This window comes from Abramis brama (assembly GCF_963993115.1).
Source record: "Abramis brama genome assembly, chromosome: 22".
Classification (NCBI taxonomy): domain Eukaryota; kingdom Metazoa; phylum Chordata; class Actinopteri; order Cypriniformes; family Leuciscidae; genus Abramis; species Abramis brama.
Window position 1 is genome coordinate 26,212,711 of NC_139984.1, and position 144,179 is coordinate 26,356,889.

General features: G+C 37.1%; 10 protein-coding genes and 1 long non-coding RNA gene across 19 annotated transcripts in view; 6 read left to right on the top strand and 5 right to left on the bottom strand.

Moving 5' to 3' along the window:
- The first annotated feature begins 2,703 nt into the window (after positions 1 to 2,703).
- On the top strand, positions 2,704 to 6,018 carry igfbp6b (insulin-like growth factor binding protein 6b). The gene is made up of 4 exons (XM_084098752.1): positions 2,704 to 3,222; positions 4,045 to 4,079; positions 4,525 to 4,644; positions 5,473 to 6,018. Exons 1-4 carry the CDS (start codon positions 2,853 to 2,855, stop codon positions 5,584 to 5,586), a joined length of 639 nt encoding a protein of 212 aa, XP_083954878.1. The 5' UTR covers positions 2,704 to 2,852; the 3' UTR covers positions 5,587 to 6,018.
- Positions 6,019 to 9,742: 3,724 nt separating this feature from the next.
- On the top strand, positions 9,743 to 23,306 carry pip4k2ca (phosphatidylinositol-5-phosphate 4-kinase, type II, gamma a). Of its 2 annotated transcripts, XM_084098743.1 has the most exons (11): positions 9,745 to 10,152; positions 11,294 to 11,391; positions 11,634 to 11,730; positions 13,060 to 13,206; positions 15,395 to 15,541; positions 19,369 to 19,407; positions 19,494 to 19,607; positions 21,048 to 21,312; positions 21,438 to 21,541; positions 21,638 to 21,754; positions 22,242 to 23,306. In XM_084098743.1, the coding sequence occupies exons 1-10, from the start codon at positions 9,991 to 9,993 to the stop codon at positions 21,716 to 21,718; spliced, it is 1,254 nt and encodes a 417-aa protein (XP_083954869.1). In that variant the 5' UTR covers positions 9,745 to 9,990; the 3' UTR covers positions 21,719 to 21,754; positions 22,242 to 23,306. The 2 variants fall into 2 exon arrangements, with proteins under 2 accessions (XP_083954870.1, XP_083954869.1); XM_084098744.1 differs by having other exon boundaries at positions 9,743 to 10,152; positions 21,638 to 23,306.
- An 881-nt stretch (positions 23,307 to 24,187) lies between these two features.
- On the top strand, positions 24,188 to 28,339 carry ackr5 (atypical chemokine receptor 5). Its single transcript, XM_084098746.1, has 2 exons — positions 24,188 to 26,131; positions 26,697 to 28,339. Exon 2 carries the CDS (start codon positions 26,700 to 26,702, stop codon positions 27,774 to 27,776), a length of 1,077 nt encoding a protein of 358 aa, XP_083954872.1. The 5' UTR covers positions 24,188 to 26,131; positions 26,697 to 26,699; the 3' UTR covers positions 27,777 to 28,339.
- Positions 28,340 to 28,411: 72 nt separating this feature from the next.
- zbtb39 (zinc finger and BTB domain containing 39) lies at positions 28,412 to 37,028 on the bottom strand. Its single transcript, XM_084098732.1, has 3 exons — positions 36,766 to 37,028; positions 32,236 to 33,750; positions 28,412 to 31,135 (listed from the first exon to the last, which is right to left on the bottom strand). Exons 2-3 carry the CDS (start codon positions 33,715 to 33,717, stop codon positions 30,242 to 30,244), a joined length of 2,376 nt encoding a protein of 791 aa, XP_083954858.1. The 5' UTR covers positions 33,718 to 33,750; positions 36,766 to 37,028; the 3' UTR covers positions 28,412 to 30,241.
- Positions 37,029 to 38,029: 1,001 nt separating this feature from the next.
- Positions 38,030 to 61,082, bottom strand: agap2 (ArfGAP with GTPase domain, ankyrin repeat and PH domain 2). Of its 4 annotated transcripts, none has more exons than XM_084098958.1 (18): positions 60,734 to 61,082; positions 51,759 to 51,817; positions 51,085 to 51,172; positions 50,885 to 50,970; positions 47,897 to 48,038; positions 47,672 to 47,806; positions 47,478 to 47,593; positions 46,276 to 46,419; positions 45,732 to 45,812; positions 45,494 to 45,598; positions 44,012 to 44,183; positions 43,819 to 43,926; positions 42,916 to 43,053; positions 42,107 to 42,255; positions 40,905 to 40,995; positions 40,574 to 40,796; positions 40,216 to 40,483; positions 38,030 to 38,800 (listed from the first exon to the last, which is right to left on the bottom strand). In XM_084098958.1, exons 1-18 carry the CDS (start codon positions 60,894 to 60,896, stop codon positions 38,594 to 38,596), a joined length of 2,475 nt encoding a protein of 824 aa, XP_083955084.1. In that variant the 5' UTR covers positions 60,897 to 61,082; the 3' UTR covers positions 38,030 to 38,593. The 4 variants fall into 4 exon arrangements, with proteins under 4 accessions (XP_083955084.1, XP_083955083.1, XP_083955082.1 ...); XM_084098957.1 differs by having other exon boundaries at positions 44,012 to 44,195; XM_084098956.1 differs by lacking the exon at positions 60,734 to 61,082 and adding an exon at positions 55,400 to 56,435.
- A 1,894-nt stretch (positions 61,083 to 62,976) lies between these two features.
- tspan31 (tetraspanin 31) lies at positions 62,977 to 74,205 on the top strand. The gene is made up of 6 exons (XM_084099391.1): positions 62,977 to 63,195; positions 66,792 to 66,959; positions 67,091 to 67,171; positions 67,276 to 67,416; positions 69,597 to 69,707; positions 72,476 to 74,205. Exons 1-6 carry the CDS (start codon positions 63,133 to 63,135, stop codon positions 72,548 to 72,550), a joined length of 639 nt encoding a protein of 212 aa, XP_083955517.1. The 5' UTR covers positions 62,977 to 63,132; the 3' UTR covers positions 72,551 to 74,205.
- Positions 74,206 to 79,726: 5,521 nt separating this feature from the next.
- Positions 79,727 to 95,975, top strand: marchf9 (membrane-associated ring finger (C3HC4) 9). Its single transcript, XM_084099639.1, has 5 exons — positions 79,727 to 79,763; positions 80,961 to 82,543; positions 93,233 to 93,388; positions 93,519 to 93,711; positions 94,949 to 95,975. Exons 2-5 carry the CDS (start codon positions 82,199 to 82,201, stop codon positions 95,281 to 95,283), a joined length of 1,029 nt encoding a protein of 342 aa, XP_083955765.1. The 5' UTR covers positions 79,727 to 79,763; positions 80,961 to 82,198; the 3' UTR covers positions 95,284 to 95,975.
- On the top strand, positions 83,842 to 85,990 carry LOC311073693. Its single transcript, XR_014604192.1, has 3 exons — positions 83,842 to 83,955; positions 84,555 to 84,627; positions 85,443 to 85,990. It is a non-coding gene; the product is annotated as an uncharacterized lncRNA (long non-coding RNA).
- A 4,217-nt stretch (positions 95,976 to 100,192) lies between the features above and the next one.
- On the bottom strand, positions 100,193 to 123,665 carry hipk1a (homeodomain interacting protein kinase 1a). 5 transcript variants are annotated; one of them, XM_084098067.1, is made up of 17 exons: positions 123,393 to 123,665; positions 121,362 to 122,098; positions 116,707 to 117,080; positions 115,704 to 115,827; positions 114,918 to 115,037; positions 114,730 to 114,816; positions 114,307 to 114,488; positions 114,042 to 114,192; positions 111,720 to 111,924; positions 111,457 to 111,575; positions 109,538 to 109,684; positions 107,281 to 107,435; positions 105,725 to 105,856; positions 105,415 to 105,573; positions 104,217 to 104,383; positions 103,789 to 103,898; positions 100,193 to 102,973 (listed from the first exon to the last, which is right to left on the bottom strand). In XM_084098067.1, the coding sequence occupies exons 2-17, from the start codon at positions 122,094 to 122,096 to the stop codon at positions 102,584 to 102,586; spliced, it is 3,357 nt and encodes a 1,118-aa protein (XP_083954193.1). In that variant the 5' UTR covers positions 122,097 to 122,098; positions 123,393 to 123,665; the 3' UTR covers positions 100,193 to 102,583. The 5 variants fall into 5 exon arrangements, with proteins under 5 accessions (XP_083954193.1, XP_083954194.1, XP_083954192.1 ...); XM_084098068.1 differs by having other exon boundaries at positions 104,217 to 104,377; positions 107,281 to 107,438; XM_084098066.1 differs by having other exon boundaries at positions 107,281 to 107,438.
- A 1,110-nt stretch (positions 123,666 to 124,775) lies between these two features.
- Positions 124,776 to 132,299, bottom strand: ube2j2 (ubiquitin-conjugating enzyme E2, J2). Its single transcript, XM_084098203.1, has 7 exons — positions 132,090 to 132,299; positions 131,462 to 131,592; positions 129,212 to 129,252; positions 129,017 to 129,119; positions 128,368 to 128,506; positions 126,480 to 126,560; positions 124,776 to 126,380 (listed from the first exon to the last, which is right to left on the bottom strand). The coding sequence occupies exons 2-7, from the start codon at positions 131,590 to 131,592 to the stop codon at positions 126,096 to 126,098; spliced, it is 780 nt and encodes a 259-aa protein (XP_083954329.1). The 5' UTR covers positions 132,090 to 132,299; the 3' UTR covers positions 124,776 to 126,095.
- Positions 132,300 to 133,188: 889 nt separating this feature from the next.
- The window catches only part of acap3a (ArfGAP with coiled-coil, ankyrin repeat and PH domains 3a), a 78,508-nt gene continuing 67,517 nt past the window's right edge, over positions 133,189 to 144,179 (bottom strand). The window contains exons 18-26 of the mRNA XM_084098603.1: positions 143,947 to 144,164; positions 143,599 to 143,700; positions 142,582 to 142,674; positions 142,259 to 142,479; positions 142,004 to 142,113; positions 140,591 to 140,701; positions 139,256 to 139,317; positions 133,959 to 134,061; positions 133,189 to 133,857 (exon numbers count right to left, since the gene is read on the bottom strand). Of these exons, the coding sequence (XP_083954729.1) occupies positions 133,851 to 133,857; positions 133,959 to 134,061; positions 139,256 to 139,317; positions 140,591 to 140,701; positions 142,004 to 142,113; positions 142,259 to 142,479; positions 142,582 to 142,674; positions 143,599 to 143,700; positions 143,947 to 144,164 (1,027 nt within the window). The 3' untranslated portion in view covers positions 133,189 to 133,850. The remainder of the gene's footprint in view (positions 133,858 to 133,958; positions 134,062 to 139,255; positions 139,318 to 140,590; positions 140,702 to 142,003; positions 142,114 to 142,258; positions 142,480 to 142,581; positions 142,675 to 143,598; positions 143,701 to 143,946; positions 144,165 to 144,179) is intronic.

Below are 144,179 nucleotides of genomic sequence, written 5' to 3' on the forward strand. Positions count from 1 at the left end.
TCTTAGATATTTGACCATTGAATACAGTGATTGACCAATCAGAATCAAGTATTCCAGAGAGCAGCGTAATGAGGTAGCATTATGAAGTGTTGACACAACTATTTCCATTTTCTATTCACTATAAATACCTGTTTCCAGTCCTCTATAACGGTCTGGCATTTCATCACCTCAAATAGTTGAAAAGTGGGTTACAGAACATTTGGCACAATCTAAGGGCACCTTAATCATGACTCATAATGACTGCAGTAGAATACTGTAAGCGTATGGAGCATAACACCAGCAAGACAGGATGATGCATGCATCTTATTTTTGGTATAAGTTACATTGAGAAAATGCTGACAAACGGATGCAGCAAGGTTTAAAAAGAAACACTGCATTGGAAGCATCTACTGTAACTAAGTCTGACTTGTAGACAGAGATGAGGAGGAAAACCGTGTAATCTGGTGAATTTGGAAATGGAGAGACCCCATCGGTTTGGCACACATCTTGGAACATTCTCCGGCCAGAACATGTGGAAACAAAGAACGGGCCGTGCTGTGGTGCGGATGGGAATGTCAGACGGCAGGTGATTTTTGCATTCTTTGCCAAGAGTAGTCAACTCTAATAAGAGAACATCAGCCAGTCGACATCAATCCAAACAAGGAATGCTCCAAGCTTTTGTGATTTGCAGAAGTTGAATAACTAGTAGGCCTATCATATCGGGACCGTTCAATGCTATTCGTAACCGATAAAGAGAACTATTCCACAGCACAAACAGACTCATGTTTGTTTTAAAAAGAACTATGACCACACATGTCAATACCATAAGATAATCATCTAAATCCTGTTTGCCTTCTGCACTCATACCAGCCCATCTTTGACATCTTAACTTCCATCATGCTTCATGACAACAACAAATAAACACAGCTCTGTCCTTATGGGACCCCTGCAGTTGGGTGTAACCTAAAAGCAGCCATTTGCATGTAGAGACCCCATCAGACACATCTCTTTGGTGCATCCTGATGGTATAAATAGTTAGTATAAAGCCCCTTGGCAACTGTATGGAATTTTTATCGTCTTCTACGAAAGCACTCTGTGACATCTTTGCACTAAAAGACAACTCATAAACTCTCGATTAACGGTATCTGGGCCAAAGGACGAAAAAACTTTATGAAGTCCTCCAAAGAGATCAGATTTATCTGGTTGAGTGCTGATGGATTGCATTATTAGTTGCTGGCATTTACCGTCTTTTGTACATTCCAGTGAAAACACTGCCCCATTTATCCAGATGGTCCCTTCTCCAAAATAAACTATTAAGTGGCAGAATCTCCCTTGAATCACTCCAACATAAGGCAACGTTCTCGATGCAATGCAGGTGCTCATTCAATTAGGTCAACGCAGGTGCCTTTCTGAGTTCACATTCACTTAAAGTCGCGTAAAATTAAAATTCTATATATTTTCTAAATGAATGTTATTGATCTTATCCGCTTGCTAAGTCATGACATGAGGAATACTGTTTCCAGGTCCAAGCCTCTCGTTTCAGTTGAGAATACAATCTCAACAGCCGTTTATTCACTATTTATTCATATCACAAGTTTTAAAAACTGAGTGTACTACTGTCTCCAGGCTCACGCGTCCATTCATTTCAGATGAAACAAAGGACATGTGACATTTCGGCATTGAGATAAAGGTTAGGATCATGATTTTCTAGTAAGTTTTAAAGCACACCATGAGTGTATATTAGCTCTGTTTGTTCTTTGCTTTTGGCACCTGATAGAGAGTTTGGACCTGGAAACGGTGTCAGACTTAACAAGCAGATTGTGAACGTTTGATCCATGAAAATGTTTCTTTTTTTTTTCTTTTTTTTTCTTTTTGGCCATTTAATGTTTAATCAAAATGTTATAACCTCCCAGTAAAAATGGTAGATTTCTCTCTGGTGACGTATGCCAATCATTTACTCTGAATAAAACCCGCCCCAGCAAGATCACATTCATCACAAGCCAACAACCCATTCATTGAACCAAGTCCACGCCCTTCATTACGATAATACGGTGCAATATGGAAGAAAAGACCTGTTGCTAATTCAGTTTTATCACGACTTTAAAAATACCTTTTTCTACATCTGAAATATCATAAAACCATTCAAAAAGTTACTAATGCTACGATGCTACATTAAAAAGCTTGACTTCTAAGAAGTGGCTGAGCTTTTTAGCATTCTTAGAAGCAACAGGGTTAATGGAGCGACTCTCCCACGAGCAAATGACCGTAGTCGCATGTAATCACCAGAAAAATGGAATCTTCATTGTTACCATGGAAAAGATTACTAGAATGCTCTAGGATTTTCACAGATGATGCAGAAAAAGTAACCATCATAGCCAGAGTAAGTATCCTGGGCAAAGGAATGTTTCCAGATACAATAATGGGTGAGGGAAAGCTGGATCAGTGCTTGATGATTTCTAAAAGGAAAAATAATCTCTCTCTCTCTCTCTCTCTCTCTCTCTCTTTCTTTCCACCCCCCCCCCCCCCCCCACCCCACACACACACACACACACACACACACACACACATTCTCTCTCTCTCTCTCTCTCTCTCTCTCCCTCTCTCTCTCCCTCTCTCTCTCTCTCAGTCCCAGCCCCTGAAGGTGTCATAACTGTGCTCTCTCCCTCTCGCTCTCTATCACCGCCTTTCAGATCTTTAAAAGCCGCTGCTTGCCGTTTCTCACTCGTTCTCGGTTTGTATCCTCTGGCACTGCAGGGGACTCCCGGCTTGCAGCCTCACCAAGCAAAGCTGAAAAGCGAGCAAAGAAACAGAGAGGGGAAGAAAAAGAAACAGACTTCCAGAAATAGCATCAGCCACGTACGACAGAACCGAGCATGGAGAACCTGAGACCCAGACGCAAGATGTCTTTCCTTTCCAACTTGACACCCGTTGTCCTGTTGCTGATCGTCCACTGTGGGTCCTGGTCCCTGGCGGGTCGCTTGGGCCCCCACAAAAACTGCCTGACCTGTAAAGACGGGCACTCCTCGGGCGCGGGCCGGGCCTCCAGGGACCCGGCCGGGGCGGCCAGCGCGACCGTGTTGGCGTCGGGGGAGCCCTGTGGGGTGTACACCCTGAGCTGTGCCAGGGGGCTTCGCTGCGTGCCCCCTCCGCGTGAACACAGCCCCCTTCAGGCTCTGCTGCAGGGCAGAGGCTTCTGCGCCAAACAGAGCAAGATGAGTCCCACCGAGAAGCCCCGCCCCACAGGTAAGAGTTTCAGCCAACGGATGCCTTTGCGGTTCCTTCCTCCGCGTTCCCGGCGTGCTCTTTTTCAGCGGCGTCGCGCCGTGCCGCATGCGGTGAACGGTAATCTGCTTTAAGTGCCAAAGCAAGATAGCTCGAGGATGCATTTCAGGTTCCACGGATGTGCTGCAAGCCGCTGTGCTGCAGTGTCCATATCAGAGGCTTGGTAGGATGACAAAACTGTAACTGAACCAAGGACATGTGCATAAAGTGCCGGGAATAGCTGCTGGTTTGCATGTGATGGCTGTAAATTCCTGAAGGGTGTAAAGGCATTTCTGTGATTTGAGGCTTTCACACATCATAAATGCACACGATGAAGATCACTTGTAATTATGGTCATGGGTATGAATGTGAAAGGCTAGTATGCAAGTACAGATGTGTGTCTCTGTGTGTGTGTGTATTTGCAATTGTGCACGTATGTCATGCATATGGGCATCAGAACTATTGAGAAGAGCAACAGAGGAGATGAAGTGTGTGTGTGTGTGTGTGTGTGTGTGTGTGTCTTGAGTATATGTGAGTGTCACCCACATTCTGACAGTTTAATTTTATGTCTCCATCTACTGTTTACTTTAGGTCATTACAATTTAAGAGAGCCTATATTGTCAGTTCATGAGAATGATTTGAGGATCTATTCCCTAAAAATGTGGGGGGTTTATAGTTCAAGTATCCTGAATCAAGCAACATATACTCTAAAAAGTACAGCCAAATATATTAATTCAGTCAAAGCACTGTCTTTCTCTCAAAAATGCAGTCATTTTTCAGTACTGATGTCCCTTTTTCTCACAGGGTCACATCCTTCACACGGTGGTGAAATAGAAAAGGTGAGTCTATCCTTTGATTTTTGACTTCTATAATTAATGCTTACTATCTCAATTGAGCATGAAAAAGACCAACAAAAAATAAAATAAAAAATACCATACTGGAATAGGGTTAATTGTGTTTTATTATTTTAATAATTCATTCTAAGCACTGCAATATTGCATTTATAAATATATAAATGTGCAAGACAGGTCAGATTGTGGCTGTATAATTTAAATTGAACTTAAATGGTTTTAAAACATTCTGTAATCCTGAAAATCCAAATCCTTATTTTATGATTTTATTACACCAAACTCTTTTGTGTACCTCTGGGTTGTGTTATGGAAAAAAAATTATTGCCAAAATAGAATGGAATGATCAAAATGCCTCTTAGAATTATCCATAATACAAATCGAAAGGTATGATATGCGGTATTCCAATATGTAGTTTTCAACATTTCCTCACCAGGCTCCATGTCGTAAGCTGCTCAACACTGTCTTGCGAGGTCTTGAGCTCACCATTTTCCAGTCTGATCGCGACATCTACATCCCGAACTGTGACACACGTGGGTTCTACAGGAAAAAGCAGGTATTGGTTGAATAAATTAGGCTGGTATTGTTTGACCTTGCGGAAGTTCAGAAGCTGATTTTGCCGCTTTAGTTTTAATAAATGAACTAAGGAGGAGGTTTTGAAATCTGAAGGGTATTAATAAGACTTTTGTGAAGCTAAATATATTTATTATATGAATTTTGTACATCCTAAGAGACTCAGTGAAGAATTAAGACTGTCATGTTTCCCATATGTTTGTTGAGATTAATTGTTTAGTATAACATTTGATTACATCTATTTTCATCCACTAGTGGGCATATTTAATTTTGTATGAAGTTGAACCATATCCAGTTTTCATTCACTAGTGGTCACATATAATTTTGTTTAAAGTTTAACCATAACTATTATTTTTTTATTCACTAATATATATATATATATATATTTTTTTTTTTTTTTTTTTACACAACGATTTTTTTCACTAGTGGTTATATATCATTTTGTTTAAAGTTTAACCATAATTATTTTTTTATTTACTACTGGTCTTATGTAATTTTGTATAAAGTTTAACTATAACTATTTGTTTTATTCGCTAGTGGTCATATATAATATTATAAAAAGTTCAACCATAACTATTATTTTTTTCATTCACTAGTGGTCATATATACTATTTTGTATAAATCTTAACCATAATTATCATTATTAGTATTACTTTTTTTGATCATGTGATTTTTGGATATCTGAAGGTCACTGTTATGAGACGCTTTGTATTGAAAATGTCAGTGTGACAAAATTCGAGGCTGATAAAAGGGTAGTAAAGCACAGAAAAAATGACAAATCAGAACAGAACAATCTCCTGTGGTCTTGCAGTGTCGGTCCTCTAAGGGCATGCAGCGCGGGCACTGCTGGTGCGTGGACGAGCAGGGCAACACCGTGCCGTCACGTGCCGGGGAGGATGGCAATTTACCATGTGATGGAGAGTGAGGGGAGCGACGGCCCCACAGCTCTGAGCCTGGAGGAAGAGGAGGGGTACAGGGAGAGGGGATGACTTCAGCTCGGTGCAAGACACTGCCTGACCAGGACACACCAGGGATAAACCACTTCACATGGGAACGGGCCCTAACTCAGAACGTCCAGAGCACGTTCACTGCCATAAACTCGACCATCATGAGCATCAGCATCAGAACACAGAAATAATGACCACTACACCACATGAGCTTAAGTCGAGATAGGTCAGCTCTTACAGAGAGATCTTTAATTCCTTGCCCTACAGTAGAACTTCTTGTGTGTGTGTGTGCGTGTGTGTGTGTGTGTGTGATAGCTATGTTTGCTTCTCAATGGGCTGTTATACTGTTAAAACCGTCCCCTCTCCCCTTCTCCAACGATACACTGACTAAACTATACTTAAGAAAACGGAATATACTTTCTTGTCTAATTTATTCTGGAGTTTTACTAAATTTCCTTGAATACTTTCCTTGAGGACCTGTACACATTGTCATGTAATCGACATCTAAACACTATCATAATGTGCACATTCGGAAAGTACTCCTTTTTCATTCATACGACACTGACTGCAAACACATCGTGGATTATTTGTACATAAGTGAGTTTATTGTGGTTGGTTGTGTCATGAGGTGGAATATTCTTGAATGCTGATGGCTGTTACCTTTTTTGAGAAGTTGTTAGGCATATTTTTATATATTTCAATATGCTATTTTATATATATATATAAATATATATAAATTGTGGATTTATTTAATGAACTACGATGCCATGTATTTTTATATTGTCAGCAGTTTTTCATTGTCAAAACAGAGCTTATTTTATTCGCTAAGTGAATCAGTGCCATATGTTGGTGACACCATACAAAGGGATTAAAAACAAAAACACAATTTAAACATACCCTTTAGAGAGCATTTACTGCTGTACATGTGTTTTTTACATTATTATTATTATTTCTTGTAAGTTGTTTCATTATTTATGTTGATCCTTCAGTATTGGAAAGTGTTACTATATCGCTTAATTTTCAATATTTCAGATTGTATTCTGGGTAATTTGTTCAGAACGCTGTGTTTTCTCATTTCCACAATGCATTGAGAAAAAAAGTGCACAAAATAATGTCTGATCAATGTACCTCACAATGATTTTGTTGTATCAATATATGTGCCAGTAGTTGTGGGCCCTTGAAAAGGATCCCATTGCAAAAATTATAACGTGTGCAAGAACTATGAAAAAAAAAAAAAAAAAACGGATACAGAGAAAAATAAATGCATATGTTAATATAAAAACAGACTCTTTGCAGAATCTCATTTAGAAACTCAAATGCATGAAATTGAATGTGAAAACTACTATCAAACCATATACATGCACCACTGAAATAGATGATAGAAAGCGATGAATTAGCAAAAGCAACAAGAAAGAGCAGATGCTGCTGTTGGCAGCAAAAATACAGCCATATGGTCATACAAATGTCATCATTCAAATATTGCCTTGTGCATATTGAGCTATGGTGACTGTGCATTTCTGTGAGCCTAGAGCAGATTTTGCTTACTAAGAATGACTGTATGCTGTATCAGGGTATAATATCTTGTTATATCAGCCAAGTAGAAACATATAATGTTATTTATTCAGTTTAATTATCATAACAATTTAAGAGTAAATGTTTTGAGTGCTGGAGCTTTTGTGCCAAGACAGATTCATGCACATGTATACTCACACAGCAATCCATATGCTTGTTTCCAAGGTAACAACATAGCCTATAGCAGAATATAGCATATGTCTGTGCTTTCATCATGTCCTACTTTCTATCACTGTGACTTGAAGAGTAAGCAACATTTTTGTATGCATGTATTATTCGGGGCAAGGGTGATATGGGCAAAAATATAGGCCTAAATGACATTTTACCCACACATATTCGTGACATTCGATAAAGTCAGTAACTAAAAAATAAAATAAAAAAAAAGTTCCTTAAATTCTTAAAATTTAAGATTCCTGCGCCACTACAGGCATCAAACAGGATAATGAATTTTCAAAAGACAACTCCAACTGTCTGTTTATAAACTTTGGGCCCTATTTTAACGATCTAAGCGCGTGGTCTAAAGCGCAGGGCACAAGTGCACTTAGGGCGTGTCCGAATCCACTTTTAGCCTACTAGTTTAACAACGGGAAAAATAGTCGGCGCGCCAGGCGCATGGTATAAAAGGGTTGTCCCTATTCTCGTAATGAGTAATGGGTGTGTTTTGGGATTTACGTGTGTTAAACCAATCAGTCTCTCATCTCCCATTCCCTTTAAATGCCAGTTGCGCTCGCGCTATGGCAGATTCGCTATTTACATGACAGAATTTGATAGTGGAAAGACCGAATGCGTCTCTAGAGCACAAACGGAACTGCTCGTGCGCGAGGTAAAAGTGCCATCTACGGGGCAAGCCGGATTCCACCATATCTTTATGTAGCCTACACAATAATAATCTTTTACATTGTAATCCTTTCATTTTAAATATTTGGCATGTTTGTGTGCTGCTGTGCGTCCCTGTGTATTTAATGGTGCAGTTTATTTCTGTTGCCTCAAAATTAGCAACGTGCCAACAATGCGCCAGAACACACCTCGCTTTCAGACCAGCACGCCCACGGGCGCAAATGCATTTGCTATTTAAACAACGTGGGGCAGGACGTGAAAATGATAACTGCGTCGGACTGAAACTAGCAAAAAACACTTCGCGCTTTGCGCTGCATTGCGACGGGTGTAAGATAGGGACCTCAGAGTGTATTTGACTGACAAAAAATAAAAATACTAATTTACTGATTTCGACAGCTTTTAGGAAAATGTGAATAGTGCTTAGGCCTACCTGTGCAAAAGATGCATCAAAGATGGCATGGGTGGTTGTCAGGGCATTGCTATACGAGTAATTCAAACAGTCCTCTGAGTGACATTTCAGGTGTTGTTATGCAGGTTTTGGGTAGTTGCTTACTGGCCAGAGTCAAAGTCCACCCCTAAGTCTCTATTCTGATCTCCAAACGCCTCGAGTTCCTCCTTCAATCATGAAAAATCGCCCTCCGATTTGAGTTCTCATTCCAGTGACTGGAAGTCCTACTCAATTCCGCGAATCGGTTCTTTCGAACAAATCGTTGATTCTTGATGCGATTACGAAGCACCTGACATATTTGCGTATATTACATGCTCTAAACATTAATTGCAACAGTAGCCTATTATTTATTTTATCATACAATGTTTTTGTCTTGGAAAGTATCATATTAATTTGAGAAAATGGACTAAAGCTGCCCCTTAGCTATACGCAAAAATAAATGTCCTGATAGGCCTATGATTAACAACCAATAGCCAATTTAATTTTTAATAGGCTATATTGAATATTCATAATATATTGTATTAATATATTACAATATATTTAATAATATATAAGGAATTGCCACTTTTGATATATTGAACAATATGACATTATAAAATGTGTAACTATATGCAAACAATAAAGTGAGATAAAAGTGTGAATATGTGTTTAGCTTTATGCGTTAAGTCATGAAAGATAAATTAATTAATTTAAAATTATAGTAGCCTACAGTTTTTAATATATATATATATATATATATATATATATATATATATATATATATATAGTATAGCCATACATGGTTCGTGCATATATTGCAGTAGCCTATATGCAGTATAAAAGTATAAGCACTAGTTTTCATAAATGTATTATGTAATGTATAGCATTTTATTTTCCAGTATATTCCCATAATTTTATGTTTTGTAAGGGAAGCCATCTTTTAAAAAGTTCATAAACAAACATCTCTTTAGAATGACATTAGAAACCAAAAATCAAGAAAGACACATGAGTCACTTTAATATAATATAAATAAGGTCCGATCCAGTCCAATTCCTGAACGAACCGATATTGTGAATCGGTTCAACTGAATCATTGAAAAGATCCACTTCAAAATGAACGGTTTGTCTAAATATGCCATTCATGTCCCTAGCAAGAACGAGTTTAATAGTTATGGTTAGATAAATACTTATATTTTGTCACTGTCTCATCTCACCTGTAAAACCACATGACGTACACTCAGGTGAGATCCTGCCTGACTCACATTCCTGCTGTCACAATACATCAAGATCTGTTCCTCTGAACTTGTGGGAGGAGCATCTGGATCACTGCCACACTTCAGCAACCTAGTGTTGTTCACTTCCATGGAGAATCGGTCCATCTGGGCCTGCAAAACACAGCGGAAAACCAGCCCCCGCGGCTTAGCTTAGCGCTTGTGCTGTTCGACCGTTGATTTTCAGTTAGAGGAACCGGAGCAGGAACAGAGGGAGGCGGATCCGAGAGGAAAACAGACCGCTGCTGCTGCGTTACAGGGGAGTGACCGACAGTGATGATGGCGTCTCTCGGTAACACCGGCAGCGCCTCCAGCCCGATGGTCATGCTCGCCCCCAAAACCAAGACCAAAAAGAAACATTTCGTGCAGCAGAAGGTGAAAGTGTTCCGGGCGAGCGACCCGATGCTCAGCGTGTTTATGTGGGGCGTTAATCATTCGGTAAGGTGGTTTTTGATTCACTTTACATCCTACATCACACAACTGCCATTTTATGAGCTAACAGTTAGCTGCAAGCACGTATATTTGGGGATATGAGACATTTAAAGCATTGTCTGTAGTAATATTAATAAAATAAATAATTAGTGTGTACTGTTATTGATATGGTATTGACATATGATGTCACGCGCAAACCGGATATACATTGTTTCAATGCACGCGGCGGATTTGCAACTGTTGCTAGCGAGCGATGTCCGATCTGTGAAGGAATCGTTCTTTTGAGTCGAATCTTTGAAAGGATCCGCTAACAGTCTCGCTGTTTCTTGAACGAATCACAGACTGAATCGGAGTCCGACAAGTTCATCCTATTCTAGTCGGCTGTTTAGGACATGTCTGACTCGTATTGTTAATTTTAGTATAGTTTAATTGAAATACAAATTACAATTAGATTCTAAACGTTTTTTTTTGTGTGATCTGAATCGCGGCTTCATTGCAATGGCACACATGTAGCCTTATTCCAAAAATCACCTGTAGGCTATTACTAAACGTATTAAACATATGTGCCTATATATGACTTTATTGTAACGTTTTAGAGCATGCAATATGCCACTCTGGAATGACAGGGACCACGTAATGTAATAATAACGTCATGAGGTAAACGAATCACTGAATCGTTGCTTTGAACGGTTCATTGTCACTGTTCGAAAGAACCGTTTGACAAGACTCCGATTTCTCATCACTAACTGTTTCAGAGAAAGTCAATATTGTAAATATATACATTTATAATCTTAAATTTGTCTATATGAAACAATTTAGTCAAAATACAATAATCATGTAGTCGATCCAAATTATTTAAATGCAGTACAAATTATGATTGAAATTCCAACAGGAATCCTGTACACATTCCTTTAAGACTTTCGAGGGATCGGGAAGTAATTGCCTATAAGTGCAAGTTTGAGTTATACGAAGCATTTGGTTGTTGCATAATTAGAAGACTGGGAAATCTTCATGCAGTGACTTGTCAGAAGAGGGAATATACATGCATTGAGTCATTCAGTGTTGGGATATGGATCTCAAATCTGCCAGTGCAAAATTCATTTCAGATGCAATTTTTTATTTATTTTTTACCCACTCTGTTTTCCAGATAAATGATTTAAATCAAGTTCCAGTGCCCGTCATGCTCCTCCCTGACGACTTCAAAGCCAACACCAAAATTAAAGTGAACAACCATCTCTTCAACAAGTATTTATCAAAAGCACATCATTATTTTACACACATTTTCATTGCACAGTGTGTGCTGTGCCTACAGCTGCAGTAGGAACATGTTTACCTTCATTTCGATGTAATGACAGTGAAAGTTTGTAATTGGCAGTAACATCAATGCAGCATTTTGCCTTCAGATGATTGGAAATGCAGAGTGTGAAATGCAGTATACTGAAAAAGCTTTCAATGCAAATGTAAAATGACCGTTCTGTGCCTTACAGGGAGAATCTTCCAGGCCATTTTAAATTTAAGGAGTACTGTCCACAAGTTTTCAGGAACCTCAGGGAGCGATTTGGAATTGAAGATCTTGACTACCAGGTGACTTTTTTTCCTTATTTAAAGTGCCCAAGTATGCTATTTTAAAGGTTCCTAGTTTTATTTTGGAGGTCTCCTACTATGTGTTTACATTACATGCATCCAAAAACACTTTAATTTTCTCATAACATACATTGCAGCATCACCTATTTTCTCACTGTGTTTGATAAAGGATTCGGTCTCTCTAAACTCCTCCTTTCCGAGAGTCTACTCTGCTCTGATTGGTCAGATGACCCAGTCTGTTGTGATTGGTCTACCGCTTACAGCGCATGTCGGAAAACAAAATTCCCATTACCATATTGAAACTTTGCAGACCTTTAACATTCACAAACAGCTATATTACATATTACATGAAAGGTATCCGAAAATATCCGAAAAATCATAATGGGTGAAACATTTTAAAAACTATCATGCAATGCAGCCCTTAGGGGCTTTCGCACCAGAAGAACCTTTTCATAGTTCCTAGAACTATTGGCAGAAGTACCCGTTTTTTGGCATGTTCACACCGCAGGAACTAGGAATGATTTTAGTTCTAGGAACTCCTTTTGGAGGAACTAATTTAGTTCCTACTTCAGAGTCGGTCTAAACCAGCACTATAGGAACTACCAGTGATGTTAGTGCCAATCAGCCGAACGCACTCGAAACACCAGCACCCGCCATTTAAAAAAAAAAAAGCTGTGTAAACACACAGATTATAGCCTATATCTCTACGAACATGGAAAACAGTGATAGATGGGCCTCTTAACCTTTACACTGAGGAGAAAATCCAACGCAACTTTGAGGAGACCAAGCCAAACATGATGTATTTCTGCTCAGCTAGCAACACTGGACATCAATCACACAGCATACGCTAATACCTTTTTTCATTTACTGTCTGCTTCCTATGTATAACAGATCTATCTAATAACGTATTAGACAGGACTGTTAGACAGATCGTAAACTAACGAACACGGAGAATGCGAACGCTGTGTTCTCAGGCTCTGGCATTCTCATCGCTGTCAAAATAAAAGTCAAAACAACAGGCACTACGTCACTTCAGAGTTACTACTGGCGGTGCGAGTTCAACCAGGAAAATGTTCCTAGGGGAACCATTAGTTCTTGGAGAACCACCCTGGTGGCTAGTTCCTAGAAATAAGTTCCTAGAACTACCCAGTGCGAAAGCCCCTATTGATAAACCAGCTTGTATTTGGACATTTTAAACTTCTCAAATATACACAAGCTGTTGTTGTCACTTGTCAAAAGTATTTTATTATTTATTTTCTTGCATATAATATAATATTACTACTAAATTTGGTCTGAAGTTTTTATGTGTGCATGGATGTTTTCCATCAGGTGTCCCTGGCCCGCAGTGCGCCCATGAAAGGCGATGGACAGGGAGAAGGTCTTCTCTTCACGTCCTATGACCGTACGCTGATAGTGAAGCACATCTCCAGTGAAGAAGTAGCCGACATGCACAACATTCTGTCTGAGTATCACCAGGTATCTCACAATGTTCTGGTTAGGACATTCATGCTTAAGTCAAACCATGAATCTTTATTCCAACATATGCAGATAATTAACATCTGCTCAACTGCTGTATCTTTCATGAAGATGTGATAGCTGAGTGTCTTAAACACATTGGTATTTATGTAGAAAGTGGTGTCAGATCAGGTCAGGTAAGACTGCTACAGTCCAATCATCTGTTCAAATGAAATGTATAACTTTTCCACCAAAACCTAGTATGCCAACAAAACTGTCAGGAGGCTTTGTCTTATTTATTAAGCTTTAGCTTCAAAGATTAAAAGCTGGTTGTAAAAAAAGACATATTGTATTGCATTTGTGTTATACTTTTTTTAGCTTGTTTTGCTGTCCTCTTTCTTATACTTATTTGTATATCATTATACACTGCCCGGCCAAAAAAAAGGATTTAAATAGGCAAATGCTTAAGAGTCTATGACTGGATCGTTATCGCAGTGATTATTATGTTTCTAGACTGTTAAATGTTTGGCAACAGTTCTTCTAACCCTAATTGATGGAGTGTGTAGCTTTTCATTTCGTAGACAACCATGTAGGAAGACACATCATGGCCATATTCCAGGATGACAATGTCAAGATTCATCAGGCTCAAACTGTGAAAGAATGGTTTGGAGGGAGCATGAAGAATCATTTTCACACATGAATTATCACCTTTGAGTTCAGATCTTAAATTCATTGAGAGTCTTTGGGATGTGCTGGACTCTTGCATTGGCAATACAAGATCTTGACCAAAAACTGATGCATCTTTTGATGGAAATAAATGTTGTGATGTTATTTCCATCAAGAGGTGCATTCTTTTTTTTTGGTAAAGATCAACATCCCAAAGACTTTCAATGAATTTAAGGTCTGGATAATTCATGTGTGAAAATGATTCTTCATGCTCCCTCCAAACCATTCTTTCACAGTTTGAGCCTGATGAATCTTGACATTGTCATCCTGGAATATGGCCATGATGTGTCTTCCTACATGGTTGTCTACGAAATGAAAAGCTACACACTCCATCAATTAGGGTTAGAAGAACTGTTGCCAAACATTTAACATTCTAGAAACATAATTATCACTGCAATAATGATCCAATCAAAGACTCTTAAGCATTTCCCTATTAAAATCCAAACAGCGACTTTTTTGTTTTTGGCCAGGCAGTGTGGTTTACGTATTACACAATTTTGCTTGTGTTGGAGAAATAATCTGTCAAAGAATTCAGACTCCAGCTATTTTTATGTTTTGTTTTTCCCAGTTGGGATCCACACGCCCTGTCGTTCATTTCCTCTTTACATTGTCATCCAAACTTGTTCAGTCACTGAAATCATTTTCATGTTCCATCGCACTTCCTTGATATAGGTAAATTTATCTTTTTATGATTGACAATGAGCTTTATTGTTCTGGGTGCTAATTTAAAGGTGTAGTAGGTGCAGTATGTTTTGTTTATGTTTATAGTGGATACAGCGGTGTGTATAATGACACATATTGGCACGCATATGGCATCATGATAAAGTTCTTGGTTACCATTGTATAATTAAATTTTTAGGTGTGTTTGTCATGAATTGTCTTAAAAAGACTGACTTTTTTTATTTTATAGATATAAAACATTTTAAGAGCTCTTTAAGACGTCAATCAGCCTCAGTGTGGCCGCGTTCATGTGAATCATAGGTTAGTTTAGCGTTTGTGTGCTTCTGGCTTGTTAACAGTGCCGTGACAGCCATGAGAAAAGTATGTGTGAACTTGTTTAACAGTTTCCATTGTAGCTGAATGAGTAGATTTTAATCTAGACTGTGCTTCTGCATTTGCGCTGCCTTTATATTCACGACATGCCCTGAGGGTGCACACTTAGCCAGGAATCAGTCTCAACAAAATTGCTATTAAATTATGAGCTGATATTTGCTTTTAAGTGCTATTGGCATGCCTTTCCCTTCATATTTCATGCAGCTTTAGTGCAGCATAGCGCTGATATCAAGTTAGTTGGTCAATGATGCAGACAGAGAAAAACACTAATTTATTTTGCCTGTGGGCTTGTTTTAGTACTGGATACCATATGCTACCCAAAGTTCATTGTTTATGAACTATGTGCCATTGCATGAACATTTTAACCATAAACTTTATGGGTAAAGCTCACGAAATGTAACTCTTTGTGTTTTGTGTTGTTGTCTCACAGCATATAGTGAAGTGTCATGGCAGTACACTTCTCCCTCAGTTTCTGGGCATGTACCGTGTTACGGTGGAGAGTGAGGACACGTACCTGATCGTCATGAGGAACATGTTCAGCCACAGACTCGTTGTCCACAGGAAGTACGATCTGAAGGTAGGGGCAGAGATGTTGCTGAATCATCAGGATGGTTTTGACTGATGCTGTGGGACTTAAAGGAGAAGTTCACTTTTAAAATGAAAATTCTGTCATCATATAATCACCCTCATGTTGTTTCAAACCTGTATGAATTTCTTTCTTCTGCTGAACAGAAAGGAAGATATTTAGAAGAATATCAGTAACCAGGCAGTTTTTGGGTCCCATTGACTACCATAGTAGGAAAAAAATATACTATGGAAGTCAATGGGACCCAAAAACTGTCTGGTTACTGACATTCTTCTAAATATCTTCCTTTCTGTTCAGCAGAAGAAAGAAATTCATACAGGTTTGAAACAACATGAGGGTGATTATATGATGACAGAATTTTCATTTTAAAAGTGAACTTCTCCTTTAACTTTTCATAGCATGACTGATATTTGTCTTTGCACATCATTAACTTCTCGAGCAATAAGCAAACAGCACTTAAATCATGCGTCACATCCCCTTAGACCTGGTTTAAGAGATTTAGGTGGACATGATTGATGAGTAGTTCATGAATAGTATCTCTGTTATGTACCTGTTATTGAGGAACTGAGTGCTGGGTTTCACTGTCAAAGCTGTCAGTTGAAACATTCCTGTGGAGGAAATTCAACAAAAAAAGGACAAAAAAACTTTTGCATATATATATTTGCATGTATATATATATATATATATATATTAGGGGTGGAACGGTACACAGAAGTCACGGTTCGGTTCATACCTCGGTTCAGACATCACGGTTCGGTACGAGTTCGGTACAATGGAGGGAAAAGCAAAACAAAAATGTAGAAGGCACTTTTTTTTTTAATTGTGCATGTCTCAGGCTGTACCACCAAAGGAAAATAAATGCCTTAAGCCTTGTATTTTTTAAATAAGTTTTATTAATAAAGTGAAGGCATAGAATCAGTTTATTTGTAGTGCATTGACAATGGTTTTATATAATTGGTTTATTAATTAAATTAATAAAAAGACAAAAAGACCTTGAGATATGTTTGGTAATTGTACCTGAATGAATTTAAAATTAATTTGCTATATTTCAGATCAATATATATTTTTTTCCTTACAATTTTAATTAACACTAACTTTATTCTCATCTGAATTCTAAATAATTTATTTCTGTATAAAATATTAGCCTACTACCATTTGACTTTATCAACAAATTTGATTTTCTTTTTAATCAATGTAGAAGGTGTAACTTACTCACTGTGTTGGGTGACAGTTGTAGTAGGCTACAGTTTGACAAGAGTTTACAGTTTGACAAAAGCACAATTGTGTTTTATTGCGAGTAAATATAAGTAAACACTTTGCAGTTTGAATGAGATCCTATAAACAAAATGACGGAGTATGTTTTTATGTTTCCACTGTTCGATCGCGCCCGCGCCTCTCTCTCTCTCACACACACGCGCGAGCGCGCGCGAACACGCAAGCACGGACTCACTCACACACACACACACACACACACACAATTGCAAACTTGACATCGCAGCCTGTCCATCTTGCCACGGAGCTTCAGAGCAGAGCCGTTGAAAAACCATAGTGAAAAACACAGCTCTGCTTCAGAGCTAAGGCGGAGCTACAAATTAAGTGTCCCTAAAGAACCCGTGTATCTAACAGTAGTTCCGCATTAATTAGTTTGCACGCGAGTTATATTTATTTTTATACCGTGTATTCTCCGTGTATATTCATGCACCGAACCGTGACGCCCGTACCGTTTCGGTTCAATACGAATACATGTACCGTTCCACCCCTAATATATATATATATATATATATATATATATATATATATATTGAACCTATAACATTTTACATAGATAAGATCTATTAGTAAATTATTTATTTTTTCATTTGATAAGTTCAATTCATTTCAATGAATATTTTTGAACATGTTTTATATTTTGCATTTAACATTTTTAATCAACATGGAAATAGTGGCTGTTTTGTCAGAATTATGGAGCATGTGATCAATATTTTTGTATTTGCTTTGTGATATATTTACACTAAAGTTAAAAAGTTTGGGGTTGGTAAGATTTTTTTAAATATTTTTGAAAGAAGTCTCTCATGCTCACCAAGGCTGGATGTATTTGATAAAAAATACAGTAATATTGTGAATTATTATTACCATTTAAAATAACTTTTCTATTTGAATATAGGCTTTTCCTGTGATCAAAGCTGAATTTTCAGCATCACTCCAGTCTTCAGTGTCACATGATCCTTCAGAAATCATTCTAATATGCTGATTTGCTGCTCAAGAAACATTTTTGATTATTAGATGTGCTGATTAATATTTTTTTTGTGTGGAAACCGTGATTTCAGGATTCTTTGAATATAAAAAAAGAACAGCATTTATTTTAAATAGAAATCCTTAGTAACGTTTTAAATATTACTGTCACTTTTTTTAATCAATATTACTGAATAAAAGTATTAATTTCATGAGTAAAAGCTTACTGACCCCAAATAATAATAATAATAATAATGCTATGTCTATTATCAAGTATGTGAATGGCAGGAGTATCTTTGTTTTAGCTCCTGGTGTGAACAGACCTTAAAGGTAGGGAGAGGCTAAGAAAATATCAAGCTAGCTTTGAATATGAACACAACTTTCATGAATTTTGAAGCCTAAATGCAGTCGCCGGAAGTAAAAAGCTAAATGTTGGCTGTAAACGGTCCCACGACTTCAACGTCACCATCACTAAGCTTCCAACAACTCTTTCAGTTTTTATCAAAAAACATTTTACCAGAAAGTTTGAGTTAGAATAGTTTATAAGAGCACAATTATAAGCATTACAAGGCTGTAAAAGCGGACTGAGTGATGTTTACTCTCCTCGACTGCCTCTGTAGTCCCATTTAGCCACTTGTTAGCAACCACCTTTTTCATTACAATCATGTAACAGCTTAAAAAAATCACGAGTGGGGTAATACTGATGTGTTTTATGTCGTAGAATAAAACATGAAAGTGTCTTGAGCTTGAGTTTACCACAGACCTTTTTTTGCCATTTACAAAAAATCCCATTCAAAAAGCCCATTGACTTCGGGACGATGGAACCGGAAGTGCTAAAATGCTAACTCGTTTCCATGTTTTGGCCTACAAAGTGATGTCATACCTGCACCACTCTATTGAATAGCTACTTTAATCTCCTGAATGAACAAAAAATTTCAGGATTCACACTTGTAAGTTGCTGCTGTAAATCCCAAAAAGTGACTGTGAACCAGCCATAGTAAACACCTTTCCTAATTAGGCCTACACTGCATAAACCTTATCTTTTCTGATAAATAATATCATTAGATAAAAGTTCATACATAGATTAGTTAAGGTTATTTTTTTGGTAAATTATTGGCTATCTTTTTAACCAAAGGATTAATTGACCATTCAGAAAATAAACAATAGATTAACCATAAAAAATAATCGATAGATTGAATCCATTGAAAAAATAATCGTTAGTTTCGGCCTAGCATAAATCCGAGGACGTGGACAGATCCGGGTAGAGGGGTTGCCATCTCGAATAATTACGGTTACGACATGGCGTGAATGCAACGTAAGCTTGTTGTTTTGGTTGAGGAGAAACTGTAAAAATGTTTGATTCTGAGATTTCCACAGAAGATTTATGTACATGTTTTAATATTTACCACTTCTATTATTGATTGCTATCATGTGAAGAGAGTTTCAACCAGTATAACAAAAAGTGTATTAAAACAAATTGCCTACCCTACCGTTAACACCCACAGTTAGAGCATCTGATGCTGATACATTTAATGAAAGACACACTCAAGTCTGTCTTGAAGTGTCTAACTTTGTGTGTTCTTCAGGGATCCCTGGTAGACCGTGAGGCCAGTGACAAAGAGAAGGTAGGACATCAGTCCAGTTAAAGTTACCTGGTACAACATCAGACACAAACTCTTCGGTCTTGACATTCTTGCTTCTTCTAATGCAGGTAAAAGAGCTGCCCACTTTTAAAGATGTGGATTTCAGAAATAACATGCAGAAGGTGTATGTGACAGAGGAGCAGAAAGAGAAGATTATGGAGAAGCTAAACCGAGACGTAGAGGTAAAGATATACACAATGAAAATTTGGACTTTTTAAAAATGTATATTTCACTCTAGCCACGTTTACATGCACTCAAATAATCTGTTAGTGATTGGGTTGATGGGACTGAACAGACTTCGTGTAAACACCTCGATCGATACGATCAGATTGTAAGGGGTGGTGTACACCTGAAATAATCCGTTCAACAGGAAGAAATTAAGCACGTAAAAGCTTGAATCTGACTCTTGTCTCAATCGGACATGTGCAGTGCCATGATGCATTTGTTCAACTACATTTTACGTCATACAAACAGGTGTATGATTATTTACATCTCATGTCTTATGAAATGGTCACTGGATGAAATATTTTATAAAAAACTCAAGGAATCAAGGAAAAAACAACAATTATACTCAGTATGAATTGGATTGCAACATTTACCCCTGGTTTCACAGACGAGGCTTAAGACCAAGACTAAAATGCATGTTTGAGCAGTTTTAACTGAAAGAAACTTGCACTGACATTAAAATATGTCAGAGCCATTGTTTTGTCTCAAGATGCACACCAGTAATGTTTTTTTCAAGGGCACCTTTATTAAAACTACTTGAATGTCCTAATTGAACTAAAGCCTAATCCTGGCTGAATCTAAGGCCTGTCTATGAAACCTGGCCTTAGGATACATAACAAAGTCGCTTTAAGGGCAAGTCATTTCACTCGGTGGCCATCTTTGAAGCGCCTCTTGGGCAGCTATTTCAGTCATGCAAGTGCAGCTTCTATCTCTTTGAATTGGGAAACGTTAAATTCTCCAAAGCTGTTCACAAAGCTTACAATTACATTTTGTTTCTAAACGCTCAAATCATGACAAAAATCAGCATTTTCAAGGCTGGTCCAGCCAGTGAGCGTCACTGCATTTAGCGATTGACGATTGGTTCTCTTATTTAAAAGGCGGGGCTTATTTCGCCATATTGCCTGTTGCACTTTCTCTCATAGTAATATGAGTGCCAGTCTTTGCATATCTAAAGTCTTTGGTTTATAAAAACAGAACATCCAGAATCTGAAATTGGATTGGATTCATTCCAATTGATGAAAATTAGTGCATATAAACACACTTTAGATTAGGATCCAATTCTCACTATTAAATAACTATTAACTGTGACTTTTGCCTTAATAAACTTCTAATTACTGCTTATTAATAGTAAGTAAGGTAGTTGTTATATTTAGGTATTGGTAGGATTAAGGGATGTAGAATATGGTAATGCAGAGTAAGGCATTAATATGTGCTTTATAAGTACTTATAAACAGCCAATATCCTAGTAATATGCATGCTAATAAGCAACTAGTTAATAGTGAGAATTGGACCCTAAACTACAGTAAAGTGTTACCAAACTAACTACTGGAGGATGAACCACAAGAGGTTATAAAATGGTGATGTTAATATTTCCATTAATCTTTCTATGATGATAGTTCCTGGTAAAGCTGAAGATAATGGACTACAGCCTGTTGCTGGGCATCCATGACGTGGCCCGTGGCGAGCGGGACGATGAGGATGCCGAGGAGCCCTGCTGTGAAGATGACGCTGATCCCGAGAACGGCCTTGCTCCGGCTGCACAGGTCGGCTCTTACGGCACGTCGCCAGAGGGCATCGCCGGTTACATGAACTCCTTCAAACCCCTGGGCCCTGGAGAATTTGACCCTTACGTTGATGTATATGCTGTCAAAAGCGCAACAGGTAAGTTCTGGCCTGTAAAACAGAGGGTCAGGGGGTGGGACCCACCGAAACCCACCCTGTGTCAAGCATGTATGGAAGAGGGAAATGGGAAAGGATGTTACATGTGTGCTTGTGTTGGATTCCAGGAGCGCCACACAGGGAGGTGTATTTCATGGGCCTCATTGACGTGTTGACTCAGTACGACACTAAGAAGAAAGCTGCCCACGCGGCAAAGACCGTTAAACATGGCGTAAGTGGAAAAACACTTTTAATGCGCACTTGTCCAATATAATTCTGAGATATGGGAGGTTATAATAACATGACTCATTCTTTTCCTTCCTTTCAGGCTGGTGCTGAAATATCTACGGTTCATCCAGAGCAGTATGCCAAACGATTCCGGGAATTCATCTCCAACATTTTTGCGTAACCACCTCTGGGTGTCCTTATCCACACTTATCACAAGGTCACATTTTACCCCAAAATCAAAAGAAATTTTTTTTATTATATATTGCATTGAAGAAATTAGGCCTATTTTTTGGCATATTTCATTGGGACATTATTTTTATGACAATAAATCACATTTGCCCCCCTCCCCAAAATTGTCATTACTGTAATATGCACAGATGTTTTTTTTTTTTTTTTGAGAATCTCATTGCATGCATTCGTACACACACGCACACAAGTATACATACCTTTTTATAAAAAATTACTGTTATTGCCATGAAAATTTTATATATATATATGTGTATATGTGTACACACACATACTCATTACAATAATACAGTGTATACACTATTTATTTATTTGCATTATAATGAGAATTTGGAGGGGAAATGTGCTTAATTGTAATGAAAATAATTTGTGAATACAAAAAAAACAAATTAAATGGACTTAATAGGCTTAATTTTGAAGCAAAATATAATATCTTATTTCTTTCTTTTGAATTTTAGGATGAAATTGGCACCGGACATGTTCTTCACACGCTTTGTCAGATTCACTCAACATGTTTCTGCAGTTTCTATCTACTGTTGTCATATTGATTAGTTGATATCTTTTAGCGCCTGTTGGCTGTGCTTCATATTTTCACATAGTTTCATAACACGATATTTAAGCATGACATGTTGACGGGGACTTCACATTCTCATCCACACTACATCTACATTCATTAAGTGCATCTTCACAAATTAATAGAACTAGATTCACACGAATTCACAACCCATGTGACACAACCCACAAACATGGGAACATTGCCTAATCTTTTAAGGAGATATGACTCCAAACCTGTAGCAGTGACATAACTTGTTCTTGGTGTGCTCTCTCTCTCTCCCTCTCTCTCTTTGGACTTTGGATTGGCAGAGAGAGAATCCACCGCCTTAACCATTTGCTGAACCGATTCTGGAGGAATAGCAGAAACTCATGTTGTCTGATGCTTTAAGTGCATGCTAGCTTCACTTGATATGCAGCACTAGAATGTTGTGAGGAGGGAAACAAGATACTTTGTAAAAAAATAAAGAAATAAATAAAAAAGACCAGCTGGGGACCCTAAGTGTACAGTAAGGGTCTAGATTAAAGTAATATTATGAATTGAATGCTGACTGTTTGTATGAACGGATGGAGCACACACTATTATTTTCTCTTATTTGAGCTATTTTATGCAGTTAGCCTTAATGCCGAAAAGAGGAATTTTGTAGTTTGTAGTAGAAATACTTTAGCAACACTGAGCTGATTTAGTATAAAAAAATGCCTTATTGTTGCATTTTATTTATTTTGCAAATCAGTGTTTGGACCAAATATATTTTTCAGAGATTTCCAAAAACATGGTTTCTGTTATTTATTCATTTTAGGTTTGTATGGCACAATTATATCCATAACAGTTGTAATTTAAACTGTATTTTTAGAGCTGTTTTAACACCTTAAGATGATGTTACATTGTGCTCACATAATGCACGTAACGACTGTAATTATAATAATGTGCATTCTTAAGTACAATAAAACTTTTTTTTTTTTTTGCTATATATTGGGTGAAACAGAAATTGAATCCACATTTACATATAGAAGATTTGTATACAGTTTCAGTCAACCGTTTATACTGCCTATTCATTAATAATAATAGTATTATATATTATAATAGTATATATTTATAAAATAACAAATGGATGTATTTGCTCTTTTTGATTTTTATATATATATATATATATATTATGTTAAAATAATACATAATTTTGGAACTAAAATCAGGTCGTAGTTTAACCGGAGCCTCCGTGATGTCTGGACCCGCACATGAACAGGGGTCAAGGACAGGATCCACCTAGGCCTTTCCAGGAGCTGTTATTTTGCTGACAAACTCTTTCCTGTCTCACTGACAAAAAGATGTACTCTAAACAATGGGGAGCATGCAGCGGGGGAAAGCCAATCGTCTAACAAACTGCTGACGGTTTCTTGTGGTCGTAGGAGTAGCTGGAACACGGAGTTCAGAGCGTCACATTATTCTCCTAAAGGCTTTTCATACTGTGCTGGGTCAAGGCCAATTTTTAACCCTCGTTTAAAGGGATAGTTCACCCAAAAATGAAAATGTTGTCATTAACTCACCCTCATGTTGTTCCAAAACTTTATGAGGGTTAATATTTAAGTGTGAAAAGCACTAATAAGCCTCATTTGGAGCCAGTTTAAATTTTGACTGCATAGATATATCTCAACTTTTTTTTGTTGTTGCAGATTTGGGCTTTTGAGAATAGCATACTATCATATTCATATCACTATCATACTACTCTTAAAAATACTACTCGTAATATTACAAACGCTGTTTTGAAATGGATTTATTAAAAATGGCATCCACTGACAATTAAATGCAACCTACAGTAGCAATGTCACCTGTATGACGATATTGTAGCATACAACTGTTTCAAATGTTAATCTTTATGTGTTGTTTCAGATAAAAAAATGTTTTAATAGTAACCAGTATGCAGCGTATACTGCATAATATTCAGCAAGCAGTAATCCATTCTGAACAGCCGTACACACAGGAGTCCATACGAGCATCAATTGAAGCACATTAAAGTGACTTGTTTTATTTATAATTCAGGCAATAATTTGTCCAGCTAACATTTCATGAATTACGCCCTTTGTTGTTGATGGACTTGCTATAAATGATCATTTTCAAACAGAAATGTCTTAACGCTAAAGTCAACCCAACTACAACATTTCAAACATTTGTTCTTTGAAGCCATAAGCACCAGAAATGGGTGTCTTTAAAGGGATAGTTCACCCAAAAATCTTGTCATTTACTCAACCTAATGTTGTTCCAGACCTGTATAAGTTTCTTCTGTTGGAACACAAAAGATGATGAAGTGAAGAATGTGAGTAACCAATCAGTTGACGGTAGCCATTGACTTCCATAGTAGGAAAAAAAATACTATGGAAGTCAATGTTTACCGTCAACTGTCTGGTTCCCAACATTACTTTAAAAAAAAAAACATTAGATTGAGTAAATGACAAGATTTTCATTTTTGTGTGAGCTATCCCTTTAAGTCAGACTAGATAAGTGATCGTTTTGTAGTGTTCTCAACCTCAGTAGCAGTTGCTGAAATGGTCAGTGGGGGATGCCGGGGGTGTTGTGAAGGAGTTTGATGTACGGCTGGCTTCCTACCTCTCTCTTGCTCTGCCTGCCACTCACTGCCGCCCGGCCACCAAAGCATTTCCTGCTATTGTCCTGCTGGGGGTTGTGTTTTTTCAGCATGTCAGGCACAAAACATCTAATATTTCCTTTTCCTTTTAGACTTTCAGAACTGTGAAAAGATAATCTGGAAAACTTCCAGAGGCCCCAGGGCCCCAACACATTTAACTCGTGTTCAGATAAGAACAAAGTAGTCAATCCACGCACATCTAAATAATTCACAGTTGAACTGTGGCGTTTATTATGGTGGCAGCAATTGGACACATTAAATTTCTTTTTATTTAATTGATTTATTAATTTGTGTAGAGACACCCTGCAGCAAGCACCTAAATTCATAATCATAAAAAGCACTTTTTTGAACAACCGATTTCTGCTACAATAATCATGCAACTTATCAAAGGTCATTAATTATGTTCAAAAATGTGTATTGTAGTATTGCTAATATTGCTTCTTAATTATAAATAGCTTTTTTTGCCTAATTTGCATGTAGATCTCATTAATATGCTAATTAGCACATGTAAAAGCTTATCTTATATACATACAGTATCCACTGTATAAAAATACTGCTTAATGATATGTGCAAAATGTTGGTTACTGAGAAGAAAATGCAAGAGATGTACTGCAATTGTTTAAAACAGTGATTCTCGCTCCAAACACATAAGCAGGCAGAATTCATAATGTGTTTAGCTACCAATAAGAGTATCATGTGCCTGCTCATTAGTACAGATTTGGTGTGCTTAGGGTACGTGTAACATATACACCCTTGGGCTTGTGCATAATCCTTATTTTGTTGTTGCGCCACACCCTGCTGCAACCATTTTAATTCCATCTTGGCTACACACATTGTTTAGACCAATACTCACAGAAAAACAAACATTCTCTCCGGTTATATGGATGATACTATCTGCTATCAAGAGATTCTCGGAGTCCTTCCTGCCAGATTCAATCCCCTCCTGTCCTGTGAGGATGTCCTGTCAGTGTGACGGTGGAGCAACCAGGCGCGTGAGAGAGAGAGGGAAGAGCTTATTTTGCCCCACAAGCCAATGTATGGCTAGATCCCACACAACATTCCAGTCAAGCAAAGCCTCCAGTGATATTTCTCCAGGACTGCTTCTACAGAGGGGTCGCCGAACCTGAGAGCCTCATCAGCAGCAACTACACAGCAAGGTAGGTCACCTAGCCCTGTCATTTAGGAAACTATAATAATTTGATTAGCATCGATCCCCGATGTAGTTGCTCGGGATATGTTGGCTTTAATGTTCTAATTTGGGAACAAAAAACGTAGGTAATCTTTGATATATTTGGTGCCAAAATACTTTTAGAGCAGGGGTGGGCAACTCTGGGCCTTGAGGTCCAAACTTGTTAAAAACTTGCTGAGCTGGGAAAGGGCAAAAGGGACAGATTTTAGGGGGAAAAAAATTCACACAATTCTCTAAAAGAAGGGACAGGCAACTTTGGCCCTCGAGGTCCAATTTAGGGTTTAGCTCCAACCCAAAAATCTAGCCAGAGTCTTCAGGATTGCTTGAAAATAACAGACATGCATGTTAAATAAAAGTTAGAGCTAAACTCTGCAGGACAGCATATATTGTTGGCCTAAGTTGTTCTGCCCTGCTTTTAGATGATGGTGTGACAAAAAATTTCCACTAAAATCTGTCCCTCTTGCCCTTTCCCAGCATAGCAATTTTTACCCGTACAACAGGTCAAGTGAACAACTGTCTGTTTCTGTCTGCAGAACATGAGCTTCGATCTACACAACTCGTCGTACGACCTCTACAACGACACGCTGTGGTTTGTCAACGAGTGCACCATCCACCTAGACGAGAATGGCCGACGGATTGCTCTTTTCCTCCTTTACCTGGTGCTGTTCATGGTAGGGTTGGCTGAGAACACTGTGGTGGTGTGGGTGAACTGGCGTAGGCGGCATTCGGCGAATGGCGTGCTGTTCTGCATCATCAACGTGAGCTTGTCCGACTTAATGGTGATCTTCACCATGCCCTTCTTCATGCTGGAGGTGACCATGAACAAGGTTTGGCTGTGGGGCTACTTCCTTTGCAAGGTCACGCACCTCGTGTACGTCATTAACTTCTACAGCAGCTCCTTTTTCCTGGCCTTCATGACTCTTGAGAGATACTTGTCCTTGGCGCGTCCTAACTCACCCGCCTGCTTTCCCCCAAACCAAAAACGCCGCTGGTTGCTCTGCGCCGGGATCTGGCTCTTGTCGCTTGTGCTGGCCTTGCTGGAGAACGTCCACGTTGAGCTGTTGGAGTGGGATGAACCAGGCTGCTATATGGTTCCCGAGCACTACTATACGGAGTGGTTCGTCTCGGTTTCCTTCCTTTGCCTGATATTCCAGTTCCTGGGCCCGGCATCAGTCATCATCACCTGCAACGTCTTGATCGCCCGAGCCATCCGCTCATCCCCGGACATCCAGAACCGCCGGGACGTGTGGTTGGTGCATGTGTACTCGCTGGTCTTTGTGGCCTGCTGGCTACCGTACCATTTGGTGTTGTTCTTGTTGACAATCGACGACCTGGATTGGCACCTGTTCTCCTGCAACATGGTCGGGGTGCTGTACTTCTCGTTTAGCCTCGTGCAATGCTTGTCGCTCTTTCACTGCATCGCCAACCCAATCCTCTACAACTTTCTCAGCAAGAGCTTCCGCAACAATCTAATAAATACAGTGATCAGCCGCATCTCTTTACCGCCGGCCAGCATGCCAGCTAACGCTTTAGCCGACAACACAGGGACGGCCGCGGTGAAAGAGCGGAAGCTCAGCAACACCAGCACGAGCCACTCCGACATTGACGCGTGAAGAGGGAAACTCCTAAATGACGATTTTGTGGAGCAAAGCACATGAAACGGCCTTGTTGAGGCAGATGTTTTTGGTCATTTGCTTGATAACTAGCCATATTGTCTCCTGTTTTTCTCACCTCAGTATTGTTAACAGTGCAAGGAAGGAAATATTGTCAACATTTCGTAACCTTTATTTCCACCGGTTCCTTTTGTCACATCTAGGAACTCAGTAATAAAAACCCTAACCACATGCCAGTGTAGACTGTTTTGATTGTTCTACTCGACAGAAACTTTCACTTAGCTGTCCATACTCTCTCAATAACAACACCTATAGTGATGATTAAATGGCTTTTTTTGAGCTCAGCAACTTGTTTGTACATATTGTAATGGATGTGATGTCACAAAAAATGTATAAAATTTATTTTAAAAGTTATGTCTGAGTGAAAGGGGGAGCAAATCGTGGAGGTTAATGTCATTTTGTTGTGTCCTGTTATGTCCTGCACCGATGTCTGGAAAATTATTATCCATCATAGTAATGTTTGTTGAATATAAATACATTATAAATACTTTTAACATTGATAATCTGTGGTCTTGTGTTCAAATTCTGTAAACATGATCAAAACTTCACTGTTAAAAAAGACAAGACTCCCTGACTAGTTTTGTAAGTACCGTTTTTATTCAGAAGACAAGAACAGCTGTAGTAAAAGATAACAGATTTCTGATCATGACACTGAACATATATAAATTATATAAATAACACTGAAGTTATATAAGGCAATTGTTTCATGTTGAAAATAAAATTCCTATCACACGATCAACATCAAAGAGAGTAGCAAAGAAAGCACTGATCATATGCATTTTCCTAAAAATAAAACTGACTGATTGAAGTAGTTGATAAAACTAGGCAATTTATAAGGCCATTCTCTTCAACCATTATTTTTCTGTGGTACATTGCAAATAAGGCTATAACAAACACAACGTCCCAGCAGCTTTGAATACATACTTTGTGGTTTGACCAATAACATCAATTATCAATGGACCATATATTGATGTGAACAAACAAATTATTTAAACAAACTATGTAAAAGTGTCCCAAATAAGAAAGAAGTGTACTAAACAAAAAGGCATATAACTGCCGGGAAAACGATACAGAAGAACATTGCAGCTTTCAGAAAATAATTGTTTTTATTCATGACAATACCATTTGCACAAAATACTGATATGTGCCGAGTGAAGAATGTGAACACCGCCATGTGAACCGACTGATATATTAGCACCTCAGTCTGACTCGCTTCTCTTTTCTTAATTTTCCGAATGAAATGAATGAACAACGTATGAAGTGTTTTGCTTTATGCACAACATACAAACTATATGATACTGCATCTCATAACTATTTCTAATTTAGTCGACGTCAAGTGATACACTGCACAACTATAAAAATAACAACTATTCTGTAAAAGAAAAGTACCTTTATTTATTTTTTTTAGAAAAGGACCTTTTTATTTATAATCTTGACCTAGAGCACTGCTTTATTTATCAGAAAACGTAGAAACAAAGTCTTGGTTTATTCTCAACTTGCGCTTGCGTCTTGAAAGAACAAAGGGTACTTTGTGCTTTTTTAGAATAACCAGAGACATATAGCTTATTGTTGCCGGAAGAGTATATAGAGGTAATCGCACATCAGCACTTGGAACAACATCCTGTTAAAAATGACTTTGTTATTAAAACACTACAAATCAAATGTTTTTTTTCCCTACTATGGAAGCCAATGGGTCCATCAACTGTTTGATTATCGTCATTCTTTAAAATATCTTTCTTTGTGTTCAACAGCAGAAAGATACTCATACAGGTTTGGAACAACTTGAGGGAAAGTAAATGATGACAGCCTTTTCATTTTTGGGTGAACTATCCCTTTAAATGGCTGAAAATAATCATGTTTATACATGGTTCTTCAAAACTGCATTTTTTGTTAATTGGTCATTTTAAATGAACAAGTTTGACCAGAAAAGTGCCCAACAGTGCTCAGCACACATGTAAACTCCTTCAACAGTGTTCAAACACCTGCACCTCATGACATTCTTGGCAAAAGTTTGAAGAAGCTACAATATAAGATAGTTAGATTTTTTTTTTTTTATTCCATAGCTTTGATGACTTTATTATTATTCTAAAATGTAAAAAAAAGAATGGAAATAATAATTAAAAATGAAGAGGTGTGTCCAAACGTTTGATCGGCCGTGTAACTTTGCTCAGTCTCTCTTGCCATCAAGTGGTCAAGAATCAGCACTACATTTTTAAAATAAAGTTTCACCCTTAATTTAGTCTTTAAAAAACAAGAATCAATCTCATTCTGTATACAACAACACAAAGACGATCACATTAAACACTTCATTACATTCTAGGTCTACGGTCACTTGTCCTCGACAACTTACTGAGTAAGTAAACGTGGGCACACAGTGTGACGGAGCGTTCGGAGGGCAACGTTGTTCAGGTGTCCAGGTTTGGGACGGGCTCTTTAGAGTGGTCGTTATACATGAAGGTCTCCTCGATGTTAAAATCGGGCGGCAGCTGGTCTTTATGGACCTCCATGTGCGAGGAAACCATTTTAAGCGTAGAGAAAAACAATCCGCAGACGGTGCAGCGGTACATGAGGGCGCCCGAGTGCGTCTTTAGGTGGCAGATCATGGTGGATCGGCCACGGAAAAAGCGCAGGCATACTTTGCACTGGTAGGGCTTCTCGCCCGTGTGGATGCGGAGGTGGTAGGTGAACTCACCCGAATGTGCGAAATGCTTGCCGCAATACCGGCAGCGATACACTTTTTCCCTAAGCCCCGTGCCAGCACCGGAGTTGCCGTTCAGTACGAGTCCGGCTGGAAACGGGACGCCCCCGTGAGCCATTTTGTCCTGCATGTTGAAGCCCATGCTCAGGTTGAAACCTGCTTTACCCGAGCCGCTCGCCTCCAAAGGCGAGGAGGAGGATGAGGAGTATTCGATGAGCTGGTCTGCCTTGCGCTTGGCCGGCCAAACCTGGCTGCCCTGGAGCTCGTTGGAATGCACGCTGAGATGGTAATGAAACGCGGTTTCGGAGGGGAAGGTCTGCGGACACAGGAAGCAGCGCAGCTCGGCCTGGCCTTCTCTGCTGGTTTCCGGGCTGCCGTCGCCTCGTTTCGCTGATGCTCCTTCCTCTGCGTGTACAGACAGGTGTCTCTCCAGCAGTGCACTCTCCAGGAAGGGGTTGGCGCATTGTGGACAAGTGTAAATTGGAAAAAGGTGTGTTAGTGTGTGCCACAGGAGGGCGCATCGAGAGGGCTGAGACAGCTGGCATACACCACAGCGTAATGTCCTCAAACATGCGTGGCTCTGAACGTGGTCCCTCAGCGCCTGAAGAAAATGAACAAATCCATCATTAATATAGACAAATCAATAAAATGCATTGACATAAAAAAAAATTAAAAAAAATTCTACACTTTCTACAGTCATAAAAATATTGCAATATTACACACTAATCTACGGAAATTTTATAGTTGTGAATCTCACTGAAGTAATTTTCTTCCTTTACCATACAGGTTAGTTAGCAGTATGTAACCAATAGAGTGGTAGCTCATATATCTGGCAGCTCCTCTCCACCTATAGCTGGTGTGTGGTGAGCGCACTGTTGTACTGTGGCTGCCGTCGCATCATCCAAGTGGATGCTGCACACTGGTGGTGGATGAGGAGAGGTCCCCTGATATGATTGTAAAGCGCTTTGGGTGTACAGTAGTACATATGAAAGTGCTATTTAAATGCCTCAGTCATTCATAAGCTAGGCCTTTATGAAAAAATAATAAATACAAATAAATAGTTGGTTGCTGTAAGATACAGCTGTTTTATTTGTTTACTGTCTACTTGAGTAGCTGAAAAACTGTGAAGAAATGTTTACTTAGAATATTTAGAATTTTTTATCTATTTGTACATTTTACTTTTTAATATTATATTTATATATTTAATATTAATAATAGAATGTATATATATATATAAACATAAATATCATGTTTAATTTATTGATAATTTTAAAATGTAGCTTTTTAAAACGTGTTACTTTAGTATTATTTATACTATTTGAGTATTTATCAATATTTTGAATTTATAATTGCTTTTATTTTATATTTTAATTTTAGTTTATGTTTTAATCATTTTCTTGGGTGCTTTTGTCATTTGTATTAGTTTTTATATTTCTATTCAGCTGTAATTTATTTAATTTAGCTTTAGTTGATTTAGTAATTTTTTATATATAAAAATATACGTTTTATATATATATATATATATATATATATTTTTTTTTAATCTATATAAATTATATATTATTAAATTTCAGTATATATATATATATTATATCAATTAATGATTAAGGCACAAGCATTATGATTCAAAGTTGTCACGTTGCACCTGATTAGGACATAGTATAAGGCTTATGAAAAAAAAAAAAAGTATGCTCCACTAACTTTGAAATCATTTGCCATGGATTTAGCACAAATGGTGCACTGCAGTTCCGCTCCTTGCCCTTGGGAGGCTCCGTTCAGTTGGTCGGGATTTTGAGGGACGCATTTGGCTGCTGACTGACGTCTATGGAGAATCAATGCGGATTCGGTCCGGAATTGGTGCTCACAAACGTCGCAGGAGAAGAGCAAGATGCCCACGTGTGTGAGGGCGTGTGCGACACCAGCAGAACGGTCCGAGAAGGAGGCGCCACAAACTAGACAAGAACCCGTTTCCGAGAGGTGCGTCTCAGCGTGAGTTCGTATGATGTCGTTTTCCACCGGAAGCAGCATCCCGCACGATTTGCATGGCTGCGATGACGCCAACTGGCCGAGAGATGCCCCGTTTTCACCGTTCTCAATGCACATCAAGTCCTCGTCGTCCTCTTCCTCCACGATGAAGTGCTCCTCCTCGTCGCTCAGTTCAATAATGTCCTCTGAAAGTGCTCGCCACTGATCGCCACTTTCCGTATGCTCTTCCTGTAGGCGGAGCCTCTTTCTAGCATCATCTTCCTCAAAAAAATCGGAATCTTTGATTGGTCCTGTAACAGCCCCAAGCTGCAAACTGTCCAAGGGGTCACCGGAGGACGACGACGGGGCGCAGGTTTCACCTCCAAGCTGGGCTAAAGAATCAGGAATGGAACATGGTTCCTGAGACCCAAACGTTGACTTGCTACCATTAACAACAAGCTGGTCCACTGAGTTGCTTTCTGCATTTTCTTCTTCATCCTCCTGCTCGGTCTTGAGCTGCAAAGCAAGGCAAGGAAGAGCATCTGCAGAATGGTTACTGTCCGAAGGACTCAGCTTGTTGGTCACCTGCTGGTTGTAACCCAAATGCACCTGCAAGTCTTCGTTTTTAGGTGACTGGGTGGCCAAGTGGGAACGATTCAACCTGCCATTCTTGCCTTGAGAAACCGGAGATGGAGTTACAGGTGTGGGAGCGGCTGAAGAAGAGAGCGAGGAGCAAGATGTTGCGGAGGATGAGCAAACGGACACAGCCACGGCGTTGGCGGACACCATATCACTTTCCGTATCCCCATCGGCCACCGGGTCTCTAGAGCTGGAGCTCTGCAGGTCAGGAAAGGTGGCATGGCAAGCGCTCACCAACTCCCTCACGCCGAGCCTTTCCGCCAACTCATACAGCACACCCACATTGATCAAATCCGTGAAAATCTCACCCGTGTAGATAAAAGTCAACACCTTCTCGAGATTGGCGGCAGAGACAAAGTCCAGAGAGAAGGTGGTGGGAATGCCATCCTGGTTGCGGGAAGCTCTGGAGAAGAGGCTGTTAAAGTGCGTGCAAGAGCACGCCAGTACTACACGATGAGCCGGGAAGGAACGGCCCCCGACCTGGAGGATGACGTCACACAGGAGGCGAGACAGGCGGCAGCGGTTGAGCTCGGAGAGGAGACGGGCCGCGTGGCCAGAGCCCTGCAGCCTGATCCGCATGCCTGGCAATAATGACCAAAGCCAGGATTTGGACTGAAACAAAGAGAAGTGAATGAAAAAGGGTTATGACATAAGATTCAGATGAAATTATAATAGCAAGATGCTCTTATATTCAGTACTTCAAGAGGGAAATATCACTGTACCACCTATATGCTACGTTCACCGTAATTACCGTAACTAAGAGATGACAACACATGATGGTGTACTTGGAGCTGTTCACGACACGTCCTCGGATTCGGTCACTACACTTCGCTTCATTGACTTCCATTCATATGCATGTGAATGTGTCATACAAAAAGTCTTGCATTTCGCTGCATAAAAAATGGAAAAGTTTTGCATTTCCAAAGCTGCCAATTTGCATCACGTGAACATGTGTGACCAGTAGAAGATCGATACGTCATGGCGTGACCTCTTGGCTGAATTAATAGAATAGAACTAATAGAACAACATTTTTGTAAAGTCGAGTAGATTGTATATTTTTTTGAACAAATTTCGCATGCTCAAAGTCTAGTGTGACCGCCGCTTTATACATTTCCCTTGCACTATTAACTCCAAAATAAATCTGCAGTTGTTCTGTGGTACAAGGCGTAGTTTTCAGAAATCGTTACGTAATTATGACATGGCATGAACACACCTATAGTACAGTATAGGTAGGGCCTTTCCAAGTACCAACACTTGTGGTCTTGGCCACTTGAGAGCGCGTGCACACGACAGGAAGTAAGTGCGCAAGACTGTCCCATGTCTAAAACATGCCAAAGTGCAGTGCCCTTAATGCACACTAAACTCACACTAATGCTGCATCAGAGTGGTATTCAAGGCTAAGCGTATATCCCATCATGCATTACGTTCGGGAAATCGCATGCCACGAAATCGCGAGATAGAGAGGAAAACATTCTACTGCAAGTTAAATTAATTAGATATCACATGTAATTTGGTAGTAAAAAATTGTTAAAGTGTCATTTTATGGGTGCAAAGAGGAGTAGGCCGTGTGTATTTTGTACAACATTTGCAACTGCTTTTTATCACTTAATTAGATAGAAGCACCACAATTTTAAATGGTGTCTTATGTTACACAGGGACTACTGACCAGACTTTTATTGAAAATCAAAATTAATCTCTGTAAACACTTGCATTTTTGCAACACTATGTTATGTTATGTTTCTTTATTATCCCCAAGGGGGCAATTTGTTCCACAGCAGCCATTGGCACAGCCAACACATAAATACAATAAAAGATACAACAAAATGAACAATAAGTTGTTCAAAAAAAAACAAAGAAAAGAAAAATAAATAACACAATTAACCCACAGATATCATCCTGGAAAAGTTACAAATTGCGATGTTTAGAGCTGGTTCAAGTATTTAACAGCTAATGGTACAAATGATCTTGTGTATCGGTTTGACTTTGCCTTTCTAGAGAAGGCAAACCTTCTCCCTGACGGCAAGAGCCGAAACTCTGCGTGTAGAGGGTGATAAGGGTCTGCCAAAATGGCATTTGCCCTCCGGACACACCTAATCTGGTAGACCTGGCTCAGATCATTAAGATTGACACCAGTGATCTTCCGACACTGTTTAACAAAGCTTCCCAGCCTATTCTTTCTAATCAAATTAAGATTGCCGAACCAGCAGATCATTGAAAATGTGAGAATTGACTCAACAAATGATGAATAAAACATTTTCATAAGTGAACTTTCAACATTAAAACTCCTCAGTTTCCTTAAATAAAACAGTTTTTGATTGACCTTTTTGCAGATCCTATCTGTGTTGGCCTCAAAGGTCAGTTTATCATCCAGTATAATTCCCAGGTATATACTGACTGACAATCTCCACTGCTGAGCCATTTATAATGGTACATGGCGAGGCAGGTGGTTTCCTACGGAAGTCAAACCGCATGTCTTTGGTTTTTGCGACATTTAACTGTAGGAATGACTCCTCGCACCATTCTATAAAACTGTCCAAGACTGGACCATGACTATAAGACTATAAGGGTGTCCCATCGGGTAATAAAAAGTTCTACACACACTTGCAGTTTTCACGCCTACTTTAACACTTAGGCCAAATACAGGAAATACGTCATGTAAGTAGACAAATGGTCAAGTGCAAAGACCACAAGTGTGGGTATTTGGAAAGGCAAAGGCGTAGTATTTATGGGTAACGTTAGTACACTACATTGTTGTCATATTTTACCTAATCACTCTGCCCGTCCATTTATGTTTGAAACATTTAGCGTAGAATAATAGCTACTATTTAATTTATTTATTTTTAAACAGTATCTGTTATTATTAGTATATACTGCACACAATTAGTAAAGTAGTAGGCCTATTGTATTAAGATCATCGCCGATATGACAGTTGCTTGAAAAATAAGGGCTTGGTGACGTCAGCCAAATCGTAATGTCGTTTCAGAGTCAGTTATTACTGATTCAATTATTATAGAATTATTGTGATGTAAGATTATGAAGACAAACATTCTTTGAAATAAAGTGCACGTCTTATAAAACATGCCCAATATCCATCTAAAATAAATAAAATATATTTATTTCCACTACACATGAAATTACACACTTAACTTATGTTTACATTTATCACCAACTAGTTTCAACACAGAAAGTCAGGATAGCTTTAGATATGTAATATCTAATTAAAAAACAATACACAAACACACAATTCATAAATACACAAATGTAAAAATAAAATTCACACATGAATGATACAATTCCTGAACAACTGGTGTCCTAACAAAGACAGTCCACACACAAATAGGATTTGTGTTTTGGGGGTTAACACAACATTTGCCACCCCTCCGTAACAAAAATGTATATTTACATAACTTATGTGCAGGACACAATCTAGGGTGCAATGAAACTGCTCAATGTATCTTTATTTAGTACATCATTCGTTTAGCTGTAGCTAACTGGTTACCGTTGGATTCCATTAGCATGTGTGGCTAAGTAGCACGTAAACATCATCTCTCGCAGTGGAAATAAAACAGACCGATGTGCCACTAACTAATACTCAGAAACCATATAACAACTAAAATGTTTGCTTACCCAGAGAGCGCTGCTAGGTTGCGATAGATAAATAATCCAACTCGGATCCTGTTAGCCCAGACAGTCGTCCCTGCATATACAAGGCGGTGTTTCAAAGCCTAGTAAGCTGCCTACCTCGATCACTCGGTTGTGTCACAACGTATCTGTGATGCCCAAAACTACTGTCTAAGGTAAAGTGCTCACTATAGTTTTAATACACGGCCATTGTGCCATAAAGGACTGAACAAATTCAACACCGAACACTGAGAAGGAGCGCCTCCCATGGAAATCCATGTAATAATCTGGCTTGCTACTGTAAAACACGTCCACATTCCCTCAGCAAACATGTTTGTTTGTGTTCAAAATTGCGTTTAGCAGTTATTAAAACTAGTTGGTTTTACGATCATATTTTTGTAATATCATGAATGTATTTAACCATAACATCGAAGATCACAAAGATAGCAATATCTGAAATCCTTGTCCTTGGGGGGACATTTTTGGTCCCATTAAGAAAAAACGCTCATAAATCATACTAAGTGATGTTTTTTTGAAAATGTAAAAATGCAGAAAGTTTTTTGTGATGGGTAAGTTTAGGGGATAAATGTACAGTTTGTAGGCCTACAGTATAAATAGGCTAATTGTCTATGGAATGACCCCATAAAACCCAATGAAAACCCAATATGTGTGTGTGTCCAGTATTTTTCTTCTGATGGCCCATATTGAAATTGATACTGAATTTTAAGGATAATGTATAATTTATGGCGACAGATCGATGGACATATTTGTCCCCATAATTTAGGGAATACCCAAACCACACATACACACCCACACAAATAAAATTCACATTTTTTTCTGCACAAATTCATTCAGATGTAATTAAAGGCTTCCAAACTTCTGTTGTCATCCAGGTTTCATGATTAAGTCACAGCCACATTTTAATGTGGTCATTTGAAGGAGTGGTCTGATTTAAGAAGTGGTCAATTTAGGAATATTTTGCAAGAGTGGCTGCATGACGATTATCAGATGTGTAAATGAATTCAAAATGCAAATATGAGATAATAAGGCCAAGAAACATTATTCTATGAAGGCAATCTTGCATTTATATGCATGAGCTCTGTCACTTGCTCTGACACATATAATAGCACAATTTATATTTTAACCAGCGGGATTCTCTGAAATCAAACAGGCCTTCAATGACAGTGAAGTTTTGAGGCATTATAATGTGGAAACATTAACTTTTTGATAAAAAAAAAAAAAGATGGAAACTTAACAAGCAGTACCAAAGAGAGGTTGAAGATCAGAGTTTATTGTCTATATTATTTAGAAATGATACACAATGACAAATACTATTTCTTCTGGAGTCTGGATATAAACATGTTCTTACATTACATTACCCTCAGCCATGATTTCTATTTTAAAGAACAATGGTAATGACAGTCATGGTAAATACATTCCCTCAGATTGCTTTGGGAAACTCTCAAGCTACATTTTTCCATGTAATGCATCTATAATACATATATTAACCAGCATATTATAAATAATATTGCTTTTTAGTTGGTAAAACAGCTTCCATTTTCTGTCAAAAGGCATGTTGAAATTTTGTAGCTGTCATTCTAAGCCTTCTAATAAGGACAATTAAGAGTTTCTTTTTTCTTTTTCCCTTTTCTGAGGAATCCGCAAGGATATACGTACAGTATATAAATACAGCGTTGTTGGCAATATTCAGGGGGGGAAGTGGTGGGGGTGGGGGGGGGGGGGGGATTCACAGACGCACGGAACACACAACTCTGTATGAAGAAATAAAAATGGCCCTGGTGAAAATGTTTATGTGATCATGAACGTTCATGGGTTACGAGACCCTCCTCCTGGAATTGACACGTCCGACACTCGTGATGCTACTTTTGCGGGAGAGAACGGGAGTCGGGGAGGTGGGTGACGTCTCATTGGGACAGCCGTGCTGGACGAGAATTTCAGCACACTCTTTGCTCCCGGCTTGGCGCGCCAACGTCAGTGCGGTTCGACCTTGTGGATCCTTTGACTTCACATCACTGCCGTACTGTAGAGCACAATGAAGCAAAAACAAAAAAAGAACCTGTTAGAAATGCACAAACAATGCAATACTGAAAGTGCAAAAGCTAAAAGGAATGGTTCACACAAAAAGAAAATTCTACAAAAATGTCATTTAACACTATAAGCCTACAGTATCTCATATCTGATATGCAAATTTCTAATTATCAACATGATTAAACCTTTGCTAAAAAAAACTGTCGTACACAAACTACATGCCTTCTGTCGTCTGATTGATAGATTCTATTTAGCAAGTAAAAGGCCTTTTAATGTAATTCTATAAATGTCCACCTTCAGGTCACAGTACATGTGACTTTCTTCTGTGAAATCGAATTTTTATAAAGTAAACGTAAGAATAACTATTATATTGTTATCAGTATTTTAAGATAAACATTTACTGGACTGAAGCAACTTAGTTTTGCTTGATTACCCAAACGGAAATTTTCTGAAAAATCATGTTAAAATGTGAGTCTCAAATATGATCCATCAGGATTTTGAGGAACATTTATTTCTCTCAATCATTGCATTGCATTATATGTTTTGTAATATACTGTTATAAAAATGTCATTGATTTACAATACAAGCTATCAGAATTTCATCTTACTTTTTGGCCATATAAATATCAGCATCTGGCCTCTGAATAAAACTGAGATGTTTTTTTTTTTATCTTTGAGTATGAGCTCCATATTCTCCTATATCATACAATCTGAGCCATAAAAGCCACAAATATGATACTCGACAAAAACACACCCTCATCCTTCCCTCGGGTCATTTTGACCCGAAACTAATATATATATAATTATTTTTAATGTAATGTTCATTGGAGTGGTCCAAGACCTTTGGACTCTTGTTGAACCACGAATCTACAAAAAGAGAGATAAGAGAGAAACTGAAGAACGGACTTTAGGACCCAGGGGAACAGCTCATTTGCTCCATATAGAGCTATAAGGCCATCTAGTGGCAAGAGTTATGAATATCATGTTATATATTTTTTTCCACAAGAGGTCGGTAGAGACACCCTAATTGACCCAATGTGAGATATTGTGAGCTGATTTGAGCTGGTTATACATGTTTTGGAGAGTTGAATTAAATTATATTATTTATTGATAAAATCTAGTAATTTAAAGGGTACATATAAAAAAAAAAAATCTCAAAAAAATTGCATTAAAAATAGAAAAAATATTATCACATTGAAATGATACAAGCTTTCTGAACAACAAGAAAAAAGTATAATTCTAGGGCTTCGGGTCATTTTGACCCACGACTCGGGAAGGATTTGTTACAGAATGCGAAGAGAGGATTAAAAATATGTTGTCTAAAGGTTCAATAAACTGTTCCAAAAAATCTCTTATTCAAAAAGACGTTTTGGGCTTTTTATATCACATGTCAGGCTCAATAACTCACCCAGACCAGCAGCTGTGTCATGACCACGTCTCCCAGCTGGCAGGACGCATGTAATGCGCTGTGATGCTGCTGCGCTGCTCCTTCAGGCGGGATGTTGATCAGTTCCTTGGTGCTGTGCGCGAGGAGCAGCAGAAGTCTGGGAAGGTCTCTGTCGATTACTGCTTTAAGCAACCAAGTCGACATTGTGTCCTCTGAACACTGAGCGGGCAAGGGCGACACAAATGCCCGCTGTTCGTATTTGGCACGGATCCACGACTCCCTCTGCTCTCTGAGACAAACACCCAGCAAAGGTCAAATTATTACCATAGTGGCTCTGAATCATTGTCCACAATGACATTCACGGTCAAAGCCAGCTCACCTTGTTGCCTCAGGTGTCAACTTCTGGCACCCTTGGGTACAGGTCTCCCAAATGCTGTTGGCCATATGATTCCCTATGGCCGAAAGCACTTTTGTAAGTTCACTGGGCCAGTCGTCCAGGTCTAGCGAGCGCACACGGGACAGGTGCGTCCCCAGGTTCCGGTGTATCCCCGAACACTCGATGCAGATTAAAGCACCGAGATTAAGACTCGCCCATGTTGGATCTGCAAGGAGAGTGTAATGTTCTCATATACTGAGAAATGACAGAGATCTCAACATTTATATTTTGTGGTTTATATTTTCATAACAAGGCATCATCTCAGGACACTTACTTTGTGCTGCACAGTCCACACAGAGGTCGTTCCCTTTGGCATTTCGAATGGCCTGCAGGGCAACAGCTTCACTTTGGCTGTTCCTTCGAGCCTGAGAGTTAAAAATTAAGTCCATTATTTTGTGATATTACAGAGCAAACTGTTAATATGTATAGTATATTGTTTCTTAACATGATTTACGTATATAGAAGGAATCAGTGTCCTTTATTGATTCTATTAACCAACTATTGCTCTTCGATTTTAGGGATATAGAAAAGTTAAAGTGCCCCTATTATGCTATTTTAAAGGTTCCTAATTTTGTTTTGAGGTCTCCTACAATAGGTTTACATGCATCCAAGATAAAAAAAAAATATATATAATTTTTCATAATATACATTGCAGCAACACCTTTTTTCTCACCGTGTTTGATAAAGGATTCGGTTTCTCTAAGCTTCATCCTTTTCGAGAGTCTACTCTGCTCTGATTGGTCAGATGACCCAGTCTGTTGTGATTGGTCTACCGCTCACAGCACGTGTCGGAAAACAAAACTCCCATTACCATATCTGAATTTAAGCTCCTTCAGCACTTGATACACAGTGATATGAACAGTAAAGGCCTCATTATACTTCTGCGTCGGACCTACGCCGGAGCCTATACGCCGTAGGCAACGTGTTGGTTTTAATTTATACTTCTGCGTCGTTGTCCGCGTTGACGCGCACCTAGGGAGCATGTGAAACCCCGAGGGAGGGGTTCTGGCACACCAATCACAGCGCTTGCGTCCGCGTAGAATTGACGCGTTGTTACATTTTTGGAGAGGTGCACGTCAGGGTATGCCGTAGGGTACGCACGCTACACACAGCCTACGACGTAGCTACGGCGGCAGTTCGACGCTTAAGTATAAATAGGCCTTAACAATGGCGTCAGTTTTACTGTATCAATTCCAGTGCGAGTTCTCATTCTTTGGAAAAGCAGCAAAGTGGATTTGCTTTGATTTGATCTTTTCGACATGTCGACCACACAAACTAAACTCTTCCACTCTCAGCTACAACTACAGCGCTTGGGTAGACGAATATCTAAAAAAATATGTAATTGATCTTTTGATGCATATAAGTGAACATAAAAGAGTTCTCAAAAGTTTAGGTTTGTGTTGCAAATCTTTAAAAGATGTTCCTGATAGAGATCAGATTAGAGCTTGTTAGATAATCCTTTATTGCCTTCTTTACCTTATTTCTGCTCTCACAGCTCTGTAGACTTGCAAGGATCTGGCTTTCAATGGCCTGAACCCAGGCGTCCCTGTCCTCTTGACTTTGGGCTTCAAAATGCCAGCTCTGTCCTGTGCTCGATATGATGATGAAGTCCGTGCTCTCTTCCTCTGTTTGGGCGAGAGCAACAGTTATTTACACAAGAGGAAGGGATCAATAAAAACACCCATTGTGTCCTCAGTCTAATGTATCGTCTCAGTATAATTATGTGTTTCGGGAGACAGGAACACAGACAGAAAGACTCAGATCCATTTGCTGTAATCTAATGATGTGACGAGATGGACATAGAGACACACACTGCAGAAAAGACAGCAAGATGGAGTCAGCTCAGCCACTCATACATTTCATACATTCAGGTTACCTGTTTTGTTAATGTTTCTCAAGCTACCAAAGCTTTTTAATTTCCACATTTTGCGCTTGGCTTGCGGTGCAAGAAATTAGTCCAGGGCAGCAGAGGATAAGAGGAAGAAAGGAAAGAAGAAAGTAAGAAGTAAAAGAGATTGTAAGAGGACCTTACAGAAAGCAATTAATCAGGTCCATACTGGATTCATAAAGGAAAAGAGAAGAAAGAAATAATACATCTGATTGCTTTAGCAGTAAAACTGGATCAAGTACCAGAGAGCTCAACGAGTTTCTGTATTTGGTTGTGTTGTGTTGTGAAACTGATGAAGATTTTTTCTTAATTTGCGGGTGTTTTTCTATTTGCATGTGTTTTCTTCAGTTGAGCTCAATGTGACGTCTGTCAGTCTTTCATAAATCTGATCTCTTACCCTCAGCCTGTCCAGCCGCTGCGTCTCCTTTCAGGTTAATACTTCTGTTTCGTTTTTTCTTCTTCCTGTCAGTCATCGGAGAAGACGGGATGTGTTCTTTTCCTAAGGGAGGACTTGTAGCTCCCTCAATGCTTGATTCTATTAAGATAATGCAAAAAAGAGGACAGAATTTTGTCAAAACATTTCCTGAAAAAGATTTGTAACTATTCTGAAGATAAAGCCAAAGCCAAAGCCAAAAATCTAAACAATTATATATGTATTAAACATATTGAGTATATTTAAACATATTATAGTAAAATTAATATAATACTATTATATACTATATATATACATATTTACATTACATTTACATTGAATCATTTAGCAAATATATAAACTACTATATATATATATATAACATATTGCTACATATTATACTATAATAATATACTATATAATGTAATTTTTTAAAATATAATTATATAATATATTAAGTATTTCCCTGCAAAAAAAAAAGAAAAAAAAGAATACGTCTCAATTACAGTTACAGCATTAAACACACACATTAACACTAAATGTAACTAATAAAACTAAAAATACTGAATCAAACAGGAAAACACTGAATCGAAACACAGTCATGGACTTGTGTATTTATTTAACTAAATATTTCAGTGCAAAAACGGACAAGTAAAAAGAAAAGGTAACACCACTAAGTGATATGAATCTTTAAAATGAACGGTCAAAATGATCAGATTTGCATATGAACTTGATATGAACTGAAATGAATCACTGCACTTTGCGGTTGGAAACCAATGCTGAGCTACCTTCATTTCCAGGTTAGTAGCATTGCTACTTTTAATTTATAATTCTCCAAAACTGTTATAGAAGGAATGAATGGAAGGTGCAAACTAAATATTTACGCACCCACGCTGAACCCTTTATTAGACACAGATGACGGGCAACGTTTCACCCTTTGATCATTATGAAGTGAAAAGCCAGTTCTGAATGTCTCTTCTACAGTCAGAAGATTTGCTGGAAAGAGAGAAACCATGACAGTGAGAAATCATTCAAATTATTTTATTTCATTTGTGAGTACATTTTAAAAGATTTCACTTACATGTAGCGCCCCCTTCAGATGACTGCTTGTCTTTACTAAGTCCATTTACACCTGGCACAGGGACAAGAGCCGGGCCAGGGGACGGCCCACCGGGAGTGACAGCGCGATGAAGACGCTTTCCTGGCACCTTTACTGTTACTCGCAATAAGTCCATCTCTTTCCCTTGAGCGTTCTGCATAAACTCCTAAAATCATAAATATATGCATAATACTGGCGTATTTGTCAGTTAGGTCCACAGATTGTATTGCTCATATACATATAGTGTATGTCAACACTGAGTAATACAATGCATGGACCTAACTGACAAATACGCCATTTCTCTTCTACAGCCAAAAATAGCAAAACATTCAAGCTTTTAGATTTTGTAAAGGTTTTGTAAATTTATCAGGCAATTTCATCAAAGCATTTGACAAAACATTTTCTGCACTGGATTTTAATCATTACAACACAGATTAGCTGTAAATCCACACCCAAAATATAATTATATAATTTTGTATTAATTTTTTTAAAAATATAATCACATTGAGTACTATATAATAGTATTATATAATATAATAATATTGACAATTAAAATTGTCTGGTTTAATATATTGTCATATTATAATTTAATTATATAATATGATATTTAAATTGGTATTTACATATTTCATTAGTGCAGTCAAATCGATTAATCGCATCTAACATAAAAGTTCTAAAAGTGTTTATATAATGTGTGTGTGTATACATTATTATATTTATTACATATATGTGTGTGTGTGTGTGTGTTTGTACACACACACACACACACACACACATATATATATATATTTATATATGTATACTGTATAATATAAACTATATTTAATATAATTATACACTGCAAAAAATATTTTCATTACAAATATCTAAAATTCTTAAATCAAGATACATTTACTTGAGAAGCTAAATCACTTAAGATATATAATCTTCAAAATTAAGTGAGTTTATGCTTTTAAAAATCTGCCAGTGGGGTCAGTAAAATAAACTTAATTCAAAATGAAAACAAGATTATTTATCTTTCCTTGTGTAAAGCATAAACTCGCTTAAATCTGGTCCATTTTTCTGTAAACAAGACTTAATATCTTAAGTCATTTTGCTTCTCTACTAAATATATCTTGACTTAAGAATGTTTATATATTTGTACTGGAAAGCAAGATGAAAATACTGAGTGAGATTATTATTATTTTTTTACAGTGTATGAGTTATTTTCCTGGAAAAAGGGCAATATTATTAAATACAGTTACAGCATCACACCTGAACACACTATTTTATAATAAACTAATAAATCTAAAAATACTAAGTCAAAAACACAGTGATGAACAGCAGTATTCATTTCTGTACAAAAAAGGACAAAACACAAAATGTGATTATAAAACAGAAGCACACAGGAAGTATTTGTTAATGAAGGATGTGTAAAAACACTGCTCTGATGAAAACAACGGATTACAAGAAAGCATTACTCACATTTAAATTTGAATGATACATCAGCATGCCGTTGTTTGACAGCGTCACGTATTTCTTCTTCCACTCCTTATTTAAAGAGCGTTCACTGCGTTTCCACAAAGTTCCCTAACAAAGAAAAAAAAAAGCGATTTATTTAATTATTCTTCTAATGCAATGAGATTCATAGATTTTTCCAGCACTTTCTACGTGTCCAAACACTTTTCGGGGCCACTGCATTTCACAGAAGCCCCACATGTACCTGTTTGATAGGAACCGACCGACTGCTCATGTCACCTCTGCTATCCGATGCTCTTTTCTCAGAGTCACTTCCACGACGGTTCTAAAATAACAGACATGTTAGATAAAGTACAGATGAGAGGAAGGCGAAACACGTAAAGGAAGGAAGACAGATGTGACTCATGAGATGAAGTGAGTGTGACAGAAAGTTCACAAACAGAATCTCAGACTGAAGATGCTGTCATACTTCTGTTTTCTTGTAACAACATTTGAAGGTGACGTATGTAATTTCACTAGTATCACCAACAATTTCTCAGAAGAGGTTTCTCCATCTGCCACAATTAATAGTTATCTTCACATATTAAATTTGGATGGAAGAAATTTTTTTGCTATGAAGATATTACACACATCACCTCAGATTACTGTAATCATTTAGATACAAGGCCAACTATGCTTTAAAATATAAATAATACACTTAAACATTTTCCACACCCAGTTTCACTGGTGTTGCACATAATGTAACTGGCAAGATTTGACACTCTTTGTAATGAGCTCAAAGAACTAACCGCAAATAAAGAGGTCCGTCGTCGGGGCGGATTTCGTTGCGTGCCCCCGTCTCCACTTGCCCCACCCCGTATGTCTTTGTGACTTATCACAGGGGTAGAAGGCAAAGAGGAGGGGTAATCACTACTTTGACCCCCATTACTGGCCTAAGAGAGGATGATGGGACATTAAGAAGAATGAGACAGAGGTTGGTGGAATGGTGAATGGTGCAGACAGATTGATGAAGCTTAATCATTTAAAACAGTCAAATACTCAACAACAGGGGTGTAAAAATGTGTAATGCATCAATCTGAAATTAAAATGTATGTATTGATATGGCATTTAATATTTTCTAATTCATCTACAATAAAATATAAGCATGTCATTTTAACTTTTACTAGTTTTATTAGAATGGTTAAATTTGTAAATAATACTGAAATAATATTAATACTGATTTTGAATTAAGCAAAGGATATGAAACTAATTAGATCAGAAAAGTTTGACATAGTAATATTTTACACCCCAACAATACTCAACAACATGATGTTGGTATTTAATGATAAAGGGGTCAATCTCACAAAGAAATGTCTAGGTCATATTTCAAAACAAAACAAAACAAAATAAAATTTGAATAAAGAAAATAGGTATACTATATTTAATAATATTTTATAATCATACATATATATATATATTCAGTAGAGCCATTAAGATGTTTCATTGTGGCATTATTCTCATCACAATTTTCTCCCCAAATTCACAATATTGTAATGAGAAAATAAACTATTTTTGGTCACACTTTACAATAAGGTCTCATTTGTTAACATTAGGTAATGTATTAAATAACATGACCTAACCATGAGCCATACATTTGTTACTTGTTTGTTAATCTTCGTTAACGTTAACTAATAAAAAAATACTGCCGTTCATTCTTTGTTGTTTATGTTCTTTCACAGTGCTAATGTTAACAAATACAACTTTTGATTTTAATAATGTATTCGCAAAAAGATTAATAAATGCTGTAGGAGTGCAGTTTAGTATTAGTTCATGTTAACTAATGTAGTTAATGAATGAAACCTTATTGTGAAGTGTTATCAGTTTTTAAATTCAATTCATGGCAAGAAATAATGATGACTTACAACTGCAATTCACAAATGTACTTTTTTTTTTTGCATTATAGTAATGAAAATTTTATTTTCTTTGACCCAGAATTGACCCAAACAAATACCTGTCCGGGCCCTGACACTGGAGTCGAGGCCCCTGAGTGACTCGGGGAGTTTGGGAGAGATTTACAGGAGGCCAGAAGGGCGGCTTGCTTCTTGGCAGCAACAATCTTGTGAGTCACTAAGAGGGAAACAAGTTTGTCCAATCAACACTGTCATCCTGTTTGGAAGTAACATGTTATTTTGAGATGAAACTCACTTTCATTAAACACTCTGTCCACATTAAGTCCATATGTGGCACAGGTCTCATAGTAAGTGCAGCGACGCACATCTATACACAGCTGCTGGACCCTCTTGTCCTCAATCACACGGGCGTTAGTGCTACTGATCTTATCTGCAGGAAGAAAAACACTCATAGAGTTAGTACTCAACAACATATTGTTCAAAAAAACATCCCTGAAACCAAGACGACTGTATCTCTTACCTTGCGTTCCAACCGCTATGATGGGGATTTCTGCTATGTTACGATGTGCACTTAGCTCACTGTAGTTCTTGTACACATCCTGGAAACTTGCTTCATTTTCCAGACTAAAAACCAGGATGAGACCATCGAGCCAGTTGCAGATCTACAATCACAAATTTAGGAATGAAAAACAGTGGGATGCCGGAAGAGTATAATGCAGAATACACTACTGTTCGAAGGTTTGGGGTCAGCAATTTTCTTTTGGAATTGATCAAACGTTAAAGTAAAGATATTTATAATGTTACAAAAACAATTCTATTTCAAATAAATGTAGTTCTTTTGAACTTTCTATTCATCAAAGAATCCTAAAAAAATTTGATCATGGTTTCTACAAAAAAATATTAAAGTCCCCGTGAAATCAAAATTGACCCTATTTACTTTGTTAGCGCATATTACTAGTCTTGTGGTGAACAATTAATCCGTGCAAGTAAATATAAAAAACAAAAACAAATTTTGTACCATGGTAATCTTTAATCAAAATCTGAAAAGTTACTTCCGGTCTGGAATGGCGTCTTTTTCTGATGACGTCAGTTTGACGGCTTGGGTTGAAAACGCTTAACCACTCCCCTCAAACCGTTAGTCTGCTATGAGCGAGAGATGGAGAGGAGGAGCGCTAGAGTAAAACCCTGCCCTCTGTTCAATATTCCGTTTCACTTGTAAATACGTCATAACACTGGAGAAAAACTTCCGGTTCACGGGGACTTTAACCGGCACAACTGTTTTCAACATTGATAATAAAAAGAAATGTTTCTTGATCAGCAAATCATCACATTAGAATGATTTCTGAAGGATCATGTGACACTGAAGACTGGAGTAATGATGCTGAAAATTCAGCTTTGATCAAAGGAATAAATTACATTTTAAAATATATTCAAACAGTTATTTTAAATTTTAATAAGATTTCACAGTATTATTGTTTTTACTGTATTTTTGAGCACATAAATGCTGCCTTGATGGCTGCTGCTTTCAATAACATCATTTTTTACAGACCCCAAATGGTAGTGTACATACAAATATATTCTACACAAGTACGTGCAGGCAAATGCTTCTTGATACAAGAGCTCAATTTCACGCATCAGTCCAAAATGTGTAAAAAGCATACACTGTAAAAAAAAAAAAAAACATCCCCAAGTCAAAAATTTCAAGTGACCGATACCATCTAAATTTTTCAATTAGTCTGACGTATTATTTCTCATTGAGCCAATGTTAACAGACTATTGCAACAAGAATTTCACTTGGGCCAATTGAAAAATTTAGATGTTATCAGTCACTTGAAATTTTTGATTTGGGAGGATTAGAAATTTTTTACAGTGTAAATAACACAACATGAGAGAGCAGCATTCTCAATCTTTCCACAAGGAGAACCATAGCATAATTGCATGAACTGTCTTCTTCTTCAGTTTCTATTTAAAGTTATTTAACAACATCTGTGGTTGCGTTTAAGTCCATTTTTTATGCCCTTCCTTTGCTAACTTCCCTCTGTCTCGTTCACTTGGACGTACGTCATTGTTGCTTACGTTGCACGAGTGCCCACTGCGGGCAGAACCCTTGCAATGTGTTTAAATTGAACTCCAAATGATCACTTGGAATCCGCAATGAAGCTGATTTATTATTTACAGCTTTTATCCATAAGCACCATTCTATAGGCCTGTGTGTATGCTTATCTGCAACAGGCTGTTGGAGAAAATATAAAAATGTACACAAACTAAAATATTAACAATACAATAAACTATAACGGTGTAAATAAGTCAGATTAAGGTAGCTACAAGTATTATGCAGTTACATGTCAATGGCTGACTCAAATATCAGGTGTGGGTAAATTAAAGGGATAATTCACCAAAAAAAGGAAAATTATGTCATTATTTACTCACCCTCATGTTGTTCCAAACTCGTACAATTTTCGTTCATCTTCAGCACATGAAGAAGATCTTTTTGATGAAATCTGAGAGCTTTCTGTCCCTCCATTGACAGCTACGCAACTACCACTTTGACGCTTCAGAAAATTCATAAAGAGATTGTAAAACTAATCCATATGAATTGAGCGGTTTAGTCCAAATTTTCTGAAGAGACTCGATCGCTTTATATGATGAACAGATTTAATTTAGGCTTTTATTCATAAGTAAACATAGATCAGTGAACATAAACAGAAGATCAACGTGTGAAAACAAACCTCATTGGTTCTTGCTGAAGCTCAAACGTGCTGCGTAACACGAGAATAAACCTTATTGGTTCTCGCATGTCAAGCAAACATGCTTGAACATTTTTCCGTTCGTGTTTATTTATGAAAAAAAGCCTAAATTCGTCTCTTCAGAAACTTTGGAATTTTGGACCACTCAATTCATATGGATTAGTTTTATGATTTCCATATGAAGTTTTTGAAGTGTCAAAGTGGTAGTTGCGTAGCTGTCAACGGAGGGACAGAAAGATTTATCAGATTTCCTCAAAAAGATATTCATTTGTGTTCCGAAGATGAGTGAAAGTCGTACGTGTTTGGAACAACTTGAGGGAGAGTAAATAATTACAGAATTTTCATTTTTGGGCGAACTATCCCTTTAAGTGTGATTTTGCAAGCACAATCGTTTTGCATTTTGGTCTGTGGATCTGCCTGAAGTGTACCTATTGAGTAGACTCGCTCTCTCGGTCAAAATTAAGGGTCAAGGGTCTGTCCAAATAAACTTCCCTCGACTTTCAACGAAGTTGGACGGACTTTAAAATAGAGGCGGGGATTCCCCCAAAGGGGAAGTCCACAAGTGTAAAAACGGAATTAAATGCAACTCGGTTTAATGGCATGGACAACTTGCTGTAGGTTTATTACTGCTGTAGGTTTATTACGGCCACACTAATGTTAAGTATGAAAAGCAGGAGATGCACACTTGCATTGGCCAAATATTTTTGTTGTGCAGACAGTATGTTCCTGACTCAAGTGTTCACAGGGAAATATTCACACACCTGTGCACTTGGTGGACCAGATTCCTCTCGAATCAGCAATAACTGACTCTGTCCCTCCACCAACACTTCTTTTTTATATCTTCCCCCTTCCAGAGAAGAAAAAGAGGACAAAGTCAAAAGACAAGAGAAAAATTATAATGCCTCTAAACGGTTAAAATGACAGTCTTCGAAAGGGAGGTGAGAAAGAACAAAGTTCTCACCCTCATGCGATTCAAGTGGAAGGTAACTTCCTGTGATGAATCTGTTTACCAGAGCAGATTTTCCACTGCGAAGGCTACCCAGAACCCCCTGCATGCGGCAGAAAGAATCATATTTTTAATCATCACTTCAAAAAACAGAATATATAGCATCTGACATTGTTGAGAACTCATCTGAAACTCCTGAGGAGACACATTTGAGACCTAATTGAAATTTTAGCAAAAGTCTTTATTTGTGCTCTTTTAATTTTGTTAAAGTTTAGAAAAAAATTCAGATCTTTTTCTTTTTTCTTCCTACAGTCAAAGATGTATCCTTACTCATCAGCGTGACAAAAATTCAAAATAAATCTTCATGGTAACACTTTATTTTAGTGTCCTTGTTACACGTTACATGTAGTTTCTATAGTAATTACTATAAATTATGCATAATTACATGCAACAAACCCTAAACCAAACCTAATCTTAACCCTATATAGTAAGTACATGTAGTTAATTAATATTATTCAGTACTTAAATGTATAATTACACTGTAACAAGGACACTAAAATAAAGTCCAACCATCTTCTTTTTAGTGCACTTAACCAAGTGAAATATTGTTTTTATAGATGTATGCCTAAAAAATTTAACTTGTTGTTTATATGCTTAAGGAATAAAAAAAACTGTTAAGGTTATCTCACCAATCGCAGTTCTGGAATAGCGCGAGTTAAGGTCCATTCCTGGCTATTGGCACATGATGCTGAAAAAAGAAAAGTCAAAGTTAAGTCTTAACTTCAAAACAATGAAGACAATTCCAGGGCATTCCTAGCTAAGATGTTTTGAGTGGCTATTAATGTGTTGCTAGCTATCCAGTTGAATGGCTTTTAATGTGTTGCTATGCAGTTGCTAGGGTCTTTTAAAGTGGTTGCCCTAGTTAAAAGTCCCCAAGTTCAATATTTTATATTAAAAAAGCTTTTTGACTGAAGTGGTGGGGTTAGTGTTACCAAATTCGGTACATATACTGATCTCAACAAACTGAACAACTTTCTAAATTACATTCATTAGCTCTGCCCAACAGGAGGTCAAATATTTTTGATTGAATGTGGATTTTTTTTAATTAATTTTTTTTAATACTCCTACAAGGCGATTCATGTGATCATCACCAAACTTTGTCAACATTAGGCCAAAACATTAAAGATGCTGAATTGCTAACATATTTTTGATATCTCAAACAGAGTTGCCATGGTGTGGGATTAAATGAAATGAAAAAAGGGAATCAGGGAGTGTATTATATCTCCATAAGCGCATTGTCTAATTTAGATCACATTAAGGTTTGGTCATATTCTGATCTGTATTTGAGGTGATTAGCAAGCACCACTAATAAAAGTACAACAGAAAAATAGATGAATCAATCATACAACAAAAAAAGAGATGGAATATGTGCTGATTTATTAATATTATGTCTCGGTACCCTAGTGAAAAATATAACGTATGCAAAAATGTATTTAAAATACATTTATTCATACTAAGTATACTACAAACCCATTAACATATTTACTGAGACTTACTGATACAAATTTTATATTTAAAATTTACTTGGAGTACTTCTTTATTGAACAATGCACATTTCTTTTTTAATATCACTATTAGTAAGGATAGTATGATCTCTGTATAATATCAGTCTTTAAATGCAAGATATTTAAAGTGTACATAAAGTATACTTGCAATAGCTCCACTTTAGCACAATCAAATATACTTAAGTATATCTTTAGTTGGACCTCAGCACTATTTCCGGATAACTAAAGTGCATTAAGGACAAAATTAGTTTTGCAGACTTTAAGTATACCAATTTACTACAACAGTACAATTGCAGGATATTTTTATTTATAAGTATATGAATGTGTGAATGTATTTGCAGTATACTTAGCATAAAATAAATGTATTTCAAATACATTTTGGCATATTTATTTTTCACTATGGGTGAGCCAGCTACTGAATTTATTTCCTAAAAAAAGATCTCTCATATTGATCTACAGCTTAAATCCCCTCGTTCTGACCCTTGATGTCAGTGACGTGAAACTTCAGATGACTCACTTACAGGAAGAGCGAGTTTGACACGACTGAATGATCATAGAGTGATCACAACATTCAGAACCTCCAAGCACTTCACAATCACAGCAGAGTTAACAACATTATCACCTCCCTTCACCTCAAGCCACATTATCTAAAGTCGGTACAGGAGCAATGATACTGTTGGTTTCTTACGCCAATCTGTGACCATTTAAACACAGATCATGCGTTGCCCTTTTGTTGAACATTTATATTCTGCATCGATGTGAAATTTGATTGCACCTTCGCCTCAGATGACAGTTCATCTGGAGGTGTTATAAATCTCTGGTAATTCACAGGGCGTGAAGGACTGCAGGTGTATCCGGGCAGCAGAGAGCACCCACACCCCTCTCCGCTTTATATTGGAAGTCTTAGCACACTCTCACTATTTTTCACCAGCGGCTCAGACCCGGCACCCAGTGATAGACGGGCCTGTCACCTTGTTTTTTGTGTAGCTGCACAGCTGTGGGTGCATCAAGCGGCGGATGAGAGGCAAAAGATGCTTTTGTTAAGGGGGGAGGATCGGTGCGATACACCCTTGTGACCGGCGTGGACTGATTAAAGCAGCTCACGACGCACAGATGCAGGAGATCGGCGTACGATCTGAGTTGGCACTCATGCCGTTTGCAGTTTCCTCTCTCACACGCCACCCACGACACAAACGGAAGAGGTTTAACCCCCTCCGAATTCAGCGCAATTCTATGAGGTCATTGTACGGCGGGGCACATCAGGAGTCGAGCCAGTGCGGTTAGACAGTGTGATCCTTATGTGCCATATACAATACGCCACCCCCTCCATCTAAACGGACACTCTATGTGACACATTCTGGTCTCTCTCTTTTTCAAAAGGACCCCTCCTCGCATACCCTCACTCCCATTCATTTCATGTGTGGCTCGTTCCCTCGCATAACACAGCCACACAACAGGCAACTCTCTCAGCCCTCCCTGTTGCCATGACAACCCCACCTCCAGCCGCTGCTTCTGTTCACTCGGAGAACACATACGTAAATATTTTGTGCGCGCATGCGTCGTGTGTGCAGACACATCAGACCTTTTGCTCGTAGCATTTTGACCACACACACACCTATATCGAGTTCCACTTGTGCAATTATCAATCGCATCCTACAAAATGGGAAACCTAATTATCAAATCTATATTGTCGAGAAATACAGACGTTTGAAAAGAAGCCTTTGTTCAACAAGCTCCGCATAAAAATTAGTTGAACTTGAAGGCATCTCTGCAATATCATAGTAGATAATTTGAGGAAAAACGGACTTACTTTGCTAGGGTGGATTTAAAATGCATGTGGCTAAATTTAAGCTCATCCATCCAATTGCCTGTTGATTCAGATACTGCTTTATGTCATTTAAAATGTTTTTTCACTACAGAAATCAGTGCTTTCCCTTCAGTTTAGAGTGCTAAAAATCATGGCTGGATATGGCTTTAAATGAAGAGACTGGTGATGAAAGGACTGAAGCTTCCGTGAAAGAATGAGACCAGAATACAGGAAGTGGGCGGAACATCAAAGATGGGATTAGGATGTTGGGCAAAATTATGCTGCCTGTGGCATGGGTATTATCAAATTTATTTCCCATTCCAATTTTTCCAGTGCAGAAACAGAAACAGTAGGGGGTGGTTGTAAATAAAAGACCAGTATGCTTTCAGCATCTTAACTCCACAACCCTAGGCATTAGAATTAATTACCAGAATTCCTTAAATGTGTGTACAGACTTAAACATGTCAATTTTTTTAATTAATGGAAATTAAAACATCAGGATTCTTCACTTTAAAGGAATACTTCACCAAATAATAAAAACTGTCACCATTTCCTTAGACTCATTTCATTCCAAACATGTATGTCTTTCAATTTTCTGTGGTACACAAAAGATGCTTTTAAAAATGTCCCTTTTTTTCAGACAAGAAAAGTCAATGGGGTCCAATGTTGTTTTGGACTTTCATTGCATAGACAAAAAAAGATTTTTCAAAAGAAGAACGCAAGTCATTCAGGTTTGGAATTACGTAAATGATGAAAACATTTAAATGTTTAGGTGAACAATTCCTTTAATATAAACATAACATTTAGAAAACATTACGCATTCTTTATGCAAAGAATCCCTCATTTTCAAAATGTGCAAGCTACCTAGTGTGTCCCCCTCCCATTTTCAGAAACAATCCTGCTTCTACTTATCTGAGAGTTTGAGTTATGTATGGGTGAGAAAGCCATGTTCTCCTACCTTCCTCTTCACTGGACTCCCTCTGAATGGTGCTATAGACTGGGGTCACAATGGTTGCACTGGTTGCAACTGGAGTGCTCTTGGTAAAAATGCCACTAATAAATCTTAGCATCTTGCGGTCACGTGCTGAAGCCCCCTGGGACTGAGCTGTTCTAAAGTCAGATACCATTTGACCACCTTTGCACTTAAGGAGGTCCTCAGACAGACAATTCAAGTCGCTGTTGTCCAGGGTGCGACTCTTTCCTTTGCGTTGAGGCTTGGTAATCAAGGCGATAGGGGTCGGAAGAGATGTAGATCCTGCCTTTAATCTCTCGGCTCGAGGGCTTTGGGTTCGCATGGCTATGATGTCCCCTTCAGTGGGCCTCTTCATCCCAATAACCCCTTTGAGGTCTTCATCGCAAGTTTTCACCTCGCTTACAGCCCATGATGCCCGGAAAGATCCAGGAGTCGGGCTGGTTGGGGACTGAATCCTGGTCCGACTGTCCTTACGGTCAAGGCTCTTTGAGGAGGCATGGATGCTCTCTCTGGACTCCTTAACTTCACGACTACCGCCATGAGCTTTAAGGAGAGACACGGGACGCTGAGTCGCACGGACCGGGATGTCACCCAGATGTCTGGCTATATCTCGGGGAAAAGAGGTTTGGGACATCCCGGGGGATTCTCTGGCTCTTCCATTCTCTGTGGTGGGTGAGATGATTGATTTTTGTCTATCACCAGGGTGAACACCATCTGCAAAATGTGCCTTGTCCTCCCTTGGGCTTTGGAGTATTTCCTGTTCCACTGAGAATTTGACAGATTCTCCAGCTTCCAGCTCCACAGCCTCACCCATTTTCTGGCGTTCCTGGCCCTCGTTATTGGATCCAGGGTGCTTGAGATGTTTCGCTCCATCAGCATCGTACACCGCTCCCTCCACAGCTGGCCTGGACTTCTCCAACTCATTTTCCTCAGTGGTTTCTACCTTCACCAAGGTGAGGGAGATAAGGTAGGTGGTTTTTGACTGTGACGTCCCGCTTCGGTTCATGTGGTCCAGAATTTCTCAGCAGATCAAGGACAGAAAATTAATCAAATAATCTTGTTATTCACTTGTTCAATGGCTTCCACAGCAGGAAAAAAAATCACGGAATTCATAGGAAAAAAAAGACAGTTCAAGCAAGTGTGTCAAAAAGAAGTAAACCGTGACCTTGTTTCCTAAAGTGGGAATTTTTTTTTGCTAATGTCCTTTGTGCTCTTTCACACCATGTTTCTTCCCAGACTTCGTATTGCTGTTCTCTGGTCCTCTCACACCTATTTTAAGCATGCAGACATGTGCCCAGCTCTCCACACCTGCATGAAAAGCATTCTCACGATTCCATTGACTACATTCAACAAGAGGCAGATTCAAAGGCAAAAATGACAATGCACAAGATGGAAACAGGATCGAAAATTCCTTCAAGGATGACAAAGAGTAAAATTACATCTGTGAGACATGCAGAGCTGTTAACCTCAGATCAAGGCACATCGTTTCACCAACCTGCTCCACAGCGTGTGGAGGAGACGCTGACAGACTGAAGAGTCGAACTGAGGAGTCAGTCTACATGCCACATGGATCGGTGGAAACGTTTACAGCAAGTCCACAGAGAGAGATCCTAGTGTCCCTAAACAGAGTCTATCCATCACGCCTCCGGTGATCAGTGCGTCAAGCAGTCGGGGATGTCAATAATGCAAACGCGCGAGACAATCATGCTTCATTCTAGAGAAGAAGGTGCATCTCACGCTAAGGGTTTCGACGAGTCACGCATCATGAACAAGGGTCTCTCAGATCTCTCCAGTGGAAGGTCTTCTTCAATCCCACGCAGAACGGCACCGTGCAGGAATACCCTGCTTCTCTCTCCATCTCCTGCTTCTCTCTCTCTCTCTCTCTCTCTGCCCTTGTCACCAGCCAGACAGCTCCCAGCCCCTGCTTTCCACAGCCTGCTACCCCCTCCTCTCATTCTCCCTCCCTCCCTCGCCTTCTCCCTCTCTTTTCTCTCGCTCGCACGCTCTCTCCTGCTTAAAAAGCGAGAATCAGTGATGTGTTGAGGAATAAAGACAGACTGTAAAGCTTGCAAGGTTCTGACAAGGAAAAGAGGTCAACGCAGCACAAGAAAAACACAAATATGAGTGGTTACATGCAAAGCTAATCAAAACTGACACATCAATGAGGCAAATTTTGCACTCGATACAGCCCTGTATCAGGTAGCAATGTGCCACATATCACAGTCACAGTCAGTACAGTGATTCAAGAGCCGCCGTGTCCCCCACCTTTCCTGTCCTAGACACTGAGCTTGCTTGTTACCAAGGTATTCCGAGGCTAAACTCCTCCTCCTTCATGCACTGATTCCATCTAGTCTCCCGTTCGCTATCTCCATATCTAACCCCCTGCTATGTGTACCAACTGTCCTTGCAAAGGTGTGTATGAATGAGTAGGTGATTGAGTGAGGGCATGCAATATTATTGACAATTTATTGATTGATCTGTTCAAATGTGCTTGATTGGAGTCAATACTCGAATTCATTCAATAACTGGGATGAGAGTAAAAAAAAATAAAAAAAAATCAATGTGTCCTACACAAAACACAAGACTCTCTCTCTCTCTCTCTCTCTCTCTATATATATATATATATACACACAGTATGTGTGTGTGTGTGTGTGTGTGTGTGTATATATATATATATATATATATATATATATATATATATATATATATGTTCTTCTGCAATTGTGTTCTGCATGACACCTGTCTTCATGATTGATAGCAATCAATGTAATATATTATTGATTTGTGAACTCTATATGACTGCTAATTAACATTTTAAAAATTAAACTCCTCCCTTTACAAGCTAATTTTTTGTAATATACATATACATATATATATATATATATATATATATATGTAATATACATATATATATATATATAATATAATATACACAGTATGTGTGTGTGTATGTGTGTGTGTGTATATATATATATATATATATATATATATATATATATATATATAACAAAAAATTAGCTTGTAAAGGGAGGAGTTTAATTTTTAAAATGTTAATTAGCAGTCATATAGAGTTCACAAATCAATAATATATTACATTGATTGCTATCAATCAAGACAGGTGTCATGCAGAACACAATTCAGCAACATTTAGGAAGAGGGCATGCAGTTACTTGTATGTGAATGTCTCTCATTTGTTGTTCTTTTTATTGATTGGCTACTTTATTGCATATAAAGAAGAATTTAGTGACTATTACTATTGCTCATAGTTAAGTTCAAGAGACAGTTCACTCGAAATGTTTAATTCCATCATCATTTACTCACCTTCATGTCCTTCCAAACATTACTTTCTTCTGTGGGACACAAAATTATATATTTTGAAGAACATTTGGAACCAAACAACATATAACCCATTTCAGCATGTGATTTTTTTTTTATATCTTATTTTGTGTTCCACAGAAGAACAAAATGATGACAGAAATTACCCTAGCTACCAACCAGAAAACCCTAGTAACCACATAGCAACACCCTGGCAACCACAGGCAAGCGCCACTCATATTTTTATCAGAAAATGCAAAGCTTTAGTTTATTTATATAGTATATATTCTAATATTCCTTGGACTCTTTCTTGGCACTCATAAATATATTTTCCCCTTTCTCTCTCTCCCCTACATCGCTGTCACTCTGCCTGTCTCCCACTCTCTTGGCTCCCTGCAGTAATCAACATTTAAATGTGTCAGTCCTATTCGCAAATCCCAATGCTCAGAAGCCAACAGCAATGACTTCCCCTTTACAGTTTCCTTCACTTTTATTTTATTCCCATCAAGCATCATCTGAATCATCATATGACTATGTGGGCTAAATTAACATATTCAAAGATCATCCATACTATTTCATCTTGTCTGTTCTGCAACTTTGTTTACAGAATATCATTAGTGATGCAGGTTAATGCAAGTGTGAACAACTTTCTCCAGGAAAATGATCAAATGTGTGAAAAAATCAGAGCAATATCTAGGGACTGAAATACCATAGAAACAAGAAATCCATATAATACGCATCCAGAATGCCATAGCAATCATCCAGAATACCCAGCAATCATCCAGAATACCCTAGCAATCATCCAGAATACCCTAGCATCATTGTGGCAAGTTTTGCATGGGTAAGTACCATACAAATCGTGTTTAATTTTGGTTTTGGTTTAAAGAGACAAAATGTCGGTGAGATTATGCTGATTGATGGCATCTTCATATTGAGCTGAAACCTAGAGTGACGGATGCATTAACGCTCACAAGAGGAAGTGTGAGGAGGAAGTAAATTATAAGGAGCATTGACAAACACTATATTAAAGATGCATTAGTTTCTGTTGCCATAAATTCCAACCTAAAAACATGCACTGCGCGGATGTTTACTGCTAACACGATTTATAAATGTTGCATCTTAAAATAACTGCTTAAACTTTACAGCCGGCTCATTTGGCTAGAGCTTCGATGGATTGCCAGATTATTTAAAGTCAAACAAAGAAAAGCGGAATCTTACGGAAAACTAAAAATAATGGGGTCAGATAAGGAGAGTAAGAGTATAGACAGGTGGAGACTGGTGGAGACTGACTGAGATGAAGAGGATGTGGCTTTCGTGGGCAGCAAGACAGCGTCAGACAGGAAATGGACCAGCACTTCGTGTTCAAAAGCCTGCCACCATGACGACGTCTCCAAGATGGTGCTAATGTTTCAACCTGGGCCTCTTTAAACTAACATCCACCATTCTGATTCAACATCCGGACTGTAGTAACAGTTCATCATCACAGTCTAATGGTGTAGCATGTGCATTTGCAGACGTCTGCTGGTTATATAATCCAATTTAACACGAGTTAAAGCATTTATATTCCTTTTTATATGTCTGCCTTCTCTAAAATATGCAGTTGGGACATTTTAGAGTTTGATATTATTTCAAAACTCAAGATAATGCACATAATACTGCAAAAGTGGAACAATCATTAGCAGTCAAACCATGTAAAAAAGCCCAATTCCTTGATTTTTTTTCTCACACAAGGAGCTGTGATTGACTAATTTCCAGAATGATTAGTAAACTTGTTCTTCTCTGAGAATTATTTAGATATGCCTTTCTATCAACATAGATTTTCAACTCGAACAACATGCTGTTTACGTGCAAGTCAGTCTCCTCGGTAAGTAAAGGTCCCCTAAGGACCTGAAGTAAACATCACACTTTGCAAAATGGTACGGGAATCTATCAGCAAGTTTTCTAGGGGACAAAATAAACAATCTCGTGATATTTCTGAGACTTTTCCAGTTAACTCAGGCTCACCTTGTATGCTGTGAAGGAAAACCTTTAGTCCTGTCTTGAGCTGCTGGTCCTCAACCCTCTCCAGCTGTTTGAGAAATTTGTTTAGAGTTTTCTGCAAGGTTTCATGTCTTCTCACCTCAGCTCTAATTGCAGTCGAGTTAACAACTTTATTTGTGCTATTCATATTTAGACCAATGTGACTGCTTAAAACGCATGGAGTTTCTCCTGTAACCCATCAGCATTTCCTGCCCGTTCTTTCATGTCAATGTCACGTACAGCAGCAAAATGTTGTTCAAACTCTAAAGCATGCAGCTCAGAGCAGAAGTAGTTTTGCTTGCACGAATTTCCTCTCTCTCTCTCTCTCTCTCTCTCTCTCTCTCCCTCTCTCTCTCTCTTTCTATACGAAATCACTTCCTGATTTTAAAAAGTGTCACCATCTCATAGGCTGCTCTCTCACAAACAGGATTTTGTGGTAAATTCAAGACAACCGTTTAAAAAAAATAGGGTTTCAAAAAGGCAGACTCAAATTTATTATCAGATTTAGAGCTGGAATGGTAAAACCACTGATAATGAGAAATAAATACATTATGAGGAAATTGGGGCTAGTTGTCACATGCTGTTTGACAGACAAGTGAATTTTTCATAAATGTCACATTTTGTCACATTAATACTGGGGGCAAGTGTTTACAGTTTTTTTTTATAAAAATATATTTTTTAAAATAAGTAATTTCATACAATTAATTAAGTATAATAAATGCTGTTATCCTAATAATGCTTAGATTTTTATTTATTTATTTTGATTTCATATTACAGGATTTTTAATATAAGGTTCTCATTAAGTGTCAACATGTGTTTATTTTGTAACAAATTCTTTAATGTATGTGCCTAAACATAAATTGACATTCAAAAATAAACCTATCCTGAGAGATATTGACTGAACTGGGAAGTGTGACAATTAATCTCAGCCTCCCCCATACAGTTCCATAAAATATTAAGATATTTGGCATTTACGGGAATTTGTTGCACGAGATGAGAATACATACATAAACAAAAATGTCGTAGTGTCTAGTTCAGGCCTTCATAGTGTCTGATGTAGAAAGGGCCCATCTTTATCATCAGTCCTCAATGCAGCATCCTGTGTCTCACAAGCACGTGACGATAGAGGGCGGGGCGAAGAGTGACGTTGTTTGTTGCTACTCTGCTCAGCCAATGAAGCTCAGGCAGCACACACGTGACGCTTCAGCGCTGGTTTAAATATCAGTCCACAAGGTTCAGTATTTACTAGAATCATTAATAAATCAGCGCCTTCTTATTATACATCAGAAACAGTAATATTCAGAAGCGTTATTAAACAAATTCACGTTGAACATGAAAATGATAGCTTTGTGTATTAGAAAATACTTGCCTTTCATGAAGCACGCATGTTTGCAGACAGGTGAGCAAATGTACTACAAAATCGTCCCTGATCATGTCTCTTCTTAATATGCTTAAGGTTTTCAATTAAATGTCTTTAATTGAGTATGTTGGCCGCTCTAGGCTAATTAACTTGGAACTACAGTATGAAAACATGCGCGTGGTATTTGCTATCGCGAGATTTAATGATAATTTAGTGGGATGATAGTTTCGTGCTTAAAATATTAGAAAATAATAATTTAATTAATAATTTATTTAATAGCTTAATTGTGTGATATAAAACATTGATATAAATGACAATTACATTTTAGGCACTTCCTTGATTTAAAAAGATTTTGAGGTTGTTGTTTTTTATACTCTGGCTGTTGTTTGTAAAAATCTTAATATAGCAGGTTTTATTTAAATAAAAAGTATGTTTAAATTGTATGCTTTGGACATTCCTACAAACAAAGCACATGAGTGAAAGTTCTGCCGCTAGAGGGTCTGCGGCTCCGGTTGACGTCACCGGCTAGCTCAGCCCAGGTGATCATGGGAACCGATTTCCGCGAATCGGTTCTTTTGAAAGGTGATTTCAAAGAATCGATTAAAAACGATTCAGTGATTCATTTATTTCATGACCCAAATTTGTATGCCAAAAACGTTTATGTTTTTTTAACGTTTCATTTGAGGTTCATTAACAAGGCTATCTATTGTGAATTCATGTGTCTTAGTTCAGTTTGTTGCAGCCGTGATTCATCTCATGAAACATAGTTATTTATTATAACCAAAAAAATAATTTACATTGGCATTAAAAAAGATTCATTCAGTTGCTGACTGAATGATTCAGTTCAGTCGGTGTTGTGAACCAGTTTAATTGATTCGACTGAAATGAACGATTCGTTCACGAATCGGACATCGCTAATGCTCACCACAAGAGAAGAAGAGCAGTTTATAGCATACTCACATCAGCGAAAACAACATCAGCTGCACATCATTTCATCTCACCGGTAAATGCCTGAAGATTCACCATGGTTTGCGGAGGATTTACGTGCTCGAAAAACGCCCTCTGTTCGCTAAATGTAGTTTATATGGTGAGTCGCACGTACATGAATATATAGCTCAGCTAGCCTGTTAGCAACGGCTAATCCTGGAAAAAATACTTAACATTTAGTTCTACATTTAAACTGGATATAAGGCGTGTTCTGGACTTTTTTCCTTATTATTTACTCTCTTGGTCTCTATTATTGTTTGGTCGTTGGTGAGGTATTTTATTTATTGCTATAACAGTAACGTTAGATGAATCAGCTAGCTAACGTTACTTTTCGGCATAGGCTGTAACTTATTAGTTAAATAAAATCTTGTTTTGCTGTTATTAGTGAAAGAAAACATCGGTTTTATGTGTTAATATTAAGATTGTTTTTGTAGTTTGGTTTTTTGTAGGATCTCCTTAATGATGTTTCGCCATGCAGTGTTGCATAATCGTCCCTATGTTTGTTTGTGTAATCTGTTTTTCATTAACTCGTTTTGTTTACTATGGATACAGTGTATTTTTGAGTTATATAAAATATTTGTGTATTTATGTCTATTTCACGACTGATTAGCCTGATAGCTCTGAAAGACTTTGGTCTGGCAGCTTCATGCATGTATCTGTCAAAACTCAAATGCCATTTCAGATTATGTTGATTTAATGTTCATGCTTGCTTAATATGATACACACAGTACTGAGTCACCGATCACGTATCTATAATGCCTCTGACTCACATGTGATGACAATACTGGGTTAAGATCACAGTGGCACAGTCACACTCACACTCAGCCAAAAATGGAGGACTTTGCATTCAGTCAGAGCTGTAAATGAGAAGTGCTAAATGACTTTGGGTGGTGTAGTGGTTCAAGATCTGTGCTAGTAACCCACAGGTTAAAACCTTTTAAGGTAAAGACACTTAACCTCAGGTTACTCCACAGGTAACACTGCTTTTGGTTTAAGTGTACTGTACGTCAAGGGTTTTTAGTCTTTTAGATGTCACAGAGCCTCAAATATGATCATATTTGAGCTAGGGACCCCCATTCTAAATTTTAAAAGACAGCTATATATTTTCATGTATAAAGAACCAATTTATACTGTGGAGTTTTTTTTTTTTTTTTTGTAAAAATATGTGTAAAATATTATTTATAACAAATATTATTGTTACATTATAAAAAAATTCTATTCACTATAGTACTGTACTGTTAGATCATTTACATTTCTCTCTATCTTTACATTTTTTGTTTGTTTGTTTCACTAATTTATTTTATATATATTTTTTGATTAATTTGTTGTTTTACGTTTTGATATATTTTTCCTAGCAGACCCAATTTATAGTATGAAAAATTTATATTATAAACATGCAAAATATTATTTTGACTAATTCATGTCTATTATGTTACATTATTACATTTATTTCTACTCACTATAGTGCTGTGCTGTTAAATTATTTACATTTCCTTTAAATTTATTTTAGTTTGTTTTACTAATTTATTTTGTTTAATCTTATTTTTATTTATTTATTAATTCAATTTTTTTTACATTATATGATCTCTATTTTTTTCTATAGACCCTCTAGTATTCCCTAGCAGACATAATTTATACTGTGAAAATTAATATTATAAACATGTAAAATATTATTCTGACTATTTAATTTCTATGACTATTCTTTGACTATTTAATTTTTTTTTTTTTTACTAATTTATTTATTTTGTTTAATCTTATTTTTATTTATTTATTTATTTTATTTTTTACATTTGATCTCAAAGTTTTTCCCATGGACCCCGTAGTATTCCCTAGCAGACCCAATTTATACTGTTACAAATGTATATTATGCATGTGTATTATTATTTGGAAAATATTTAGAATATAATTTCCATTGTTACATTTACATTTTCTCGACTCATAGTACTGTACTGTTAGATTTTACTTAATGCATTTATTAATATTTACTTATTTAAATTAATAATTTATTTATTTGTTTAATCTTATTTTCATTTTTTTTTTTTACAATTTTATTCTTAAGTTTTCCACAGGATCCCTAGAATACCATTGTGGACCCCGGTTTGAAAACCCTTCTGTTTAAATCACTTTACAATTAAGTAAAATCATTCATTAAATATGCAGTTTGCACAGAAGCCATCACTCTGACCATTTTGTGGTGTATTTGACTTGGTTTTGGTTCACAATGCTCTCCATAATGTCATAATCGTACCCCTCATGCTGGCATTTAAGGAGGGACTGTGTGTGTACACTGTGTACATTGTTCAGCATTGGGTTTGGCCCGTGATATGCTGCCCATGAGCTGCTGTTTGGTAAATATGTTGCTCTCTGGACCTGCAATCTTGATCCTGCTGCCCTTTGCTTTGGGTTTTATAGATTCCAGACAAACCCTTGAACTGTAGATTGACACTAGTCGCAGTTTAGCTTGTAGAAATGAAGTGAAGTAGAAATGCTTACTTTAGAAGCGTAACAACATTTGACTTGTTTCATGTTGCTGTCACAGTAGTTGTAATGAATTGAAACACCATATAAAGTAGTCATCCTGAGGCATACAAAACTGTAGACATCACTTAAAGTCAACCTGAAATCAACTCTGACCTTATTTACTGGTCTGATTGTGAATGCATTATCGGAGCATTACAGAGACATTACATTTGTCGTCTTATTTTTTTTAATCCTCCTCTCCAACTACCTGTCATATGGAGACCACGCCCAGCTAGCATTCGGTTAACACTTTAATATGGCGGTATTCATAACTACATTATCTGTGGACAAAAAGCATTTTTTTCCCCATTGATTACCATTCATAAGTTGCCATCAGGTCTTGACAAATAATTTTTGCAAGCAACAAGTTAATTTATTTTATTAGATGTCTTGCCAGTGTACTATTTTTATTTTTTTTTTTTATTTTTTTATTTGGTTATACTTTTTGTTTGGTCTGGTTTTATTTATTATTTTTAATGAACTAGGTTAACCTTTTAAAGGCGCAGTGTGTGATTTTTAGCGGCATCTAGTGGTGAGGTTACGAACTGCAACCAACAGAAGTTACGGTGGCCGACAGGAGATTATGTCGTCGTCTGAGACCGCTGAGAGTAGCCAGTTCAGCAATGAGGTTTCTTTACAAAGATAAATTAAGAAATGATGTTTACTTTATTATTCAGTAAAACGATATGTTATTGCAAATATTATTGTTACCTGTTTCTCATTGTGTCAGTGTTTTACTCGTTATCTACTACTTTCGATCCGCTACTTTACTTCTATCCAGCTGAGTTAGTTATGTTTTCATAGTATTGCATTTCTGTCTACAGATCCTCCTAAATATTACACAATGCACCTTTAACTTACAATTGTAAGTTAAATAAAAAATGTATAAATTAACTGAATTAAAATGAAAGTTAATTGTAAAACACTTTGTTTTATATGTTTTGCCAGTGTACTATTTTTATTGTATTTTATTTGGTTTTGTTTAATTTTATTTTGTTTAATTTAATTTTTTTATGGATAAAATCAAAAATCAAAATGTCACATTATGGAAGTAAAATGGGTTGTGAATGCCATTTCATGTTAACTTTAAGCGCGATATAGTGTTATTTCCGACATATTATAAATGGTTTGTGCTGTTGTGACATGTTTCTGATTGGTCTCTTGTTTCATCCTCAGCTGGTGGGTCTTCTGTTGATTGTCGTGGCAGCATGGGGCAAAGGCTTTGGCATCGTCTCCAGCATCCACATCATTGGCGGCGTGATTGCCGTGGGCTTCTTTCTGCTACTGATCTCCATTGTGGGGCTCATTGGAGCCGTCCACCATCACCAAGTCATGCTTTTCTTTGTATCCTTTAGTAACCTTGTACTGTGTGCTTTTTGTAGTTCTGTGCCCATAAAAATGGTGTTAGAATTGTAAATATTTTAATAGTTCTCCCGTCCGAATGTTAAGTCCTTGACCACAAATGCTTTTTACAGTACATGGTCATTCTCTTCATCGTCTTCCTCTTCCAGTTTGGAGTTTCCTGTTCTTGCCTGGCCATGAACCAGGGTCAGCAGGTAGGCCTAATTCATTTTAAAGCACACTTGTTGTTGTTGCACAATTGTTTGTTGAGAAACTGAGAATGATTCCTGGTTTTTGTTGTGTCCCATTACCAAAACAGGAGAAGCTGCTGAACTCGTCCTGGAGAATTATGAGTAACGATACAAGGATAAGTCTTGAGAAAAAACTGGACTGCTGTGGCCTGTTCAACAACACGCTTCACCAGACAGATTTTGTGTCTGACTTAAACCTCTGTGAATCTGTAAGAATACCTTCTTTGTCTTCTCCTTTTTTGGCTTTCTACCACCTTATTGGATAGATAAAGTTGAGAGAGGACAGGATTTTGAGAAAAGGGAGATGCGATGAGCATGAGTCACAAAAAAAATGTTGTCTGATCTTATGGTGCGTTCAAGTCATGTCAGAAAGATTGTATTTATGAGTTGAATGCACATGAACGCCATCACAATGTCGTTAATACGAGTGGGAAGCTCAGGATTTTCTTTAAGCACCGATGTTTACGAGTTGAGGGCGGGTCAGTGAGAAACATGGCGGAATACCACAATACTTCAAGAGATAGATCACCCAAAAATGAAAATCATCCCATGATTTACTCACCCTCAAGTCTTCCTAGGTGGATATGACTTTCTACTTTCAGACAAACACAATTAGAGTTATATAAAAAAAAATCCTTGCTCTTCCAAGCTTTATAATGGTAGTGAATGATTCTCCTGATTTTGAAATCCAAAAAAGTGCATCCATCCATCATAAAAGTAATCCATACGGCTCCAAGGGGTTAATAAAGGCCCTCTGATGCGAAACAATGCGTTTTTGTTAGCAAAATATGTTAAAGTTTTATAAACTAAAATAACTAGCTTCCTGCAGACGGCCTACCTACGCTAGTCGACTTGCGCTAAAAGAGTAACTTCTGATGCAATGTATAACGTAGGAGTAGCGTAAGCTTTGACGCCGTTCAAACAAATAGGGCTGGGCAACAAAGTCAAGCATATATTAAAATCCTCTGATATTAATCTTAAAAAAATCTCGTTTTATACTTCTAACTCGTGACCGGTGTATTGTTTTGCTCTATCCTCTGCGCTTCTGCATTCATCCATGCATCATGTCAGAGGTTACTCTTTTTGCGTAAGTCTATTTGAGTAGGCCATCTGCCGGAAGCTAGTTATTTTAGTTTCATAAAGATTTAAAAATTTATATTTTTCTTACAAAAACGCTTCACTTCAGAAGGCCTTTATTAAGAAAGTCATATACACCTAGGATGGCTTGCGGGTCAGTAAATGGGATCATTTTTGGGTGAACTAACCTTAAAGGTATTTAGCGTTGATATTGTCAGGCTTTTCTATTTACAACGAAGTAAGCAAGAGTTAACTGCATAAAATATGAGAGCATTGTAATATAACAACAAAATATGCTAACGATAAAGTTTACAGGCTTCATAAATTAATTAAAAACATGAAAAGTATTTTTGTGTAGTTAATTAAAGGGATAGTTCGCCCAAAAATGAAAATTCTGTCATCATTTACTCACCCTCAAGTTGTTTCAAACCTGTATGAATTTCTTTTTTCTACTGAACACAAAAGAAGATATTTTGAAAAATGTCGGTAACCAGACAGTTGATGGACCCCATTGACTTCCATAGTAGGAAAAAAAAAATACTATGGAAGTCAATGGGGTCCATCAACTGTCTGGTTACCGACATTTTTCAAAATATCTTCTTCTTCATTTTAGGCGAACTATCCCTTTAAGTGTACACCGCCATCTTACTCCGACGGAAATTACTTGAACGCGTGCGTCATAAACACGACTTCCCACCTCGTAAATATGAACTTCCCATGAGGACTTGAACGCACCATTATTCTAGCGAAGAACTGTCACTTAAGCCCAAAGTATACTTTGGGTTTCTGCATACTGCGACGGTCCACGTGACATCATTTTCATCATTGTGATGTACTGTGCAGTAGCCGAAAAAGAGTGCGCTACAAAGAGTGATACAAAACAGTAAACACAACCTTATCCTCCATAATCCTTTTGGTTCTTGTTCTAAACTTGTGAAGGATCTGCTACTTTACTTCTATCCATCCTTACACGACTCTGACGTCTGGTAGAGTATAAAAAAGCAATTGTACTTCGCATACGTGTAGAACTTGTGCATCCGCGCTCATCCGTGGTTGAGTAAACTGTGTGGACACGACCGTGCGCAAGACAGAGCAGAATGCGGAAAATGAAGTGAACCCGGGCCTTTAGACAGGAAGAAATGGTCTGACCCAACAGGTAAAGGGTCCAACTACTGTTTTGTTTTTTTTTGCTCTAAGATGAACAGTGAATGGACCATTTATATGTGATGATGACCTGTAGCCTGGATGATGGATGCTGAGTTAAACAAATGTGAAAAATGAGAGAATAACACCCTGCTTTCTTTTCCCGCAGCCATGTGTAGGAAAGAAATCCTGCCTCACCTGCGGTGAAAAGATGCTCCAACATTCATCAGAAGCTCTGAAGATTCTGGGAGGAGTCGGCCTCTTTTTCAGCTTCACAGAGGTTAGTTCAGATCACATGCTGTGTGGACCGCATGTGAATGCCAGATCTTTCCGAGGTCTGGGCATGTTAGTTAGAGAATAAAGCTTGAAATAAATAGTTATTGATCATAAGTAAGTTGTAATTAAGAAAGTGGCATCCTACAAAAAATAAGTTTACAAACTACATCTTCATTAGAAGGGTAAAATACTGTACATAAAAAGTATCAATTACACATCTAAATTCTAAAGCTCATCCTTCATTCTTCATTTTAGTTTATTTTCTATTTTTATTTCAGTTTGTCATTTTTTTTTTTTTCTTGTAATTTAATTGTATCTCAACTTTATTTTATTTCAGTAAGTTGCCAAGGTTTCGTTTAAGTTAATGCTATTCATCTAATATTTGTTTTATTTTATTTCAGCTTTATTTTTACTAAAATATTATTAAACATTATTTTTATCTTTATATTTATTTTTTATAACAAACAATTAACAAAATTGTTTCTTTATTTCTAATAACGAATTTTTTAAAGTTTTAGTTAACAATACTAACACAAACATACACAGTGTGTATGTATGTGTGTATAGATACTGTGTGTGTGTATGTATATATATATATATATATATATATATATATATATATATATATATATATATATATATATATATATATATATATATATGAAGAGTTCAGATGCAAAAGCCTCTAAGTGCCATCTGAAATTTTGTTCTTGAATGATCATTTTTATCAAGCTTGTATATTTAAGTTCAGTAATTTCACATAAATGGCAATTAATAGGTAATTTTCATTGCCATTAAAGTGAATTTACTGAACTTAAATATACGAGCTTGATAAAAATGATCATTCTAGAAGAAAATTTCAGATGGCACTTAGAGGCTTTTGCATCTGAACTCTTCATACACATACACACACACACACACAGACATATATTTAAATAATGTTAGAATATATATACAGTGAGGAAAATAAGTATTTGAACACCCTGCTATTTTGCAAGTTCTCCCACTTGGAAATCATGGAGGGGTCTGAAATTGTCATCGTAGGTGCATGTCCACTGTGAGAGACATAATCTAAAAAAAAAAAATCCAGAAATCACAATATATGATTTTTTTTTACTATTTATTTGTATGATACAGCTGCAAATAAGTATTTGAACACCTGTCTATCAGCTAGAATTCTGACCCTCAAAGACCTGTTAGTCTGCCTTTAAAATGTCCACCTCCACTCCATTTATTATCCTAAATTAGATGCACCTGTTTGAGGTCGTTAGCTGCATAAAGACACCTGTCCACCCCATACAATCAGTAAGAATCCAACTACTACCATGGCCAAGACCAAAGAGCTGTCCAAAGACACTAGAGACAAAATTGTACACCTCCACAAGGCTGGAAAGGGCTACGGGGAAATTGCCAAGCAGCTTGGTGAAAAAAGGTCCACTGTTGGAGCAATCATTAGAAAATGGAAGAAGCTAAACATGACTGTCAATCTCCCTCGGACTGGGGCTCCATGCAAGATCTCACCTCGTGGGGTCTCAATGATCCTAAGAAAGGTGAGAAATCAGCCCAGAACTACACGGGAGGAGCTGGTCAATGACCTGAAAAGAGCTGGGACCACCGTTTCCAAGGTTACTGTTGGTAATACACTAAGACGTCATGGTTTGAAATCATGCATGGCACGGAAGGTTCCCCTGCTTAAACCAGCACATGTCAAGGCCCGTCTTAAGTTTGCCAATGACCATTTGGATGATCCAGAGGAGTCATGGGAGAAAGTCATGTGGTCAGATGAGACCAAAATATAACTTTTTGGTCATAATTCCACTAAACGTGTTTGGAGGAAGAAGAATGATGAGTACCATCCCAAGAACACCATCCCTACTGTGAAGCATGGGGGTGGTAGCATCATGCTTTGGGGGTGTTTTTCTGCACATGGGACAGGGCGACTGCACTGTATTAAGGAGAGGATCACCGGGGCCATGTATTGCGAGATTTTGGGGAACAACCTCCTTCCCTCAGTTAGAGCATTGAAGATGGGTCGAGGCTGGGTCTTCCAACATGACAATGACCCGAAGAACAGCCAGGATAACCAAGGAGTGGCTCTGTAAGAAGCATATCAAGGTTCTGGTGTGGCCTAGCCAGTCTCCAGACCTAAACCCAATAGAGAATCTTTGGAGGGAGCTCAAACTCCGTGTTTCTCAGCGACAGCCCAGAAACCTGACTGATCTAGAGAAGATCTGTGTGGAGGAGTGGGCCAAAATCCCTCCTGCAGTGTGTGCAAACCTGGTGAAAAACTACAGGAAACGTTTGACCTCTGTAATTGCAAACAAAGGCTACTGTACCAAATATTAACATTGATTTTCTCAGGTGTTCAAATACTTATTTGCAGCTGTATCATACAAATAAATAGTTAAAAAATCATACATTGTGATTTCTGGATTTTTTTTTTTAGATTATGTCTCTCACAGTGGACATGCACCTATGATGACAATTTCAGACCCCTCCATGATTTCTAAGTGGGAGAACTTGCAAAATAGCAGGGTGTTCAAATACTTATTTTCCTCACTGTAATGTTACTGAATATATATATTTATTGAACATTGAACATTGATCTCTTTTATAATATTTCTGATATATATAAGTCACTTCCAGTCATGCATTAGTGTTAATTTGCCTGTAATGATAAAATCATTTTATCACATTGACTTTTTCTCATTATAGCTACATATTATACTCTAGTACTGTATGTATAATATTTTGTCCCCCTTTTTTTCTCAGATCTTAGGAGTTTGGCTGGCCATGCGCTACAGGAACCAAAAGGACCCGAGAGCGAACCCCAGTGCTTTCTTATAGTCTCTCAGACCGTCTGTCCTAAACTACGTTTAGTGTAGTCCAGCTATTCCAGTTCCCTTTTGCACAGGTAGAGTGGAGCGCACCAAGAGACATTTCAAGCATTATACACAGAACACAGCCGCAGATCCCCGACACCGCGTTCAGATCACACGAGCTAACGCACCACACTCCACATACAAACACATCCATTTTGATGATAAATCTGACCCATTTTCCACACAAGGTCTGCAGAGGGCTAATTTAAACCAGCAGGAGGAGGGGTCATGTATGATAGGATGCTCGTTCTGGCACTCCCCCCCCATCCTTGATGTGAGAAGCTCTTCCTGTCCTGTGTATGCAAACCGAAAATCTGCAATGTAAAAGCCATCGATGTTCATAGCCTCAGAATAGTTTCCTGTGACATGGTCAGCTCACTTATGGACACATAACCAGGTATGTAGTGCTGAAATAGTTTAAGAAAGTTATCCCACATAAACTATATTAATGTTTAGTATCAGTCAGGGTGAAATTCGGTCGCGTATCTCCCAGGAAAACAGCATCCAGGTCTGCCTTGAATGAGTGCAGACCTGATGAACACCGGTGTTTTGTGCAATGCTTTATGGAATCCGTCTCAATGAGGTGACCTGTCCAGCCTATGGGGTGTTAGTTTAGGAATTAGACGTAGAACGTGAATATTTAAAATAAAAAAATAAAAAAACTTGTGTAACTGAGCCATGTGAATAGGAGGATTTACCCTGCCGACGGACTGCAGCCTTCCTGTTGTACATAGTCTTTACAGTGACAGGGTCGACGTTCACCGATTTACCGCTTCTTTTCCATCCTTATTTAAAACACAGAGACCCTACCGCCTCAACCGGGTCTCGCTGTTCTCACTGGACTTTTTAAGTTCTCCATTTTCTTTGAAGCTTAGTATTACTCAAGGATATAATGTTTTAAAATCGTATGCATTGTTATTGTGGATGTTTGTGTTGAAATAATCTTGACGTGCCATTTATTTGCAATCATATATCGCTTCTTTTCAGCTATTTTTTTTTTTTGGGTACTAACCGCACTAGGTCCATAATTTTAGCACTGAATAATGTGCCATTTCAATTCAAGTCCTTCCTATTTTGTGTTTTGCCAAATCTCTCTCTCTCTCTCTCTCTCTCTCTCTCTCGGTTTTTGTTGCGTTTCTAATTTTTTCTTGTTTTGTGCTAAAAGTGTTAAGTTGCCATTTAATTTGTTTTTTTTGCAATGTTGAGCATTGTTATTGTTGTAGATAGATCATTTGTAATAGCTTATGCGCACGTGCATATGTAGATTCCATATGTCCAATATGTTCTGTGTTAATTTGCTTACTCATATTAATAGAGGAACATATTGGCTAATACTCAGTCTTAACCACTTTGGTTTCCACCCCGCATGATCGAGAAAATGGGAACACTGAACCATCACTCAGTACAGCTCAAATGTGTTCTGCTTCACTTGGTCTTATGGTATTATGAGTGATTCACTGATAAATTTTGAAGAGGTGAAATCAATGTCTGTGCTATAATAGTTATTTATTGCCATTGTGAGGCCACAGTACCCGACTCAGTGAGCTGTAAGCACCCTTTTCCCTGGATTTGCCTTGTATTTTTGAAACTGACTTTTCCAATTAAATATTCTAAGATCAATACCTGTGCAATTCTTTTTTTTTCTTCTTCTTCATGCATTCATCATGAGTTGTGTTTCTCAACTGGTTTTGCTTCCAAACCCAAGATTTTACATTGACCAACATAATACCAAACCTGTATTTCAGGGCCATTTAAGGCCCTATAAACGTCTTAAATTCAGTTGTATCAAATTTAAATGGCCTATATGTAATCATTTTCATGTATTAATCACCTCTTAGTTGCCGATGTGTGAACAGCTTGTAACAAAACAAGACTTACCTGATTTTTATGTGAAGAAAATCCAAAGGATGTGAAGTTTACGCTCCCGAGAGGCTCTTTTCCGTTCTATGATATATGAAACGAATGCTTATACAATGTTCAGGATAATGCCGAAAGAGCTATTCTGTATCGTCATGTGTGTCATGCAAAGAAAAGATATTAATTTAAACTATAGGCTCACATAGCCAGATCTACATAGTCTATCTATAGTCTCAAATATACTTTACAGTATAACCAAACTACTATAACTGTAATTTTAATTACCTCATCCGTCGACATGATGCCTGTGAATTGCAGAGCTGGTGCAAACATCCACATCGCTAAGATCATTTAACTGCTATTTTCTCACTGATATCGCTTTTGTTGTAGTTGAGAGAAACGCGTGCAGAACATAGTTACATATTCATCTAAACTTCGCTCTCAGCAGTGTGGATGGCGTATATTGCTACAAAGGTATTTTCAAATTCTTTTACTTGTGAGCGAATAACGAAAAATAAATTTGCGGTGAGTATATTAGGGCATTGAATCACATTCAGTCTCTTGTACATTTTGAGTGCGAGCATGAGCAATAAGTTGCTGGCTGCAGTTCTCTTTACTTAACAATATTAGTTGTTATGCTAATATAAAACAGATTTCTGAATTCTAAAAATTGCCCCTTAAAGGCACACTATGCAAGATTTGTACCTTAATATAACGGCTTCAAAATCATTTCGATGGTAAACGAACTTGTAGTAGGGCGAATCATCCCGATAGCAAAGCGGGATGCCGCTGGCAAAACCAATGCAAGTTTGAGAGGTGGCGCCCTGACAAATCTCGTGAGAATCACGACTTGCTTTACGGCACAACGTCACATAAATCAACAACATATGAAGCAGCCTCTATGGAAGACACTAGCACGCATTTCAGACGTGAATCATGGCAGAGTCGGTGAAGAAAACGAAGAAAGCGCGATCGGAAGAGTGCAGAGACGACTCTGCATGAGTGGTATTTACGACAGTAACGTTAAATTCAAGTACTCCACAGCGACTCTAGGGGTCACTGTTTGAGAAATACGGAAACTGCATAGTGTGCCTTTAAAATCTGAAATATCTTAAGTGGTATAAGAAATGTCTTAATTATGAATTCAAGAGATCTTAAATTTAGAGACAGAAAAACAGAAATCGTGATAAAGCTTAATGTGATTATTGAACTTCAAAAGGCCATTTAATGGTTAGCACTGCATGTTTCAAAGTAAAAACCAGCGCTGTTGTGCATTCGACAAACTTACAGTTTCAGAGCAGTTTGCACTCAATGAATAAGCGAATTATTATGATCTACTGTTGATGAATTATGACTATATTTATCTTATAGTGTTTATATTATACTTTCAAAGTCGCATTTCTTTAAAGCGAAGCTGCGTTATACATTCGCTTTGTCTCATCGATTTTCTTTAATAATGGTTTAAAGGCTGAAATGTAAGTATTTTTTGTTTTTGTCCTACTTCTACAAAGTGAATTTGAGTTTGATGGGACACACAGCCTTTGATGTCAACAGCAAAAAAATATGGGAAGTGTTTCTTCTCCATTTTAAAAGTTGATATGCTGGTTTTATTTTGCATTTATTTGAACTGTACAAGATTAATGTGCATTGTGACATTTTATTATTTGTGTTTAGCTTCGTCTCCCCCGAACAGTTGACAACCACTGGATTAGAATATCAAAGCATTTACTTTAGTTGGAAATCACACAAAAAACAACAACAGGTGTTTACAGTTCATATCGAGTTTATATGCATTAGTGTTACAGCATTTTATTTCCACAACTAATAATCTGTTATTGCAAAAAAATACTTTTTTTCCCCCTCACTTCCTTCCTTTGTTTTCAGTGTTAAGCTGCTTATCTTCTTGCAAACAACTTACACTAAGCTATTATATATAGATTATGCAACTTGTGTAGGATGAGTGTGTAAAATGATTCATACAGGGTCTGAAAAATATTGCATGTGGTTATCTTACAAAATGTTCCCCTAGTGAGAGAGAAAACACTGTTAGTTTGCTGTAAAGGTGTTTTCTTGTTGCAATGTCTCTCAGAGACAAACGATTTCTTTGTGTAATACTCCACTTCAACTCTCAGCATCAACAACAAACTCCCTGCTGTGTGTCTGCTGATTTATATCGTGCCCATGCTCTGTGATTTTATATCATGGGTGAAGTCATTATAAGGCGGTTTATATTTGTATCTCAAAATACACTGCCCTCGTGTGGTGCCCACTGGAACATAAAGCAAAAGCAACAAACCCTATATGTGACCCTGGACCACAAAACCAGTCACATGAGTCACTTTTTGAAATTGATAATTATACATCATAAAAAAAACTAAAAGCTGAATGAATAAGCTTTCCATTGACGTATGGTTTGCTAGGATAGGACAATATTTGGCCGAGATACAACTATTTGAAAATCTGGAATCTGAGGGAGCAAAAAATCAAAACATTGTGAAAATATATGTTCACGATTGTGCTGCATTCACTCACAAAAATAAATATTTTATATATTTACGGTAGGAAATTTACAAAATATCTCCATGGAATATGATCTTTACTTAATATCCTAATGATTTTTGGCATAAAAGAAAAATTGATAATTTTGACCCAAACAATGTATTATTGGCTATTGCCACAAATATACCCGTGCGACTTGTGACTGGTTTTGTGATCCAGGGTCACAGTTATATGATCAAAAAAGCAAAGCCTGGTCTAATATGTAAAAGTTTCACATACGTTTTCAAAAACGCTGGTGGGGAAAGATATAAAGGTCAAATAAATGTCTGCAGTCTCATCAATGCAAAGCGTTCCTGTACTTGTTCAATCTTTGAATCTTATCATTTGCAAGTTATCACCTCATTTGCACTGATGAGCTTCAGCGCATCAATAATCGATTGAGCGCTTCACAGCTGAAACCATAAGCACATCAGCTGGATTTATAATGGAAGAACGGTGCATTAAATGTTGGACAAGTTTTGTGTTCGAATTATATGCAAAATGTCTAATGTAACTGCTTATTGTTTTTGTCTTTCTGTGCTGCTGGGTGCTTATGTTGGTAAAATGTGCACTGTAAGGTGTCTGGTTTCCTTGAGTTTCCGGTCAACAGGACTTAGGTCATGCTCAGCAAAGCGAACCCCTATCCTGTCAGCACACTCAGGCTCCAGGTTGGGACACGTGCCAGTTCTCCCTCCTTTCCATGAGTGTCCATATGCACAAACCAGTCTGAGCACCTGTCAAGAGACCGATATAGCAAACGGTCTATGAGATGTTTGAGAAGCAAGGGCCTAAATGTAGAATTGCAACATATTGAGTGTTATAATGGGAAACATCTCTGCGTCCTGACCTGGTGTTGTTTTCTGCAATGTTTGTTGGCTGAGTTTGATCCGGACAGATGATGGAGCTGATCGTGATTCCTCGTGCAGATCCAGTCGGATAAACAAGAAGAGTAATCTCTCCCATCAGAACGGGGGAGGCAAGCGGGTCAATAGCAGCATAAATAATGGAACGCACTAGATGCATGTTGTTAGTACAAATGAAGACGGACCTGCTCGGCTCTCTCTCTGTGACCAGCATTGAGTGTGTGCCGGACACTCCGATTGGTCAGCATGACCTGTTTGGAGAGGACGGTCCTGGGACAGTGTTTGGAGCAACAAGCCAACCTGTGCACTTTCTAAACTCTCTAAGCTTCATTTGAAATTTACATTCCAGGCTCAATACAAGTTAAGCTCATCCAACAGCATATATGGCATAATATTGTTGACTACTAAATGACTCATACCTCCTTTAAAAAAAAAAAATGTTGACAGCAGCAAAGTTGTAAAATTTGATATTTTGCACAAAGGGTTAGTGTTTTTTTCCCCAAACTGAAATTATAGCACACATATTGTTTATATCTTGTGGCTATATATTGAGTATTTTAGTCTTTATGAATTGACCCCCTTTACTTCCATTGTAAGTATCTATAACTATTCAGTCTATCTATCTATCTATCTATCTATCTATCTATCTATCTATCTATCTATCTATCTATCTATCTATCTATCTATCTATCTATCTATCTATCTATCTATCTATCTATCTATCTATCTATTATTTAGAATGTAAACCAATCATATACTCGAACATAATTTTTACTGAAACTGTAGTTCCCAGCATGCTTTGCTTGGGACTTAAAGATTGTAGTAAGCTAATAGCTTGTTAGCTAGCTAGTACAATCTTAAAATTCAGTCATGTGACACAAAAATATGAAATTCAATAAATTATTAAATCCTGTCAGGGATTGAGTCACTTCAAATTAATTAATTCCTTTATGTTGAAATTATGTGAACGGGACCAATGTACATTATTAAATCATGTTAATCCAATACACCCTTTTTTGTGTATACACTAAAAAAGGGTGTTGAATTTACACGATTAAATCATTTACATCCATATGAGGCACAATTACCCCTGATTCATATGTATATGAATCAGTGGCGATTGTGCCTCATATGGTAATATATTTGAATAAATTGTTAAATATAATACAATTTTAATCATTCATTATTTTAAAGGTTTTTTTATTATTATTTTATTAAAAAAATAAACAATTTGCATGTTTAGTATGCGTAAATATATTTTCATATGGTAATATATTTTAATAAATTGTTAAATATAATACAATTTGAATACATTTTTAATAAAAAATAAGTTTTTTTAAGAAAATTATTCAAAAAATAAACAATTTGCATGTTTAGTATACCATGTATATAGTATATACATGGTATACTAAAAACATTATATATATGTGTGTGTGTGATATATATATATATATATATATACACACACACACACACACACACATATATAATGGTTTCAGTTGTGAAAGCCCATCAGTTGCATTGCATCTTTAGTGTCTCTTTAGTGTTCACCAGTGAGAACAAGGTATTAAAACTTCATCATATAAATATTTCCCAGGACATGTCTGTCTGTATTAAAATGTACGTGTGTCCGTCCACTCGGTTCCAGTTCAATTATTGATGTGCAAAACGGACACACTACATGCCTCTGTGCAGCATAGTCGTGCCATAACAATAAATCAACAATATGTCTGTGTTGATTTGTGTGAGATTGATCTGTACTGCCAGAGAGGACAGCTTTGACAGCTCAGTCTGACTCACTGTCCATTATAACTGATGAGGATTCATCAAAGTTATGTAAGTGTGTTTATGTACAGTATTGCCCCATAAGTATTTTGTGTTCCAAAGAAGAAAGAAAATCATGTTTGGAACGACATGAAGGTGAGTAAATGATGACAGAATTTTAATTTTTTTTAAATGTTTGAATGTCATTTTATTAAATTACAAAACATCAAACCAAGTGACTTTGGCTTTTAATTAACTGTGGCAGTGATTTTTAGTGGATGAAGTCAGTTTCTTTGTTTATCATATAAACATGTTCCGTAGTTAAACCTGTTATTTTAAACTTTTTAAGAATTTATAACAACAAATTACAATGTTTTTTTTTTTAAGTGTTCATGTGCTTTAAAATAATGTCTTTAAAATAAATGCAACTTGGTTTTATATTTAGCTGTTTAGTAATATTTAATGCATTTTGATAGGGTTGTCAAATCAAGTAAATATCAATCAATCAAGAGTAATCGTGATTAATCGCATCTAGCATAAAGTTTTGTTTTTATATAATATATATAAAACATATTTTTTATATATATATATATATAATGTGTATTTTATATGTATATACATACACACAATTATAATTATAAATATATAAATAAACTTTTATGTTAGATGCAATTTATCATGATTAATCGATTTGACAGCACTAACACATATATATTATATAAACAAACTTTTTTTAGATGTGATTAATCACAATTAATCAATCTAACACCACTAACACGTATAAGCGCAAACTTTTGTTAGATGTGATTAATCGCGATTAATCGATTCGACAGCACTATTATTATTATATAAACAAACTTTTATGTCAGATGACTGATTTTGATATTTGTAAATGTACCTTTACGAATCACAGTAGTTGTAAATCTGTATCAGTGTCAGTACATCAAGTAGGCAGTAATGAAAGAAACCATTGCATTCTTCTAGGTCCTAGCTTAACACAGTATGCAATAACTGTAATGGCTGAGTGTGAAAGATCAATTTTTAGGGCTGCCCTGGTAAGGCAAAAATTGACAAGAATCTCGATCAATAAACTGCATTAGAGTGCTGACCCTATCTTTAGCTAAAGCCTATCTTTACGTCATGGGTCAAAAGAGCTTTTTTTATGACCCTTTCATATTACATTTTTATTTTATTTTTTATTTTTATCTCCAGTATAGTTGCTGGAGCTTGATCAGAGCACATAGGAGTAATTATGGTTTAATCTTTATAAATATTCTTCCACTTTGTGTTGCATTGCAGGAATGAATGACCCATTAAGCTAATTTATATTTCCCGCGTCTCTTTGACACGTAGGGGAAACGTCACGGCTAGGGATCAGCACCTTGGACAGCGGCGCCCGTCAAAAATCAGCACACTTGGATTCTCCCACGGGAGACTCGAGCAGGAGCGCGCACGGCAGCGAGACGCTTGTAAATGAATCATTTTGATTGGGCGAGAGCGCGCCTTGGAAACAAGGGCCGTGTGTTGATGCGCACGGCAGAACGTCCATTTCGAGGATGAATCAGAGGGGAGCAGCATCAGCATCCCCATCACATTACGATCCACAGCATCAGCCGCTCCGACTGACTATCACACCCTGCGAAGAAGGAAAATAGGCGAATCTGCGCACGGTGCCTTTTATTTTTCCCTTTCTGGAAGCTCCATCTTCCTTTGAACGTCAACGTGGCGAGGAACCATATCGGGCCGGGAGGGGGATGGTGATGAACTTCAAATGGAGACGAGATGCTGGCATTTCCCCACTGCTCCTCAGTCAAAACTCCCATTATTATTATTGCTGTTTTTAAAACACCAACCGAATGGATTCTTCTGAGCTCTGTGTTCGGGATGGGAGGTGGCGTTGGAATATGTCAATGGGGAGATGCACAAGGAAATTATGTGAAAGCTTCGTCATGATGCCTCTGATGAACAATAAACAAAACTATAGGATTGCACCCGAATCCCACTTCCAGCTCTTTCGGATTATGTTTTTATGCTGAAGGATCCGCGACGATGACTGTATGTGATGGCAGTGATGCTCTGCAATAGATAAATGCCATTTTGCATCTTCCTCGTCTCTCATCCGTGCATCCAGGCTTTGGGTTGCTGGGAGTTTATGAAAATGACATCTCTTTAGAGCTGAAACAATGCATTGCTGGCTATTCATTGCAATACCATAGGCTTATTATTGTCGACCTGTGATGATTGTAACAGCATTTAGAGAAACAACATCGGCCCTAACAAGCACATACATGCCATCAGACGGAAAACAACAAGCACAGAGATTTTTCTGACCAATTACCTTTGGTTTGGACACTTTCCTCTGAGGCTTTGGGGTAGCAACTGCATTTCTGCCGAATAAAATATTAATAATAGGCCTAAACGAATCAATAACAACAACAATACCAATAAAAACAATAATGCATAATAATAACAATATATAAAAAATAACAACAACAACAACAATAATATAATCATTATATATAATCATATTTTTTTCTGTTAACAATAAAACAATTTCGTTTCAGCCATATAACACACACATGTAGTCAAACATGTTCAAGAACCGGATCCGCATGTTTTTTAACGAACTGAAGGTGCTGGTTTTCATGCGATCCGGTTCTTCTCGACGCTCCGACAGTGACGCAGAGCCGAACAGACGCTCGGACAGAATGAGGGGGCTCGGGATGGGCGGCTGCGGATGGCCGCCCTTCGTCGACTGCTCCAGCCGCGATGATGAGGAAGAATACTACGGGAGCGACCCCAGGCCCAGGAGCCTGGCGTTTGAGGAGAAAGACCCGAAACTGCAGGCGGGCCTGGACGCGGTCAGTCTCACCAGCAGCACGGCCAGCGGCATGAGGACACCCCAGTGTCGAATCTGCTTCCAAGGGCCCGAGCAGGTATACCTTTATTCCCACAATAACAAGGCCCGTGTGTGTATTTTCTGTAGTCTGTTATTGCCATATTTGCTATTTTAAATGTAAATGTTGGTGGTTGCTACACCATATTGCACATGCTGCTTGTTATTGTTACTACTACAGCTCCACAAAGTACATGTTGTTCATCATCATTGCTCATTTCGGTTACACTTTATTTGGTAACACTTTATTTTAAGGTGTCTGTGTTACAGTGTAATTATGCATTAAAGTACTGTGTAATAATAATTAACTACATGTACTTACTATAGGGTTAGGGTAAGTTGCATGTAATTATACATGATTATAGTTATTACTACAGTAACTACATGTAACGTGTAACAAGGACACTGTAAAATGAAGTGTTACCCTCATTTTTTGTTAATGCACTGATATAATTATGCACTTGTCCAAAATATATATATTTTTTAATGTAGGCTAAATACACTTACATGAACACTTGGTAACACTTTATTTTACAGTGTCATTACATATGTTACTTGCAGTTACTATAGTAAAAACTATAATATATGCATAATTACATGCAACAAACCCTAATCCTAACCCTTTAGTAAGTACATGTAGTTACTTAATATTATTCAGTACTTAAATGTATAATTAACAAAGACACCTTAAAATAAAGTGTAACAGAACACTTTAATATGATTTCTTACAATAAAAAAAAAAAACTATTATACGTAAAAAAATAATTTGGTATTAAGTATGTGCAGTCTAATAGTTTCATCAAGACATCTTTAACTTGAACACAGCTTAACTATTTGCGCAAATATGCATTTAATTCTACAAAACATGCATAATATTGTGTTTATTAATATTATTCTGTACACTCTAAAAAACGTTGGGTTATTCTGTGTACCCAATAGCTGGGTTAAAAATATTGGGTCGTTCTGTTGGGTTATTCGGATCATTTATTGGGTTGTTTCTATAACAACGCAGCCCGTTGGGTTAAAATTCAAATTCCAACGGTTGATCCCCGCAGCTGACAGAAGATACACGGGTGAGTTAATATTACACTATGCATATGTATACATGTTTGTTTGTTTTTTCGTTATAAAGTGACTTTAAACTCTTACATAGTATTATTGCCGCATTTTTTTTTAAATGTTCAGCCAATTATTTCCATGTTTATATCTCCCATTTGACTGCTTTTTGTCCGCTATCTGCGACTAACGACACCAATATAGCAATATAGCCAGCCAATTTCTTAATACTTGGTTGTGATACTCTTCCTAACTTTCTATGTTCTTTCCGATTTTTTGTGGGAAAGTTATTCATATTTTCATATATTAACCGACGCGCTCGGCTTCAAGACCCAGAGGAAGCCTGGTCCATCCATCCATCCAGTGTGTCGCAGTCACTTAGGCTACAGGAAGAAGGTATGCTGAGTTATATTTGGCCTATATTGTAGCGCAAATGTTTGCTTGTTTTATCCCAACTACAGTGTGCATTTAAAATACTACAAAGTGTTAAACTAGGGTGACAATACGTCCTCTTTTTCTCGGACATGTCCTCTTTTTGGACCTAAAAAAAAATGCGTCCGGCCGGGATGCCATTCATTGCGTTTTTGCATTGCTTTAGATCGCGCCTTCTCGCACCATTGTTCGGTCGGTCATAGTAGGCTACGTAACGCAAAACATTGGTCAAACTGCACCACGGCATGTCAACAGTGGCACATGGCTCCTGCTGAACTGCGTTAAAAAAAGAGCCCAAATGTAAATTCATAAACGATTTACCGAGAAATGTCCCATGTTCCCGATTAAAAGCCCAAAATATGGACACCAATTAAACATTTTATCTATACAACTCTATAAAGATTAAAAGTTATAAAATATAACTATGACTCAATAAGATAGTAAGTTATTACAATAGCCAGTTACTGTACATAACACTTTTCAGATATTTTCTATTGTCACTGACAATAGGCTTTATTTTTGTTAATTCACTTTAAATATTAACTAAACTTTTTTTTACACAGGATGCTATGGATTCATATGTAAGGGAAACGCCTCAGAAGTGGAACCTTGAAACATTAATCAACAGATTTGCAGGTGAGAGATAATGTAGCAAGCATATAGCAGCATTACTAATATAGTAAAACCTTTTTTGACTTCATGAAAATTAGAACCTAGGCCTACAATGAAGGATAATAAATTATTCCAATGGCACCTCTCCTTAAAGGAGTAGTCCACCAAAATGTTTTAAATTGGTCATAATTTTCTCACCATGTCCCTACTAACCTGTATGATTTTCGTTCTTATTTGGTACACAATTCCCAATTTTTTTTTTCTTTTTCTTTTTTACATCAATAAATCCAGAATAAATCAGAACATATTCACACAGAAAGAAAGCCTTGAGTCACAAATGCATTTTGGGACAAACATGCTTGCTCATACATGCACACAAACACACACACACACACACACACACACACACACACACACACACAGGTGTGACTGCAAAAGTGCATTTGTATAGAATAGAAAAGTGCATTTGTACACCCACACAAACACAAATGCAGTGCACACACATGCATACACAACTTCATTTCTGCTAATTGGTGTTTTTAAATTTATTTATTTTTTAATTTAAAATTAATTATTTTTTTCTGCATTTGGTTCATTAAAATAAATATAATTTGACAATCAAAACTCTACATCTTTTCTTTTAGTGGCATTTAAGTTATATTTTTGCAAATTTGTGGTGTTATTGCAAAACCAGACCATTTTAAAACACCTCAAATAATAATTGTTACTTTATAGCATTTGTTGATTTATAGCCTGTAGGTACATCATTTATGACAACACATTTTGGGTAATATTTGATCCATGTGTGCATATTTACCATTTAAAAATTCTTTTTAAAGGTTGGAACAAACATCATTCAATATTTGGAGGCAATTCCCTCATGTCCTGCAGCTTGGGGATAAATTCAACTGCTCACAAGCCTTCGTCATTGTGGAAGGAGCGGCACTATAGAGCAAGACAGCCTTTTACAAGCTGTGGATACATGCTTTAAATTATTTTATGTTTTAGACATTGAGTATCCAAAGCCTGCAGCAGCTGTTTGGCAGTTTCTACAACACACAATATATTCTGTGCCATGAAGGAGTTCCATCAACTCACTGTCGCCTACTTAGGCAGTTTATAATTGGATAAGCTGGACAAGCTTTGTTTTGTTTTGTTTGTTTATTTTTGTTTTTGTATTCCATGTTTCTTACAACTTAAAACATAATTGTAAATAAATAAATTTTAGCATTAATATTCTGTGCCTGGAGGTGTTTATAATTGCATTACTTTTTTAATTTTTATTTATTGAAACAATGTCTTACCTTTAGGAAATGCATTAAAACAATTGCAACAATAACTTTTGAATGCAATGTCTAATTGAATGTAAATAAAGCATTGTTAATATACTTAAGTTGTGAGTTATTTATTTACATGGCAATAATAGTTAATTATAATAATACTAGGTTGATTAAAGCATTTTGACCAAATAACCCAAAAGATTAGTTTTTTGTAACCCAATTTATTGGGTAAAACTAATTACCTAATATATTGGGTTAAAATAACCCAACAATAGGTCGGTGCTATATCAACCCACCATTGGGTTAGCTGTTGGGTTGTTTTTAACCCAACTTTTTTAAGTGAGTAGTTTTGCTTGCTTACAATTAATATAAAACATGTAAATTGTCTTAAAGTTGCAAGAAATTGTTGGTGAAGTATTGGCAACGTGTTTAGCTCACGGAACAAAGACCATCGGCAACACGTAACCTAATAATGCATTTCTCTTTTGATGGGATACAGGTATGCCATTGGAGCGTGTCGATTTACAGGTTCAATATGTCCACACAATTAACCTCTATTGCTTTTTTATGAGCAATAGACATCTCTGTGTGGAAATGTATAGATCCTAATGTGGATGTTAAAGCCCCGGACAGCCTGAGGCGGATTCACTTGCAATGCAAAGACAGTTGTTCATACAGCCTATAAGCTGGATCCACATGGTCTGGAAGACTGAAATGTTTGGAAAAACAATGATAATTGCATCTTGCATTAGTTTTTTTAATTGTAAAGATGTTCAGGAGCAAAATAGATGTGCAATGTTTTATATCGCATGATGGATGACCTGCTTGATTTGTCATCCGATGAGCTGAACGTCTGTATCAGTGTAATCAGATTCTCATGGATAAATCAGCGTGCGTTTGTATTTGGATCGTATAGGCGGAACACGGGATGGATGTTTGGTCAGCAGCCAAGCTGCGAAACAACAGATGTGCGAAACCTGTAAAGCTCGTCTGCTGCTAGTTAGCCGTAGACATCAGCTAATATGGAGAGATGTTAGTGATGTACCAACACAATCCATCTGGCAGTCCATCTGATTATGTCAGCCCCGGTGTCTTTTTCAATGCGAGATGCGTTTGAGTGTAAGCCTGCCTCTCAGGTAGATTGTTTAGTGAGCTGTTGAAAGTGCCGGACTGACAGAAGAAAAACAGCCACTAGAATAAAGACATAAGGAGTTCGCTGTCATGATTTTAGGGTCTGTCTGAGTCATTCATTGTTATTGTTTAGATGGTCATAACTGCACCAGTTGGCAGAATTAAAGCGATAGGTCAACCAAAAATGGCAATTCTGTCATTTACTTGCACTTAAGTCATTCCAAACCTACATGACTTTGTGCAACAACAACAAAAAAAGCAAAAAAAATATATATATTTTGAGGAACATTGTACTCTAAAACAACATTGGACCCCATTGACTTTCATTGCAAAAAAAGCATTAAAAAAAACAATTAAAAGCATATTTCTGCATTGGTGTCCAGTTCAAATTAGCTGTATATTTTCCTGAATTTTTTATTGTATTACAATATTTCACTATATTATTGTAGATATTTTACCAATGCCTAATTCTGTTTTGGGAGATTGTTAAAAAAAAAAGAACTATTATATAATTTATGAACAATATTTAATATTTAAAATATAATATTTTAGAATATTTTTTCCCTGTTTGCTACCTTTGACATCACAGCTCAAGATAGTTTTTGAGAAAATTGGCCATGCTATTTAGGGCTGTAAGATATAGGGATTTTTTTTTTGCAATTGTAATAAAAAGCATTATCTGAGATTAGGCATCTAATTTTTTGAGTAAAAAAAGCATTATTTATGAATAATTTTCACAATATTCATTAAAATATGAAAAAAAAATTGCACTGTTGATCACACTAGTCTGCCTTAATGTAACATATGTGTACATGAACATAATGAACATGCTCCTGAAAACGAAATATTTCTCTTATTTTCAGTCTCTCCCATTCACTTTCAATGGCCGTCCATTTTTGACCTGGGACACCACAAGTATGACTTTGTGCCATTTTGTACAAAATAAAAGCATTTCAAAACAAACTTCCTGGTGAAACATTAAAGTAGACTAGTGTGATTAACAGTGCAATTTTTATTCCATATTTTTTTCACATTTCCAAAATTATTCATAAATAATGCTCTTTTTACTCAAAAGAAAAAAGATACCTACTGTCAGATAAATGAGGCCTATGATTAATCAGAGGCAAATAAAAATACAAAACTAGTCCTAATTGAAAGAAAACAAGTTGACAAAAAGATTGAATCCAATATTGGGTGATAATATTACATAACAAGTGATTTATAAGCTATTTTTTTGATGACCATTTTCTCCAGCATGATTGTGCCTTAATGGAAGCAAGAAAACCCATAAATTAAATATTTTGTATACATTTTATGTGATTAACTTTAAAATGTTCAAACTTAATATTTATTTCCACAATAAAATTAATTACATTTATTATTATTTTTTATTCAAATTAAAATGTATTATATATATATATATTAATATTTTTTTATACATTTTAATTGACTCATAATAATTTTTTTTTTTTTTAGATTTTTATTGTGGTCACAGTAGATCCAACTGTTTGTTTTTCACGTACGGGACTGACTCAATAGTGCCGAGTAAAAGTCTGATCTCTTGGCCTGTTTTTGTGTTTAACAGACAAATTGAGATGAACACATTATAAATCTGTGTTTCTTCTCAGAATCAATAGTGATTATTAAGCTTAAAGTGGTTCTGATTCTAGTCACACCTCAAAATTGCATTTAGACACGCTGGTACCACAGTTAAAGAATCGATGCAATTAATGATCACAGATTGCTTTCCTCCTTTTTCTTCTTTTATGCCGCAGTACTTCAGAAGCCATTCAGTCTTTCTCGAAAGATTATATCATTCTTACAGTCCTTTATCTCTGCCCCACAGTTGGACATCCTGTTCTTTATCCTCCACTTGTTATTCACATTGGATCTATTGTATGTTCTCTTGGCAGCTCTCTAAATGCTATACTCTAACATGTGTAATGTTAGTTGATTCATGGTTTCTTCTTGCTAAATATACCTAGCACAGTCATTTTCAGTGGTTTTGTTGGATGCTGTATTATTAGTGGCTCTTGCTTATACTTAGGGTTGAGGATTTGAACAAACCCCTAATTTTAGATATCATTTTTCTAGAAAATTGCACATGGTAGTTAGGGCTGCAAAGTCTAGGTAAAAAAAAAATTGTTTTTCTGATAAAAAATTACAAATGCAATAAAAAGCTCCAGGTTTGCTGTGCTTGTTTGTAGGGCTGCACAATTTGGCCAAAACTGTGTGATTATATATCAATATGAAAATATAATAATATTAATAGTTAATATAAATACTTTTTTTTAAATACCCCATTTTATTTTACAGTGAAATATTACAATAGTAATATTTATTATTTTGATTAATATTATTATATCAATGAAAACACAATAGTAATAATAATAACAATATTAATAATATAATTATTGTTATTATTATATATTCTATATTTTTATTTTACAGTGAAATATAACAATAGTAATATGTATTATTTTGTTTAATATTTTATATCAATATGACAATAATATTAATAATAATAACAATAATATTATAATAATTATTTGTGATATTATTATGATTATTATATATTTTATATATTTATTTTACTGTGAAATATTACATTAGTGATATTTATTATTTTGTTTATTTTTACATCAACATAATGATAATATAATAATAATTATTATTATTATTAGTAGTAGTAGTAGTAATAAATATTCAATATATTTATAAATATTTTTTATACTCAATTTTAATTTACAGTGAAATATAGTATTTATCATGTTGTTTAATATCTTTATCAATATGACAATATAAGAATAGTAATAAAAATAATGATAGCAAAAATAATAAATAATAATATAATTAATACTCAAAATACTCGTACTTATTTTACAGTGAAACATTTCAACATTAATATTTATTATTTTGTTTAATATTTGTATTTAATAATAATAATAACATATTTATAGCTGTCTTAATTAATTTTCAAACATTAAACCATCAAGCTTTTATTTTGGCGGAAGACTGCAGAGAAAGCTTCTTAAAGCTTTTCCTTTGTTGACAACAGCCTAGCAACCGCATAGCAACCACAGAATGCACCAGAGTGACAGTTTACAAAAGCTGCTGCTTATTTCTCAAAAGCTTTTTTCCCAACAATCCTGGAGCTGCAGGACTTTCAGAGGTGTGTATTGATTGAGTGTCTGGAGCAGTAGAGGAGAGAATAACTCACCCGTCGTCTTTTAACTGCACACTCTTCAGATCCTCCACACGCTCATAAGTCTGGAGTCCAAAGCTCACGTCAGCAGCCACATGCACACTGTGTTCCTGATCGATTTATCATTTGTAACGGCGGACAGGTTCATGAGTAATATCTCATTTACGTAAATCAACTGGACCACAGCACTGTCCTGGTGAGTCCAGTCATGAGGATCGCTGGTTCTGCGGCTGTAATGCAGCTTTAGAAGGCAACAGATGTCAGCTTTCAGCAGATGTGTTGTGTCGTGATCCCACTGGACGCTCACGTGATCATCTGAGACTCTGGAAACCAACGTCTTTGTTTGGAAGCACTGGACGAAATTAAATCGGAATTATTGTTTATGTTAGTCACATGCAGGAATATAAAACAGGAAAAATAGTTTCATCTGTAATGTTTTATTACACAAATCTCTTGGTTACTTGATTCTGATTGGTCAGTTGAACAGTTCACTTGTTTTCAACATTGAGAAATAATCAGAAATGTTTCTTGAGCAGCAAATCATCATATTAGAATGATTTCTGGAGGATCATGTGACACTACACTCACCTAAAGGATTATTAGGAACACCATATTAATACTGTGTTTGACCCCCTTTCGCCTTCAGAACTGCCTTAATTCTATGTGGCATTGATTCAACAAGGTGCTGAAAGCATTCTTTAGAAATGTTGGCCCATATTGATAGGATAGCATCTTGCAGTTGATGGAGATTTGTGGGATGCACATCCAGGGCACGAAGCTCCCGTTCCACCACATCCCAAAGATGCTCTTATTGGGTTGAGATCTGGTGACTGTGGGGGCCATTTTAGTACAGTGAACTCATTGTCATGTTCAACAAACCAATTTGAAATGATTAGAGCTTTGTGACATGGTGCATTATCCTGCTGGAAGTAGCCATCAGAGGATGGGTACATGGTGGTCATAAAGGGATGGACATGGTCAGAAACAATGCTCAGGTAGGCCGTGGCATTTAAACGATGCCCAATTGGCACTAAGGGGCCTAAAGTGTGCCAAGAAAACATCCCCCACACCATTACACCACCACCACCAGCCTGCACTGTGGTAACAAGGCATGATGGATCCATGTTCTCATTCTGTTTACGCCAAATTCTGACTCTACCATCTGAATGTCTCAACAGAAATCGAGACTCATCAGACCAGGCAACATTTTTCCAGTCTTCAACTGTCCAATTTTGGTGAGCTCGTGCAAATTGTAGCCTCTTTTTCCTATTTGTAGTGGTGATGAGTGGTACCCGGTGGGGTCTTCTGCTGTTGTAGCCCATCCGCCTCAAGGTTGTGCGTGTTGTGGCTTCACAAATGCTTTGCTGCATACCTCGGTTGCAACGAGTGGTTATTTCAGTCAAAGTTGCTCTTCTATCAGCTTGAATCAGTCGGCCCATTCTCCTCTGACCTCTAGCATCAACAAGGCATTTTCGCCCACAGGACTGCCGCATACTGGATGTTTTTCCCTTTTCACACCAATCTTTGTAAACCCTAGAAATGGTTGTGCGTGAAAATCCCAGTAACTGAGCAGATTGTGAAATACTCAGACCGGCCCGTCTGGCACCAACAACCATGCCACGCTCAAAATTGCTTAAATCACCTTTCTTTCCCATTCTGACATTCAGTTTGGAGTTCAGGAGATTGTCTTGACCAGGACCACACCCCTAAATGCATTGAAGCAACTGCCATGTGATTGGTTGATTAGATAATTGCATTAATGAGAAATTGAACAGGTGTTCCTAATAATCCTTTAGGTGAGTGTAGACAGGAGTGATGATGCTGAAAATACAGTGTTTCTATAGCAGGAATAGATTACGTTTTATAATATATTCATACAGAAAACTGATATTTGACATTGTAATAATATTTCACAATATTAAAAATTTTACTGTATTTTTGATAAAATAAATGCAACTTAGGTGAGCATAAGAACTTTTTTCAAAAACATAAAAAAATATTCTTAGTTACCAACCCCAAACTTTTGATTGGTAGAGTAAACATATTTTGGTAACACATTAGTTTAGTCCAATTCTCACTATGAACTATAGTTGCTGATTAGCATGCATATGTCTAGGATATTGGCTGTTTATTAGTACTTAAAAAGCACATATTAATGCCTTATTCTGCATGATCATATTCTACATGCCTTAATCCTACTCAATACCTAAACATAACAACTACCTTACTATTAATAAGCAGTAATTAGGAGTTTATTAAGGCAAAAGTCACAGTTAATAGTGAAAATTATTATTACTACAGTAACTGCATGTAACATGTGCAACAAGGACACTGTAAAATGAAGTGTTACCATAGCATTTCCAGTTCAGTTCACGTCTACATTTCCAAATAAAACTGAATATGCAGCTGGAAATAATGCAGGTCTGGGACACAATCGTGTTGCTCAGGATTTGACTGGATCATAATAGTTAGGCTATGATATTTTTGGCTAATCTTATTTCTTCCCACTCACAGCCTTGGTGACACCAGCAGAAAAGAGGCTATTTCAGAGGCAGAGAAAGTTATTATGATTGACAAAACATATTTTCCTGGCACAATAGACCTTATGTAGCTCCGCCTCTTTTCAGCTCTGCGCTTGTTGTGTTCTGTCTGACGGTTTTGTATTTCCACAGCATGAAGGTAAGATCTTACGGGTTTATGAATGAACCGCTCGTTTTTAAAAACTTCCCGGTCTACTGACATATGTTATGACATCCGCTTCAAACATTACAAAGCTCATGATATCTATAGTTAACTCTACAATAAGTAAATCCACTTCACCAGTTGTTGAATCACTCTTCAACAGCGATGCCATAGAAATATACAGAGCTACCGCAAAAACGGAAGGTCAAAGACAAAATTCTAAAAATGGCGGCGCTCTTGTTTCTCTAGTGCATAAGGTCTATAAGTCCAGGAACGTTTATTACAATAGTAAATAGTATCGTGTTTTGATTGTGCTCTCTCGTGCCTGCAGGGGGAGCTGTTGAGCCCATGCCGCTGCGACGGCTCCGTGCGCTGCACACACCAGCCCTGCCTCATCCGCTGGATCAGTGAGAGAGGATCCTGGAGCTGCGAGCTCTGCTACTTCAAGTACCAAGTCCTGGCCATCAGCACCAAGAACCCGCTGCAGGTGAAGCGTCAGTTTGTGAAGTATCTGGGTCAGGGCTAAGCACTGGCTAGCATCTCTATTTATAGGCTTCTACAAGCAAAGCAAGAAAATGCCATCTTATGGTGTTTTTTTTTAATGTTGTGTGTTTCAGTGGCAGGCGATTTCTCTGACGGTGATCGAGAAGGTGCAGATTGCCGCCATTATCCTGGGCTCTCTCTTCCTCATCGCCAGTATCTCGTGGCTGGTGTGGTCTTCTCTCAGCCCGTCCGCCAAGTGGCAGCGCCAGGACCTGCTCTTCCAGATCTGCTACGGCATGTACGGCTTCATGGACATCGTGTGCATAGGTGAGAAGTACAACCACATGGATAAATCAGTGCAAACACACGTTTGTTTTAGGACCTCTCTTTGACTTCCTATATATAGACTAACTATAGACTAATATACACACATTTGCATATACGTATGATTGGATATGTGTAAATGTAAATTTGTTCTGGGAATATTATGGGAACTCTTTACGATAAGGTTTGTTAACAGTAGTTAATGCATTAGGTATCTTGAATTAACAATGAAAAATAGATGGTTACCATGTTTAGATGGTTATGTTAATTTCTACATATGTTGATATATTGTAACATTACAATGAAACAATATGTATTTTGTGAACAGTAAATAGTATAAATATAATACTATTGTTAATATCTTTCTATTAAAATGATAATTATAGTATTAAAATGATACTGATGTTCATTTATGCAATATATTATGTAAAATTGTTTTTATATTATTAAAAATTATGTTCATATAATTTTATATGCACACTTATATATGTATATATCATTTGTAATCATATTAATATAGTAAAGAATTATGTATCTTAAACTAACAATGAACTTTACTTTTTAAGCATTTATTAATCTTGGTTTGGTGCTAATTTCTACATACACTAATAGGCTACATTTTAATATGTCAATATTGCAAAATAATAAGTGAGTATATTGTGAATGAACATCAGTTAAGTTATTTATAGTAATATTCAAATTAATACAAAATAATTAAATTTAATATAAAAAATGTAAATGGTAATTTACATAAACATTATATATTATTGTAATATATTTTTCATTTATATAAACATAATTTTAATAATATTTTAAAAAGTAATTAATTTTTACTTTTTTCATTTATGTAACGTATGTTACACGTATGATAATTTATGTTATGTAATGTTACTATGTAAAATACAATGCATATAAAATAAATTATTTTTTTATTTTTATTAAAAAGTATTGTTTATATAAATTAAAATATATAAACTATAATTTTTTATATACTACAATAATATGAATATACTATCAATAACATGAACTCGGGTTAATTTATGTGACATATATATATATATATATTATATATTATAAAATAATATGAACCTAGTCCTAGATGAATAAATGCTGTTAAGACATCTTGTTCATTGTTAGTTCATGATTCCTAGTGCATTTTCTCATGTTGCCTAAACAATTGAACCTTTTTGTAAAGTGTTGTCGAATCAAGTAATATCCCCTAATCTATAATTCCCCACAGGCCTTATTATCCACGAGGGCTCATCCGTGTACAGAATCTTCAAGCGATGGCAAGCTGTAAACCAGCAGTGGAAAGTATTGAACTATGAGAAGGCGAAGGACTTGGGAGACCCGTTGAGCTCCAGCAGTAAGGCAGGCAACCGCGGCTCACGCAGCAACACGCACGGCCTGGCCAGCGGCAGCAGGGGGGGCCAGCGAGTGCGCAGGTTAAGGACTATCCTCAACCACCACTGTGGATACACCATCCTCCACATCCTCAGTCAACTGCGGCCCAGCGACCCGCGGCTCGGCACCGCCACCAACCGCGAGGTGGTCATGCGGGTCACGACCGTATGAGGTCGGACCGGAGAGGGGGGCGAAGAAAAGATGCCACCGCGTTTCAGGCTCCAAGCGCCTTTTCCTGGAAAAGACAGTCTCGCGATGCCAGGATGATCGCGATTTTTTCCTTGCATAACGTCTCATTTCGACTTTTTAAACGGACAGGAGCGCGACGAACAATGCGTAAGACATTGGCGCCATTAATTCCTGGAGTTTCTATTGGCGAGACTCTCATGATCTAGCACACAATTGCATTTTTAGTTCGATTTCCTCGCTGGTGTTGTTTTTTTATCGATGCGGTTTTTAAAACTTTTTGATTTTCTAAGGGAGAATGGCACATGAAGTGACACCGACATGTGATGTATATGGCGACTCATATGGACCTATTGTAAATGATGTTTACGGATGCTTCAGCAAGAAAGCCAACCATAACCAAACGATCACGACACAATAACCAGGGAAACGAGATACGAATTGTTACATACTAAAATATATCAAAGGGGAGGGTGCAATAAGACATAATAAGATTATACAGAGAATAAAAAGTAAACATTTAAAAGAATTTGATCTTCTCTGCAATAAAGATACCTGTACATTTTACAGTGACCTTTGCATGAGGGTAGAGTTTTATGCCTCCTCGACACATGGACATGATGAATTTGTTTTATTCAGAATGGTGCTCGTTTGAATAAACACTACTATTCATCTGCTGTTTGTGAAATGCATCATCACACAAAGGCTTTTGTTCGTTTAAGTGGGTTACAGACACACACCTACAGTACACTACTTTTTTGTTTGCGGTTTGGAAAGTTCGCATACAGAGCTTTCAGTTGAATATGAACACCAGTGAATTGCAATCATTTTTTTATCATAATGCACAAATAACATTGCTAATTGCACCTTGATTTGAAAGGACATTTGATTAGCCTTAGTATCCAAAATGCAATTGAGCACGAACAGAATTTGTCATAATGTTAATTAACAATCCTTAAAAACAAACAACTACAAAAAAACAACAACAATGGAAGTGAATGCAGACATGTTTTGGAGGATTCAAAGGAATATAATTGCATGATTTATTTTATAAAGCGGTTAGAAATTCATCAAAACTTACCTCTTAAAAGAAATTCCAGGAGCTCAATTGACAAAATGTTTCATAATGTTGATTATTATATTATTTTAAAAAAATAATCTTATAATAACTTCCCCTCCCTCTTTTCTTTCTCTGATGATGTGTTTACTGCCATGAGGGCGGGGCAACCTGTCACTCACATGAGTTCCACCAATAGCAAACCACAACCATCCAATCAATTCCCCATGGACAAAAAGCAAGTTCAGAGAAGCCGTTTCACTCGGATATACAATATTACAATAGTGAAGAAAACACTTTCACAACTTCTGTTTCATGTCGTCTTTAAAGGAAAATTCTGAGTGCAATATGTTATGTTTAATTGACAAAATGTGTTGCATAATGTTGATTACCACAAAAATTTGGAAATTAATTTGTGGAAATCAACATTATGCAGAACATTGCGTCAATTGGACTTAACATATTGAACCCGGAAGTTTCCTTTAACAAGCCATTTTATTTTTGTCAGTGTAAAGGTGCTCACATTTACCACTGTTCTGTGAATGTTCTCAAGCGAAATCCAGTAATTTCAATAGGAATCCACACACAGGGTGAACGCTTTTCCCATGAAGATTTCGCACCGGGTTCAAGTTGGTCATACAGATTTGTTGCGTTGACCAACATAAATCTGCTTGGTTTGAAAGTGACTTCTGTGTGAGCTGTGCTTTGTTCATCTCTATTTATTTCCTATGAAATGTTGCCAAAGTGACGGCTTCTACCATTTGGGTGTTTCATACAGTGATGACGTGTTTTACCCGGTGGCAGAAAATGACAGTTCTGAAGTAGCAGTCTATGGAAGCCACGGAAAAGAATAAAAAAGGAAATTTGAGTTTATATCTCACAATTCTAAGAAGAAAATCAGAATTGAAAGATATAAACTCAATATTCTGTCCTTTCTACCTTAGAATTGTGACTCTCACACGCTTTTCAAAACCTTTTCCTCTCTTAGTCCTCCTCCCCCTCCATCATCAAACCTAAAACAGCTGACGACTTTGCCACATTCTTTATAAATAAAACAACCATCAGCGGCCAATTTTCCACACCACAAACTGACACACACATCTTAACAGCTAACACACACATTCCCCCCCTCCTCCTCTCTGCTCTCGGAGGCAAAAGTCTCCAAGCTTATCCTTTCCAATCCCACTACTACCTGTCCGCTTGATCCCATTTCTTCTTCAGTTGTTCCTGCACTCACTCACATCATCTACACCTCTCTTCACACTGGTACATTTCCCACAGCATTTAAGCAGGCTTGGATAACCCAATTGCTAAAGAAACCCACTCTAAATTCAGCACATTTAGAAAACTACAGATCCCTTCTTCCATTTATTGCTAAGACACGTGAACGAGTCGCATTCAACCAAGTGTCTTCCTTTTTTACAACCACCTGGATAACAACCAGTCTGGTTTCAAAAGCGGCCACTCAACTGAGACTGCCCTGCTCTCGGTTATTGAAGCTCTGAGACTGGCAAGAGCAGCTAAAATCCTCAGTACTCATCTTGCTGGATCTGTCTGCTGTTTTCACACAGTTAACCACCAGATCCTCCTGTCAATCTTAAAAATGAAGGGCATCTTAGGTTCGCACTCCAGTGGAAGTCTTACCTCTCAGTGTCGTGGAGGGGTGAGGTGTCTAAGTCGCAACATCTAGCTACTGGGGTGCCTCAGGGCTCAGTGCTTGGACCACTTCTCTTCTCCATCTATTTGTCATCACTAGGATCTGTCATTCAGAAACATGGTTTTTCCTATCACTGCTATGCTAATGACACACAACTCTACCTCTCATTCCAACCAGAGGTTTTGACGGTAGCTTTTTCGCATCTCAGCCTGCCTGACAGACATTTCTTGCTGGATGAAGGACCGCCATCTTTAACTCAGCCTTGAAAAGACAAAACTACTTGTGGTCTCAGCCAACCCAACACTTCATCACAACTTCTTTATTCATCCAGGTTGGTCAACCATAACTCAGAAACCAGAAAGCCAGAAACCTTGGAGTTGTGATTGAACTTCACAGAACACATTGCATAAGTGCAAGCTATTCTGCAAGTGAACGGCACCTTGTGGTGCCATCCCAAAAAGGCACAAAATCACTTTCACAGACCTTTTCGGAATGACCTGCCCAACTTAACCTAACAAACACTGGTAGTTTTGTACAACAGGTGCAATTTATATGATATTATACAGAATATTTTCATGGATCATCGCTCAACAATGAGCTGTTTTGCAGTTTCAACCCTCTCAGGTAAAAACACTTGTGAAGCCAACAAACAAATCTCATACTGTGTCTTGACCTTGATCCGATGCATCTTTGCTTTAGCGCTTCATAGATTATCACTCCAGGCTCCAAGCATGAGGTCTCCTGGGCGCCACTATCATTGGGCGGCCCTTGCAGAGGTCACAGCGCTGCAGGGAGGGCATCTGTCACAAACGTTCACCTGGCAGATGTGTGTCAACGCCAGAAACCCACTGCGAGTCCTCTCACAATGTCACAGCACTGAAACATCCAAAGACAGCAGCACCAGTGTCTAAAGAGTTTAAAAGATGTTCTGAGATTAGAATGTGTAGTCATTGCGTTCAACCATATGCTTATATTTACTTAGGATTTAAAGATCTTGGCAAGCAAATTGCTTAATATTTGGCTTTACTCGGAGCAAATTAGTATTTACAAATGCACATGGTCCCTGGAACCATTCAGGAGCTACATTCAGGAAAAAGGCATTAGATTTGAAGAAAAAAAAGGTAATTGTGGCTTTGTATCTCGCAATTCTGAGTTTACATTTCACAGTTATGAAAACAAAATGAATTGCAGGATATAAACTCGCAAATTTGAGAAGAATAGTCATACTTCTGAGATAAAAAAGTCGCAATTTCCTTTTGTATTTTTTATTCTGTGGGGGAAACAAGCTTCCAAAGGTCTCATTAGTTAAGATTAGTTTAACAAATTAACATTACAATGAGCAATACATTTGTTAGTTTTTATCTTTGTTAATGTTAGTTAATAAAAATACAATTGTTCAATGTTCGGTCATGTCAGCTGAGGTCCATTAAATAATATTATCAGATACAACTTTAGATTTTAATAATGTATTAGTAAATGCAGAAATTAACATCAACTAAGATTAATAAATGCTTTAGAATTTTTCATTGTTAATTCATATTTGCTAATGTAGTTAACTAATGTTAACAAATGAAACCTTGTAAAGCGTTACTAATTTAAATTCAAACTGGAAGGTATATTTTATTATACTAGCAGCCTTATATAAATAAACTGTAGGAAATATGTATTACAAATATTATTAGAAACAGGGCTGCCATAGTCAAAAATATTTTGTTTTTGTTTTAAATGGGGTTTTACATGCATGGAAGTTTATATAGCAAATACATACAGTAAATATATTTATTTTTTCAAGTAATGCTTGGCTAAATATTGGCCTTAAATAGACAGCAAATGGTTGTTAATGATTTAAAAAATGTATCCAATAACTACAAATATTGACATATATATTTATATATGTACACACATCCATTAGGCATATATATATGTGTATACACACTATTTTATTCACACCAAGTCCCAACCTGTCTGCAAAAGCATAATTTCCTAAAGTGCCAGAGGGACAGAAAGCCAAACTGCCTCTAAAAATGGCAGTGACAATGGATCACCACCAGAATAAATTCCCCTTAGAGAGATTATAAAAATAAACCCACAGCTAAGAGTGTAGTAAGAAGCTCGAGCGGTTCATTCATCACTCTCATACACTGGCTACTGTACCTCAGATTCATCAGGCCCACACTGTATTCTGGATCAGAGTTTATTGTGATTTCATCTACTTCACATGGTGATTAAACGGTACAAACAGCCATCATTGCACCAAAGCCAAGAACCCCTGCAACATTCACGAGACGAGCTCAGTACAACACATCAAGTGCTCTAAGATCAACTGAGATGAACAGCTAACATGTTACCCATCGCTCTGAGCGCTATCTAAATAGTGTTATCTGTGAGAGGTCTCGCTCTTATTTCACTGTGCACCAAGGGCGAGTTCCCACGCGACAACACTCCATCCAAACGTCATCTTTTAGACATTACAGAACAAATAACAAGTAACTGTCGTCACAATTCACACTGACAAATTCAGTCTTAGGTTATGGATAAAACACTTAAAATACAAATCAAATAAGTGCTAGTAGAATAAGAGGATACTTTCAAATCAACAAAAATATTATGCAAAGTTGAAGAGAATTACAAGGATTTAAAAGAAAGAGCATCATAATTAGGTTAAATATAAACAGATATAAAGATATAATCCACACATATTCAATAAATAAATTAAGCACAATAACGGTTACATACTAACTTGATTATGTAGTGTGTAACTAAAAGCTCTCTGCGGTCATGTCACAAACTCGATATGGCAATAAATCTCACTTATTAAAAACATTATATGACAGCAGAAAAAATAGGGTAATTTCAAGACATGAGTGATCTAGAGCTGTTTAATGGCAATCATAAACTCAACTAGGAATATATTTCAGATATATAAAATTTCTGTGTATCACTTTCTCCAGGTATTTTGGCCCGTTCAGGTTCAGGCTCACATTCAGGTTCCCATCACCAATAAACAGCAGCGATGACATCCTGTGTCTTGCTGCAACTTAAAAATATGTTGCAAACGAAAACATCCCAAATATAAAATTTGGGTCTGCCAACAGAATGCTTTAGTATTGTCAGAGTGACATCACTATCATGTATCATCTCAACACATTATAATTGGGCAGACGTCAATAAAACCGTATAAATATCTTTCTAGAGGAGAGATCGCTTCTGCTGACACGCGCCCCAAAGACAGCTTAAACAGTTCAGAAACATAATTCTCTGATTGACAGGTTAAACTAAATTTACATTATTTTGAAAAATGTTGCTTATTTTTAAACATCATTAACATTTTTCAGACTGAACAGTTTTATATGGAATACATGGAGACAACTTACTGCGTAAAAATAATAATAATAATTTTCTGCAAAACAGAATTTTCATGGTATTAAGAATGTGAAATGTGATATTTTCATAACATAAAATTCTTATATTAATCTTATCAATAAGAATAATAACTTTTTTTGTTGCTTTTTTAATGCAATTTTTGTATAAAAATGTCTTATTGTTTTGTCAGTCCAATTAAATAAGTCAAGAGAGAGATGTTAAAATGTGTCGCTTTGGATAAAATCTAATAGGTCACTTCCTTTGCATACTGTACACATCAGTAGTACACTAGCATGTTATTCCAAACACAGCCATGTTTCAAAGTTTTGAGGATATTTTGGCCCCGTTTACACCTGGTATTAAGAAGCGTTTGTCTATCCGATCACAAGTGGATGACGCTAAATACAGGTGTAAACCGGTTTGATCTTGTCCACTTTTGACCACTTCCAGAAGTAGTCAAAAACACATTCGACCAGATTGCTTTTGTTGAGTAAACACTCATTTGGTCGAATGTGTTCGAACAGCCACAAAAGACGCCAACTCTCCACCTACTGAGCTAACGCTAAACATTATGGGAAGTGCGCTAGTCAGACGGGATTTAAACTTTGTCGGCTGAAGACCCAAGTTTGGTTTGAAGAAGAAAAATGTATCAAGCACAATGTTCTCTCAGCATTCCTGATTTCTAACAGACACTCACAGCATTCGGCTGGTCTTGTGGCTGTCAGAGCAGAAACGAAAGTTGATGCTCTCCGTATATTTTTCTGTCGTCTCCGGGCACGTTCATATGTAAATTGCTGAGCCACACATTACCTGCCCATAGACCCTCCTCTCGAAGAAATCAGGACAGAAGTGGTTGAAAGTGGACAAAAGAGACTGATCAAAACACCAGGTGTAAACAGGAATGTGTCTCCCTCGTCTACTTGTGATCCGATCGACCAAAACACATCTTAAATCCAGTTGTAAACAGGGCCTTTCTTGCATTTTTCAGACATAATGAGTGATATTTTAAGAAACGGCTGAAATAAGACCAATGTTTTCTGTTTATGGCATAGTTTTGAAACGCAAGATGTGCTCCTTTGAAATGCTGTATAGAAAAACAGTAAAATGAATAAAATAATCTTAAAATGGCATTTCTACTTGAACATCCATGACACCATCCTGACATTTCCCCCCAGCACATATCAAAGCTCACGTCGAGATGGTCCTCCTCACAGGTACGGGTACTGGTGGAGTTTCCTCTGGCTGAGGGGAAACGCTGCAGGCCGCTGGTACGGAGCTGAAGCCTGACACATGACGCCCATGGCACTGTTCTTCTGCAGGAGGCTCAGAGAGGCCGAGTACGGCCCGGCCGTGCGTGTGTGTCGGCCGGAGGAAGAGGAGCAGGAGGAACCGGCTGAATTGTGCAGCTGGTCCACCGCCTGCGACACGGAGGCCAGGGCCGCGGACGCCGGGTATGCGTACAGGCTGGAGGCGGAGCCGAAGAGTGACGCTTCATGAAGCCTGTAGGAGTGGGAGGGGCCTGTAGGAGGGTAGGTGGGTTGGCGTCTCAGGGATCCGCCCCCTGCACGATCGTGGGATGACATCATTGATTGCTGCGCCTGTTGAATGAATTAAAAACGTACAAATCACTTGATGACCGAGTTGGAAAAAACAACCGAATGATAGATATTAAAAATAAACCCTGGTTTGTCACAATCACCCTTGGGTTGGCACACAATTGCCTTTCTTGTGTTGTTGTGTTTCCTATTGAAACAGGAAGTTGGGGCAAATATATTACATGCATTTATCTGTTATATTTTGGTTTGTCAACTTTTAGGAGTATACTCTCATTTACAATACCATTCAAAAATTTGGGGTCAGTACGATATTTTTTACGTTTTTTGAAAGAAGGCTGCATTTCAGAAATTCAGTAAAAAGAGTAATTTTGTGAAATATATTACAATTTATAACTATTACAATTTGTAATTTATTCCTGTGATGACAAAGCTGAATTTTCAGCATCATTACTCCAGTCTTCAGTGTCACATGATCCTTCAGAAATCATTCTAATATGCTGATTTGATGCTCAAGAAACATTTCTTATTATCAAAGCAATTATCAATATTGAAAACTGTTGTGCTGCTTAATATTTTGGTGGAAACCATGATAAATTTTTTTCAGGATTCTTTAATGAACAGAATGTTTATTTAAAATGTAAATCTTTTGTAACATTACAAAATGTCTTTTACTGTCACTTCATCAATTTGATGCATCCTTCCTGAATAAAAGTACTGATTTCTTACTGACCCCAAACCTTTGACTGGTAGTGGATAAAGTAAACCAAAGCTAACAGATATTGACTAACAGCCACAACACGTCCATTCTGATGTCATGTGGTCTTCAATAAGCATGCAGTGCTCCTGCACAGATGTACCTGGCTCAGGTTGAGAGGCTGAGATCTGTTTGATGCCGCTCTCTGATGCCGGTCGCTGGACTGTGAGGCCGTTCCTTTCTTTAATTTTCCAGAACTATTAGCGTTGTTCTCTGGAAGCAAAGAAAATAATATTTAAGGATCAAATCTGCACAGCTATGATGTCACAAGCATGACAACATTATCATATGACCGGCATATCCATGTCTATTCAATATTTAACTTGTTCTTAATCACATGCACATTTCACATTGACTTATAAAAAAAGCCTGTTTAAATCTAAAAACGGAGATTTAAAACAGATTATGAATGTTTTTGCAATAAGAAGCAATTACAATCATGAATGGACGGAAGGGAAAAAGCTACACAAGTGTAGGCCCCTTTAATGAATCAAAACCCAATATTCAGATGTCTGAACGACTCTGACGAACCTCCTGACGCTCCGTCCCACAGCTGTGTCTTCACTGAGGGTGTGACCATGGCTAGAGACTTGGGAAGGCGTTTGGGACTGAGAGGGGTGCTGGTGGAGGAGTCAGAGTCCTGGGAGTCATGGACAGTCACACAGCTGATGACGTTTGTACGCTGGTTCACACTACAGCTGCCACACAAGAGAAGAACGATTTTTCTATGTTTTTGAAAGAAGTCTTTCAAGATCTCCAAGGCTGCATTTATTCATTAAAAGGTGTTATTGTGAATTATTATTACCATTTTAAATAACTTATACAAATACATTTTCTATTTGTTTATATTTAACATTGTATTTATTAATGTAAGAACAATCTTCAGTGTCACATGATCCTTCAGAAATCATCCTAATATGCTGATTTGGTGCTTCGGAAATATTTTTCATTATTGTGAATGTTGAAAACATTGTGCCGCTTAATATTTTTGTGGAAACGGTGACGTACCCTTTTTTCAGGATTTTTTGATGAATGTTAAATTTGAAAGAACAGCATTTATTTGAAATACAAATCTTTTGTAACATTATAAATGCATTTACTGTCACTTTTGATCAATTTAATGCGTCCTTGCTGAATAAACGTATACATTTTCTTTTTACTGACCAAAATCTTACTGACCCCAAACCTTTGAATGCTAGTGTATAGCCGCTTTTCCACGGTCGGGACAAAGCCAAACCATTTGCGTTTCTTAACCGCTCCATTCCGTGCCGATCCGGTCCAGCCGGTACGGATATGGTTTCATTTTCCGCTGTGGGGCTGATAACGAAGCTCTTTAGAATGCAATACAAATGGTAACGCAAGAGTTTATGATGGTATATAAGATGCAAATAGCGACCGCATTATGGAGGATGATCCGATATTGCTTTTAATTTTATTAACTTGTGTTTAGTAATATTGTTTTAATCAGCATTAAGAGATTTTGATGGGATGAGTGATTTTTATTTTTGTATCTGTGTTATAAATTATTGTACATTTTTGATACAGAAATGTATATTTTTTTCTACATTAAGATTACCATACCTTTCTTTGCAAATTTAGAAATAAGGTGTGTGAACTGTAGGTATTACTAGTCTACAAAGAAAAATACACAAGACATATAACATAGCATAATATACTGTATATAAAACTACAATACAGAATTTCAGTTGGGATGTAAAAGTGATCCCACCTTTCAGGAGGAAACTTCCTGTCGTCATCGTCCTCAGTGTCGCTGTGGATGGTGATGATGCTGACAGCAGGGCTGGGGGTGTCGGAGATGACGATGGGCTGGGACGCATCACCACAGTTGTGCGCTCCCAAAGAGGCCGGCTGCTGGGAGGACGTGGGTCTGCGAGGTAAATAAGAAATAAAGTGACTTGAAATTAACAACAGATTTTTTTAAATATGTTAGCATAATAAACTTCTTATAATATAATAATAACCCATCTATTTAACTTTATTCAGAGATGGCTGCACATATTGAGACTCAAGAGCGTTACCTGGCTCTGCTCTCAGCACGTCGACCCTTTGACCTCTTCACTCCGCTCTGCTGTGTACGACTGCTGGCTGCTCCTGCGTGGGACAGCTGAGCGTTCACGTTACGCCCCTCACACTGACCTCCATGTCGACCCCTGGCAGAGTGTATTAAATGCATGCTGTTTTGACAATGGTTATAATTGGTTATTAGCTATTTGCAATTCATCGAATTCAGTTTTCACTCCAGAGGCATGTTGTTTTACATTAAAATCAAAAATCACACTGTCATTCTGCAATGAGTTCTATTGCGTAACAAGAAATACATTTGGAAACACAGGTAACAGATTGGTGTAATATTCCAGTTCATTACTTTTAAGCTGTTTTCACACTTAGTACTTTTGCTAAATGCTTTTTTTTGTCACCAGCCTGAGCACCAACAGAAGCGCTGTCACTGTAATCAGGCAATAACGTACATGTGAATCAAACAAAAAATGCCAAGAACATGCCGAGGTCATATTTCACCTCAAATTTATTTTTCAATTCTTACCATAAAGTTTGTTATATATACAGTATATATACACAAAGTTTTATGTTAGATTAGATTAATCGTGATAAGCACTAAATACGTTATAAACATTAATGGTATTACAATTTTTTTATTTAAATAATCTAAATGTATAAATTGTATAAATTATGTATAAGTATAATAATGTATGTATAAATAAATAAAAACTTGTATTAAAGATCTTCATTTTTATATTTACAGTAATGGGAATGAGTTTTTTTGCATTATGAAAATGAGAATTAGTTGGGGAAAGGTGCTTACCTGTAAATCAAATAATGTAAAAAATAAAATTAAAAAAACCTTCATAACACTAACAACAACAACAATTAAATAATACATTTTTTTTTCTTGTTATATATATTTTTGATACATATTTTTTAATTTTTTTAATAAATCATATTATTATTAATCATTTTCTTTTGATTTTGAGGTGAAATCAGTGTTATTTTAGTATCATTGAGATACTATTACAGTTGTAAAACATTTTTAGAATGAGATTTTATGTTTATATTTTCCGTTTTCATGTTAATTTCAGAAAGTTTTAGTAACTTTGCTGTGTTTTTTTTTATTTTTACATGTTTGTTTTTTTAAATATGTCTATATAGTTTTTATTAATATTATTTCAGTTTTTTTAGTACATCAAGTTAAAACTAAATGAGAAAATGGGAAATGTTGCTGGCTGAAACCCCATAAACCTATTTCAGCTAACATTTATTTTATTTCAAGTAACGAAAATGTTTTTTTTAAGGTTTTAGTTTTAGTTATAATAACAGTGCTGCGATTAATCGATTTGACCGCACTAAATAATAACCCCAGGGGAAATGTGACAGACATGTTTTGACAGGCTTTGTGAGAAACACCTGCAAAGCAAACCCCAGATGCTTTCAGACTCGAGTGCAACACCATAGCAAGTCTTTCACGCAAATCAAACTCGATGGTTGATTGAATCCAGGCTTGCAACAAAACCTGAAATGTAAAACTGCGAGTGTAAACTGCTGTGGGGGCAGCTCTGACCTCCAGCTACTGTTCTGTTGGGTGGTGTTGTCTGAGAACAGAGAGCCCACGGGGGAATCGGACAGCACAGGCTGGCTGGGATTGTGCATGGCCATGCCTGACATCTGCTGCCATGAAGAGGGAATGAGGATCTGCTGTGTGCCTGCAGGCCAGCCCTGCTAAACACACACACACACACACACACACACACACACACACACACACACACACACACACAAAAGACATTAACAAAAGCACTGTGTCATAAACCCAAAAACAACTTTTTTAGTAACTCTATTAATTTGGAGCAACAAGGCCTGTTCACACTCCCAAAAACACTGCCGTCAAAAGCTTTAATGCAAACTGTGATTCAATAAACTGAATTGACAACAGAGTTGAACTTTTATCAATAATAGCAAGGCTTTTGTAATAGAATGGTGATTGGTGGGTATAGTATAAATATGCATTACATATTTCCTATTCATCAACAGTTGCTTTTCATATCACTAATTTTTGCAGTGAATATGCAAACAAGGCTTAAGACATTGATGCACTTTGATTGACAGATGAATAATGAGCACCATGGCGTCGCTCAGTTTGTCTTTGTTCGATCTCTTCCTGTCATACGTGAAAAATGGATCTTCTCTAATGAGAACTTCATTAAAAACACAAAACAACACAGTGATAAAGTCAATTTCAATTCTGTAGCTTGAATAATCGTGAATCCTTCACGGGAGTCAAAAAATCATGATTTGAACAGATCAGCCTTTTATAAAGAGAAGAATAAATGCAAGATACAAAAGAAAACTATGACAACTGAGCGGGGAATTTAACTCAAGTGATCACCAAAGCAAAACAAGTGACGAGTTACGGTTGCCAGTCCGTTTATCTGCATAGAGAGGAAGTGACTGGTTAGCAGTGGAAGAAAAAGGAGAATGAGACAATGGGGAGACATTTGTTGCCACAGGAGTGGGTCTGTGGAAAGAGAAATCACTTGGATTGCACAGAGTCAAGCAGCCATGCTTCACTGGATAGAGCCCTGGGGCCCAGAAGAGATGCAGCTCCAGTCCAAAAGAAAAACCGCCTTGTTAAATCATGATTGATAGGTGAAGAAAGAAGAGAACTAAAACAGCCACTTTCCACCCAAAACCCCCAAAAACTCCTTAAGAAATTAGGGCAAATAGCAAATCACATCAATTCTTTTAATATTTTCCTTTCATAACTGCCTTCACAACATCACAGAGCAATAGCAATGTGCAGTGAATTTACATTAGCTACCTATGACACTTTAGGTCACAATCAAAGTCTGTGCATCTATGCAAATGCACATGTGAATGATTCTATATACCGTATACGTTGATTTATTTTTAATAAATGATATTTCAAAATAATATATTTTTTTAAAACATTAAATATAAAACTATTATTATTATTGAATTAAAATATAATTGTGACCCTGGATCACAAAACCAGTCACAAGTCGCACGGGTATATTTGTGGCAATAGACAACAATACATTGTTTGGGTCAAAATTATCGATTTTTCTTTTATGCCAAAAATCATTAGGCTATTAAGTAAAGATCATGTTCCATGAAGATATTTTGTAAATTTCCTACCATAAATATATAAAACATTTATTTTTATACATTTATAAGGCGATTTTCATAATGTTTTGATTTTTTTGCACCCTCAGATTCCAGATTTTCAAATAGTTGTATCTCGGCCAAATACTGTCCTATCCTAACAAACATCAGTGGAAAGCTTATTTAATCAATTGAAAAAAATTGACCCATGTGACCCAGGTTTTGTGGTCCAGGTTCACAATTTATTAAAAAAAAAAAATTTAATATTAAAATAGCATTTATTAAAAAAATTACTTGCAGATATGCATCTACAAGAGCAACTAGTCAGGACTGATACTGAATTAAATTTAGACATCACTGAAAAGTAATGATAACTTGCAATTGAGTGAGTTAGATGATTCAGGAACCTCTTTTGATTCAGTGAGTCATTCAGTGAAGATTTCATTCAGCTGATTTAAACTGGTTACTGTTCTTTTTGGTCGCATAGTACAGTTGTTTTTGTGTGCAGCCCATGAGCACACATCTCAATCAAAAAAACATGTTTTCCTGCAATTATTGTTTGGTACGCTATCTTATTTCATTCAATTCAGAAGTTTGGCCTAAAAATGCAACATGCAGCAAGGCAAAGATTGTAAGAGAAAATTAGTGAGAAAGAAGAGGAACTAGGCGTGTCTCGTGGCAGGGCGCAGGTTTACCAGCATGGTGGCACTCTGCTCCAGACGCCGAGAGCCCAAGGCCAGCGGCGTCATTCCCGCCACTGGAAGGCGCAGGGAGGCCAGCGCCAGCGGGGTGCTGCTGCTGCTGCTCTGGGTGGGGTAGGGATAGAGGGATGTGTGGAGGAACTGAGGATGGAGGAAAGGGTGGCACGGTTACAACACGCCGGCTGAGCGGACGGAGAAAGTAACTCGCCCAAAGACTTCCCACAAAATGAAGAAAATATTGACAACAAGTACAAAACAGATCAGTATCTTTTGACAGTAAAGGCAGCAAATCACTAGTCGACAACCTACCGACTGTTTGTATGGAAATCTCACCCTTTCCATTCAGAGATCTTTCAAACTCACTGAAAATACATTACCGTTCAAATGTTTGGGGTCAGTAGGACAGAGCTCCTCAAATCCAGCCCTCCAGTCACTGCCCTTTAGAGTTCAGCTAATCAAAGACACCTGAGCAAGCCAATCAAGGTCTTCAGAGTTACTAGAAAATTACAGGTAGGCGAGTTTGATCAGAGCTGAAGCTAAACTCAGCAGGACCGTGGCCCACCAGGGCTGGATTTGAGGAACCCTGCAGTAGGATTTTGTTCAAGTAATTGATACTTATATTGAGCAAGTACATATTAAATTGATCAAAAATGACAGTTAAGACATTTATAATGTTACAAAAGATTTCCTACAAATAATTTTGGCCTGATTTTTCATAAAAAAATCCTGAAAAAAAGTATGATGGTTTCCACAAAACTATTAAGCAACTGATTTTAATATTGATGATAATAAGAAACGTTTCTTAAGCAGCAAATCTGCAAATGAACAGAAACTATAACTACAACAGATCAGATAATAGAACATTTCAGGGATGCACCGATATGAAAATATCGATACCGATAATTCTTTATATTTGAAAGTCGATAACCGTTACACTGGCCGATAAATCTAAATTCAAATTTTCATATAATTTTTGAGAGCCTGATTAGATAAAACAAAGGTCTCACCATTAAAGGGGTCATATGATGCGATTTCTTGTTTTCCTTTTTCTTTAGTGTGTTATGTAGCTGTTAGTGCAAGTATAAGATTTGCAGATTTACAAAGCTCAAAGTGTAAAACCCATAGAGATATTCTTTGTAAAAGTTAAGGCTCAGCCACGCCTTCTTAAAACACTTCATTCAAACACGCCTCTCATATACTCTCTTATTACTCTTATTCTAGCTGTGTTATTCTTGCCGCCGGCGCCGCCATGTCTTGGAGACGCTGTGTTTTCCGTTGCGAAAGCCAAACTACTTTGTTTGGCCTTCCAAAAGAGGACACAATTAGAAAACAGTGGGGCAATTCCATCTTTGCAAGTACATTCTGGCGCTTGTAAGTATGTTTTCATATTTGAAAAATTTGCTACTAACTATTCAAACGCGAGTTTTGAGCAGTATAGAGTAGCGCTTGCTTGTCGTTTCTACGATCACAAATGCAGACATGGTTTTATGTTTACAAAGTGTTCTCCTCTCCGTAGTTCGACGCAACACGTAAAAAGACAGTATAAGTCATTATAATCAGTAATTATAGAAAATGCAGTGTGCATATGAAATGATCCTGGTTTAATCATATTTTATGCAAATGCCGGCTGATGATGGCAGATACATCTTATTTTTCTGGAAAGACTGTGTTGTTTACAGTTCATGAAAAATCACTGTCCTTTTTGTTTTTAGTCTTCACTATTATTCTTATTGCAAATTAAAGAAGAATAAAGTGATTTAAGAAAAACCAAACACTCAATCATAAATGCCTATGTGCTAAAAGTGAGGGAATTACAAGAACAGAGAAACAAGGATCATATGAAACCGTGAAAGAGGAGAAACACCTCCAGATAACACACTGTTCGCTCATGGACACACAAGCACGATGCTTACCTGTGTGAGCATGCTGGGCTGAATGTGTAGGGGCTGGGTGGATTGGTTCTGGGGCACTATGGGTACTGAGTTGTCCATTCTCACTGGATATCCAGTGTGTTTATTGGAGGTCTGCAGCCCTGGTGAATTAAACATGAGTGATTCAGTTTAAATGCATTTGGAAGCAGCATGAGTCTAAAGGAAAGGAGGGTAGGATGTAGGGAGAAGTGGGTTTGGACAAAGCTGTAGCAGGATTGGGTAAACGGGGTAGGGTACAGGCTCACCCTGGATGGTAGGAGGGCACACAATGAGGGTTTGCTGGAAGGGCTCTGTCTGGGCACACAGCTGAGTAGGGCGAGCCTGCAACGGCACACTCTGCTGAGCCAAGCCTGGTATATTTATAGTGGCCTGCTGGTACAGACCAGGCTGGTAGTTGAGTAAAGGAACGTTGCTGCTAAGAGACAGGGACTGACCCCCCGTGGAGGCCATCTGGCAGTTACGGAAAGAGAGGGAGATTCTTAACACCACTGACTAAGCACAGAAATAGCACTGAAGACTTTAATATAGCATGCATACTACGCTTTAAAGCTATAGTTCACATAAAATGACAGTTGCGACATTGTTTACTCACACTCATGATGATCCAAACCTCTTTACGCAGACGATTCATAGTGACCACGACTGACTCCAAAACTCCAAAAATGACCAAATCAACCACATGTAAGGTAGTTCATATGACCTGTGCACTATATTCCAGTGTTGTCATTGTTAAAGGGTTAGTTCACCCAAAAATCTGTCAATAATTACTCACCCTCATGTTGTTCCAACCCCGTAAGACTTTTGTTCATCTTTGGAACACAAATTAAGATATTTCTGATGAAATCTGAGAGCTGGCTCACTCCTTCATAAGCTTCTAGGCAATTTCATTCTGCCGGTCCAGAAAAGTTAGAAAAAACAGTGCCTCAGCCTTAAGTTTATCAAGCGACGAGAATACTTTTTGTGCGCAAAAAACACGACTTTATTCAACTATTGATTTTCTTCTGTGTGGGCCTCTGATGTGAGTTCACGAGAGCGCCACTACACAACACATGCGTGAGAACTGAGAAGATGACGCTCATGATCATTTGATGGGAAAGTGCGAATGGTAAGCCATTCATTTTACGGCATTGGCAAGGCACTTTTACGTTTTCTCGTTGGTTTCTCACGATTCGGACATCAAGGAAATGCACACTTTAGAACCATTTTGAACACTACATCGAGACCCATCTGTGTCATCTTCTCAGTGCTCGCGCATGTGTCGTGTCGCTCTCGTGAACTCACTCAAGAGGCCCACACGGAAGAAAATGAATAGTTGAATTAAGTCGGGTTTTTTTTTTTTTGCGCACAAAAAGTATTCTCGTCGCTTGATAAACATAAGGTTGAGCCACTGTAGTCACTTGGACTATTTTAACAATGTCTTTACTAACTTTTCTGGGCCGGCAGATGCAATTACCTAGCAGCCTTTGAAGGAGTGAGCCAGCTCTCAGATTTCATCAAAAATATCTTAATTTGTCTTCCGAAGATGAACGAAAGTCTTACGGGGTTGGAACAACATGAGGGTGAGTAATTAATGACAGAATTTTCATTTTTGGGTGAACTAACCCTTTAACTAACACTTAAACTATTAAAAATCATTTTCAGTAATATATATAGCCTATGTGTGTGTGTGTGTATATATATATATATATACACATATATATACATACATACATATATATAAAATATAAAATTATTACATGAATAACCTGAACTTAAAAAACTTAAATAAAAATGAGAAATGTGCCTTGGCAACTAACTGAAATAAATAAATTGAAATACAAAAAATACTAAAACTAAAATAAAAAAGAAAGAAAGAAAACTAAGATATATTAAAAAAAATTACTAGAGCACAGAACAGAAAACTAAAATGAAAACTGAAAATATTACAAATAAAAGCTCATTCAAAATATTAATAAATACTGTAATAGTATATAAATAATACTAAAATCACACTGCTATATCTCAAGTCTTCTGAAGTAATACGATAACTTTGTGTGAGGAACAGAGCAAAGTTTTATTCAAATTCACCAGTAATCTTGCCCTCCTTTGACCTGCTAATTCGAGAACTGAATAACTGAGTCAATGAGTTGAACTTGAGATCCAGATCAGTCTGATTTGTGAAGGACGCTTTTGTTCAATTCAATATTCGCTTCAGTCGGTTCTAAGATTCTCAACTCACTGATTCGGTTGCAGTGGTTCACAAATGATCAGCAGTCATATAATTTCAGAATACTTGCGTGAGTCATTCGAAGCGATTTTGTGGAAGTTTTTTGTCATTTTTGAAGATTTAACAGACATGGCCAATATGAACTGACGTTGTATGTAAAAGAGCTCCCTCAAAAATCATTGTCTTTCACAGAATAAAACGGCATATAGGATTTTTAGGTGAACTATGGCTTTAACGCACACATGCATTACCAGTTATACTCAGTTGCATAATTATATTCTTATATTATTCAACATACTGAATCCAAATGCATTGCAAACAAATTAAATTTGATATAATGCATCTGTGCAGTAGCACACACCTGACTGTGCTGATTGAGTTGACTGCTGAAGGTGACCGTGAGGTTGGCGGCCGCGCTGGGGGTGTTGTGGCTGGCGAACAGGTTCTTGTTATTGTCGAATGCTGTACACCTGCGCTTGCAGATCTCCATGTTTTGGAAGCAGGACTTCACACTGCACAACAAGAGAGGGCGGCCCTGAGGTTAGTGTCCTCAGAGGAGTACAGACAGATATGTGGCTATTCTATATACATTATATGTAGATAATCAGCTCATCAGCAGGGCTTACTGAGAGCTGTGTGGGAAGTGAAGTAGGTGAGCCATAGTCACAAACGGGTGGTTGAGGGTCTTCGTCGGCGTGATCCTCTTGTCTGCGTCTAGTGTTAGCATTTTCTTTAGCAGGTCAATGAACTCCCTCCGATCAGCCTTCTCCGCTAAAATGTCCGTGCCTTCCAGGTTAGTCATGTTGACCTGGAGTGAAGGCACCATGTGTCATAAGGAAGTATTTACAAACTCTTTTATGGTTGGAAAACCGAGTTGTGAAAGAAGTCTCACCAAGGATGCATTTATCTGATCTAAAATATAGCAAATACAGCAATATTGTGAAATATTACTACAATGTCAGAGTGTCGTCCACGAGGCTATCGGCTCCGACCTGAGTGTACACATTTGTATCTGATTATTCCACACATTACTGTAGACACAGCACTACCTGCATCATGTCATCAAGGCAGTTAAAAATGTATTTCCGAGCCTCTTTGGACTTTATCCCAAACTCTGCCTCGTGCTCTGCGGGAGTCTAAAAACAGAAACACATTTGTCAGGAAAGCGTTTAATCATCTATTGACCGCTGATGTCTTAGAAAATAAAATACACAGCAGTGCTTTAAGGGGGACATGCCTTGAGTCTCCAGAGAGGATAGCTGGAGTCTGGGCCCCTGTGGAAGAAACGGCTGGTTTTAGTGCCGGCGCTCAGGAGATACTCAGCTGGCAAACCTTGAGTCTGGGAAATGTACCGAATCTGTAGAAAAAACAACCAGGCATTTATATTACATGTAGATTATACACCCATTCCTCACAGATGGACATACTGTAAACAGTTTGTTGTAGCTAAGTAGTGTATGAGAGAGAGAGAGATAACTAGTCCATAATTGTTATTTCTGCCATGACAACAAAAGTGTTTGGCATGGTAATGGATGTGACAATACAAATGCTGTACAAAATAGCATACATTATCTATAGCAGATCTATACAGGTGGAGCTGGGGAAGGAGGAGGGTTTCTGAAAGCGCATTGATCTGCTACAGCAAATGCTGACCAGTATTTGAAGGTTGAGCAACGATCTCATTGGCTACTGATACAGAAGGAACCAATCAGCTGTGTCCTATAGAGATATCAGCCTGCGCCATCTAGAGTTTCAAGACAGAACTTTGTCTATATATGATTATTTACTAGTAATAAACTGAGGCTACACTCACACAGCCTTAATGCTCAAGTCTGAACGTAGCCTAATATATCTGCCAGTATTGACCGTTGTGAGATTACTGGCATTGGCTTGACCCTTCAGTAGAAGTCCCCTTATATCACTTCCTAAATCTACTGATAGCTTTCTCAATTCAATTTTGCACAAAGCGAATTGATTTTGCACAGAACTGATTAAATCGAAGCAACAAAACCTTATTACTGACCTGATCATATTCTGAAGCTCCCGGATACAAAGGCCAGCCCAGAAACAGTTCAGCAATGACACAACCCAGTGACCACATGTCAATGGCCTCACAGAATGGAAGGCCCAGAATGATCTCAGGAGCTCTGCAGCGCAACAGACAAATTAATAATAAATTATAATAAACTAATGAATAAATTAGTTTAATTTCATTGGCAGATTGGGGGGAAGATTGGGAGAATGACAGGTAAATCGACACATATGATGTAGTAAATGTAACAGATTCTTTAGGGATGGAGGATAGTAAGAGATAGACAGATTATAATACAGATCTTTGATATTGACAGAATATTGCTATTTAGCCATTTTATGATTATCTTCCATTATCCTCCGAATTTGTGTAATTTCCACAAAGAGATAAAACACTTTTATTTTTCCTCCAAATATTTTAAGTGAATATTTTAGTGAATTTCAAGTGAATATATTATATGAATTTTAGTTATGTTATCTATAAATTCTATTATATATCATATATCAGAATTAATGCCATCAGGAAACATTCACATCAGCTGACCATTATAAATTATTGCGAACAATAGAGGTCTAGAGGTCAATATTGGAAGTCATCAATATGAGAAATTAACAGCTAGTTATGCATAATAAATTATGATAGCTTAAAATTTATAATGTGAATTAAATTTATTAAATATAATACAATTTATTTATAATGGCTGGCTTTTGAAGCTTGTAAAACTGTATAAAACCCGAAAAAGAGTTTCTGCCAAATAGATTTTGGTTTATGAATAAAAAAAACAAATAAAAAAAAACCCAGATAACAGTATTTATAACATTAGCCATTGTATGAATTATTGTCTGTAACATTAAAATAATTATGTTTTATTGGTCATAATTAACATGTAGTGCACACAACCTGGACTTGGAGTTGCTTTAGACGGCATCTTCTAAATGCACAAATGTAAATGTACTTCAACTGTCAGTTCCTTTTGACATCAAGTCTCCCTTACCGGTAGTATCTAGACTGCAGGTAGGTTGAGCACACGGCCTTCGAGACGTGACTGGCTGAACCGAAGTCGATGACTTTGACTCTGTAGGGCTGTCTGATGGGGTCGACAAGCATGATGTTCTCAGGCTTCAGATCAGCGTGGATGAGACCCAAACTCTTCAGCTTCATCAGAGCCGTGGCAACCTGCTGCAGGACCGGCCGGATGCACTTGAGGAGCAGCGGGCTGAACTTGCTGTGCTTGAGGAAGTCGTAGAGGTTCTGCTCCAGCATCTCAAACACCAGACACGTGTGGTTCTTGTGCTGGAAGCACTCGTAAGAGCGCACAAAGTTGAACTCGTCTGCATTCTCTGTGCTAAGACGGCTGAGGATGCTCACCTTTAAAAAGACAGGATTGAGTTCAAATTAAACTTTAGATTTAAAGAGGTCATCCGATGCAAAATGCACTTTTATATGGCGTTTGCATATAAATGTGTCTTTGCAGAGTGTAGACACAACCACCATACAATGAAACAAATCCATTCAGTCCTTTTTTTTTATCCTCAAAAAGCCTAAACACTCAATAATCAAGCCGTTTGGATTTTCTGAGCAATATGATGTCATATTGCTCATGCTCCGCCCACGACCGCTGATGGACTGTCCCGTATTAGCATATTTACGCCCTCAGACATTTGTATACTGTCTGCCAAGGCAGCATTTTACGTGTCTTGTGTCGACATGCACGAGATATGCACCGAAACGGGTCGCTGTGAACAGAGCTGTTTTTGAGGAAGTAAAAAGGGTGCTGTTTTACACAACCATTGAGGAATTTTAACCAAAGTATGTTTCAAAATTTACATGAACACCCTAAAGAATCATACCAACTTGTGGAAAATGGGCATCCGATGACCCCTTTAAACAAATGAACATCAAGCACATGATTGATGATTAACCCATTTAATCCCAAATTTTTCCCAGACACAAAAATATCCAAATCATGTGTCATTAGTATCCCTTTGAAACAATCAGTCATAATTTTTTTAAATTTTCATGGAAAAGTGTGTGAAAAAGTGTGTTTTATGATCGGTCACAATTGTGACTGGTGGGATACTGTGTTGTATCAACCATTGTATTGATTTAATATAGGTCTATTTGACCTATGCAGTGTGTTTGTGTGTGTTTTTGTGCGTGTGTGTGTGTGTGGTTTTTTTTTTGTGTTTTTTTGTGTCTGTGTGTGTGTGAGTGTGTGTGTGTGGGGAGATCAGACATCAGAGGAGACGTGACCATGTCTGAGTGTGTGTCTGTGTGTGTTTGTGTATGTGTGTTTGTGTGTGTGTGTGTTTCTGTGTGTGTTTCTCTGTGTGTGTCTGTGTGTGTGTGGAGATCAGACATCAGAGAAGACGTGACCGTGTGTGTGTGTGTGTGTGTGTGTGTGGGTGGGTGTGTGTGTTTCTGTGTATGTGTGTGTGTGTGTGTGTGTGTGTGTGTGTGTGTGTGTGTGTGTGTGTGTGTCTGTGTGTGTGTGTGTGTGTGTGTGTGTCTGTGTCTGTCTGTGTGTGTGTGTGTGTGTGTGTGTGTGGAGATCAGTATGGAGCGAATTATGTGCCATAATTATAACAAACAAATCCAGCATTTTGCAAACAAACTCAATCTACTTCGCAAAGGAAAACTCCACTCGCAAACAAACTCGATCCGCTTTGCAAAGGAAAACTCGACTCGCAAACAAACAGAAAGCAATGTGCAAGCACAAAGGTCAGTTTGAGTGAAAATGCAGTGGAGTTACAAATATGTATTGTGTTTTACAAATATAAATAAATGAGCCAAGATAATACTTCACAAATATATACAAACCATCCTTCAAATTGCATGTAACCTTTGAACAAATACCAAATCTAGTGCATACAAATGCATATCTGTCTGTTATGATTGTGTGACGCTTCGCTTTTTATGAGATCTCTCGGCTCGATTTTCTCACAAATGTATCCAGGCATATTTTCTCACAAATGCGTCCAGGCAGATTTTCTCACAAATGCAGTTGAGCAACTTCCTCTTCTAAAACAGTAGATGGCGCTAAACTAGAGGCTAATTTAGCGCTAGTCTCCCAGGAGAAGCACTGATTTGAAACTTGCCTTTGCCTACAGCTGAGGAAAATGACCGGTGAACGGGTGTGTTTCTGTCTTATTTGATCTATAATTAACCTTTTTGAGGTTTTCTCTTACAAAATGTTTATTGCCTATCTAGACAGAAATCCACATTAGCACTTAGTAGCACTTCATTCTCTCTAGGATCGGGGAATCTATAAGCTGAAAGCTCTGCCATCTTGTTGCTTTTTGTCATTTTTTTCTGCATCGGACTCATGCGAAATTACTAAATTAGTGATTATGTCTACACTGAACAAATCTATTTCTTTCGTTCTCCATAAATGAATGACCTTTGTGCTTGCACATTGCTTTCTGTTTGTTTGCGAGTCGAGTTTTCCTTTGCAAAGCGGATCGAGTTTGTTTGCGAGTGGAGTTTTCCTTTGCAAAGTAGATTGAGTTTGTTTGCAAAATGCTGGATTTGTTTGTTAAATTATGGCACATAATTCGCTCCATAGATGCACGTGACCGTGTGTGTGTGTGTGTGTGTGTGTGTGTGTGTAAAATTAGGTAGAAAGTAAGGTAGAACAGTTAGCCTATGTGTATTAGTATGTAGATACAATGGGTTATCCCACCGGTCACTATTGTTGCCGTTGACATGTTTGTGAGTGCTATGACCACATTAAACAAAGTTGAGTAATTGCAAATGCATATATCAATACTAGACACCTTAAACATGATATGTACCAAAAATCTATGTCCTATCTTTATGTTAACATACTTTACCACCCTTTTCTTTGGGAGCTTTCTTGCTGCCATCCTTTTCTCTTGGCGCAAACAGGAAATAAACAGCTCTGGTCATGTGACAATTTACAGTAAACATGCGACACTGCACATATTTCATTGAGACCCTTTATTATTTCAATATCTGCTGGAAATGCATTGATAGATCATTCAGTAACATTTTTATAGCCTTAGAAATGAAACATTTTTTTACGGTCACTATTGTGACCGGTGGGATTAAATGGGTTAATTGCTCACTTAGAAATAGATGGAGTAGACATTTGTTATTGTATCAGTCCAATATTAATTATAAGAGATATATGACAGGTTTTTGTTATGGAAGTCTGTTTCCACCTCAGAGTAAAAATTATTTCTTGAATGTGCAACTTTTCATTTGGTAAAGTATGGTAATATATCTCACAATTGCGACTTGGTATCTCACAACTGCTACTATTTCTCGCAACTGCGCCTTTATATGTCACAATTGTATGTTTTTCGTGTAAAAATGATTGTATATCTCACAACTGCTACTATTTCTTGTTACTGCGCCATTTATAGCTTTGACCATTTCTTGATATTGCGACTGTATATCTCACAATTTTGACCATTTCTTGATATTGCGACTGTATATCTCACAATTTTGACGATTTCTTGATATTGCGACTGTGTATATCTCACAATTTTGACCATTTCTTGATATTGCGACTGTATATCTCACAATTTTGACCATTTCTTGATATTGCGACTGTATATCTCACAATTTTTACTATTTCTCGTTACTGCGACTGTATATCTCACAATTTTTACTATTTCCCGTCACTGCGACTGTATATCTCACAATTTTGACCATTTCTTGATATTGCAACTGTATATCTCACAATTTTTACTATTTCTCGTTATTGCGACTGTATATCTCACAATTTTGACTGTTATTGCGACTGTATATCTCACAATTTTGACCATTTCTTGATATTGCGACTGTATATCTCACAATTTTTACTATTTCTCGTTATTGCGACTGTATATCTCACAATTTTTACTATTTCTCGTTATTGCGACTGTATATCTCACAATTTTGACTATGTTACTGCGACTGTATATCTCACAATTTTGACTATGTTACTGCGACTGTATATCTCACAATTTTGACCATTTCTTGATATTGCGACTGTATATCTCACAATTTTTACTATTTCTCGTTATTGCGACTGTATATCTCACAATTTTTACTATTTCTCGTTATTGCGACTGTATATCTCACAATTTTGACTATGTTACTGCGACTGTATATCTCACAATTTTGACTATGTTACTGCGACTGTATATCTCACAATTTTGACCATTTCTTAATATTCCGACTGTATATCTCACAATTTTTACTATTTCTCATTACTGCAACTGTATATCTCACAATTTTGACTACATTACTGCAACTGTATATCTCACAATTTTGACCATTTCTTGATATTGCAACTGTATATCTCACAATTTTTACTATTTCTCGTTACTGCAACTGTATATCTCACAATTTTGACCATTTCTTGATATTGCAACTGTATATCTCACAATTTTTACTATTTCTCGTTATTGCGACTGTATATCTCACAATTGCAACTATTTCTTAATATTCCGACTGTATATCTCACGGTTAGAACTATTTCTCCACTTTATATTGCAACTTTATATCTCTCTCAATTGCGACAGGTTATTTATTTCTTGTTGAGACTTTTCACTTTTACTCTGAGGAACAAAGGAACTTCATTTTACTCACTAATGTACAATAATTTGGGAAAAGTTTTGATTCCGGTTAGCCGCTCACCTCTATTTGACCCTGGCGGGCATATGACGGATGATTCTTGAGAATCTTAATGGCCACGATCTCATTCGTTCCACGCTTCCAGCATTTTGCGACCTGTCCAAATGTCCCCCGGCCGAGGAACTCCAGAACCTCGTAGCTGTTGGAGACGGAGCAGAGGATCTCGTGTTGCACCAGCTGGTAGTCGCCCTCACTGTGGGAGTTGCTGCTCTTGGTGGTGGACGTGGAATGAGCGATGGACTGAGCCGTGGCGTTGCCTCCACCCCCGGCCACACGGTTGGGGAGCACAGGAGCCGAGAGCTCCTCCAAAATCTGCACGCTGTCGCTGCTGTCCACCTCCTCGCTCTTCCGCTTCCGACTGCCCTGTTTCTGATAGCCCTCGCCTGTCAGAGAGGTGGAGCCCTCCTCTTTTCCACGCCGACTGGACGTGGACGATGATGAGGAGGAGGACGAAGGCTCCGGAACGCTGCCGGTGCTGTCCGCGGCACGCACCACTGTCTGTTCCCGCGAGCCTCCAGGAGGAGGAAACACCAGGTTGGAGGAGTTGTAATTGGGGTTGAATCCAGATGTGGAGGGGGAAGAGCCATTGGTCTGGGTCGGACTGTGCTGGTAGTAGCTGCTCTCACCCGATTGGCTGCTCACGTTCCATACATGGTTTTCCACCTTCAGTTTTTTGGAGCGGGACAGGCCACTGGAGGACACGGAGGGAGAGGAAAACGCTTGCATTTGTGAGGACATGCCTAAAAATGTTAAGAGAAAATAAATAAATAAATATAAAATAATTTCAAAAAGTTTTTATATGATATTATAATTGTTTGAGAAACAAATATAAAGATGTTTTCTTAGGGTTACTTAATTTGATGCGAGTAAAACGACAATAAGGCTTATGCATGATTCCCTGCAAAACAACTGATAATATTAAACTTTTTTTTAATGAGATATTTTTTTCAGTGACATTTATAACTCCTAGATATTTTTCACTTTATTTCTTCACAAAATATCAAAATGTTAAAAAAAATAAAAATAATCAATTGTCTGTATGGCAGCAATTTTAATGTTTTTTTTGTTTGTTTTTTTAAAATAACTTTAACGTTTTAATTTCATAAAATAATTTAAATGCACTTATATTTTTAGATTTTTTTTAAATATATAAAATATTATACATTTTAAGAAATTTATGAAAAAAATAATTTTAATTTAACAAATTTTAATATAAGTTTCAAGTTTTTAATATATGATTATTTTAAAACATAAGTTCTTCACTTAAGAAATAACAAATAATATTATGCCAAATGTCATTTGTCAACACGTTTAATTTTTTTTCCAAGAATTTCACAATTTTCAGTTACATGATTCATCCCACCTAGATTTTTCACTTTAAGAGATGCATTCAAGTCATTGCCTGTATGACTGCAATTTTAAGGTATGTCTGACTATCCAGATAAAACAAGTACAAATCAAACATTGAAACCTAACTGCAAAGTATTTGCTTATGATTTACAGTTATTATTGTCATCACTTCAAAAAATCCCCTCCAATAAAAAAGCTTTGAAAACGTCCTGTATTATAGAACAAGTTTTATATAAATTGTAAAAAATGTTTTAATTATTTTCCTTTTCTCTGTATCCCCACGTTCATGTTCACTGTTCTGTATTATTTCTTTTGTACTGATTTATAATTACGCAATTAAATAAAAATACAAATACAAATCAAACGTCCGTTGCCATAGCAACCGCTCTAGCTAGGTGATCCAGGGTGGTTGCTATAGAAACGGCTGTAGCCAGGGAGGGGTTGTCATGGCAATGGTTGCTACTGTTTGATAAAATAAAAAAAGAGGTGTGGCAGCGACAAATGTAGCAAACAAACTATTTAACTTTCAATGTGACAGTCAAACATGTCTTAACCTTACAGTTCCCAGCCAACAAATACCGCGACGGTGTCAAAGATTTCGCTGGCTGCGTAAATACAACCTGACGTGCTGTATGCATTTATAAAACCTCACATTTACTGTCTCCGTGAATCTTGGCAGCTCACCTGTTGTGTGTTGAATTGCTCAGCTTGACACTTGTTCTTCATCTTTCCCATTAGGCCTCATTGTTTTTTCTTTTATTATTAATTTGTTCCTCCGTAAAAACATCGCTTTATTAGAACCAACGAGCTTCCAGGTGTCTAATAACATTAGACACAGTCCGACGCACCGTCAACACCATCGTTACACATTAATATTCCGCAAGGACAGCGAACAGAAATATGATTGAGACCTGGAGAGGAATGTAGGACATCAAATGGGCACCATTTCCGGGATGTGAGCTCGAGCGCTGATTGGCCGGACGCGAATCACGTGATGTGTAAATCAGTGGGCCAGACTTGTTTAGAGTCGCTGAGCTGCGGCACAGTTCTTCTTCCTTTAATCTTTGTAACTCACCCGTAACAACAACAACAAGCCCTTAAACTATGTAATATTTTGATGCTAACCCCCTTGTGTAATGTTTTAAATATATATATATAAACGTATATAAGGTAGAGTATTTTATATATAACAATATACAATACCGTTCAAAAGTTTGGGGTCAGTATTTTTCTTTCTTTTTTTTTGAAAATTAATACTTTTATTCAGCAAGAATGTGTTAAATTGATAAAGAGTAATAGTAAAGATTTAGATTAATTAAAAAGATTTCTATTTAAATGCTGTTCTTTTAAACATTTTATTCATCAATGAATCCTGAAAAAAGTATCACAGGTTCCAAAACATATTCAGCAGCACAACTTTCCAACATTGATAATAACTGAGTATCAAATCAACATTTCTGAAGGCTCATGTGACACTGAAGACTGGAGTAATGATGCTGAAAATTCAGCTTTGATCACAGGAATAATTATATTAAATTTTTTATTAAAATAGAAAACATTATTATTTTAAATTGTAATAATATATCACAATATTAGTTTTTTTTTCCAGTTTTTTTGATCAAATAAATACAAGCTGGATGAGAATAAGAGACTTCTTTCAAAAACATTAAAAATAGTAATGTTTCCAAAATCTTGACCGGTACTGTATGTATATGTATGTATGTATGTATACTGTATGTGTATATATATATATATTCAAATACATTTTTTTGAAGAACTTTGCTATATCTGCTGCACTGTGATAAGTGATATCAACAATTACATAACTGAGAATAGATCACTGGCATTTGCATGTATACAAATATCCATGTGCTAATATTTTAAGGGACTTGGGAGTATTCAAATGCAATTTCATTTTAGTGATTGTAAATAACATGCCTGTAATTTGTGTTTTCGAAGAGTATTTTAACTTCAGTACAACATCTGAATATGTTCACAGCTGACATTGCATATTTCGTCAAAAGCAACAATGCAAGAAGTGGAGTTGAATCACAAATGAACAAACTCTTTCTTTAATAGAATATTATTTATTCAAAATGTAAACACAACATGACTATCTCGGATTACACACCCCTCTAAAGGAAAGGATATCGATCAACAGTGTCCATGGAGGTGCTGAAAAACGTATTACTGCTACTATCGGGACTTCAGAACACTTGAATTGGGGGAGACCAGAACATTCTGGCACAATAATGAGTATTACTTCACTCCCGAGTCAGAACGAGCAGCGGCACGACCGTCCTGACCCAGAAAGAGATGTTTTGCCGTGCAGATAGGTCTCAGCAAACTAGACTTCGACTAGCAAGTCTTCATTGTGAATTACTTGTGCAACCCGAGGTACTTTTCCTAATAAAAACAACCAAAGATCTTACAGTATAACAGGAAATGTAAGAATTGAATGCATATTCACCTGCCTGTGTTTATAACAAGAATTAAATGGATTTTTCAATTTATTAAGAATTATTGCATAAAATCACAACCCTTGGAAACAAAAGAAGTGCTGTGTATCGTGAAAGCCAAGTAGTGCTGACAATCCTACATATTGCACAAAAACAATTTATAGTGTTGCATGGCCTAAAAAAATGAGTTCATATACTTCTCTCTCAGCCGACGGTGACTCCCCTCTGAAAGAAAGTTAATGTACACTTGGAGCGTCGCATCACAGACAAACAGAGGACAAATAATTCATTTCACACCGCTTCTCTCCCGGCCTAACTTGTTGTTACGGTTGGCGTAGCGCAAGCGAGCACAAATGCATTTAAGAACAAGTTTCCATCGGTTAAGCATGTTTACAGTCGAGCCATTTCCATTACATAAAATACTCTGGGATTTTCGTCACAGCAATAAGTGGTGCGACACACATCAGAACTGTTTTTTTCCTTTTGTTTTTAAGGAATGTTCTGACTTTTTTTTTTCTCTTTTAATCTTCCACATAAAAACCCAGCATACTATATGCGCAGATTTTAAAATCTTAGATCAATGAGAAACATGTAAAACAACAAATGCTGATTCAGGCCTTTAAAAAAAAGCCCACTCTGGTTAATTTCATGGTCACATGAAGTTGGCTTCCTTTGGGAACTGTGTAAGGTAGAAAATTTGCTTCTTTTTTTTTTTATATATTTTTTTTAAATTTCCTTACATATTAATAAAGCCATCCGTTCATGTGACCTTGACCTTTAAGTGGCCGTGTTACACGAGATCTGGTTGTCACCACTATGGAGGAAATCACCAAGCTCTCAATTTCATTAACAGGACACTGCTTCGTTTTATTTGGTCGTGAGAACAGCACCAGCCTTCCAGTCCTGTCGATGGTTCTCATTGGGCGATTCATTCCTGCGCGATGCTCCGCAGAACATACTTGACCGTGTAGGCGAAAGCGGCGAAGCCTACAATGACGAACAAATTAGCGAGCGCTCCACCCAGGAGTCCATGGTTACGGTTGACCTGCTGGAGGTCGGGCGGGTGTGCCGCACCCGGGGGCAGATGCCCGTTCAGGGGGAGGTGGCCGTTTTGAGCGTGATGGGCTTCACCATCCGGCACCACGTCAGGGAGGGGCAGCGCCTGTGAGCGAGACCTGAGCTCTTCCTGCATACGCTGCTTCTGCTTGATCTCCTGTTTCACGGGGGGCGAACGGGATCAAGTATTAATACACTTGTTGAAATAATGTGCTTACCGCTCATGCATACATCTGTGAGGAAGTCTGCCACTTACTTCAACAACATCTGGAAACAGTTCACAGAAGACTTTGTCCTTGATGTTGAACGCAAGACTCTGGGAGGCCAACTGTCTTTTCTGCAGGGAACACATTCAAACAAGCACGGCATTAAAACTGATCTTGTTAACTTGTGTTCGTGCACATTTCAAGAATTTTTTCGAATTAAAATAAAATTATGAACTCTCCATTTTGAATTATTTCACAAATCCTGAATGCAATGCCCACTTTTGTATATCCAAACAATTTCTGATGGATAAAATCAACTCCAGCCTTACAAAAATGCCACTTAAAAGTGGCCAGCACCCGGGGAACGGGGAACAGCACAAGTTCTCTTTTACACTTTTAATATCTCTTTTTAATATCAAGCACATCTTGCAGTAGACTGCATTTAACAAAGGCCACGTTACAGGATTTGACTGATTTGCACATTAGGAGCCATTTACACGACACTTTTCTCAACTAAAAACAGAAAACTTTATATGTGTTTTGGCCGTTCATTTACACGATTACTGTGTTTTCAGTGTTTTTTAAACTCCGGCGCCAACTACTGGCCTAGCAGCATAATACAGCATTTTTAGTCATTTTCGTGGATCCATGTGAAAGGGGATCGTTTTGACAATATTGTCGTCTGTACACAAAAAACACAAAGGAAAAACTTCCATTCACAGAGACAGAGACAGCAGAAGGTGCATCCTGTTTGTTTTTCTTTATTTAACAAAGGAACACCTTTAGTTGTTATTGTGAGTGCACACAAATAAAATATGTCCATTTCAAATGATGTATTAGGCTACTCTGATGTAAGACCAAAAATGACGGAGTAGTTTAAATTAAATACAAGTGATCGTGCCAGTGCCTGTAGTCATGCAGTGAACGCGTTCTCCACACAAACACTTGGATAAGCGCATTATAATAATGCACATTAATCTAGGTTAACATTAGAGCGAGCGGCCATGTAAAGTTGCTACTACTTACATCAATATCAAATGATAAGCCATATTAGAGGTAGATGGATGATAGGCGAACGTTTGGATTTCCTGCCCGACATACTGTATTTACCACAAGGACCTGCCGTTAACGGTCTATCCCTCACAGACTGCGTGATTTCGCCACCAGTTTTGTTTTTTCTGCAACTTACCGACTAATAACATTTTTGGTCAACTAAGCCTCTTTTAGTCGACTGTTAGGGGGCAGCCCTAAATTATTTATTCACTTGGGTGAATTATTTAGTCTGGCTATCACCAGACCAAGCTCAATCTTTTAAGATTGAACATTGTTCTGGGGAGTCTGCTCTGTATTTTCTACTGCACAAGAGGCGTGATCAACGGGCATAGTTCAAATGACTCCGTACGCAATTGGATAGTCCTTCAACCAATCAGACCAACGATCCGGGTGACGTACTTTGCAGAAGGACGCACAAACTCCAGGCAGGAAACGTGTAACCAAACGTGTTGATCAGCGATTTGCAGAAGCAGCAATGGAATCGAGCGATTTTTGCAGGTTAAAAAAAACAAACATGAAAGTTGGTGGTATTTACACCCACTCGAGCGATTTATTTGCTAAAAAGAAGCCATTGAGCATCGTCGAGAGGTTAAAAGGAATTGGACAGAGCCGTAACGGCTCTGGAATTGGATTGGATTAAACCCGCCAATAGGGCGCCAGGTGGATAAGCCAGTTTGTGATTGGTTCCTGCAAATTTGTAAAGGAAGCAGCAGAGATAAATGTACAGGGTTCCAGCCTGAGATGCAGGGCGAAATCAAGTCGCCGGCAGATCAGGCTGGGTTTACCCAGTCTTTGAATTATTCCTTTAATAAAAATAAAAACATCATGAGAAGAAACACAGCTTAAAGCATTTCACTGTTCACTTTAAATCAGCGTGACACTCACTGTGAAGTCAGAGGTTTCGATGCTGCCGAGAGTCGGGCCTTTTTCAACCATGAAGCTCAGGAGGCCGGTTAAGATGGTGGACACAGACCACGCAGGGTTCCACGTGTCAGGGTGAAAATCTGTGATGGAAAGACACAACCTGAAAGAGAAAGAGAGAGCGAAAGCTAGTCATTATGCAGGAACTGTATTGTTCTTCTGATTCAAGTGTACAAGAAAGACTTATTATGAACTCTATCACTGCGTCCGAAATCATATACTTCCCTACTAGATGGTACGCGAAAAACAGTGCGCCAATAGAGTAGTATGTCCGAATATATAGTATTAAAAAAATTCTGAATTCGATGGACACTTCACAATCCCATGAGGCCACGGGAGAGGATTTATGAATGGAAGTGAAGCGATGCAACTGATGCTGGTAGGTCACGTGACAGTAACAACATGGCGGATGTAGTACGTCCAAATTTCATTCATACTACCTGTATGCACACTATTTATAGCAAATTCATGAGTTTGCTCAAAGATTTTTCTTTTTAAATATTGTAAACATTTCATAGCAGCAATAAGGCACTCAGGATTGTGTAATGCCCTTAGTAAGGGCCTAAATTTAAAAAAAGAAAGACTGAGTTTGAAAAGATTACATTTTGTTTACCTTGTATTACATTTAAATCTGCCGTTGGGTGTGATCATGTATATGCTCGGTGGTTTAAAGGGAAATTCCCTTGGGAAAATCAGTTTGCCATGATAGTAACCACCTACGAAAAACAAAAGACAAGTCAAAATGAAGCAGATATTGCACAAAGCAGTTTACAAAGGGAAGCACTAAGAAATTAAAGAGGGAAGTCACCTTCATATGGAGTTTTCTCAGGGCCACGTACTAGATAATGCCTGAAAGAGAAGGAAACATGTGATAGTATCTAGAGTGATATGATTACAACCATTAAAACATTAAGGCCCGGTTTCACACAGGGCTTAGATTAAGCCAGGATTAGGCCATTTAAAGGTCCCGTTCTTCGTGATCCCATGTTTCAAACTTTAGTTAGTGTGTAATGTTACTGTTAGAGCATAAATAATATCTGTAAAATTATAAAGCTCAAAGTTCAATGCCAAGCGAGATATTTTATTTAACAGAAGTCGCCTACAACGAACGGCCCGTTTGGACTACATCCCTCTACTTCCTTCTTTAATGACGTCACTAGAACCGTTTTTTGACTAACCTCCGCCCACAGGAATGCTCCCTCAACTCTACCGAAATTCGTACTTGCGCACTTCTTATAACTTACTGTGTTTACTCAGCTCTTACGGTGATTTTCTGAAGTAAAACTGACGCTTCATCTTTTGTGTGATGTACAATAAACTTTATTAAACTCATCAGTATATGTTTGATCATCATTCAGACAGCAGACTTGTAGGCTATTAATAAATAATGGATACATACAAGCAGATGACAAATACGTTATAATAACCGTAATTAAACTACTAAACTATACCTGTTTCATCTCTATACAGCACTCTGACTCTGTAGGCATTATTGTCTGACTCGAAATGAACACGTTACTGAGAGTTTCTGATATTATCATCATTCCGTGAGATGAAATTGTCCTGAGAGACTGAGCGCGAGCTCATGAAGCTCCGCCCCCTGGGTCGTCCAGCAGCAGCTTATTTGCATTTAAAGGGCACACACTAAAACAGCGCGTTTTTCTGAGCCCCAAAAAATGACAATTTAAACATGCTGTAAAAAATGATCTGTTGGGTATTTTGAGCTGAAACTTCACATACACACTCTGGGGACATCAGAGACTTATTTTACATCTTGTGAAAAGGGGCATAATACGGGACCTTTAAGTAGTTTTTATAAATGTGCCTTAGAAAAAAACAAAAAAAACATTACTGATGTGCATCTTGAGACAAAATAATGGGATTAGGATATGTCAGTGCAAGTTGCTTTCAGTTAAACTTTTTCCATGCAGCAAAAGCACAGTGATAGATATTCGGCTGTCAAGCTTCAAAAGGGACAAAAAAGCACCATAAAAATAGCCCATATAGGCAGTGCACTCACATTTCTGTCTGAATCCTCACAGAAAGCTATCATGCAGCTTCATAAGACTTGGAATGTATTGTTTTGATCCATATAGACCACTTTTCATGGTGTTTTTTTGTGTCTTTTCAAGAACTCATAAGCACCCGTCTCCATTCACTTTCATTGTATGGATGCAGAATGAACATTCTGCTCAATACAATGGAAATTATAAAACCGATTATAAAGGAAGTGTCCCAATTATGCAATTTTAAAAGTTCCTAATTTTGCCTTGAGGTCTCATACAACAGGTTTACATGCATCCAAGGCCAAAAAACACTTTAAATTTCCCATAATATACATTGCAGCAACTCCTCTTTTCTCACAGTGTCTGACACGGTTCGATAAATGATTCAGTTTCTCTAACTCTGCTCTAATTGGTCAGATGGCCAAGTCTATGGATATGGATATGCTTTTGCAGTGCAGAAAAAAGCGTCTTCTTGACATGTCGACACACAAACTAAACTCTTCCAGGCCTTAGCTACAACTACAGCGTTTGAGGGCGGGGCAAAGTAGACGTTGTTCGCAAGCAGCCAATGAAGACAACAGGCTGGTGGCATTATGCAAATTTGTTATCAACCTATGTAGGTTTGTGCAGGAAGTAAGAATAATTACTGACGACTCTTTTCACACAGTTCAGAATCAGATCTTTCTTTTAGGTGACAATAACTTTATTTATCACTTGTGTACAACATGGCGGATGTAGTACGTCCAAATTTCATTCATATATTCACCTAATATGCACACTATTTATAGCAAACTTATGAGTTTGCTCAATAAAGATTTATTTTTGTATATTGTATTATATAAAATACAATATATTATGTTTTATATTGCATTCACAAACAGCTATATTACACACTACATGAAAGGTAATATTTGAAAACGTGTAACGGGGAACTTTAAGAGTTAAGAGTCAAACTTGACATTTCCAAACTCAAATCACTATGCAATAAAAAAAACAGGAAGTCTGTCTATCTATCTATCCATCTATAAAATTTTAAAGGAAATCAAATGTACCATTCCAAGATGTTGGAGGGCAGAGGTTCAGCACAGATATACGGAACTGGATCTTTCTTGATGCGGAGGTAGTCCTGTTTTAACCGCTGTGTTGCTGTTGTTGGGGCCCTCTTGTTTAAGTTGTTGCTCATCTGTGAAATCACATGGTACTCTCAGTTACACAATGAACACTTCCTATTCTTCATAAAATACACTAATATGAAACAACAGAATATTCTAAATAATCTAAAAAGCCTGAAATAAATCAACGCTATTCTTCAGATCATGTTTGTTGACATTAACTGCAATCATGTTGTTACGATTGTCAATAAGGAAGCAGCTTGACACAGACTGAAAACAATGTTACATCGTCTTATCAATACACTAAACTGTAACGTTACACAATTAACGTTAAATACACAACGTCAGACATTTAAGCAAATAATGACCAAACTGTTGTGCTTTTTACAACAACGTGGAAGCGTATGTTTATAGAGCGGTTAACACCTTCATTGTCAGCAACTGTAGACAAAATGAGACAATAACAATGACAGACAGGTGTAAATAGATAAGTAACGTTAGATAGTTCGCTAGGTTTTAAAACACAGCCTTAGACACTGAAAGGGGATTTTTAACGGCTTCGTCTCACCTCTTTCAACGCCCTCCACGGGATCGACCAGGGTCAAATTGTGGTGATATATTGATGTCCCTTTAGTTCAGAGTGAATACGCACTTGATAAACTTTCAAAAATAACAAAAATGTAGCTCTTCGGCTAAGGTGAAATTGTCATCTATCCCCCATGCCAATATGGCTACCGCAACACAAGGAAGTGATGATGTAAAATGACAAAATAAAAGTTCTGAAAAGCATTCGGTAGCTTTTCAAAATAAACGTCTGACGTAAACTGACATAAAACTGAGCGGGTTGCACACACATGAAAAAGAAATGCGTTTTAGGAGTATCGATGGGAATTGTAAGGATTTTAACGACGGGATTTTTTTATGAATTGTTTTAAAAATAATGAATTAATTATTAGTGATTTGTCTAGTATTATTAGTTATTATCACATTATTTATACAAAATGTGTATCTTTAACTACACGTCATATGAACACATATAAGCAGTCATTGATATAGGTCTAAAGAACCGACTCGTAAGAGTCATTTATCCACAATCGACCGCCCCAGACACGTCGGTGCGCCCGCCATCTTGGAACGGTCAGCGTGTCGTCACTCAAATTAAGAATAATGATTGTTGATACCACAACATTGCGCAGCTTCTTAACCGCAGAGATTAAAAATCCCAAAGAAATGGGATGACCTTTCAAAGATGAGAATGTGTTGGTTTGTGTTTTTATATGTATTATATTGACTGACTCAATATTACAGTTTTTTTTATATGGTCCTTTTGAACTCACTATAAAGAACCGGTTCACAAGAGTCATTCGTTTGCGAGTCGCACCGAATGTTTTAGATTCACTAAAGAACTGGCTCATAAGACCAATTCAATCGTCCGGGATGGATGAAATCTCGATTCTCAATGTCCACTTCTTGTGGATGCACAAATGTAAGGTAACTCCGAAAGGGTGTCTTGTCCTGATTCCTGTCCATCTTAATGTCCTAACATATACCTAATGTATCACCTTTACCTTACTTTTCATGCAGTATGCGTAAATAACCCTGATTAATATACAGCTAAATCATAATTTTAAATCACAATTTTTGAAGAAAAAACATTTTTTTAGAGATATTTATTTACCACTTTTTGCATTTTTACAAAATACCATCATTTTATATTATCAATTTGCATCTAAAAAGACAATATACAATATCTGCATTTGAATTTGCAATGATTTATAGTGGCTGTACAGATAAAATATATAGACTACACCAGCATAGTCAATACAAAACAGTACATTCATCACTACAGCAACAGACAAAATCACTGCAGATTCTCCAAAAACAACTTCCTTATCATTTCAACTGCTTTCAAAAAGAGGAAAAGGAAAATCAGTGCTGGATATGTTTTATAATAGAGGGTAATAGTGATGCTTGTAAGAGTACTGAGATGAAATGTAAAATGGGAAAGCATTCATGCATGATCTTTTGATTATATGTTTTAACAGACGGGTAACCATAAATTGTAGATGTTTGGATGTCTGTTACTGTCTATGGCTAAAAAAAAGGAGAATGCAAATGAAGAAAACAAACACAAAACATTGGGGGTTAAGTCCAGCTGACCCCCATTAAGCTACAAAAAATAAAATTAAATCATTAAAAACATTCAACACGACCACAATTTTTGTTTCAAGTCCTTCACGCTCATCTCCATCACACTTATTATATCAGCTAATCAAAGTGTCTTCTGCTCCAGCTTGTTTGGTGTCCAAAGTTTGACAGGGTTGATCGTTCATACTCTGGAAGAGATTAAGAAGAAATATTTAAGTTATATGTGTGTGTGTTTGTGTTTATAAAGCAATATTTGCATTTATCTAACAGATTACTCAACGGATTTCACCTGAAGGAGTGACGGAAGTGAACGCTCCTCCGCTTCAGCTTCTCAGGATTGTGGGATGCCATATGGGAAAACTCCCGGAAAATATCCAGGTAGGTGGTGTCACCTAAAACGGGAGCAAACACAGTCAATTTTCACTATACAAAACTCCTAAAATGCAGCTGTAATGTGAACGGAACGATAGTCACGGAACAAAAAAGAAAATTGTAAATTTTTAATCTCACAATTGCGAGTTTGGACTTTATAACTTTGCAATTACGAGTTGATATCTCACAATTCGGTTAAAAAAAGTCTGATTTGTAAGAAGAGCAGCACGATAAATTGAGAATCATGATTTTTTACATTTAATTTACTAGAGGTTCTGACAAAATATTAATTGCTGCAGTCTTTTTGAAAATGTTTAATTAATTAGAATGGATTTTTTTGAATGAATGATTCAATGACTCACTCATGAAGACTCCACTTGTTTCATTACTGGATGAATCAGCGTTTTTGAACAAATCTCTTGAATGAATGATTCAATGACTCACTCACAAGCTGTGTCTCATTTCGAAGATTTGTTAGCCGCGTACGTCATAGAGGCTGCCTCATTTCAGTAAAGTAACCATTATATTCCAAAGTCATTAGGGAATTACAACAATTTATGCTTCACAAGAAATTAAATAATGGTTACTTTTCTGAAATAAGACATAATGTGATGACGTACACGGCTGACAAATGCGACCTCCAGAGGACACAGTCTTCAAAATGAGACACAGCTACAAATACTTCACTTGTTTTATTACTGGATGAATCAGCGTTTTTGAAGGAATCTCTTGAATGAACGATTCAATGACAAATAATTTTTTTACAGTCACTTGTCGCCACCTACTGGTGTAACGATACAATCGTTATTTGAAGCGCCATGTTACTTTCAAAAGGGGATTTGCTCTATTTTGATCGCTACCATAGACATCAGTGTTGAGTTATAAAAAAGTCAGAATTGCGAATTATAAACTCAGAGTTGTGAAATATAGTCAGATTTGCAAGACATAAACTCGAAATTCAGACTTTTTTTTGAAGAATTGTGAGATATAAACTCGTAATTGCATGAAAAAAGTCAGAATTGTGAGATAAAAAGTCACAATTACCTTTTATTTTTTATTCTGCGGTGGAAACAAGCTTATAGCAATAGTTATCTTAAGTTAGAAGTTTAGTTTACTACTACTTTACTAATGCAAAAGCAGGCAAAGTAAGCAAGGCGAATAAGTCTATTACAATAAGTGTTTTCAGCACATTTTAATTCACTTTAGAATTAAGGGACAGAAACGACACAGTAAAGCACGCCCATCAAAATGAACCTTCTCCAGATCTTTGTGCCATATAGGGTCTTTGTATCGTCTTATAACCATGACAACAACTGAAACTTTAGAGGGGACAAAAGGGTGGGTTTGAACACACTGCCAAACTGTGTGAATTTCTCATGCTTGATTTACAACGAGAAGACTGTCCCTGTCTTCCCAGGACGGGTACTCATGCGTACTGACTAGTGTTTGCAGGAGAACCATTTAAAGAGATATTTCTGTTTGAAAAGAAGTTGAGTTCTGTTGAATTTTGTAAACTTATAATAGAAGTCTATGGGACAACCATGTCATGGCCTGCCTGTTGTGCATTTCTGTCAACACGTTTGTTGCCTTTTTTTATATTTTTTTTACAAACTGAGGTACGAGTTATTTTACAAACCGAGGTACAAACTAAATTATTTTATGTGGTACTTAAAAATATTTATAAAAAAAATATTCTATTAAAACATTTAATGCAATCAATTGAATTGGCATATATATATATATATATATATATATATATATATATATATATATATATATATATATATGATTGCATTAACTGTTTCTAATAGAATTTTTTTTAATAAATATTTTTGTTAAGTACCACATAAACACACACAAACTTTTTTGTTTGCTTTGTTTGTCAACGATTCGTAATAATACGACATACACTATTGTTTAAGATTTTGTGATCATTAAGATTTTTTTTAAAAAGGAATTAATATTTTTAATGCAAGGATGCATTAAATTGATCAAAACTGACAGTAACAGACTTTTACATGGTTACATTTTTTTTTTTTAAATAAATGCTTTGCCTTTGAAAAAAAAAGTATCGTTTCCACAAAATTATTAAGCAGCACAACCATTTTCAACATTGATAATCAAAAGTAATAATTTTTTTCTGTGCAGAAAATGTTAATTAAAAAAATATTATGATTATTTTTACATGTAAATTATCAGGGTCTCTAAGGCCCCAAACATAAGAATAAATCTTGAGGGTTCAAAAAAATCATAGAAGATCCAAGAAGAAAAAAGTAATATCCTCAAAACCTTACAGCAGCAAACTTGGGTTGATGAGTGAGTTGTGTTAATGCAGACAGTTGTATAATAACTCCGCAGACAGAAGAAAGAGGCAGAAGAAGAAAAGCCAAGCACAAGCAGTTAGTACTTCATTCACGTTTCATTTATTGTCATGATTCTTTTCGGTTTAGAAGGAAATGACAGATAAAAGGGCAGAAAGCAAAAAAAGAGCAAAAAAAAAATAGAAGTTGCAGAGGTTCTAATTTACACAAGAATCTTCAGTTATACAATATTCAGACTTTTTTTTTTTTTTTTTTTTTTTACAAAAATCGCAGCATGACACCAACATGGAAAAAAAAAAGCAGAAATATGAAAGCAAGCAGTAGAAGAGGTTATGTGCTACAGCCACCATCTAGAAATCAATCTTTTTATATGGTATTGGTGCATTATTTTATTTATTTTGAATAAAAAGATGCTTTTGGTTGTTCAGTTTTTCGCTGCTTCAGGAGTCATACTGATTCGATATTCACAAAACGATAAACAGAAAGTGCTACGATTTCATTGGCCAGCGAGACGAAGACGACACACACCAACCAGTGACCTTTCACTCGGTACATTTCGGGGAACAACTTTACAGTAACCTAGCCTGTTCACAAACTACAAATAACACATTTACAAATGAATTTTCTCCCAACAAGTGCTGTGTTTATGATTGCTTTGGGAAAAGGAGTCCTTATACACTAACATGTCTGTGGTCTTTGGTTGAGATCTTGAGTTAAAGTGATGGTACACATCCGAGTTTACATAATCAAAACACACCATGAGAACACGTCTCAGTTAGGACTGCCAGGAATAAATATACATGATTGACATCACACGTTAACTCGCTTACAATGTCATCCAATAGTTAGATATGCTCATGCTTTATGGTATCCACTCCATTTTAAAGCAGAAGTTTGGAAATTGAGACTGTATTATGAGATTTCATTCGCACACAGATTCATGAAGGGCAAAAAGCAGCAGGAAACCAAACAGACCAGAGCAACAGCAATCAATGCACTGAAGATTAACAAACACAAATAAAACTACTGCATTATACAATAACATACGCTACTGCTCAAAAGTTTGGGGTCAGTAAGATTTAAGGCATTATTATGTTAAAAAAGATTTCTAAATGCCGTTTTTTTTAAACATTATATTCAAAGAATCTTGAAAAAAGTATGTTTCCCTAAAAAGATGAAGCAGCACAACTGTTTTCAACATTGATAATAATAAGAAATGTTTCTTGAGCAGCAATTTAGCATATTAGATGATTTCTGAAGGATCATGTGACACTGAAGACTGGAGTAATGATGCTGGAAATTCAGCTTTGATCACAGGAATAAATTACATTTTAAAATTTATTAAAATAGAAAACAGTTATGTTAAATTGTAATAATATTTCACAATTTACTGTTTTTGTCTGTATTTTTCATCAAATAAATATAGCCCTGATGAACATAAAATACTTATTTTCAAAAATATTACGAAATCATACTAACCCCAAACTTTTGAATGGTAGTGTATTGTTAATCGGTACTTTATTTTACAGCCCAGTAAATAAATTGGCAATTTTGTTTTTGGTGTCTGACCTGGAGTTTGGTTGTGAACTGTGAAATTCACAAGTATATGAAGTTACAAAAATACAATCTGTTACCACAATACAAAAAAAAAAATCATTATATCATTGCACTATTGCTCTGGGTGGATCCTCATAAAAGCATAAAAATCACATTTGAGGCATTTTCTACCATAAAAGCAAACAAAAACGACAGTGGAGTTAATAAAAAGTGCATAACAGTGGCATTAAAGTCGACAAAATCACGTTTTCAGTTAGTAGATTAGACACTTTATACATTTATGACATATAATAATCACAGTTTTTGATCCCACTCATTCTCCCTCATGCGTTTGCAAGCACAAAACAGTTTTTAAGAGGCCGATCGGTTTAAACCATGTGTACAAAAATGCCTCTAAAACACTGTTAGAATAGATAGACCGCTGCCTAACATACTGTATAATACTGTTGAAGTGTAAGTGATGAGTGAAAGTGCAATAGTCTGTGGCTGCGTCCGAAATCGCATACTTCCCTACTATAAAGTAGGCGAAAAACAGTATGTGACAAAAGAATTATGTCCGAATTCACAGTACTCATAAAAGAGTGGGTGAAAAGTATTCGGATGACTTCCGGCGAGATTCTGAAGTGTGCAGACGATGGACACTTTACTATCCCATGAGGCCACGGGAGAGGATTTGTGAATGGCAGTGAAGTGACTGACGCTAGTAGGTCACATGATAATGACAACATGGCGAATTTAGTACGTCCGGATTACATTGAAACTACACACACCCATACTACATAGAATGTAGTTTTTTAGTGGTCGTGAAGTAATTACTTATTCAGAATAAGTACCTACTCAAGAGAGTATGCGATTTTGGACGCAAAGCTTTGAGTAACTGGTATTTGACCAAAACCACCACAATTATCTAACCCACAGGTACTGTCTTGAAATGAGTAGCACCACTGTTTGCTAGGCCGAACTATGGTGGCCAGTCAATCATGTGACTAACTTTGAAATGTGATGTGAAGTGGTTAACAAGTTCTGTTGTGGGATATGGTTAACCAGTTGGAACCAGTTTGAGCAAGATGGTCTACTAGGTTAAACTGGGCCTGATTAACCACCTAAACCAGCTTGGACCGGGTACTGATCAACTCTGACCAGCTAGAAACCATTTAAACCCATCAGAAGCTGGTTTAGCTGGAATCTGGACAGAAAAACACATGGCAGGTGTTGTTGGGGATGATGGGAAAAGCGCCACGATGGGCTCTCTAGCACTCTGCTATGTTGAGACAGATAAACTCTTGTATGCATTTCTTATACTGCTGCTCTGTGGGACTGCTGCTAGAATATTGACCTGGCTGACCGAACGGACCCTCAGACTCGCGCATCTCCTCGTTCATACGTGCTAGACGTAACCTGTCCAGAGAGAAACAGAGAGAAGAAACAAAGAGAGGTTTGATTTGGAATCAAACTTTGTACAATTTCTTATATACACTACCATTCAAAACTTTGGGGTTGGTAACATTTTTTTAATGTTATTGAACAAAATAATTTTATGCTCACCGAGGCTGTATTTATTTGATCAAAAAATACGGTAAACACTGTAAAATATTATTAGCAATGTTGAAAACTGTTGTGCTGCTTAATATCTTTGTGGAAACCATGATAAACCTTTTCAGGATTCTTTGATAAATATATAGTTCAAAAGAACTTTTATTTGAAATAAAAATATTTTGCAACATTATAAATGTTTTTTTACAGTCACTTTTGATCAATTTTATTCTCCCCATTAACTAGTTGCTTATTAGCATGCTAGGGCCCTATGATTTCCGAGATGCGGAAAACGTGGATGGAATCGCAGAATCCAGTCATAAAAACTGCATTTACTGTATAATGTGGAAAATGCACAGAGTAAAATGTTTTAGGAATAAATAAAAATCAGGTCAGTATACTTAAATCAAATCGTGATATAGACTAGTGTTTGTGAATATTAAACCGCACAAATTGATTGCCAGAAAAATTTTAACAGAATTTCTATTTTTATTTAAATTTTATTTTAAAACGAATAAATTGTTTTTTTTTTATGAATTAAATTAATTAGACATGCTTTTTATTATTAAAATTTTATGAAACCATTAAAATGGAATCCAGAAAACTTAAAAACAGAAAACAGAATTTGGTAAAAAATAAAACGGAATTAAGAAAAAAAAATTATTTCATAGGGCCCTAAACGTAATTTTTGTTAAACTTTTAATAAATTGTTTCATATTTTCAATTAATTAAACATGCTTTTTGATTACTAAAATTTAATTGAACCATTAAAATGGAGTAAAAAAAAAAAAAGAAGGAATTTGGGAACAAATAAAATGGATTTCATAGGGCCCGATATTGGCTGTTTATTAGTACTTATAAAGCACATATTAATGCCTTATTCTGCATGATCATATTCTACATTTACATATTAATCCTACCAATACCTAAAATTAACAACTACCTTACTAATTATTAATAAGCCGTAACAGTTTACAGAGGCAAAAGTCTTAGTTAATAGTTAGTTAATAGTGAGAATTGGACCCTAATCTAAAGTGTGACCAAAAATAATCGTATTGACCCCAAACTTTTGACCAATAGTGTATTGAGTATAACGTACAGAAGCACATACTGGTACATAGGAACTTTATAAACTTACAGAGTAACTATGTCAGCGTTAGCAGCTTGAACTGCTATGCTCAGCGGGTCCTGTCCATCCTCATCACCATCGTTCTGGGTCGCTCCTCGTTTCAGGAACAAACACACTTGACTGGAAATAAAACAGCAGAAGTTCAAGTAAATACACTTGCAGAAAAGTTTAGCATCTTATCATGACAAAACCATTTTTTTAGCGATGTATCATTTCATGAAAATGGTAAAACCATGGTATTCTTTGAAATATTTACCATGTAAATACCACAGTGCATGAATATGGTAAATATATTCAGTACAATGGAATGTATTAAAAGTATAATGATGCTGCCATTTAAGACATCACAGAACAGGACATGAATGTAGGGTATTCAGATACTGAGTAAAAATGATGTAAAACTTGTATTGTGGAAAATCTGTATTGTGGCTGTTCCAATAAGTAAAATAGATTCATAGAGGGAATATTGCACTCAGGATTTTCCAAGTGATGCCATAGAAGAACCATTTTGGTTCCTCAAAGAACCTTTCAGTGGACAGTTCTTAAAATAACCATTTTTAGTCTGAAGAACATTTGAATCATCTGAAGAACCCTTTTCAACTATAAAACAACTTTTGTGCAGTGGAAAGGTTCCATGGATGTTAAAGGTTCTTTTTGGAACCATTGATGCTGATAAAGAACCTTTATTTTTAAGAGATATGATTCAAGCTAAATTGAAGAACGTTCTGCTGTGACGTAATTTTGAACAAAATCAGGCCAAAACGAAGTTCGTTTTAAGAGTTCGAAACAGCTTGCCAAAGCGAACTTTCTGGAAAAGTTTGCTATGGCTGGTAGACACCTTTGTTCTACCATTGGCCCGTGACGATTACGTAATAAGTATGTGTGCGCGGAGGCTCCGCCTTATTTCACGTGGAAATCTTTTCTGGTTCATTTCTCCTGTTCAGTCTGTCGAGGACAGACGTCCACAAGTGAAAACATGAACACACTGGAGAGCTGCTTTATAGTAGAAAATGAAGTTGTACTTCTAATGAAATGAGACACTGACAAGCTGACAACTGACAGCTGCTTGATTTTAAGCAATCTATTGTATAAAGTGCTATATAAATAAATGTGACGTGCCGAATTGCAGAGCACGTGCAAACATATCCACGTTGCTATGATCAGATGCTTTTCTCAAGCTTTATAAAAAAACATGCTTGCTGTTTTCTTAATTTTGTTGTGTGTATTTTGTTATTGAGAGGAAAGCGTGCAGCACATATTTACATATCTAAACGGCACTCTCTGCAGTGTGGGTGGCGTGGGATGTTCGCTAACAGTAAATCTCTGCTCACGTTTTTTTAAACATTTTATCCGTAAGCGAAGAACGAAAAAAAGCGTAAAGAGTATATCGGCGCCTTAAGACAGCGAGTGAAGTGCCCTCACCCAGTATGACCCAAATATGTGGCGTGATGCAGCGGGCCTCTCCCTCTCTGATCTCTTTGGTTGACATCTGCAGCATTTTGGAGCAGAAACTCACAGGCAATCAAGGAACCCTGGATGTAAAAAAACAGAGGATTAGGACTTTAAAACCTCAAAATGGATCATGGTTATTTAACATGCCATTAAAGTTACCTTCACTTCTTATTTAGATCACTGTTAATATGTGTAAGAAATGCATCTGGATATTTTTGGACTCACTCCAATCACAGCCTGAATAAGGGGGCTTTTCCCCTCGTCCTCCTCATTGACCGAGTTGACGTCAGCCCCATGTGCCAGAGCTTCAGCCATGATGGGCAGATTGCGTGCCTGACAGGCCTTATAGAGTAACGCCCCGGGATCCAGTTCTCTCAAATCCTCTGGATCCGACGCCTCCGGCTCAAGTTCAGCCTCATTGCTGGAGTCTTCAGAAACCTCACACTCTGAACATTACAAAAACACATGTAACACATGATTCATCTGCTTCAGCAGTCAGTATGGAATATGAAGACTTGGTTAACAATGTCACACAGTGGTTGACTCACCCTCCTCTGTGACACTGTCCACCACAGACTCAAACACCAAGACGTCAGTGCTGCCGTCAGTACTGCCACCTAACCCACTGTCACTGCTCAGACCTGCGGGACCAACACAAGCCCACCACGGGCGCATTACAATAACGCCCAACAAGCACTGACAGCAGACATGATGAATCTATGCGTCACAGTTAACGCAAACAAAGAAACAAAGCAAAAGTATAAAAGCAAAGCAAAAGAAAAGAAAAGAAAAAACAACAAAACAAAAAGCAAAGCAAAATGCAAAGCAAAACAAAATATAAAACAACAAAAGTACAAATCAAATAATAAATCAAAGCAAAATGCAAAGCAAAAACAAAATACAAAAAAGTAATCAAAAAACAAAGCAAAACTAAATAAAAGTATACAAAAAGTGAAGCAAATTAAAAGGCAAAAAAAAAAAAAAAATTAAACAAACAAAGCAAAGTAGAATTCACAGCAAAACAAAGCATATCAAAGCAAAATAAAACAAAAGCCAAACAAAATATAAAACAAAAGTACAAATAAAAAAATAAATAAAAATCTAAGCAAAAACTAAACATAACACAAAACAAAAACGTATACAAAAATTAAAACAAAAGCAATAAAAGTAAACAAAAAACAAAGCAAAATGCAAAGCAAAACAAAATAAAAGTAAACAAAAAACAAAACAAAATTATACAAAACAAAATTATACAAAAAATGAAGCAAATTAAAACAAAGCAAATACAAAACATAAGTAAAACCTCAAAAGTAAACAAACAAAGCAAATCAACATGCAAGGCAAAACAGAAAACAGCAAAAGCAAACATAAAACAAAGAAAATCAAAGCAATAAAACAAAGCAAAACACAAGGCAACAAAAGTTAACAAAAAACAAAGCAACAAAACAATAAAAGCACACAAAACCGAAGCAAATTAAAATGCAAGACAAAGCAATAAACTGAACAAAGAAAAAACTAACAAATAGTTGAAAGTATAATTCCATTAGACAGAATATAATACTTACTGCGTGGCCCAGAACCAGTGTCAAAATAGGAGAAAAGAGTGTCCAACTCATCTGGGCAAAAGAGGGATTCCCGTCTGAACTTTCTCTCCAGAGCAGCAGTTGCTGAAAAAAATAAGTAAAAAGTAAACTTACAATTTAACACATCAACTGACGATTCCATCGTTCACTGATGGTATCAGACGGTAATACAATAACACTGAATGATTTCCATTTTCATTTACCACGGTATATACGCCAAAGCACTTCACACAATACCATGGTATTATCAAGCACTGAATTGTCCAAAAACATGATACAACCATCGTACTTTCTTAAACAGTCAGTAATAATAAAAAAAGTATTGATTACCTGAGGAAAGTGTTGCAGGAGATGCACTGCCGGGATCCTGTCTGTATTTCCGGTGTGGTTTGGGGACGGTGGTGGCGCTGTTATGTCTCCTGCATTTCCTGGTGTTCCATCGGCGCTCGGATTTCCTCCCGCCGTTAACCACAACTTCGCCATTCATCATCTTCTTCAGGAACTTCTTCTCCACATACTTCGCTTTGATCCAGGCCTCCTTTTCTTGCCTGGAAAATCGAGGC

Bases quoted from the DNA above. Each gene is read 5' to 3' on its own strand.
- ackr5 (XM_084098746.1), top strand. From the start codon at position 26,700: ATGAGCTTCGATCTACACAACTCGTCGTACGACCTCTACAACGACACG.
- marchf9 (XM_084099639.1), top strand. From the start codon at position 82,199: ATGTTCAAGAACCGGATCCGCATGTTTTTTAACGAACTGAAGGTGCTG. The intron at 93,389-93,518 runs GTGAAGCGTCAG...TGTGTGTTTCAG, and splicing joins GCACCAAGAACCCGCTGCAG to TGGCAGGCGATTTCTCTGAC. The intron at 93,712-94,948 runs GTGAGAAGTACA...AATTCCCCACAG, and splicing joins CATGGACATCGTGTGCATAG to GCCTTATTATCCACGAGGGC.
- pip4k2ca (XM_084098744.1), top strand. From the start codon at position 9,991: ATGATGGCGTCTCTCGGTAACACCGGCAGCGCCTCCAGCCCGATGGTC. The intron at 11,731-13,059 runs GTGACTTTTTTT...GTTTTCCATCAG, and splicing joins TTGAAGATCTTGACTACCAG to GTGTCCCTGGCCCGCAGTGC. The intron at 19,408-19,493 runs GTAGGACATCAG...CTTCTAATGCAG, and splicing joins AGGCCAGTGACAAAGAGAAG to GTAAAAGAGCTGCCCACTTT.
- igfbp6b (XM_084098752.1), top strand. From the start codon at position 2,853: ATGGAGAACCTGAGACCCAGACGCAAGATGTCTTTCCTTTCCAACTTG. The intron at 4,080-4,524 runs GTGAGTCTATCC...TTTCCTCACCAG, and splicing joins ACGGTGGTGAAATAGAAAAG to GCTCCATGTCGTAAGCTGCT. The intron at 4,645-5,472 runs GTATTGGTTGAA...GTGGTCTTGCAG, and splicing joins GGTTCTACAGGAAAAAGCAG to TGTCGGTCCTCTAAGGGCAT.
- agap2 (XM_084098955.1), bottom strand. From the start codon at position 56,420: ATGAACCGAAGCGGGACGTCACAGTCAAAAACCACCTACCTTATCTCC. The intron at 50,971-51,084 runs GTGAGAACTTTG...CTTCTCTGGAAG, and splicing joins TCCACTTGAATCGCATGAGG to GGGGAAGATATAAAAAAGAA. The intron at 40,996-42,106 runs GTAAAGAAGGCA...TTTAACTCTCAG, and splicing joins GCTGTGAGAGCAGAAATAAG to GCTCGAAGGAACAGCCAAAG.
- hipk1a (XM_084098066.1), bottom strand. From the start codon at position 122,096: ATGTCCTCACAAATGCAAGCGTTTTCCTCTCCCTCCGTGTCCTCCAGT. The intron at 114,489-114,729 runs GTAGTGCTGTGT...CCTTCACTCCAG, and splicing joins GCCTTGATGACATGATGCAG to GTCAACATGACTAACCTGGA. The intron at 102,974-103,788 runs GTACATCTGTGC...TTCATTCAACAG, and splicing joins AGCCTCTCAACCTGAGCCAG to GCGCAGCAATCAATGATGTC.
- tspan31 (XM_084099391.1), top strand. From the start codon at position 63,133: ATGGTTTGCGGAGGATTTACGTGCTCGAAAAACGCCCTCTGTTCGCTA. The intron at 66,960-67,090 runs GTATCCTTTAGT...TGCTTTTTACAG, and splicing joins ACCAAGTCATGCTTTTCTTT to TACATGGTCATTCTCTTCAT. The intron at 69,708-72,475 runs GTTAGTTCAGAT...TTTTTTTCTCAG, and splicing joins TCTTTTTCAGCTTCACAGAG to ATCTTAGGAGTTTGGCTGGC.
- ube2j2 (XM_084098203.1), bottom strand. From the start codon at position 131,592: ATGAGCAACAACTTAAACAAGAGGGCCCCAACAACAGCAACACAGCGG. The intron at 129,120-129,211 runs GTGACTTCCCTC...TGTTTTTCGTAG, and splicing joins TGAGAAAACTCCATATGAAG to GTGGTTACTATCATGGCAAA. The intron at 126,561-128,367 runs GTGAGTGTCACG...TGTTCCCTGCAG, and splicing joins TCGAAACCTCTGACTTCACA to AAAAGACAGTTGGCCTCCCA.
- zbtb39 (XM_084098732.1), bottom strand. From the start codon at position 33,717: ATGCGGATCAGGCTGCAGGGCTCTGGCCACGCGGCCCGTCTCCTCTCC. The intron at 31,136-32,235 runs GTTAGTGGAGCA...CATTTTCTTCAG, and splicing joins CCATGGCAAATGATTTCAAA to GCGCTGAGGGACCACGTTCA.